General features: G+C 39.1%; 3 protein-coding genes across 5 annotated transcripts; 1 reads left to right on the top strand and 2 right to left on the bottom strand.

Moving 5' to 3' along the window:
• Window positions 1-34,894: 34,894 nt before the first annotated feature.
• On the bottom strand, window positions 34,895-35,580 carry LOC142181982 (secreted RxLR effector protein 161-like). The gene is made up of 2 exons (XM_075255724.1): window positions 35,214-35,580; window positions 34,895-35,109 (listed from the first exon to the last, which is right to left on the bottom strand). The coding sequence occupies exons 1-2, from the start codon at window positions 35,578-35,580 to the stop codon at window positions 34,895-34,897; spliced, it is 582 nt and encodes a 193-aa protein (XP_075111825.1).
• A 7,477-nt stretch (window positions 35,581-43,057) lies between these two features.
• Window positions 43,058-44,806, bottom strand: LOC107802982 (uncharacterized). The gene is made up of 4 exons (XM_016626567.2): window positions 44,594-44,806; window positions 44,397-44,472; window positions 44,134-44,260; window positions 43,058-43,387 (listed from the first exon to the last, which is right to left on the bottom strand). The coding sequence occupies exons 1-4, from the start codon at window positions 44,705-44,707 to the stop codon at window positions 43,198-43,200; spliced, it is 507 nt and encodes a 168-aa protein (XP_016482053.1). The 5' UTR covers window positions 44,708-44,806; the 3' UTR covers window positions 43,058-43,197.
• Window positions 44,807-45,809: 1,003 nt separating this feature from the next.
• LOC107802983 (uncharacterized) lies at window positions 45,810-84,825 on the top strand. Of its 3 annotated transcripts, XM_075255118.1 has the most exons (20): window positions 45,810-45,944; window positions 46,257-47,061; window positions 47,149-47,355; window positions 47,900-47,961; window positions 48,555-49,044; window positions 51,316-51,516; window positions 64,264-64,519; window positions 64,662-64,902; window positions 64,975-65,144; window positions 65,231-65,803; window positions 67,090-67,256; window positions 68,394-68,610; window positions 68,760-68,963; window positions 69,716-69,832; window positions 70,014-70,256; window positions 71,222-71,426; window positions 73,644-73,849; window positions 74,559-74,710; window positions 83,475-83,739; window positions 84,193-84,825. In XM_075255118.1, the coding sequence occupies exons 2-20, from the start codon at window positions 46,259-46,261 to the stop codon at window positions 84,454-84,456; spliced, it is 5,043 nt and encodes a 1,680-aa protein (XP_075111219.1). In that variant the 5' UTR covers window positions 45,810-45,944; window positions 46,257-46,258; the 3' UTR covers window positions 84,457-84,825. The 3 variants fall into 3 exon arrangements, with proteins under 3 accessions (XP_075111219.1, XP_075111220.1, XP_075111221.1); XM_075255119.1 differs by lacking the exon at window positions 51,316-51,516; XM_075255120.1 differs by lacking the exon at window positions 83,475-83,739 and having other exon boundaries at window positions 84,193-84,329.
• Window positions 84,826-121,599: the final 36,774 nt, after the last annotated feature.

Raw genomic sequence — 121,599 nt, 5'->3', positions numbered from 1 at the left:
TCCGCTCATATTTGAACTCGTTGTATTTGTATATGCAAACCGTGCAAAGTTTGAACTTAAATGTGTAAATTCTTGTATAGAATATCCCAATGTGAATCTAGCTAATTAGATTTAATTAGTTAAATGATTAGGTATCACTAATTAGATTTGAGAAAGTATATATCTTGATGATGCATAGAAAATCGTAAGCCACATGCAAATTTCCATATAGAAAACACATAAAAAATTATCCAAGTTATTTTGCATTTTATCATGAAAAGGTGAACTTTATTGATAATTATGGGGATCCAACTGTACTCTCATTCTTGTAAAAAACAAGGGATATGTTTAACTTCCCCTCCATGCGTAGTTCTTTAATTTACCTCTTTAGATTTTCCTAATAAATGAATAGGAGATAAACTTTTAAAGAAAGAGAAAGTTCTAAGCAAGGGGGAATTTTAAAAAGAATAAATAAATTAATACTACACTAGTTCAAAAAAGATAAAAGAAAAAAAAATAAACTAGTTGACTACTAATGGAGTAATAGTGTTTAACCAAAAAATAAAATTTTAGTCAAAGCTAGAATTTAGAAGAACACGAGTTACTGATAATCAAAAGAATGTATAAAAGGAAGTAATTTAGGTAGCAAGAGAGTAATCAAGAGAAAAACAAGTAAACCAAAGTTTATTTCAATAGTGTTCTGTGTCCTTACAATTGATCAGATATCTCCCTTTTATAAATATCTTGGAGATATACGTTTTGCCCAAATCATAATGAGGCTATTATGAGTAATTAAAGACATTGAATGCTATGTTACATAATCATTACATTCAATACAAATTCTCTAACGTATTCCACATTTAATGCTTATTAAATGCCGTATCTGCACTCTTTTCTATTGTTAGATTCATTCCTTTTGATTCTCGGACATAAATGACTTAGATAGGTAGGGGCGCTGAGTTATTTGAATAACTGTCTGTGCCTCTTCCTCTATCATTTGTTCGTATCTGTTGCAACTCGTGCCTCTTGGCTAGTTGTAATTCTTTAACCATTTGACTAGTCTACGTGTCTCGACACGTCACCTTTATAATTAAATACTCCTTCCGTTTCAATTTATGTGAACCCATTTGACTGGGCACGGAGTTTAAGAAAAGAGAGAAGACTTTTGAATTTGTGGTGTAAAATGAGGCACATATATTTTGTGTGGCTATAAATCATTGCATAAAAGTAAATTGTTTCCAAATAAGGAAAGGGGTCATTCTTTTTGGCACGGACCAAAAAGGAAATAGGTTCACATAAATTGAAACGGAGGGAGTACAATTTTTTCCAATACAGATAGTCCCCTCACTTTCTATTTATTCATCAGTTGAATATTTGGGAAGTGGATTTCATTAAAAGAGAATTTTTGTCACCATTAATGCTATAACAAAATTGACGCTTCAATTGTCGCTTCCATTTAATGCTCCGTACACGTGTCATTTTTCCATTGGTTCTGTAGTTTTGCAACCCTTTTCAAGGCTTTTTTTACAGCTTCACTATTCACAAAGTGCCAGTTATCATTATTATGGTCCTTCCATTACTGCACTTTTACCTTTGGTGGTTGCTTATTAATATAAATATAACTTCTTTCCTTGTCTTTTACCACATAAAGCTTATTGAACACTTAATTCCTCAAATCTCAGTTCACTTCTTCCTCGCATTATTCTTCTTCGTCATGTCTTCACCAAACCCTAACCCTAGGAGAGTTCTCATTGTTGATACCTTCCCCAATGCCCCCATTAGGCATAGAAGGGGAGGTAGGCTTCGTAGCTTAGGGTCTACTCGTGGTGGTGGTTCGTCTATACTTTCTCCTAGTTCTGGTCCTTCTTCTAGAACCAGAGGTTCCCTTTCTCACAAATCTTCTTCTAGGGGTAAAGAACCTTCTGAACCATTACGTGAGCCTTTAGTAGAGGAGATAGTCCCTACAGAACTATCTTTTTACCATGATAGGGAATCTCTTAGAAATCAGGTTTCCGCTTTAGATCGTGTTGATGCTTACCCCACTCAAATTACAGAAGTTTTGACTCCTGTAGTTCGCAAAGACTGCCATTGGAGTAATGATTTTCCCATTATTATCCCTAATCCAAATCAGAGAATTACTTCTTACTTGACTGGGTTCTCTTTTGTTTATACATACTCTTTCACTTTAGGGTTCAAACCAGCTATTGACCCAGTCATTCTTGAATTTTTCCATTTCTTTAATGTCTGTTTGGGTTAAATTAGCCCAATCATGTGGAGGATTGTTGCCTATTTGAGGCATTTAACCAATATGGCTGACGTTTCCTTTACTTTCCCTCACATGATTCATCTTTACTCCCCTAGGCTTTTCCGTAATGGCGTTTTTAGGGTTTTGGTGAGCCCTGAAGATGACAAGGACCGTGGCTGGTATGCCCGATTTGTTGTTGCCCCCCACTGTTGGCTTAGTGGGTGAGGATAACGTTTCCTTCCCTGAGAAGTGGAATTTTGCAGGTAAGTCTTTTATCCTTCTCGTGCCTTTTTTTCTTCAAGTTTATCAACTTCTCTAATTTTGCCCTTTTTTTAGCAACCATGGGAGTTGTGGAGGATATTCCCAATTTTCGTGGTTGGGTAGATAAATTGTTGAAAACCGCACCAATAGATGGTAGGTCTTGGAGAACACTTTCTAACCGTTACGGTTGGAAAGTAAAGAATCATGGTAAGAGTTTTTATTTCATATTTCACGCATATATATATATATATATATTTCTTTATTGCTCTAACTCTCATCCTTCTTTTTATCAGAATTTGCTATTCGAGGAGTTACTGCTGAAGCAGTTGCGGCCTCTCGTGTCTCTTCGGGAACCCATACTCCTTTAGGGACCCGTATCTCTTTAGAAAGAGCCCGAGAAATAGTCTTGGGTTCTTCTTCTGCGAAAAGGAAAGCTGTTGAAGAGGAAGACTCTGAAGAAGAGGAAGATGGGGGCTCCCTAGTGATGAGGCCACGAGCTAGGAGACGCATCGTCTCTGATAATGAAGCTGGAGTTTCCCCTCGTCTTTCTATTTCTCTTACCGAACCTGTTGAAACCCCAGTAATAATTCCTGACGATGACGTCACTCCTCATGATACCCGTGAGTCTATTGATCAACTTTTCATCAGTGGTTTTGGTAGTGGAAGTTTAGGGCCTGTTTTAGATGAAATACTCTTATCTTCTTTTTCAACTCTCGTGCCTGTGATTCCTTCCTTACCAGGCCCAGCTGTTTCTGTTCCTTCTTCTACTGTTCCTCCTTTGACAATTCCCCCTCCTATCGTTCATCATACGGAAGTGGGCACTTCAAGTAGAAGTGTCGCTATGAGGAGGGTAACTATTGAAGTTCCTGCTAATAGTAGCCTTTTGAGGAAGTCAGGTCAGACAGATGTATGGCTGGAGCCTTTAATTGGCCCAATTGAAAAAGCAAAGCTGGAGAGCCATAGTTCCCTGACTCTAATGAATGATATCGTGCATGCCACTTTGAAGGTATTTTCCTTCTCTCCCTTCTTTACTTTGTAAATTTTTTTTATCTTTGGGATTTTTATTTCCCTTCCTTTTTTTAGGCCAATCTTATCGACACAGAAATGATGAACAGAATCCCCCTCTTGGAGAAGGTAGCACATGATTCAGAGAAGATAGCACGTGATTCTCAGTTAGAGGCGATCAATTGGAAGGAATAATTTGAGAGTGCACAAATTGATATGGAATATTTACAAGAGAGCAAGAGTACCTTAGAGCAAAAGGTGCGGGCTTTAACTTCAGAGTTAGCGATTGTAAAAGCTTCCTCAAGCCAAGTAGAAAAAGAAAAAGAACGTTTCGAATCCTCCTTCTCAGAGCAACTATCTAAGGCCAGTGAAGAGAACAGAGAGTTGAAGGCTCTTTTGAGTCAAAAAGAAGTTTACGCTGGGGAGCTCGTGCAAAGCTTAACTCAAGCACAAGAAGACCTTCGAGTCTCTACTGATAAGGTGTGTGCTTTAGAGAGCTCCCATGCCTCTCTTCAAGCTTTTTATAACTCCGCCTTGGCTGAAAATGAAGAGCTAAAGAATGAGATTGCTGATTGGGAAAAGGATTATGAGATCCTTGAAGAAACATCTGCTGTTGAGGTAAGTTGGGCATTTTTGAATTCACGTCGTGATACCCTAATTGAAGCTGGCCAAGAAAACTTCAACCTGGAGTCGGAGTTAGCTAAGATCAATGAAACCATTGAAAAAGCTCAGCAAAAGCATGACTTCCCTTCTCCCGTGGTTGAAGTTCCCGTGAATGTTGAAGCTGATACGGGTATCCCAATTCTTTCAAGCCCAATCGAGCCTGTTGCTGCAAGTAAAGTTGAAACCGCATCTGTTGATGTACCTGCCCAAATTGAGCCCGCTGCTATTGATGCTCGTGCTTCAGTTCCACAAACTTCTCAGTGACCAGTTTTAATCATTTGAATGATTTTGTTTTTGTTTTTATTTTGAAAAATTGTAATCAAACCTTTAGCTTCATTTGAGGGTTGGTTTTGGAAACGCAAGTCCCCAAGTCTTTTATGGAGCAATTTGTATAAACAATTTCATAGTTTTATGACTAAGTTCGTACTTAGTCTTCAGTTTTTAAGTATTAAGAAGTTTTTCATGTTATTATCTTAAACTTCTGTCTGCTTTATTCTTGCCTTTATTTTTAAGGACTTATAGAATAATTTGCATTTTTGTTCTTCGAAAATGCTTATGTTAATCTCATGACTAACTAATTTAAACATGAGTTTTATAAAAGAGGGCCCTTTTATATTTCAACACTTAATGAAGAAGACGTCTCAACTTCATAATGGTGTTATCATACGATAAAAGAAATAGTAACACACATGTTTCTTTGAAATAACTTTGACAAGTTTTGAATAATACTTTACATGTATTTGAATTACATCTATAACTTTCTCGTAACTATTTTTCTTGTAACAGATTTTTACAAAAGAAGAATAATAGACACGGGGTTTTTCCTTATAACCCGTTTTAGTACATAGCCTTTACCCTAACTATAGTGAGGTTTTTCTTTGGCCTTAGCTCGTGGCTCCATCTCGTGACTTTGTGACTTTTACTCTGCACTTGACTCTTTTAGGATTGATTTTTCTTCAATCTTCTTTGCCTTCTTTATACACATGTCTGTGCATATTATGTAGTCCCCCAAGTGTTTGAGTGTTGAAGTATGAAGCCTCGAGCACTTGATAGTTTCTCTCATTTGGTCCTTTTCCTGAAAAGGAAAAACATACGGGACTCGGAGGTGCGATTATAGATGAAGACTGCTTAACCCATTTGAATTTCTATCAAAATAATTGTAACCCTAGGCCAGGAATTTTAGGTTATTCCGTGTGCCTTATAGGTCGTGACTCATCATTTAGTACGGATTAGCTTTTTGCCTATCATCTAAAATCATTAGTAAAATTTTAACAATTTAAAAATTAAATTTAAAATGGTGACCTGACCGTGGGTATTCCTTAGAAATAGTATCTCTTCAAATGAACAACATTCCAATGTGAAGGTAGTATCTTGCCATCCATTGTCTCCAGTTCATATGCTCCCTTTCCTGCAATATCACGAACTCTATAGGGTCCTTCCCATGTTGGACTTAATTTACCCGCGTTAGCTGCCTTTGTAGATTGAAAAACCTTTTTAAGCACGAAGTCCCCCACTTTGAAGAATCTGAGGCGTGCTTTTCGGTTGTAATATCGTTCTATGACTTGTTTTTGTGCTGCCATTCTTATTAATGCAGCTTCTCTCCTCCCCTCGAGTAAATCTAGATTGACCCGCATCTCCTCGTCATTTGATTCTTGTGTCGCTTGTGTGAACCGTGTACTTGGTTCCCCTATCTCAACTGGAATTAAAGCCTCAGCTCCATAAACCAATGAAAACGGTGTTTCTCTTGTACTTGTTTTTGCAGTTGTGCGATATGCTCATAAAACTCTAGGTAACACTTCAGGCCAGTTACCTTTTGATTCCTCTAATTATTTCTTTAAATTATTAATAATAACCTTGTTTGTTGATTCTGCTTGCCCATTACCCACCGGATGATAAGGTGTAGACGTAATCCTTTTAATTTGCCAACTTTGAAAGAATTCTGTGATTTGAGCTCCAATAATTTGAGGGCCATTATCACACACGATCTCCTTTGGTACACCGAATCGGCATATGATATTCCGCAAATAAAATCTTTGACTTCCTTTTCTCACACTTGTTTAAATGCTCCTGCCTCCACCCATTTAGTAAAATAATCAGTGAGTACGAGCAGAAACTTTACCTGTCCTTTTGCTTGTTATAATGGACCCACGATATCCATTTCCCATTTCATAAATGGCCATGGCGCAATGAGCGGATGTAATAACTCCGCAGGTCTATGCATATTGTTACCGTACCTTTGACATTTATCACATTTGACCACGAAAATTTCTGCTTTTTCTTCCATTTTAGGCCAGTAATAACCTGCCATAATTAAGGTTCTTACCAATGACCTTCCTCCTACGTGATTACCGCAATGTCCCTCGTGTATTTCTTTCATTACATACTCCATTTGCGAAGGTCTGAGGCATCTTGCTAAGGGACCACCGAACATTTTACGATATAAATTGCCTTGCTTTAAGAAGTACTGAACAGCCTTCTTTCGAAGCGCATGAGCTTTTTTCTTATCATCAGGGACGGTACCATACTGCAAAAAATCAACAATCTCGTTCCTCCAATCCCAAGTTAAATTATTAAAATTTACCTCATTCTTATCAGGATCGAGAACTGAATGAAATAAATGTATAACTGAGGTGTTTGCATCGCTTGCCACATCAGCTGCAGATGCGAGATTAGCTAGGGCGTCCGCTTCAACATTTTCATCCCTTGGCATTTGTATAACTTTCCAGGTTTGAAATTGCTTTATCAATTCACGTACCTTTTCTAAGTATTGTTGCATCCTTGCTTCCCTAGCTGTATAAGTCCCCAGCATTTGATTAACCACAAGTTGCGAATCACTCTTGATTATAATCTGATTTATGCCAAGCTCTCGTGTCAATTCTAGACCTGCAATCACAACCTCATACTCCGCTTTATTGTTAGTTATGGAGTGACATTTAATAGCTTGTCGAATGGTTTCACCCGTAGGTAGTACCAAGACAATCCCTAAACCTGCACCTTTTACATTAGATGAGCCATCAGTGAATAAAGTCCAAGTTCTCGGGTTAGCTCCATTGAATACCTGTAATTCTTTTTCTGCTTCTAATTGCATCCCCTGGCTAAAATCAGCCACGAAATCAGCTAACACTTGTGTTTTATAGCAGTTCTAGTTGGTATGTGATTTCGTATTCACTTAACTCTATTGCCCACTTAGCTAACCTACTTGATAACTCATGCTTATGTAATATATTACGTAACGGGTAGGCAGTTACTACAACGATAGGATGACACTGAAAGTAAGGTCTTAACTTTCTAGATGTCATGATTAATGCAAGTGCAATTTTTTCTAACTGAGGATACTGCGTCTCTGCTTCTAACAAAGATTTACTAACATAATAGATAGGGGATTGTTTACCTTGTTCTTTTCGGACCAAAACAGCGCTTATCGCAACTTCCGAAACAGCAAGATAAATGAGTAGTCTTTCCCCAGCCTTTGGTTTTGCCAACAAAGGTGGATTTGATAAGTACGTTTTCAAATTCCTGAGTGCCTGTTGACATTCCTCATTCTATTCAAAATGATCCGGCTTCTTAAGGGCTGAGAAGAATTTAAAACACTTCTCTAATGATTTAGAAATGAATCTTCCCAAGGCTGCAATTCTCCCTGTTAATCTTTGAACTACTTTCTTGTTTGAAAGTATATCAGGGATTTCTTCAATGGCCTTAATCTATGCAGGATTCACTTCAATACCACGGTTAGAAACAAGAAAACCCAAAAACTTACCTGATGCAACGCCAAATGCACATTTTTCGGGATTTAACTTCATATTAAATTTGCGTAAAATTGAAAATGTGTCAGATAAGTGTGATATGTGATCTTTTGAATACTGAGTTTTAACAAGCATATCATCTATATATACCTCCATAGTCTTTTCTAAATGCTCTTGAAACATTTTGGTAACTAACCTCTGATACGTTGCACCTGCATTCTTTAGACCAAAGGGCATTACTTTATAACAGTAAGTCCCCCTATCTGTTATGAATGAAGTTTTTTCTTCATCTCCTGGATCCATTTTAATCTGATTATAGCCTGAATATGCATCTAAAAAACTTAATAGTTCGTGACCTGCAGTTGCATCAATCAATTGATCTATGTGTGGTAGTGGAAAAGAATCTTTAGGGCAGGCTTTATTAAGATCTGTGTAATCTACACAAACCCTCCACTTACCGTTCTTCTTTGGAATGACAACAGTGTCACCTAACCAGTTAGGATACTTTACCTCACGAATGGAACCAATTTTTAGCAATTTTTGGACTTCTTCTTGAATCACCTGATTCTTGAAAGTTCCTTGCTTTCTTTTCTTTTGCTTGATAGGAGGGTATGATGAACCTTCATATAGTTCATGAGTCATCACCTCTGGTGGTATTCCTGTCATGTCATAGTGGGACCAAGTAAAGCAGTCCACGTTAGTTTTCAAAAATTCAATTAACTTACCTCTCATACCTTGGCTAAGATTGGCTCCAACATAGACTTTTTTATTAGGCCATTGAGCAAATAACACGACAGGCTCTAATTCCTCTATTGTTGTTTTGATATTTTCATTCTCTTCTAGTTCTTAAATGGTATCAAGCCTTGAATCTACATCTGTTTGCCCTTCTTCAGTTGAGGTTTGTGTTGTGGTGTCCTCAACTGCCTTCTGTGATTGCTATTTACCTTCATTTCTCGTACTTGTATCTGCAACAGAGTTGATAGCCCTGGCTGTATGTGGATCTCCACGAATTTGACAGATTCCCCATGGCGATGGAAATTTAATAACTTGATACAAGGTTGAAGGAACACCATCCATTTCGTGGATCCATGGTCTCCCAAGAATCATGTTGTAAGCTATCTCCATATCTACCACCTGGAACTTTGTATCTTTGACGACTCCTTCAGCGAATGTGGTGAGTGTTACCTCTCCTTTCGTGAGGACACTAGAATTATCAAATCCAGATAGAGTATGCGCCTTTGGTATCACTTTATCTTCAGCTTGCATCTCACGTAATACTCTTAGCAAAATAATGTTCACGGAACTACCTGGATCAATCAAAACTCGTTTCACATTAGTATCATGTACAATTAAAGATATTACCAGTGCGTCGTTATGAGAGGTTAATACGACATCTGCATTTGCGTCATTGAATGTAATGTTGTCTTCCTCTAAAACATTCTGCATCCATTTCCATTGGGTAATTGTTACTTTGGAAATTGTGTTAGCTGCGGTATATGATATACCATTGACGTCTTTACCCCCACTTATAACGTTGACAGTTCTTTTGAGAGAAGGTGGTTTTGGAGGTTCCTACCTATTCTTCATGTAAGCTTGCTTGCCTTTCTCACTGAACAACTCAGTAAAATATCCTTGTTTTAATAAATGATCAACGTCACTTTGTAAAAATCAGCAATCTGTTGTTTTGTGTCCGTGGTCATTATGAAACTCGCACCAATGGTCAGGGTTGCGCCTGTTTAGATTCAATCTCATTTCCTTTGGCCATCGAACCTTATCTCACATGCTTCTCAAAACAACTACGAGCTCGGAGGTGCTGACGTTAAAGTTGTAACCACCAAATCTCGCTTTTAAAATTCTATCATCATCTCGTGACTCATAGTTGTTTCGCTCGTTCCTGAATCTTGATGAAGAACCTGATTCTCTGTTTCTTGATCTATGATCGTACCTATTATCCTGCTTTGACCATGAGTCCTTTCCCGCAGGTCCCATGTAAGGCTCGTACCTGTTTTTACCAGATCTTTTTTCGGTCTCCGCACGTCTCGAACTTACCTTTTCTTCTTTTTGAAATCGTGGAACAATATCTTCCTCAATCCTCAGCTTCGTGCTATACCTATTATAAACATCATTCCACGTTGTAGCTGGGAATTCTCGAAGGCTTTCCTTGAGTCTCCTCGTAGCTTCCGAGCTTTTTTCATTCAAATTACTTGTGAATGTTGCCCCGTTGTCAGGTACACGTGGCAATGTCATTCTTTCACGTTGAAATCTGTCCACAAATTCTCTAAGCAGTTCCGAGTTCCCTTGCTTGATTTTGAAATATCCTCCATTCTTTTCTCTACTTTTTGAGCTCCCGAGTGTGTTTTGATGAAAGAATCTGCAAGCTCACCAAAACAATTTATAAAATTTTCGGGTAAAAGAGAATACTATCACACCTCCTTTTTCCTAACACCCCGGGAAGGGTGTATATAAGGGAGTTTTTACAATTAAAGTGACAATCGGAACGGGATTATTTATCAAAAATTCTTTTTTTTTCTTTTATCAAAAATTCAGAGCCGCCACTTGGGATAATTTTATGGTGTCCCAAGTCACCAGTTCAAATCCCGAACCGAGGAAAAGATTGACTCTGTATTACAGTCCGCGAATACAGAAATCCAGGTAAGGAATTCTGTTAACCCGGGGGAAGGTGTTAGGCATCCCTGGATTCCGTAGTTCTAGCACGGTCGCTTAACTGTTATCATTGGCCTATTATCTGATTTTAATATATTTTGAACCTATGTGCATTTTAACTTTAAACCCGCTTTTTATTATTTTAAGGAAGATTTCAACATAATCTAGAACGCGTCTTTGGACCTCGCCACATGAAATGCACCCGCAGTCCGAGACACATTTTGTTCAACGTTATTAAATTTGGATTTGGGTCACATGAAATGCACACCCGAGTTTAGGAAGGTAAGTTATTAAAGTAACACACCTAAAGCAACTATGCGTTTGCAAATTTGCAAAGGCCATGGAAATTTACTAAATGTCTCGCCTCGAATTCTAAGGATCAACACAAGATTAATTAAATGAGGGCCATGCAATTGAGATTTTGTTCGGCATGGCACACCTCGAATAACCCAATGGTTTCTAAATTAAAACAAGAGGGCCATAAACTCTTTTTGTTTTACATGGCACACCTCCAATAATTAAACTAACTAAATAAGACTTAAAGAAATTATAATTAGTCCTAAGTTAATGCTCAAACTCAAATTATTAATCACAGGGCCAACATTAAGTGAGGCCCAATCTATTTTTCAATTTTTTTTCAAAGCTTGGGCTTGCAGCAGCAGATCAACAACCAGATCCAATGGAACAGTAACCCAGAAAACCAAACAGCTTCAAACCAGGCTCTTAAATCCCCAGAATCAAACCATTTTCAGCTAGGTGTAGGGATTTGAAATGCTTCAAGAACTCTAGCTAACAGAGAAGATCAGGGACCCTAGACTAGGTAGGATTTGAGCTATTTTAAACAGAGAAATGTCAAGAATCTGAATGTTAATTCAGAGTTTTTCAAGTCTTTCATCCGTTTCAGTTTTTGCAGGATTTTTTTATCTTTTCCTCTCCGCCTTGAATAGCAAGTCTTGGTGATTTTATAGGCAAGACATTAGGGCAGCTTAAAGATATCAGTCTTTGCATTTTGCCCCTTTTCAATTTTGGTTTTAGCTCACATACCCCTAATATAAAATTCAGAATTTCAAAATAGTCCCAAACCCCCTTTCCTGGAAGCTTCCTATTCAGCTACTACGTATTCCCTCACCTAGATATCCTAATTTGACCCTCGAAACTCTGTTAATTACCCCCCCAGGAACTCAAATGGGTTATGGGTCAAGTTGACCCAATGGTTTAACTAGGTTAACGAGCTGCCCTTCTTTTGCAAATGGGTCAGACCTAGAGCCCAAACAGCTAAATAAACTCAACCCAATCAGTAACAAAAGAAAACACAAATGATTTCCAAAACCTAAACTAACTGACTGATTATCTAACACAAACAGGAAAGGAATCAACTAAATTATTAAATCAGAATAACCTAATTATACTAATGAGGCTAACATAAAAAGGGAGATACTCAGAAACTTAACTATAACATTGATAAAAACTCAACAAGAAAACATTAATAAGTTTTCAACCAGAGAAAAGGAGAAGAAAAGAAGAGGAATGAAAAGTGAATAAAAACCACGAATGGACACAAAGATAGATAGAAACTCACCAATCGAACTCGAAGTTACACTTGATGCCCTGATTCACACGAAACTGATGCTAATCACTTGTTCTCTGTTAAGAACAAACGAACAACATCAGTTTTGTAGTGAATCAACCTTTTAGTCATGAAAAACAAAGGCTTGAGTCGATGCATGCCACCAGATTTGACAGGAATTGGTTTTGAACTTTTAGGGCTCGAACTCGGATTTAAAATTTGAGACGTTCTAGAAAGATTCGAGGGAAGTGGGGATTTGGAACAAGGGGTCATGGTGGTTATGTGGTGTAAAGATGGGGTGGTTTGGGAACGGCGCCGCCGGCAACCAGCGGTGGAAACTAGGGCGGCGTCTCTAGGGTTTGGTTGTAGACTAAGAGACTGAGGGGGTTCTGAGGGGGTAGGGTCAATTTCGGACAGTTATATATGGAGAGTGGGCAAGTTGGGGTCCATTGGATCGAAGAACATCGACGGCTTGGATTGAAGCTAACATGAACGGTGTCGTTTTGGGTTGAGAGGTGGGGGATCGGGTAATAGGGCGGGTTTGGGCCGGATTGGGGCAGGTTTGGACGGGTTTTGCATTGGGCCTGGGAAGGATCAATTACTTAGCCCAAAATTCTTCATTCTTTCCTTTTTCTTATTTCAAATCAATTTTCCAAAACTTCTTTTCTTCTTCATTTTTTCCAAAATTAAATTAAAATCTAAATTAAATCCTAAAACCTAATTAACCTATCACAAACACTAATTAAACCTAAATACTAATTATTACAATTAATTAAATAAGCAAAAATTAAAAGAAAAACTACTCAAAAATCAAAATCAAAATTAAAAAGCAAATTAAACTATTTTTTGTGATTTTTTCTATTTCTATGAAACCATTAATTACTAACAAATGCAAAGTCAAATGCTAAATGCAAATGCAACCTATATTTTTGTATTTTTTATTAATTTAAATAAAAATAAACACGCACAAACAAATACAAACAATTAACAGAAAATGCCCCAAAAAATCCACAAAATTGCAAACAATGGAAAGATTATTTTGTTTTGAATTTATGGGAGTAATTCTTATAGGGAAAAAATCACGTGCTCACAGCTGCCCCTCTTTGCTCGGAAACACGTAGAGTTTTCGTGCAAAGATAAAGTGAGCGAATACGAGCAATTTTTGCCCGTTTGAATACTCCGTGTGAAGCATTTTTTGAAAGATTTGATCGCACCCTGCTTCTGAGGTTGCCTACATATCCCTGATTATAAAGGAATCAGGTCAGTGTAGTTCGGGAAGTTTTGGAAGTTGGGAATACCATGAAGCTGTGATTTCACTGTTGTTGTTGCTGCTACTACTGCTTACTGAACCCCTTATTACACCATGACAAAATAAAAGGAAGCTAGACTAAACTATGATCTATGAATTACAAAAATCCTATCTATATCTTCAAACTTGATCTTGTGATTCTTGTTGCCTTGCTGACTTGTATTCTCCCGGTGAAGTCCCTTTGTTGCCGATTTGAATTGTAATCTGAGATGCTTTCCCTTTTCTCCAGGTGGACGCCTGATTGCTAAACTTTGAACTGTATTCCCGTGCTCTCCAGGTGGGCGCCTGATTCCTGAACTTGAATTGTATTCCCGTGCTCTCCAGATGGGCGCCTGACTGCTGAACTTGAATTGTATTCCCTTGATCACCAGGTGGGCGCCTGATTGCTGAACTTGAATTGTATTCCCGTGCTCTCCAGGTGGGCGCCTGATTGTTGAACTTGAATTGTATTCCTGTGCTCTCCAGGTGGGCGCCTGACTGCTGAACTTGAACTGTATTCCTGTGCTCTCCAGGTGGGCGCTTGACTGTTGAACTTGAATTGTATTCTCCATGTTCTCCAAGTGGGTACCCGATTTCAACAAAAATAGACAAAACAAAGAAAATTTTCTGCCCAGTTTGGTAGCTGGGCATATATGTGAGTGTTAAACTGAATCATGTTACCAAACATTATCAAGAATTTGAAAGCTAGATCCCGTTATCCAGGAGGGACCTGACAACTCCTATTTAAACGACAATTTTAAAGCTAAATTATGTCTTCTGAAGGTATATCTTATTCTAAGTCTTGTTATCCAAGCAAGTTTTAAAACTACATCCCATTATCCAGGAGGACCCTGAAAACTCTTAATTAAACGATAATTTTAAATCTAAGTTATATCTTCTGGAGGTATTACTTCAGCTACATCTTGTTATCTAAGAAAGTATTAAAGCTACATCCCATTCTCCAGGAGGGTCCTGAAAATCAAAAATCAAGTTTTATCCTAAGAGTGACAATTTTTAAGGCTGAATTATACTTCCTTATAGTAGAACTTACGTTAAATCTTGTTATTTAGAGGAAACCTTAAAACCACATCCCATTATCTAGGAGGGTCCTGAAAATCAAAATCAAGTCTTATTTTAAGCGTGACAATTTTTACGGCTGAATTATACCACCCTACAACAGAACTTACGTCAAATCTTATTATCTAATGGAAATCTTAAAGCTAGGTCCCATTATTCAAAAGGGTCCTGAAAACTCTTAATTGAATCCTATCTCCAATATGCGAACTTTAAAACCATTTTATATTCTTTGAGGTACATTTATGCTAGATTTTGCTACTCATGATTGTTTTGAATTTTAAACTAGGTCCCATTTTTTAGGAGGGTCCTGAAAATTTACAGTCAAACCTGTCTGATGCTTGCCTTTTCTTACGGTAGGTTTCTCCAAACAATCAAAATTTTCTGCCCCTGTTTCAATCAAAGAAAAATCTTGTCAGTTTAAAATGTGGTGGTTAGTTTGTGGCATTCTTGATGAAAATGACCTCCCCGCTGTCGTGCTTTGTTTTGACTGACTTCTCCTGAACTGGCCAAGAACCGCTTGATTTCCCGACTAACTTTCAAACCCCATGACATTGGATGACCCGAGTGTTCTTTACCCAAACCGTTGTGTTACATCTCTGCCCCATCTATTTGAACCTCTGCATTTCCCACGAAATTGCCAAACCATTTCACCGATGGAACTCCCTCTGACCTTTATACCCCATTTCATATCATACTATCTCCAGCAATGCCTTGGCCGCCTTGTGCCTTGTGCAACTTTGGAAGTTGGGAGTAAGCTTTGAAATTCCTTCTTATTTGCTTAAACAAAACTGACATTGGGAACATCTTAGAGAAATAAACCCAAAAGAAATGAAATGCAATGACCCTGAGAGTTAAGGATAAAGAAAAATCCAAAACTGGATGACTTGCTAGAAAGGAAAAAAAGGAAAGAGACTTATCTGAGTGGAACGGCTGGTACCAATGATCATGACATGCATTTCGGATTAATCGACCCAATCTGTCCCACCAATCAATTTTCAGTTGCCATACTTTGTTCCGAGATCTTTAAAACCCAATTTCTTTGCCAAAACCCTGACCTTGTTTGACCTGCGGTGCCCTGAAGGGTTTTCACCGACAGACCTCTCTCATTTGTTTATATCTCAACTCACTTTCGCCTCAAGGTGCCCGTGAAGGTTTTCACCAATAAGACTCTCTCATTATTATTTCTCTCATCTCCCGTCGCCTTACGGTGCCCGTGAGGGTTTTCACCAATAAGACTCTCTCATTTTTCATTTTCTTGCTTGGACCAGAGTGTTGCCCCTGATATGAATCACCTCTACTTGCTCGATTTGGCATCTCTAGAAGGCTGATCAGAAGGTCTTTCTTTGGACCGTAACGTGGGCTTTTGGATAGGGTTAAAAAGAAAGGATATCAAAGGCTCAAAACAATTCATATGGGTTCAAAATTACAACTTTTGGGAACCAAATTTTCTCACAACAATCACAAATTCTGCCCCAGTTTCCTTGCTTGGGGACTTTTAGATTTTTGTTTTGATGAGACCGAACCATGAGGCTGCATACGTATCCTTAAAAGGAATCAGGTCGAACGTAGTTCATGACATAGAAATTGCTTTGTTGTTATGATTTTCTCTTTTCTCTTTGTTTTCTCTTCCTTTTATTCCTTTCTTTTCTCTTTTTTTTCTTTCTGTTGTTTTTTTTATTCTTTTCGCTTCTTTTTTGTTCCTTTTCCTTTTTCTTTTTCATTCTTTTCTTTATTTTTTCATTCTTTTCTTTTACTTATCTTTTGCCCTCGCGTTTCTGAATTTTGTCACTGATTCCAAAAGAGGGGCATGAAAGGAAATAAATAAGGCTCAAAGGGGTAACAAAGGATAAAATGTTTAGATAGCAGAACAAAATGCCTTCGTCATTCCAATCTTTAAAACATGCCAAGTACAACAAACACAATTTAACCAAAGAAATCATACATAATATCTTTTGACCGCATCAGAATTGATGGCCATTTCTACATATTTGTCTTCTACATCTGTTAAATACAAATCACCATTGGACAACACTCTCGTCACGATGAACGACCCCTGCCAATTTGGGGCGAACTTATCTTTTGCTTCAGCCTGATGTGGAAGGATACGTTTCAATACTTGCTGACCCACTTCAAACTTTCGTGGACGCACCTTCTTGTCATATGCTCTATCAATTCTTTGTTGGTACAACTGGCCATGACACACTTCCGCCAATCTTTTCTCATCAATCAAGCTCAATTGCTCCCGGAAAGTTTTGACCCATTCATCATCATCAATTCCGGCCTCAGTGACAATCCGAAAGGACGGGATTTCAACTTCCACGGGTATTACTACTTCAGTGCCATATACTAATAAATAAGGAGTTGCCCCTGCTGAAGTACGAACAGTAGTGCGATAACCCAACAATGCAAAAGGCAGCTTCTCATGCCATTGCCTGGAACCTTCCACCATTTTCCGAAGTATCTTCTTTATATTCTTGTTGGCCGCCTCAACTGCTCCGTTTGCCTTGGGGCAGTAAGGGGTGGAATTGTGATGTGTAATCTTGAACTGCTGACATACCTCTTTCATCAGATGACTATTAAGATTAGCCCCATTGTCTGTAATGATCACCTTTGGTATCCCAAATCGACAAATGATATTTGAGTGCACAAAATCAACCACCTCTTTCTTAGTTACAGATTTGAATGTTTTAGCCTCTATCCACTTGGTGAAATAGTCGATGGCCACTAGAATGAACCTGTGCCCATTTGATGCTGATGGCTCAATTGACCCAATGACATCCATGCCCCACGTAACAAAAGGACACGGTGCATACATTGTGTGCAATTTAGATGGTGGAGAATGAATCAAATCTCCATGCACTTGGCACTGATGACATTTGCGCACGAAACTGATACAATCTCGCTCCATAGTGAGCCAATAATAACCTGCTCGGAGAATCTTCTTTGCTAGCACGTACCCACTCATATGCGATCCACAGACTCCAGAATGTACTTCGGTTATGATAGTTGTGGCCTGCCTAACATATATGCATCTCAACAATTCAAGATCCGGAGTCCTTTTGTATAAAACCCCTCCGCTGAAGAAAAATCTGCTCGCCAACCGCTGAATTGTTCTCTTTTGATCGCCTGTGGCTTGTACCGGATACACCCCCATCCTGATATATTCCTTGATATCATGAAACCAAGGCTCTCCATCAAGTTCTTCTTCTACCACATTACAGTAAGCATGCTGATCATGGACCTGAATATGCAACGGGTCAACATAAGCCTTATCCGAATGATGTAACATTGATGCCAAGGTAGACAAAGCATCGGCAACTTCGTTATGGATCCTTGGAATATGCCTGAACTTTACTGATCGAAACCATTGACAAAGATCATGCAAACATTGTCGGTACGGTATGAGTTTCAAATCTCGTGTTTCCTATTCCCCTTGAATCTGGTGCACCAGAAGGTCCGAGTCCCCCAAGACCAAAACTTCCTGGACACCCATGTATACAGCTAACCTCAAGCCCAAAATGCATGCCTCGTACTCAGACATGTTGTTAGTAAAGTAGAAACGAAGCTGAGCCGTAACAGGGTAGTGATGTCCTGTTTCAGAAATCAATACAGCTCCTATCCCAACACCTTTGATGTTAGCAGCTCCATCAAAGAAAAATTTCCAACCTGGCTATCCAACTTGTTCCAACTCGTCAATGTGCATTACCTCTTCATCGGGGAAGTAAGTCTTCAAAGGCTCATATTCTTCATCCACTGGGTTCTCAGCCAAATAGTCGGCCAATGCCTGGGCTTTCATCGTAGTCCGGGTCACATAAACGATGTCAAATTCTGTGAGCAGAATATGCCACTTTACGAGCCTTCCTGTGGGCATAGGCTTCTGAAAGATATACTTTAATGGATCCAAACGAGAGATGAGGTAAGTAGTGTAAGATGACAAATAATGCTTCAGCTTCTGTGCCACCCAAGTTAGGGCACAACATGTCCTTTCCAGGTGAGTGTACTTAACCTCGTAAGATGTGAACTTCTTGCTGAGATAATAGATGGCCTGCTCTTTTCTGCCGGTGATATCATGCTGACCTAACACGCAACCAAACGAATTATCCAAAACCGTCAAATATAGAATCAAAGGTCTCCCCGGTTCTGGTGGCACCAACACATGTGGGTTTGACAAATACCCCTTTATCTTATCAAATGCTTCTTGACACTCATCTGTCCACTTGACCGCAGCATCTTTCTTCAACAGTTTGAAGATAGGCTCACAAGTTGTCGTAGGCTGAGCAATAAACCTGCTGATGTAATTCAACCTCCCTAATAGACTCATCACTTCAGTCTTGTTCCTTGGAGGTGGCAATTCTTGGATAACTTTAATCTTTCATGGGTCCAATTCAATACCTCGGTGGCTGACTATGAATCCCAATAATTTTCTATATGGCACATCGAATGCGCATTTTGCAGGATTGAGCTTAAGATTGTACTTGCAAAGCCTTTGGAAGAATTTTCTCAAATAACTAACATGATCAGACTGCTTTCTAGACTTTATGATTACATCATCCACATAAACCTCGATCTCCTTGTGTATCATGTCGTGGAATATGATTGTCATTGCCCTCATGTAAGTTGCCCCAGCATTTTTCAAACCGAAAGGCATGACCCTATAGCAGTATGTTCTCCATGGTGTGATGAATGCCGTATTCTCCGCATCTTCCTCATCCATTAAGATCTGATGATAGCCCGCATGACATTCCACAAAAGCCCAAGCTCATGTTTGGCACAATTGTCAATCAGAATGTGGATATTTGGAAGTGGGAAGTTGTCCTTGGGACTCGCCTTGTTGAGATCACGGTAATCAACACACAACCTGGTCTTGCCATCCTTATTTGGCACAGGTACTACATTATCTAACCAAGTGGGATATTAAGTGACCCGAATGACCTTTGCATCGAACTGCTTGGTGACCTCTTCTTTGATCTTCACACTCATATCAGTTTTAAATTTCCTCAACTTCTGCTTGACAGGAGGGAATGCCGCGTTAGTAGACAATTTGTGAACCACCAAGTCAGTGCTTAAACCCGGCATGTCGTCATATGACCATGCAAAGACGTCTTTGTACTCAAGTAACGCTTTAATTATCTCCTCCCTGAGTTGAGGTTCAAGATGGACACTTATCTTAGTTTCTCTGATATTATCTAGGTCCCCCAAATTGATTGCTTCTGTATCACTCAGGTTAGGCTTGGGTTTTTCTTCAAAATGGCTTAATTCTTTACTAATCTCTTCAAAGACCTCATCCTTATCATATTCCGATTCATCATCACACTCTGTTTCTTGAATTACTATTTCAGAATTAGATTGGCTTTTAAGACCGGGTCGAAGATTCCTCATGCATGTCATGTTATTGAAACCAGCATAAAAAGAACTGTACAAAGAAGAAAAGAAAACAAAAATAAAACTGTCAGGAGTGAGGAAAAAGGGAAATTGCATTTCATTGAAATTAAAAGATAACAAGGTTTATACATCCAAACGGACGGAACATAGAATCTGAATTACAACCCTAGAATAATCCAGATAAACTGAAAGAAAATCAAAGCAAACTACCAAAACTCCTTCCTGGTGGGGAGAGGAGTAGCTTCTCAATTGTTAATCTTTGCATTGGGCTCAACAAATTGCACATCCGCCTTGCTAGAACCCTCTCCAGCTTCCACCATGGTCACATCATCGAATAACTTCTCGAACCTTTCAATCAACTCTTTATCAGGACCAACCACAGAACTGGGAACTGTTGTTACTGGGCGTTTCTTGGTGCCAGGCCTGACAAATGATCTGGAGAGCCGTGGGATGGGCTTTGGGAGGACCCATGCCCTCTGTTTCAACTTTCTGGCTCTTTTTATGTCTGCAATTGTGGGATTGAACCCCAAACCAAATGTATCCAAGTTTTTAGGGAGAGACACCGGCTGTATGATACCTTGAAGAGATGCACCCAAACCTTTGCCCGGTACAAAACCATTTTTCAACATTTCAACGGCTACTATGACTGATGCAGCAGCTACCTTCAGAGTTGGAACGCACTTCCCTTATGGAATTTTCTCTATCGATACCGTGTCAAAAACCTGATAAACCCATGGCCCCTTGTCGTCTTCAAACTCTATGAATGGAACAATGGCATAACTGAGAACACATAAATTGTCTTCGCCGTGCACAACAATTTCCTGTCTATCCCATTCAAACTTGACCATTTGATGCAGAGTAGACGAGACCGCTTTGGCAGCATGAATCCAGGGTCGACCTAACAGCAGATTGTAAGAAACAGCCACATCGAGCACCTGGAATTCCATGGTAAATTCAATTGGCCCTATTGTAAGATCAAGCACTATGTCCCCGACTGAATCTTTGCCTCCGCCATCAAATCCCCGAACGCAGATATTGTTCTTGTGAATTCTCTCATCCTCCACTTTCAACTTGTTTAAGGTGGAGAGAGGGAAAATGTTGGCATTGGAACCATTGTTGATCAACACTCGAGTAACCACGGAATCTTCGCACTTTACCGTAAGATAAAGGGCCCTAGTGTGCTCAGTGCCCTCTACGGGCAAACTCATCATCAGAAAAAGTGACTCGGTTTACCTCAAATATCTTGTTAGCTATCTTTTCCAAGTTGTTTACTAAGATTTTGTCAGGAACATGGGCCTCATTCAGGATCTTCATCAAAGCCCAACAGTGTTCGTCTGAATGGATCAATAATGACAATAGTGAAATCTGATCCACTGTCTTCCTCAACTACTCCACAATGGAATAGTCCTACACTTTCATCTTTCTCAAAAATTCCTCTACTTCTTCCTCGGTCACAGCTTTCTTCACCAGCACTGGGTTATCTTTGGAAATCTTAGCTTTTTTCAACTCTTCGGGGGCAAAGCATCTCCCCGATCGAGTCAAACCATGGGTCTCACAAACTTCTTCTTTAACCTCCTTCCCTTTGTAAGTCACTGTCACTCGTTCATAATTCCACGGGACAGCTTTGCTGTTGACTATTGGTAATTGGGTGACAGGTTTGATAATTACAAGATCTGTGCGAGCACCCTCCACAATTATAACAGGCTTGTTCGCCACCCCTGGTACCACCACTTTTGCTCTTTCTTGTTTTATTGACACATCACTTGGGGTCCCCTTCTTGGCTACTGCAGATGGTTCACTGTTTGCCCTGCTCAACCGGATCACTGATTTCTCACTTGTTGGTTTTTCAACCGGCTTGACTTCACTAGACCGAATCATCATGACAGTCTATGAAGGCTTCTTGGGCTCCCCTCCCCTATGCACTATCCTGATCATATTAGTCTCGGTATGGGCCGAAAATGGGTTCTGGTTGATATTGGGCGCCTCCGGAGCTTGGACCTCAATCCGATTAGTATCAATGAGCTCTTGAATAGCTGTTTTCAATTGCAAGCACTTCTATGTGTCATGCCCTGGAGCACCAGAACAATATTCGCAACTCACAGAGTGATCAAGATTCCTCGGGGGAGGGTTTGGTAGTTTTGGCTCGATCGGACTCAGCATACCCAATTGTCTCAACCTGTGGAACAAACTGGTATAGGATTCTCCTAATGGAGTGAAAGTTTTCTTCTTTTGCAACCTCTCGTTCTTAAATGCTTGGTTGGGCCGGAAACCTGATCCAAGAGGGTTCTGGTAGGCTCTTAGGGGTGGATAGGCATTTTGTAGAGCTGGGTATGTATTTTGTGGGACTGGCGCACGCCATTGTGCGTGGGCCGGAAGTTGGTTGTATGTTTGGGCATGGTGGACAGAAAAATAAGGGTCTGGTGGTGGGTAGTAGTATTGGGATGGATTATACGGGGTATGGGGGGTAGGTTTGGTGGTGGGAACGAGGCTGATGATAGTGGTGAGGTGAACCCCTGGGTCCGAACCAAGCTCCTAAATCAATCATTGCTACATCCTCTTTCTTCTTCTTTCCAATTACCCCTAGTTCCGCTTTGAATGGCCTGGGTGGTTTCCTTAATACCGAATAGCTCATGATTTTGTTTGTCTTGAGCCCTTCTTCTACCATACCGCCCATCTTTACCACTTCATTGAAGGACTTTCCTATAGTTGATACCAGATGACCGTAATAAGTAGGTTCTAAGGCCTACATAAAATAATCCACCATTTCACTTTCTTTCATTGGAGGGTCAACCCTTGCTGCCTGCTCTCTCCACCTAAAACCATACTCCCTGAAACTCTCATTGTGCTTTTTCTCAAGTTTCTTCAAAGACAGATGATCCGAAATAATCTCGAGATTGTACTGGAAGTGGCAAGCAAATGCCTGGGCTAGATCATCCCATGTGTACCATCTTCCGTGATCCTGCCGAGTGTACCACTCCAGCGCCGAACCACTCAGACTTTGACTGAAATATGCCATTAGCAACTCATCTTTCCCACCAGCTCCTCTTATTTTGCTACAGAAACCTCTCAAATGCGCCACTGGATCACTATGGCCATCATACAAATTAAACTTGGGCATCTTAAACCCTGCCGACAATTGCACGTCTGGAAATAGACATAGATCTTTGTAAGCCACACTTACTTGACCTCCCAACCCCCGCATGTCTCTGAATGACTGTTCCAGGCTTTTAACTTTCCTGAACATCTCCTCCTGTTCGGGATTTTTAGATGGTTTTTCTGTTTCTATAGGGAGGTCAAAATGAGGAGTGTAGGAATAGGGTTCGGGAACCTTGAAAGTGGGATCCGGGGGGTAATATTGGTTATTGTGAGTCTGGAATAGAGGCTCACTGGAGGATCGGTGTAATGCAGCAGGTGGGGGTGCCACAAAAACATGAGTGACTGGTGGAGGAGGGTACATGACTTGTTTGGGTGGTGGAGCTTGCGATGTATGGGAAGTGGTGTCGTAACATTGTTGGTAGAGGGGAAAGGCCGGAGATGAGTTCACAGTGGGAAGTTCCTGGGTTTGAGCCAATAGTGGGATAAAAGCAGGGTTGGTGGGGTAAACTGGCGGTGGGTGCCCTTTTGCACATGCTTGGTACATTTCAGCCATCTGCTGCTTCAGCTTATACAACTCATCTTTCAGATTAACCTCCGATTCTTCCATCTCTTTTGACGGATCAACAATACTTGCCTCAAGTTCCTGGTTGGCCATGTTCAACTTGTTTTTGGACCGGGTGTTGTAGGAGTGAGTTGCCAGAATGCCAATCAAACTAACCACCTACCTGAACTATAATTTCATCAATAACAAACTTGTTAGCGATTAGGGCTTTAACAGATAAGCAACCGCACATTTGAGGAGTGAATGCACCTAAACAGTTAACCATTTCTATTATGCATTTGATCGGCTGCTTGCGTCATCCCGGCTTTTCCTTATTTCCATTTGCAACTTCTCTTTTCTTTTTTTTTTTCTCTTTTTCATTCTTGCCTTTCCTTGCTTGGTCTCTCTTTGTTTTTATTCTTTCATGTCTTTTTCTTGTTCTGCCATTGTTCCCTCCCTATGGTTTCTTATTTTTCTCTCTTTTCTTTTCTTTTTTTTCCTCTTTTTTTTTCTTTTGGTTATGGTCGAATCCTATGGATATTTCCTACGTATCATGACCCCGCATGAATCAAACCGAGCTTAGTTCTTGGAGATAAGTGTAAAAATAAGTAATGAAATATTTTGGGATTTTCAAATCTTTTCCATAAAATAAAATAGTTTTGATTACAAACATTCATTCTACCAAATTATAAAATTAACAGACTGGAAAAGGAAAATTAACAGACTCTGACTCAAAACAATACCAACAGACTCTGACAGAAAGGTGAAAACAACAGACTCGAGAACCAACTAACAGACTCCAATAAAAGAAACTACAGACTCGCAAACAGACTAACAGACTCCAATGAAAATCATGAATACATTAATGCCTCAAATGCTCATGGGGCCCGCGGGACATCATTCAGTCTCGCCATGGGCCTATATGCAAGATCCCTTTGAAGACTTTCCAAATCAGTCATTATCTGTCGGACAAATGTCATCACTGCCGCGAAGAAAGTGGTGCGAGTCATATCCTCACATGCTTGACATTTCACAACAATGTAGTAGGCAATGGCTCTGACACGCTCTCGGATTCTACCCTTTTCCTGAAGCAGACGCCCGACCTATTGATTCCGGGCTTCTAACACCTGAGTGTCATGGAAATGTTGATTTTGCAACTGTTACATTTCTTCCTCCATCCGAGCCATCAAATTATAACAATGTTCCCTATCAGCTTTAAAGTCCTTGGCCTGCTTGGCTGCCTCATTCTCGAGGGTAGTCATTTTTCTCTCCAGGATGGTGATTGTCCCTTCATACTTTCTTTTCATTTGTTGTACAAACTGTGCTCGCTCTCCCACCTTCTTTGCCCATTGTGCCCGAACTTTTGCTAGACTGGCCTCAGACTTTTCCAGGTCATCTTGACACTCAAGGGCTTTCTTTTTCAGACTGCTTATAAGCCTTTCATCCGCTCGACTTCTTTCTGGGCTTCTAGCAGCAATTTTCATCTTCCGGATTTGAGCTTTGAGGGCTTCATTTTCCTGAGTTAGTTTTTTCTTTTTCCCCTCATCTGCGACGGCTTGCAAACTATTTTCAAACTGAAGGTCCATGACTTGCCTTTCCAGCCTGCTTATGGTGGCTTGGTACTCATTTTCTTTGGTCAACCAGTCCCATTGCACCTGTGCTTCGTCGGTAAATTGTTGGACATGAGGTTTCTTTGCGGGCCTTTCGGGCTCATGATGAACTTGGGATCTTTTACCATACCAAGCAGTATAACTAGGTTCCACCTCGCCTCTGGATAAATCTCGTACTTGAGTTCTAGGCTCTAAGAATCTGCACTGATGCCAAATCCGACGCACTTTTTCTTCTGGAAAAGCGGCTTTTGGTTCCAACTCAATAACCTGCCGACTCAAATCCTCATCGTGTGGGATGGTCTGCTATCGGCCTAACTGATGTAGAACTCGATGCGGAGCATAAGGCTGGATACTCCGAAGACCCATTAACAGCAGAAAACATACCTCAGCCGACATATAAATTGCTTCACTGTCCGAGAGCCACCCGAATGTCCATTCGATCTTATTTGCAGTCAAAGATCTCAAATAAGCATGCCATGCTTCCGTACCATCCAGGAACTCATAACCCTCTACCTATTTTTCAGGTTTTTCAATGCACTCGAGGCCAGTCATACCACAATTCAAGTATCCAGGACGGTGGCAAAGGTGTTCCTCCATCCATAATTGTAACAACATATTGCACCCTTCGAAGAACTTTCCCCCTTCTCGATAAAGGGTCAGAGCTCGGTAAATTTCTGCCAAAATCATTGGCACTATGGTCCCATTTGCCTTTTTCATCATAAAGTCGGCTATCCCTACGAGTCCCTACTCTATGTTCCCGTCTTTTCTGGGGCAAATCAAAGTACCCAGGAACGCCATTATAAAAGCTAATACTCTCCAAGATTCCTACTTGTCTTGGTTTCCCGTGTGAGTAAGACCGGTATCTGGCGTCTCGAAGTCACGGGAATTCCCGTAACATCGGTACAAAAAATAGAAGGTACAGAATCCTTTGGCCAAATTTCCGTCTCGGATGTCCCGACTGATGCTTAACAAGTCCAAAAATTTGTGAGGGGTTACTGTTCTAGGTGCTACCAGGTATTGATTTCTAAGATTCCCCTCGAAACCGGCGTAGCTTGCTATCTCTTCCAGTGTAGGAGTTACCTCAAAATCGGCAAAGTGGAATACATTATGTGTTGGGTCCCAAAATGGTATCAAGGCCTCAATTATGTCCTTTCTCGGCTTAACCTTCAAGAGCCCGACAAGACCACCCAATGCTTTTGTCACAACTTTTCTGCTATTGTCCCCCAAATCATGCCACCACATATGTAACTCCAACGAGATCTCTTCACGGACTGAGAAAGGTTCATTTTGAATTGTGCTCATCCTGCACATTTATTAAGGTGATTTTAATTAAAAAACAAATTATGACTCAAGAAAAATGGCCATTATTTTTTCAAAATTTTCACAAAAATATCCGCCTTTACCAATACGGCCTTTAGCACTCCGAAAATGAAGATTTTAAGGTTGTGTTCGCTAACCAGCAAAAACCTTAAAAAATGACCAAAGGTGGCTTTTCTTGCAAAAACGGCCTTCCGGCGCCCTTTTGGGGACATTCGGCTATTTTAGACAAGAATGGCATCACCTTACTTATTTGCAATAAAATTAAAATTTTTGTTCTTTTGGGCTATTTTTGCAAAAGAGAAGTTGGATCCGATGGGGGATGCCTATGTATCTCACACCCTGTGAGAATCAAACTGGCGTAGTTCGGGCAAATAAAATAAAATAAAACCAACTATTTTTCAAAACAAAACCCTTTTTTTTTCATTTTTCTCAAAAATTTCGGCAGAGTTTCAGTACCATTTGGACATTGGTTTTTCCAAAACAGGTTATTTAACTCACTTAACCCTCACATTGCTATTCTCTTTTTCCAACTTTCTCCCATTATTCAAAAGCCGGTCAACATACAAATCCAAATCAAATAAATGCACAAGTAGCAAGTAAGATGCACCAGGATGGTATTTTCATTTTTTTGGTACACCTATCCTAGATAGACCCAACCCCTGTGTTGAGTCTCTAAAGTCAAATGCACGTGATGCAAGCAAACGTTCCTACTAGGGATACGACATGAAGTCTTGTTATACTAGGTTTGAAACCTGAGTTTATTGTTCTAGACCTGGCTTACCCGAGCGGACAACTCGAGCCGAGGGGGGCAGCGTACCGGGAATACAGAAGCTTCACCGGCTTTGCAACTTGTCCGAACCTCGTTCTAAAATTTGGGATATGACTCTAGCAGAAGAGAAGTCACACGAAGTGCACACTTCTCCATTATTTAGAAGACTCAGAGAGAGGAAGGGTTTCGTAGCAGTTTATATACAGTTCATAGAATATCAAAGCGGTAAAGCAATATTTAGCACATTAGGGCCAAACATGTAACAAAATCAGATAATAAATGAAGCCAACTATAACAATTCATCTAAGCTTGAATTCTGAACCCTGAACCAGAGATTCTGGGTTCTGTTCCCCAGCAGAGTCGCTAGAGCTGTCACACATCCTTTTTCCTACCACCCCGGGAAGGGTGTATATAAGGGAGTTTTTCCAATTAAAGTGACAATCGAAACGGGATTCTTTATCAAAAATTCAGAGTCGCCACTTGGAATAATTTTATGGTGTCCCAAGCCACCAGTTCAAATCCCGAACCGAGGAAAAGATTGACTCTGTATTACAGTCCGCAAACATAGAAATCCGGGTAAGGAATTCTGTTAACCCGGGGGAAGATGTTAGGCATCCCTGGATTCCGTGGTTCTAGCATGGTCGCTTAACTGTTATCATTGGCCTATTATCTGATTTTAATACATTTTGAACCTATGTGCATTTTAACTTTAAAACCGCTTTTTATTATTTTAAGGAATATTTCAACGTCATCTAAAACGCGTCTTTGGACCTCGCCACATGAAATGCACTCGCAGTCCGAGACACATTTTGTTCAACGTTATTAAGATTTGGATTTGGGTCACATGAAATTCACACCCGAGTTTAGGAAGGTAAGTTATTAAAGTAACACACCTAAAGCAACTACTCGTTTGCAACTTTGCGAAGGCCATGGAAATTTGCTAAATGGCCCGCCTCGAATTCTAAGGATCAACACAAGATTAATTAAATGAGGGTCATGCAATTGAGATTTTGTTCGGCATGACACACCTCAAATAACCCAAAGGTTTCTAAATTAAAACAAGAGGGCCATAAACTATTTCTGTATAACATGGCACACCTCCAATAATTAAACTAACTAAATAAGACTTAAAGAAATTATAATTAGTCCTAAGTTAATGCTCAAACTCAAATTATTAATCTCAGGGCCAGCATTAAGCGAGGCCCAATCTATTTTTCAATTTTTTTCAAAGCTTGGGCCTGGCTCAAGGCCCAATAACCAACTGCCAAGACAAGCATGGGGGGGGGGGCATGGTTGGGCTTTCCATGAATCCCAAATTGAGAGCTTAACGCAAAAGAAGAAGCTTGGTGCATATGGCTCCATGCTGATAGCCACCTTAATGCTATTACATTTGAGGTAACAGTTCCTCATCCATACAATTTCCGGCTTTGAAACAAATATTGACACTCATGGCGCATATGCGAATCACGTTCGGAGGTCAAAACATGCATTAAAATTCCCAATTACGTTAATAAAGCCTTTGTACAAGTTGCCCATCATTTTGACAAGACTACATGGCCCTGAACTTTCTAAGAAAACCAAGTGCAAACATTAAAACCAAACTCAAAGGTTCTCAAATCTGATTTTAATCTCAAGTTTTGTTTAGAACCTTTCAAACGTTAAGGATCCTATGCATGAATATGGACAGTACTAAGTTATGAGCTCCCTAAAATCAATAGACCAAGTTTCAAGCTATGCTTAAGTGAATTTAAACACATGATGTATGGAAAACTAGACCCAACCCAGATTTCAACAATCCCAAACATAAATGATCTGAACTAACAGACATACAACTCATGGCCACACTCAAATCCCAACCAACTTACAATCAAGCTAAAGCACCAAAGCCTTTGGTTAATACGCATACCTAACATCTAATACATTGCTGAATTGAATACATTCAAAACAGAACCCACATTTAATCTTAAGATATAAGTGTATTACTGATTACATGATTAGCTACACATAAGAAAACTTGGCTAGAAGGAGGCAGGAAACACAATGCAACAAACTTAAAGGAGAGAAACTGATAGAGCCACAGAAAAATCCCTTTCGTCAACTGGAATTCACATCTTCATACAATAGCCTAAAATAGACATCAATTCCATTCATGGTTCAAATGAAATACCTGGGCAACAAAAGGAGACAAGGAGAAATGAGGATTCAATAAAATAGCAGCAGCAGATCAACAACCAGATCCAATGGAACAGTAACCCAGACCAAACAACTTCAAACCAGGCTCTTAAATCCCCAGAATCAAACCATTTTCAGCTAGGTATAGGAATTTGAAATGCTTCAAGAACTCTAGCTAACATAGATGATCAGGAACCCTAGACTAGGCAGGATTTGAGCTATTTTAAACAGAGAAATGTCAAGAATCTGAATGTTAATTCATAGTTTTTCAAGTCTTCCAGCCGTTTCAGTTTTTGCAGGATTTTTTTATCTCTTCCTCTCCGCCTTAAATAACAAGTCTTGGTGCCTTTATAGGCAAGGCATTAGGGCAGCTTAAAGATACCAGTCTTTGCATTTTACCCCCTTTTCAATTTTGGTTTTAGCTCACATACCCCTAATATAAAATTCAGAATTTCAAAATAGTCCCAAACCCCCTTTCCCGGAAGCTTCCTATTCAGCTACTATAGATTCCCTCACCTAGATATCCTAATTTGACCCTCGAAACTCTGTTAATTACCCCCCTAGGAACTCAAATGGGTTATGGGTCAAGTTGACCTAATGGTTTAACTAGGTTAACGGGCTACCCTTCTTTTGCAAATGGGTCAGACCCAGAGCCCAAACAGCTAAATAAACTCAACCCAATTAGTAACAAAAGAAAACACAAACTATTTCCAAAACCTAAACTAACTGACTGATTAACTAACACAAACAAGCAAGGAATCAGCTAAATTATTAAATCAGAATAACCTAATTATACTAATGAGGCTAACATAAAAAGGGAGATACTCAGAAACTTAACTATAACATTGATAAAAACTCGACAAGAAAACATTAATAAGTTTTCAACCAGAGAAAAGAAGAAGAAAAGAAGAGGGATGAAAAGTGAATAAAAACCACGAATGGACACAAAGATAGAGAGAAACTCACCAATCGAACTCGAAGTTACACTTGATGCCCTGATTCACACGAAACCGATGCTAATCACTTGTTTTCTGTTAAGAACAAACGAACAACATCAGTTTTGTAGTGAATCAACCTTTTAGTCATGAAAAACAAAGGCTTGAGTCGATGCATGCCACCAGATTTGACAGGAATTGGTTTTGAACTTTTAGGGCTCGAACTCAGATTTACAATTTGAGACGTTCTAGCAAGATTCGAGAGAAACAGAGTGGGGATTTGGAACAAGGGGGTCATGGTGGTTATGTTGTGTAAAGATGGGGTGGTTTGGGAACGGCGCCGCCGACATCCAGTGGTGGAAACTAGGGCGGCGTCTCTAGGGTTTGGTTGTAGACGAAGAGACTGAGGGGGTTCTGAGGGGGTAGGGTCCGTTTTGGACAGTTATATACGGAGAGTGGGCGAGTTGGGGTCCGTTGGATCGAAGAACATCGACGGCCTGGATTGAAGCTAACATGAACAGTGTCGTTTTGGGTTGAGAGGTGGGGGACCGGGTAATGGGGCGGGTTTGGGCCGGATTGGGGCAGGTTTGGATGGGTTTTGCATTGGGCCTGGGGAAGGATCAATTACTTAGCCCAAAATTCTTCATTCTTTCCTTTTTCTTATTTCAAATCAATTTTCCAAAATGTCTTTTCTTCTTCATTTTTTTCCAAAATTAAATTAAAATCTAAATTAAATCCTAAAACCTAATTAACCTATCACAAACACTAATTAAACCTAAATACTAATTATCACAATTAATTAAATAAGCAAAATTAAAAGAAAAACTACTCAAAAATCAAAATCAAAATTAAAAAGCAAATTAAACTATTTTTTGTGATTTTCCCCATTTCTATGAAACCATTAATTACTAAAAAATGCAAAGTCAAATCCTAAATGCAAATGCAACTTATATTTTTGTATTTTTCATTAATTTAAATAAAAATAAACACGCACAAACAAATGCAAACAATTGACAGAAAATGCCCCAAAAAATCCACAAAATTGCAAACAATGGAAAAATTATTTTGTTTTGAATTTATGAGAGTAATTCTTATAGGGAAAAAATCACGTGCTCACAAATACCATGTTAGCGCTCCTTTGGTGAGCGTTTCACCAAATGTTTTGACTAATACTGATTCAATCTCCTGCTTAGTCAAATCGTTGCCTTTTACGCCCGTTGTGAATGCAGTCACATGATCTCGTGAGTCTATTGTTCCATCATATTTTGGAATATCAGGCATTTTGAACTTTTTTAGAATTGGGAGTGGAGCAGCACTTGGCTTCCAGGGTTGTTGCGAATATCTATCCATATCTACCCTTTTTATTATGGGCGACACCTTGGGTATCTGCTCTATGCGCTCACTTTGCTCCTTGAGTTGTTTCTGCAAGGTTAGTACTAAATTTTGTAAATCAGAATTAATTACATTACCTGGTTCTCTCTCCTGTGATTCACTGGGAGTTCCACTACTGCCTGAGTTAATTAGCCCGGAATGAGGGTTTTCCAAAGTATTATTATTTGGAGTAGGTGTGGGTGTTGCAACAGGTAACTGGTTAACAAGTGTCTCAACAGCTTTGTTGACCTGATCATCAATTAATTTCTGCAAAGCTTCATCAACAGCTTCATCATTTTCAAATTGAGCATGCTCGTTTATTTGAGACCCATCAGAAGTACCCTTACGAGATTGTCGTGGAGTAGGAACTTGAGTATTAATATTCTGTGGATCTCCCTGATTTTGTTGGTTTTCTTGGTTTCGTTGAGTGTTGTCATTGGTGTTCGACATAATTGATGCAACAAGGAAAGTTAAATGAAAAGAAAATAGATTATCAGTTTTTCGGTAACGGAACCAATTTGTTTAACCAAAAAATAAAATTTTAGTCAAAGCTAGAATTTAGAAGAACACGAGTTACTGATAATCAAAAGAATGTATAAAAGGAAGTAATTTAGGTAGCAAGAGAGTAATCAAGAGAAAAACAAGTAAACCAAAGTTTATTCCAATAGTGTTCCGTGTCCTTACAATTGATCATATATCTCCCTTTTATAGATATCTTGGAGATATACGTTTTGCCCAAATCATAATGAGGCTATTATGAGTAATTAAAGACATTGAATGCTACGTTACATAATCATTACATTCAATACAAATTCTCTAACGTATTCCACATTTAATGCCTATTAAATGTCGTATCTGCACTCTTTTCTATTGTCAGATTCATTCCTTTTGATTCTCGGACATAAATGACTTAGATAGGTACGGACGCTGAGTTATTTGAATAACTACCCGTGCCTTTTCCTCTGCCATTTGTTCGTATCTGTTGCAACTCGTGCCTCTTGGCTAGTTGTAATTCTTTGACCATTTGACCAGTCTACGTGTCTCGACACGTCACCTTTATATTTAAATACAATTTTTCTCAATACAAATAGTAAGGTAACAAAAAGGAAGTAGTAAGTATCGATGAATTAAGAATAAGTAACCAAAAAAAAGAAGAAGAAACAAAGAAGAATTTTTAAAAAAAGGTACTTTGCAGCAGATAAGGTTCGACCCCAGGTACATAGGCACAGGAGCAAACTTCCACTGTCTGCTAATACCAGTACGCCCGCGCAACATTTCTGTTTTTAGGGGGGGGCCAAGGGAAATATATAAGGAGTCCTCACCATATAGATAAATGTATATTATACATATATACATGGTTTTTGCAGAGGCTAACGGGGTCCCGTGACTCTTCAACCCCTAATGTAGGTTCGCCTCTACTCACGGGTTCAAGTCGTGGAAACTGTTTCTTGCAGAAATGCAAGGTAAGGTTGCGTACTATAGACCCTTGTGGTCCGGCCCTTCCCCGGACCCTGAGCATAGCAGAAGCTTAGTGCACCGGGCTGCCCTTTATATTCTTATATGCTTTCAAACTCATCTAACATTTGATTTGTTGGAATTTATTAAGAGAGTGATTCAAAATTTAATGTGTCAATTGATAAGGTGCAACTCTTTTGTGAAAAGATGCATCTAATATTTTAGGACAAATCTTAAAAGATGTATCTAATCCTTTTAAAAGGATGCATCTCTTTGTGAAAAGGTATATTCACTCTCTATAGATACCTATCCTATTTGCAGCAAATCAATCACTTTAAACCCTTAATTCTTTGGCTTATCATTTGTTCTTCCAAAGTCTCGTGTTAGTATTTTACTGAATTCCTACAAAGCAGCTGAAAAATTTAAAAGTTTGCACGTTATAAGATTTTCTGAGTGATTCGTTGTATATTAGGAGTAGAACGTCACTTTGCTATTTGCACAAATATAGTGACGGACGGAGATCTACTCTCGTGCCTCGAACCAACATTCTATCTCTTTCTTTGTTATGTTATTAATTGTTACGTCTTTTAGTTGATTAAATGTTCTTCTTCTTAGAGTTTCCATCTCTAATAATTTCCAACATGATTGTCTTGAATTATGAAAAATGTTCTTTTCAAAAGAAATATTGTCATCTACTTTGTACAACTACTACGTCACATAGTTTTATACTCAAGAAAACACTGAAGAATGATTCAAAGAATGACTCTTCAATATAAAACATTTGCTATGAATATTTTGTTTTCCATAAAAACATTTTCCTCCATATATACCAAAGTACCTGTAAAAGTATGAAACAACGTTGTAAAATAGGACGCTTTGAAAAACTCCTAGAGAAAATGTTCTCCCGACACCTAAATTTCTTATTAGCATCGTCGATCCTCAAAGTTCGATATGCAATTCTGGATTCCTGAAAAGTTCTTTTTGTTGAAATTCGAATACATGTACAGAGCCAGCGCAGCGAAAATTAAACAAGGAACGTACCTTCAACCATAATTGTTCAAGTGTTGTGGAATCGCCTTGTAAAAGCTTTGACAGAAAACCTAGGGAGCCTTCTAGCCTGTGTCTAGCGTAGGATGCCAGACTGATGGAGTCACAAGCATATTTATAGGTAGGCTAGGGACTCTTAGGCAAATACTTTAGCCCTGGGGACTTATCCTAGGGACTCCTAATATATGGTAATTTCTTTCCATCAAAGAAACTACCATATATGCATAACTACAGAATATTATCTGATATATTATTTCATTTGGGAGACAAGGTAAATAATTTATTACCTTATATGTGGTTCACGCTAGAAGTCTCTAGAAGAGGCGGTTATTTCTAACATTCTCTCACTTGGCCCACATACTAAAATCAGATAATCCTTTATGAGAGATAAACATATAATATGGCCATAAACTTTATCATTCAACTAAAAGTTATGCAACAACCACTTTAACTAGAATATATTATTACACGAATCATGGCGGTCATGTTTTTTAAACAAACACTTCCTTCCATGTATTATAATGCACAATATATTCTAACAAAGCATCTAACAACTTTACGAATGAACCTAATATAAGTCATTCAGAGTCCAACTTTATTGATCCAATGATCATAAGTAATACATGAAAAACCAAAAATGTGCATTGTCATGTATATCAAAATAAACATAATGTCTAGACAAACTGTTAGAGAGCAAAGTAAGACTAAATTGAGCTACTAAGCCCCATATGGGTTACATGATCCTTGAAAATATTAGCCGGCAGACCTTTAGTCATAGGATCAGCAATCATCAAAGTAGTACTAACATGCTCAAAATTCACATCTAGCTTCTTCACATAGTCTCTAACCATCAAGTACTTTATGCCTATGTGCTTTCTTCGGCTGCCACTTCTATTATTCTTAGAAAATAAAACTGCAGCTGAATTGTCACAAAAAATTCTCAATGGCCTTGAAATGGAATCGACAATCCTATGACCGGAAATAAAGTTTTTCAACCATAATGCCAGTGATGTAGCTTCATACATGCTATAAATTCAGCTTCCATTGTGGATGTTGCAACAATGGTCTGCTTGACACTTCTCCAAGACACAGCACCTCCAGCAAGAAGGAAAATGTATCCTGAAGTAGATTTACCAGTGTCTTTGCATCCACCCAGATCAGAGTCTGAATATCCAATCACATCCAATGAGTCAGAACATTTGTATGTGAGCTTAAAATCCTTGGTTCCTTGCAAATATCTCAAGACCCTTTTACCAGCTTTCCAATGGTCAAGACCAGGGTTACTTTGATATCTGCCAAGCATTCCTACCGCAAAAGCAATATCAGGTCTAGTACAGACCTGAGCATACATAAGACTCCCAACAAGGGAAGCATAGGGAATGTCTTTCATTTGCTCCTTTTCCAATGCATTTTGTGGACATTGATTCAATGAGAATTTGTCACCTTTAATTATGGGTGCTGCTATAGGTGAACAGTTCTTTATCCCGAATCTTTCCAGAATTCTTTCAATGTATGTAGGCCTTTTGAGACAATCCAAGTAATCTTTGAGATCTGTCTCTGTGAATCTCTATGTCAATGACATAAGAGGCTTCACCCATATCCTTCATCTCAAAATTCTGGATAAGGAACTGTTTAGTCTCGTGCAACAATCTCAAATCACTACTTGCAAGCAAAATATCATCCACATATAGGACTAGAAAAATATATTTGCTCCCACGTATCTTAAGGTATATACACTGATCAATGATATTCTCCGTAAATCCAAATGAAGAAACAACATTATGAACTTTAATATACCATTGGAGGGAAGCCTGCTTTAGCCCATAAATGGATTTATTCAACTTGCAAACAATGTGACTTTTGTCCTTATCACAAAATCCTTCAGGCTGACTCATGTATACTTCCTCTTCAAGATCTCCATTCAGTAAAACAGTTTTCACATCCATTTGATGTAACTCTAAATCAAAATGAACTACTAATGCCATGATTATTCTCAATGAATCCTTCTTTGATACTGGAGAGAAGGTTTTATGGTAATCAATGCCTTCCCTTTGAGTAAAACCCTTGGCTACATGACTTTATATCGTTCGATATTACCCGATGAGTTTCTTTTAGTTTTAAAGACCCACTTGGAACCTATGGTGGAAGATCCCTTTGGTAATTCGACGAGATCCCAGACTTTGTTTTTAGCCATAAATTCTAACTCTTCTTTCATGACATCGTACCAAAGTGTGGAGTTTTCTCCACTCATGGCTTGTGAAAACAAGCATGGATCATCTTTTAGTGCAATATCATAATCAGACTCTTGGAGATATACAACATAGTCGCTAGAAATTGCTGATTTTCGAATTCTTGAGGATTTTCTCACTCCCACTGGTTCAGACACTTCTTCAGTAGGTTCAGGTAAAGCGGGTTGATCTTCATGTGGCTCTTCAAATGGTGGTGGCTCTTGAACTTATTGTTGTTCAGATAATTCATGAGAATTTTTCTGAGCAACATTCAAGTTCCCAATGTATAAAGGTATCACAGGTGGTTCCCTTATTTCTTCCAATTCCACCCTTTGAGTCAAACCACTCCCACTTTCTTCATATTCCCCAAGAAATTTAGCGTTTCTAGCTTCAATAATTTTAGGAGAATGAGAAGGACAATAAAACCTAAATCCCTTAGAGTTAACTGCATAGCCTATAAAATAACCGCTTATTGTTCTTTCATCCAACTTTTTTAGTTGTGGGTTATAACCCCTCACTTCAGTTGGACATCCCCAAACGTGTAAATGATTTAAACTAGGTTTCCATTCTTTCCATAACTCAAAAGGCGTCTTGGGGACAACCTTGGATAGAACCCTATCTAAAATATACACAACGATTTTTAAGGTTTCACTCCATGAGGATAAAGGTAAAACTTGATATGCTAATCATGCTTCTTACCATGTCCATTAATGTCCGATTCCTTCTTTCTACCACACCATTTTGTTGTGGTGTTCCTGGTATGGTATATTGAGCAATTATACCTCACTTTCAAGTAACTCAGCAAATGGACCCTTAACTTGTCCTTTATCTGTGTACCTACCATAATATTTTCCATCCCTATTAGATCTTAAAATTTTGATCTGAGCACCAGTTTGTTTCTCTTCTTCTGTTTTTGTAAACTTTAAAAGCATCAAGTGCTTCTGATTTGTTAAACAGAAAATAGAGATACATATATCTTGAATATTCATCAATAAACGAGATAAAATATTTCTCACCATTCAAGCAAGGGGTAGGAAAAGGTTCACATATATCTGTATGTATGATCTCAAGTAATTGAGAACTCCTTTTGGCACCTTTAGTTGATTTGTTGGTCTGCTTACCCTTTATGCAGTCCACACAAGTCCCAAAATCAGAAAAATCAAGAGCTTTTAGAACTCCGTCATTAACCAACCTTTTGACTCTATCAATAAAGATGTGCCCCAATCTCTTGTGCCAAAGACTAGATGAGTTCTCATTGATAATACATCGCTTAATGCCAATTTCTTTATCATGTAAAGTTAAAACATTGCATTCAAATGTGGGGTCTAGATCAAGTTTATAAAAATTTCCATTCAAATTTCCAAAATCAATAACTTTATTATCTTTCAAAAGTTTCACAGAAGGATAATGAAAATTCAAATCATATCCACTAATCGATAGTCTTGAAAGAGAAATTAAATTTCTAGAATATTTTGGAACATAAAAAGTATTTTCTAAATCTAAGTGAAAACCATCCATCAAAATGAGCTTATAAGTCCCCGCGTCTTCCACACGTGAACGCGTCCTATTGCCAGAATAGACATATTGTTCACTTCCTATCGACTTCCTCTGAGTTAGAAAGCCCTGCATGATTTTGGCAATGTGAATTGTAGCACCAGAATCAATTCACCATGTATTATCAGAAACTTCAGTAAAATTAGATTCATAACATACAAAGGTAAAATTACCTTTCTTCTCAAGCCATTTCTTGTATTTCAGGCAATCATTCTTCCAGTGTCCCTTCTTCTTACAGAAACGACAAGCATCTTTGTCAAAGGTGCTTTTCTTCTTCATGGGAACACTTTTGCCCTTCTTTGTATTTCTCTTACCATGAGTCACCATATTAACACTTTCAGGTATCTCATGCTTCAACCTCTCTTCTTCTTGAACACACATGGTCAAAAGTTTATTGATTGACCATTTATCCTTATGTGTGTTGTAAGAAATCTTGAACGGACCATATTCCGCAGGAAGGGAGTTGAGAATGAAATGCACAAGAAATGGTTCAGACATATCAACCTCAAGGGACTTGAAATTAGCAGCAATGTCTCTCATCTCCATAATGTGCTCACGCACCGTACGACTGATAACTTAGGGTTTTTACGTGTTTATGCCCCTACTTGCCTATGCTTTGAGTATAAATTGATACAAAGTAGTCCCAAAATGCTCACAAGTTGTGCTTGATTACAGGTTTGATCGACAAAGTGACGAAATGTCAAAGATCGGCTCAAAAAGGAGTGAAACCTGCTCAAGTATCAAAGACCAAGAGAATTGAAGAAGAAAGGGCCTAGTGCGGACCGCGTAACAGTGACCGCGGTCGCACTAGGAGGTTCAGAAACATGACATATTCAGGCTTAAATTCACGCGGCCGCGATAGGATTTTTGCGGTCCGCGGTGAAGCTTCGCGGCCGCACTCCTGCTTTGTGCGGTCCGCGTTCATAAGGTTCAGAGAAGGGCACTTTTGATCACGCGGTCCGCGGTCACGACTGCGCGGATCGCGCCAGTTGCCATTGCGGCCGCGGTACACTTCCACGCGGTTCGCGTCCCCTAGTTCAAGTTATCAAACAGTTGAAGTCCAAGAGCCAGTGCAGCCGCAATCCGTTCTGTGCGGCCCGCACTGACCCCGCAGGGGTATTTTTGTCCAATTTTTTCAGCCTAGTATAAATAGAACATTATACTATTATTAGGTATCAGTTTTTATCTGGGAACTGGAGACGAAAGCTGCGTTTGGTGTTGTAGCCATTTTTGGCATATTTTGCTTCCCATTAACAATAGATTAGTGTAGTTTCTTCTTAGTAGTTAATTAATATGTTTAGTTCTTCATCTATTTCTTCAGTTTCTTCTTTAATTATGTGTAGCTAAACCCATTAGCTAGGGTTGTGGCTCAACCCTAGTGTGGGTAATTGATGGGGTTGCCATCTAGGGTTAGATTGATATTGGGCGTTTGCTATTTGGGTTGATTTTATGTTTTTATTCAAGAATTGGTGGTTGCAAACGCTGATTCAAGCTTAGTGGGTTTAACTCTTCTTGAGAAAGAGAGTCTATGACCCCAAAATTGACTCAACAAGAAATTGGGATGGACCCATGAGAAATGGTAGTCCCAATTAACGGGTTAAATTTCGAGAGAATAATCACCCTACTTGAACCCTAGTTGCTTGGTCTCATTGGCCTATCCAATTGGTCTCGAGAGAGTCAATTGGACAAAATCACTCTCTATACTGAGAAGTGTGAGAGTGAGTGCAATTGTGCAACGGTTTCAGCATAATCCCCAAATATGTCAGTCTATCCTTAGTAACATCTACCCGTTAATTAGCCACCTAGGTGATACTACGACCCTAGTGCTCTTCTTCCCATTAATTACAACTTACCAATATTCTCCTAGCATAATTTAGCTTTAATCCTTAGTTTTATAATAGTGGTTATAAATACAAAAACTCAAAAAATGTTTGAAGTGACATTAGAAGCACAACCGCAACTCTAGGCTAGACAGAAAATACAACTCTACTACTAGCTCCCAGTGGAAATTCGATCTCGGACCTCTATTCGGGTAAAAGCTATTGCGACCCGCTCTTCCTACCATAGTGTAGTGTCGAGTCGGCAACGATCACGACTTCTGTCGAAAGTCATACTTGAGAGCCTCTTCGTAAGGGTGCTGGCGAATGCCTTGTCAGAGCTTACGAATTGTTCATCAATAAACTTCATGTAAGCTTTGACCTTATCGCTATTAGGGATAAAACCCCTAATGCTTTGTCTTATATGAGATTTTATGAGCATTAAACTTAAGCGATTAAATCGCTCCCACCGCTCATAATTAGCCTTAGCAACTGGCGTACTTGATTCCGTAGGAATAGGTGGTTCATCCACGGAGTGCCAGGTCTAGATCCGAGCACCCTAAAGTGAGAAGGACTTTCTCCTTCCATTCAGTATAATTGTCACCAGAAAGCATTGGAATTCGAGCATTCTCATTAAAAATAGCGGTAGGAAAAGCTGTAAATACTGCAAAACAAGGATAAACATACATAAGCTATGAAGTACAATCCATCAAAGGTGAATCGCGTAAAATACCGATTCTAAGTAAATTTTAGACCCTCCTGTGGGCAAAGGTTGCAACCCATGCATAGAATTTACTTTACTTTATTAGACTAGTAAACCATGATATACAAAAATTAATCCGTACTTGTGGGCATAAGATTATTTTCAACTTAAAGGTTTACTATCTCATTTCAATTAATCTCAACAAAATAGTTACCTCCATGTAGGGCTGAGTTACTATTTTAATAAGATAACTAGACTAAAAAAATGTCATTGTAACTTTTAATCACTAAACTTTATGTGATTAAATAACTTAATTTCTTTTATATTAAGTACTCAAGATGTTGTGGCCACTCCTAAGTACATCACATAAAAGAAAACTCAAATGACATCTCAAAATAATTAACTGTAATTAATCAACTTAAACAAGATGTTGATTAGCTTTTGAATAGGCATACTGGATATAACCATAGCGTTATATAATACTCCAAGGTAAATTCTTATAATTAATATTATAAGAACATAAAACAGTAGTATAGTCGTATAACATAATTTTGTTTAAATTATGTAACTACTCCCTTTCTCATAATTTAAAGACAAAAACCAAACAGATCTGGTAAAATATATGAGATGGGAACCTTCCGTGCATTAGATAGAATCATGGGCTTTATAACGTACACAAACGTGATAACCAAAAGCATTTATGATCATCATAACTTTTAGTGTAACAAGGTACGAAAACTTATAGTAAGCACTAACTTGAACCAGACTCTGTTACTATAAACACAAAACATCCCATTATATTTTGGTTACCAATGAATTAAATATTCTTCTTAATTGATTAGAGAATATATATGAAACTCCATGATATTACAAATCGGCAAGGTAAACGTCAGAAACGACACAACTTGCAAAAACCATTATTAGAAAAATAGTGGTTGATATTATCACTTCAAAATAGGAAAGGACAAAATTAGAATTCAAGGTTTCAAGGATTGAACAAAAGTTCAATATTCTTTTAAAGAGATGTTCTGTGTCTGTGTTGTATCAACGCCGACTAACATCGTTACATTACAATGCAAACCCAAAAACACATGATGCGATGCAGATTCAAGTCTTAAGTTAAAATTTCGAACAACAGATCCTTATCGAACTTCTAATGTGTTTTTCTTAAATACCACAGACGACACGCAAACAACAATCCGCCGGCAGATATACATAGAATTCAAATATTTTCGTAATCAAGAGCAATAAATACCGAACAACACGGCTAAAGGTAAGCTCTGATACCACATGTTGAAATTCGAATACATATACAGAGCCAGCGCAGCGGAAATTAAACAAGGAACGTACCTTCAGCCATAATTGTTCACGTGTTGTGGAATCACCTTGTAAAAGCTTTGACAGAAAACTTAGGAGCCTTCTAGCCTGTGCCTATCGTGGGATGCCAGACTGATGGAGTCACAAGCATATTTATAGGCATGCTAGGGATTCTTAGGCAAATACTTTAGCCCCAGGGACTTCTCCATAAATTATAATTACCCTAGGGACTCCTAATATATGGTAATTTCTTTTCATCAAAGAAACTACCATATATGCATAACTACAAAATATATCATTTCCTTTGGGAGACAAGGTAAAAAATTTATTACCTTATATGTGGGCCACACTAGAAGTTTCTAGAAGAGACGGTTATTTCTAACACTTTTAACTAATACTAATGTAAGTTTGAGAATCTGCTACTTACATTCAAGGCATAATCTTTCTTTTATTTTTATTAATAATTTCATGGAAGATCCAGGATTCCAGGCTAAAGCACGTAAACAACCAGTCATGAAGAAAATCTGGAAAAATATATTTCCGTGTCCTTTTCTTTAACTTTCCAGTTTCCACTTGGCCAAGGATTAGATTGGACATAATTCTTAAGATTAAACAGAACTCAAGGATGTTGTAAAATTGAAATGAATACTCAAAAATTGCAATTCCGTTGTTTTCTATCCATGCCCTTTTTCCTGAAGTGTGTATCATCACTGGGATGCCATCACGACTGTTCTTTCTAGTGTTTTTCTGAGCAGGGAGCAGCTAAACCATAAATAAATTCATTAAGAAAGAAGACATAATAAAGAGATGGTGTTGGTCCTGTGATCCTCCCCACCTACTTTTGGTCTCACAAGTTTACCAAGTTTAGTTCAAAGATATCTCATCATATTTGTGAATCTTTCCTGGTATAATAGAAACTTAAAACATTTTAAATGTTCTATTGCTAACCCCTCCAACCTCTTCCTCCCTTTAATATAGTAGAAAGTTTCTACAATCCGAAGTAGCAATTGCTACATATATAGAAACCCTTGCATCATAATTTTTCCAACACAAGGGGTAAAAGCTAATCGACCTTGCTACTTGCTCATTCACCTTAAATCAGGAGGCAATTCCACTAAGTATGCCTATGCATATTTATACTAATATAGAAGAACATCACATCAAACATAGCATTCCAGCAAACAGATTTTAGAAAATTTAAATGTGGAACTTCAGAAGTTTACTCATTCCAGATGTGGGCTTGACATATTAACCACTAACAGACATTGATTCAATAGCAAGCAGATTTACAATCAATAGCATCCAAAGATAGCAATGTCTTTACAACCAACTTCATTCGCAAAAATGAAGGCATCATTTATGGTGCCATGAATGCCCAAAAGCATGGATCAGGAATCAGTATCTGAATCAGATTCTGTCTCGGACTCCTGTTGAAATGGATTTAGTCTGTTTGTATTGGCTTCTAAGGGAGGGAGTCCATCATCATCACTTGAGTCTTCATTCTCATCCATCTGGGTATTATCTGATTGCGTATGCTGTTTTGAACTCTCTACTGCTGTGGATTTGAAGACCTCTGGCCTGCACAGAGTATTGCATACTTAAGAAATTTCTGAACGAAAACCATTTGGGGGGAGGGGAGCAGTACACCATGGTAGGAGAAAAGCATTCCGATGTAGACTCTCGCAACCAATCAGACAACACGCTCAGAGGATTGATGACGGGAGGTAGTATGATAAAATAAGTTCACTTAGGGGTGGTGTCTCCAAAAATCTACCAACTATTTGCATATATGCATGGGGAGTATACAGACCAATCTATCAATTACGATAGCATGTTCAAGCATAAATGTCCAACTATGTGAAATCAAGGCTTAGTAAAACACACACTCAGCAGAGTAGTTACTGAGAGGCTTTTTTTCTAAGCCGATTGACATATGCTGTAACGAAACAACCTAGGGACTTACTATAAGAAGGTCAAGATCTATTCTTCAGGTAGATGTAAAACCACAAAAATTCGAAATGGAGTAGACCCCTACAGCCAACTTGACAGTTAAAAAGCCAAATATCATAGCTTCTGTTTCCAGATATCAGTGATCAGTTTTCAATCTCAATATCCTTTGTAAATGTTCGAGCTGCAAGTTCACAAGTTATAACTAATGTATCCATTTCCAATAGAGATTTACATCAATAGGCTCATCGAGCAGTATGACCCTACTCTTTTCCTTTCCCAATCAAGAACAGATTTTTATAAGGAATAATCTCCTCCCCCTTTCATTAAAACTAAAAAAGGGCGAAAAAATAGGTGCTTGAATTATAGAGTCTCACCATTCAGGTGACTTTTGAAGCACACGAACTTGTTCATAATAGAGTACCTGCGTAACAACACATCCCACTTTTCTACCTGACTCAACAGCTTCCTCTCTTCCTCTCTCATCAACCACAACAAAATTGCCTATTCATTGAGGAAAAAGATACAAAACACGAAGGAAAACACTCACATTATTCATTCAATGACAAAAATAAAGGCATGAAATCAACAACCATAATAAATCCCCCAAAAATTTAGGATAGGAAATACCAAAGCAAACCTCTTTTTATCCACATGCTTTTCTGAAATTTAGCTGGAAATATTGCTATTGATGTTTCACCTTTCGCATCCATCACCTTCAAAATTGAAAAAAAAAAAACTAAAAATTTCAGTATCAATTCATACAAAAAACAAAACAAGTACTCCAGAACACACACACAAAAAGAAGAAGGAAGAAATGAGTACGATTTTTCATACTTTAATAAGGTTGGAACCTCGAAGGTCCACAACCTGCATAATGCTTTGCCCTTGTTGAAGAGTGAAAAATTCTTCTTCAACAGCCCTCTTCAAATTCTTCCTTCCCCCTCTCATTTTTTCTCCGATTTTGATTTTTGAGACCCTTCTTCGATCTTTTTTCTTGCCCAATTGGAAACACACTGCAAAACCCTAAGCCCCAGTTCAGTTTGTTTATTTTACTGGGAAATTTTATCAAAAATGACCCCTTAAGTTTTGGGTGGGTTTAAAGTAGACCTTTAAATATACTCCTTAGTACTTTTAGTTCTATAATTTTGTAGGTGAATGTTTTTTTCTCCATCGATTTATATAACAAACGTACTTTTAGTTTGTAAAAAGTGAATATTTTTTGTCTCCATCAATTATTTAACAAAATTTCCACTGTATTTAATAGAAATCGTGAAAAATATTAAAAGTTTCTTAGCAAACTACAAAAACAATATTTTTATGAGTTGTCTCAATAGTGACCGACTTTATTTTATTAGTTGTATATTAGTGACTTATTTGTTAGTTGTCTATGTATGGACTGCTATCGTATTCAAAGGCGAGGGGCTCCAAAAGCGGATGTGATCACAATAGGATTTATAACTTCAACAACTTTAGATTTGGTTCGTCCAAGTCTTATCGTGAAACACAAAAAATTGCATCAAGTACAAAATAGAGCAAAGATAAAACTTACACCTAAAAGAATTGCATCAAACATAAAAATTAGACCAAAATAGTAAAAATTGTACCTTCAAATAGCGACGACGACAACAACATACCTAGTATTATCCAATATCATTGGGGGTAGTGTGTACGCAGACTTTTCACCTACCTTGTGAAGATAGAGACACTATTTTCACTAGACCCTCGGCTCAGAAAAACATAAGCATCACATTAATTAAAAGATAGACAATGAGGGACAATACAAAAAAAACTATATAAAAACATCATAGAAACAACATGATAATAAGATGATCAAAATAAAAGAAAATGACGGATAGTCATAAAAACTTAATACCAACAGAATTCGAGGGCGCGTACTAATCCTGCACCAATATATAGTAGACCATTTTGTTATTCTTGTTTCTTTTACCAGTCCTTATTTTTAAAATTTGAAATGACCAGAATATCCTCAGAGGGTAGCAACACAGGCGGTCACTAGAGATAGACGACAGACGCTAACAAGACAGTCGATTATATTCAAGATTTTTGTGAACAGTGCCGTTACTTTAGCCGTTTATGTTCTCCCAATACGGAAACAAATCAATCAAAGGTTTCGAACCTTCTCTTACAACTCGAAGCTCAACGTTTCTACTCGCGGGAATTTGAGGTTTCACTATTTGTCCCTTTCAGTTATTTTTTCAATTTTCTACAAGGTTTCCCGCAGAAATTATGTACTAGCTTATTTCACTTTAAAAAAAAAAAACTTATTCAACTGCTATCAGTTTTCTGAGAAGCCATTGAATTATGTAACTCTTTGTTCCCTTAGCGTGAGTAGCTCACTCAAGTTCATTTTACAACTCTTCAATTGTCATTGCTATGTGTACAGGTTCTTGGCTATTATTAGAAATAAGACGTAAAGGATTAACTATTAAGTATCTTATAATCACATTGCTCTTTTGTATTTATGTACTTTTTACAGCAATGGGTCGAAGGAAATCTAAGCCAAATCGTTCGGTAGGAATTTTGGAAGGAGAAGTTCCTAATGGGCAATTAAACGGAAAAACGGATGCTGAAACTGCAAAAAAAGATGAGTCTTTTGAAGTCGACGTGCCATTTTTTGTTGAAATTGATAGGTCTAATTGGTTATCTGATGAACATATGGATATTTCTGAAATTGTTTTATCTGACTTGAATGTTAGTGAAGAGTTTGGTCATTATGTATTAGATGAGGAGTTTTGCCGGGATTCGAGGTATATGTTGAGGTTTAGGGTGAGTAATGTTAATGAGTATCTTAGTAGGATAAAGTTAGGTCATTGGCCTGTATTATCTGCTAGTAGTATATGTTTGGAAATTGTAGTGAAAAAGGAGGAGGAGGGTTTGGAGGAAAATGTTGTGTTGGTGGAGGGAAATTTCGATGGACCTGATGAAGGTATATCAGGGCTAGTCCATTTGGCTAGTTTGAAATTCTTGACGTTGAGGCTTGTTACGGGGCATATTGTTCCAAGTTGTTTAGCATCTATACGGTTGAGGGTGGAGATTTTAAAAAGTGCATTTGACGCGTGTGAGTCACTTCTTGATACATCCAGACAGCTATGGAAAAAGAGCATGATGCATGTGATGGCTTGGCTACGTCCAGAGGTTGTGACTTCAGAGGCTAGATATGGATACGAGGTGGCAGCGCATTCGGATGTTGGTCTAGCTTCAGGGCTGGCTGAAAGTTCTGCTTCAAGGAAATGTTCTAGGTTTGATGTAGCTAGTTTCTATGAAGCTATTAAGCCATCAAAGTGAGTGTTTGACATAAAGTTTATATTTAGGTAGGCTATGCTACAAATTTCCTCATACTTGGCTTGCATTCATGATATTTCCTGTAGGGAGGAGCCAATGCTGGATGATAACCTCCCTGGTTTGCTTCCTAAGCTTAGACCTTACCAGCGTCGTGCAGCTTATTGGATGGTGCGGAGGGAGAAAAGAAATTTTGATGGCTCTTTGCAAAGCAAAACAAATCACTTTATTTCTCCTATATGTATGCGACTGAGTTTAATTGACACCTCTATGACAATATATTACAATCCATTTTGGTATGTTTCTCTCTCTTTAATGAACAGAATGTTACCATCAGATTCACTGAATTGACCATCCTTTGAAGTATTTTTCATCCATGGTTCATCCAATAGATCCCCTTGTGGTGAAATGGACACTTACAACTGTTGGCACTAACTGAATTTGGTTTTGCTATCTTGCGTTTTATGAATTCAAAAGGTAGGCGATCAGTTTATCGTCATTTTCTGTTCTTTGGATTGGGATGTGACTTGTTATCTACATCCCTAATTCCTGGACAAGAATCCATTGGTCCCCCCTTTTTTGAAAAAGGTCGCATGAACGGAAAATTTCATTCTTCCTGATGGCTGGGATCATTATTGATTGGTTCTTCTTCCTTTTTTTCCGTAGCTCACAACTATATTGTTCTTAATTCAAGCATAAGGAGTCAAAAATTGAAAAAGAACTTTTTTGGATTTAACTGATATCTCCCTTAAATATCTCTTTTGTTAAGTTATATTGGTCATACATTTTAACCACTTAGGCAGAGTTATCTAATGATCAGTTTCTGATGTTACTTTTCAGTGGAAATGTATCCTTGCATCCAGAGATCCCCCCACCAGTTGTTCCTGGTGGTATTTTAGCTGGTAAGTGAAATGACTGTTCATCCTTGATCCACCATTTTATGTTATTGCTTTCTGTCCTTTAACAATTTCATTTTGTATCCCTTGGTGCTGAAAATGTGTTGGACGCCATAGAATCTTTTCTAGGATAGATAGGATCAATGGATCATGCGGTATCTTTGCCTTTTTTTTTTTCCTGCTGGCTGATCCTCTATTCGTATCTAAGCACCTTCTTGGTGCTGTTAATTAATGGAATTTACCTTACTGATTAAAAAATGTGGATATTATTTACTGTCTGACATGTGATTGCTTTCAGTAAAAACATGTCCCGTTGCTTTCAAAGAGGTCTTTTTTCCCCTTCAATTTTTCTTTTTGATTGAAACACTTTCCTCATATTTAATTACCTTATCATTGAGTTATTAAGGGATGCTTTGCTTATTTTCTGATATAATTTTCCGTATAAGTAATTGGTGCATGCTCGAATGTTTCAATATATATGATGTTAGGCAATTCTCCAAATATTACGTACCTCAACTGTTAACAATGCCTTTTGGCAATTTAGTCATTGAAAGCCTTACTTCGTTTGGGTTGCTTCTTCTGTTATTGTCATATTGCAGATGAGATGGGGCTGGGAAAAACTGTTGAGCTGCTTGCTTGTATCTTTGGACATCAGGTGCCATCATCTTGTGTTGGCAATTTTACTGGTGAATTGCTGTGTGATGAGGGTCAGAAAAATAGTCTGAAAAGACTGAAAAGAGAGCGTGTTGAGTGTATATGTGGTTCTGTGAGTGAAAGCATCAGATATAAAGGATTGTGGGTTCAGTGTGATGTTTGTGATGCGTGGCTACATGCAGATTGTGTCGGCTACTCTCCTAAAAAGAAATATGCAAAATGCGAAGCAATCTTAAATGGACAGCAGTCAACTGTCAATATGTGCAAGCGAGCTAAACGCAAAAACAATGTTAAAATAGTTGAGATGGAAGGCGGCTATATCTGCGAACAGTGCTCAGAACTGATCCAAGCTACTGTAGCGCCGGTTGCCACAGGTGCAACTCTTATAGTGTGTCCAGCTCCTATATTGCCCCAGTGGCATGCTGAAATTGTTCGGTATTCTTACTTGTCCTTTCATTTTCCCTTACTCCATTTCGAACATGTCATTTATTCATGTTACCCTCCTGAATTACATCTTTTTCCTTTGATTTCCTCCCAATAGAGTATGGTTCATGGAAGGTAGAACCATATATAAAACAGTTGACACAGATGCTAACAACCAAAAAAGTTTGTATATGCATGTATTTTTGGTCATCAGGAAGAGCTTTTTGTTATGTTTTGCTCGGTAGATGTTTCATTGGAAAATTTTTACTCTCTTGATATCATGTTCAGAGCTCCTTGTTATTAGAGAGTTTAAAGTGTGGAATGGTTTTAACCGAGAGGCAGTAGAGTATAGTTAATTTTTTGTCTTGAATCAGTTTGCAGATATGCACTAGTATATTTTTTTGAAAAGGTAACAAATCCAACATATTAATTGAATCATCAGCACAAAATTTGAGATATGCACTAGTATATGTTTTTCATAATTTGTTGTTGTTTTTTGACTTTTAGTTGCTTTATTCTCCCGGCTTTACTTCAGTATATGTTCAGTTAGTGAATTAAACAGCCATTTGATATCCCTACATCCTCGCACTAGAGCTTGGGCAGCTTTCTTGTCCTCTCTCTTGATGTCACCCTTTCCTTTCTTGAATCATTCTCTGGGATTTCCGGTCAGGACAAATCATACTCCAGTTCTTTTGATTATAGCTGTCATCTGATGAATATTGTCCACAACATCTAGGCTTAGTGTTGAGCACCTATAATCCTATTGTGCAACATTATGGCTGGAGTTGTTTCTGGACCTTGAATTATGAGATGGTGGGTGGTAATGGCAAACTGCAATCTCTGTATTACAACAAAACTGTGTCTAGTCATTTCTCATATTGGTATATTACTGATAATTTTTCACCCTTCATGTTCAGAGCGATATTATTAATGATTTTAAAGGATGTAATTGTGTTAAACTATGCTTACTGAGTTTGAAACCTTGAGGCAATAGTCTATAGTAAATTTATTGGCTTGAATTATAGTTTGTAGGTAAGCGCCACTAGATGCTTTTCATATATTACTGGTGTGTTGTTTTAGTTGCTTTGTTCTCATGGCATTACTTGATTATATGTTCGGTCAGTTAATAAAACAACCATTTGATATCCATGCATCCTCGTATTAGAGCTTGGGCAGCTTAGTGATCCTGTCTCATTATGTCTCGCTTTCCTTCCTTGGATCGTTCTCTCCTGCAATCAATTCAGGGCATATCATGCTCCAGTGTTCTCTCCTCCAATCACTTCAGGACGCAGACTTCTTCTTGTATCACAGATGTCATGTGATGGAAATTGTCCGCAACATTTAGTCTACGTATTCACGGTGAGTGTTGAGCGTCTGTAATCCTGTTATGCAATATCATGGCTGGAGTTGTCTTGGACCCTGAACTATGAGATACTGGGTGGTAACAGCAGACTGCATCCTGTGTATTTTGACAATTCTGTCTGGTTATATAACTGATTATATGGACTGATAAAGATCTTAAGCTTAACTGAAATCTAAGTGTTACAAATTGGTGTACTGCTCATTATCAGTGGTATGCATAACAAAAGTTCTGCTATTGAACTTCGCCACATAAATGAAGGTGAATTTAGAAATTGTAGCCCGTACAAAGTGTTTTTTTTTGCTACTGATTTTATGGACTTGTTAGAATCGTATGTTATGTATTAATGTAATCTATACAAGTCTAGACTTTTGTATAACTGTCAGTATCATCTTGGTACTTAAATTTGAATAAAAGCTTCTATACCACTGTTAAAAAAAATGAAGATCCCCTGAAAATTTGGAAAGAGTAGATCTAAAATCTCCTATTTAGATGACCAGTTGTTGATACAAGAAAAGTAATCACTGATAATAAAGGGCTAGTTGGTCTGATGTGGTTGATCTTTTTGAATCCAATTTTGTGCTTTAGTTGTCTTGTAGATAACTCAGTCAAGCTTTCTTCCTTTTCCTGTTTCCTGAACTTATGGGAGTGACCAGAGGAAACTGTGAAAGAAGGGATTTTGTTTCCTTTTGCCTATTGCTTGGCTTGTACATTCTCTTCTTGAGGGGGGCATTACTCTGCTCCCTAATGTACTCTCCTCTTATGATGACTAGGAGCAGGTTGTTTTCCATGGCAATATGAAATAGGTCTAGTGCTAGTTTTCTTGCCTTTCTTGGCCACATTATGCTCAAAATAATTCCAGTCTTTTTTGTATTCAAATTGTATATCTTGATTGCTTATCCAACATTCCTTCCTATTGCTAGTCATACAAATCCTGGTGCGCTGAAAACATGCATTTATGAAGGCGTGGGGACTAGCTCTTTATCACAGACGCCCTTGCCAGATATAAATGAGCTTCTTAGTGCCGACATCGTTTTGACAACTTATGACGTACTGAAAGAGGACTTATCACACGACTCTGACAGGCATGAAGGTGATCGTCGAGCTATGAGATTTGAGAAAAGGTTCCCTTCAGCCTGCAATTTCCTTTTTCTTTTTTATGATTTTGCTTGGATAGAGAGTCGTCTTAAGGTGGAAGTGCTGCTTTTGCTGACTTTCTGTTGGTTCTTAATGCTGAAATCAAGGCATCACGGCAGACTCCTACATGATGCTACAGCTTAAAAAAATTGATGCTGGAGTCTAGCTCCAGAAATGTTACTGGTTCTGTTATTAAATCGAAAAGTATGTTTTATAGATCTCCGACCTTGTCGGTCCTTACCGGGGAAGAATTCTCCTTCTCTTTGAGTGACCTAAATTCAAGGGAGTTCTATCGGTTTGGTTATAGAGAGACATGGTTTGTGATGTTGCTTTTTGTTGTTAGTTCCTGAATATGTTCATATTATTATTGTAAAGGTGACAAATGCTCCCTTTTTTGCTTCTTATACACTATCTGGCTGGTGACTGTCCCCCAGTACCTATCCTTTATTTGCTGTGTGATAACTTCTGAAAAGTATTTGACTGACTATTGCTGGGACCAGGTTATTGGGTCTGAAACTGTGTATGGTAGGCATGCTGGTTGTATTTTCTTAATTTCGTCCATCTCTTTATTTCCTTAATTTTCTTTTTCTTATCAAACTTATTAACTTCATTGCTTAACATTTGATGATAATGACCATGGATGTGTGATCGCTAATGATCATGGATGTGCATTAATGATGCAACTGGTGCTTTTTGCCCCTTTTCCAGGCTGATGTGAACTCCAAAAATATAGCATGAAGTTTTACAGCTTATACATTTTGTTTAAATACTTGAGGCTTTTACTGTGAGGAGATACATGGAATTTTTTGGACACACGATAAATTGTATCCATGTTTTTCCTTTATGTTTAGGCTAAGTTGCGTGGACTCTTCGATTTTGGTGCTGTCCCCGTCCCGATACGAGACGGGGACGGGAGCGGGAGCGGGATACGTCCCGGATACGGTCAACTGACTTCGGACACTTTGACCGGAGTTCATCGACAAATTTGGGAGAAAAATTGAGATTTTGATTTCTCAAAATAAAAAATAAAACAGATTTAGGAGAATGAAAGAATAATGTCCATCTTGGAGAATGAAAGATTGAATTCTACAATATTCATGTAAGTTTTTCACAGAATATCTCTCAAAGTTTATAATATTTTTATAGCTCTATTTTTTTATTAGCCGAATCCCCGTACCCGTATCCATATCCGGATCCGCACCCCCAAATCTTAAAATTTAGGTTTTGCCGAATCCGATACTCGGATCCGTTCCCGTATCGGATACCCGCACCCGACTCCAAGCAACTTAGTGTTTAGGGGATGTCTGAAGCCATTATATTCAAATATCCTTTTGTACTTTTTTTCTTCTTATCTTTGGATCCTTGGTGGAAAATAAAGTAATGCTCTAGCGGAGTATACCTGTAAAAACAAAAAAGTGGATTAAAAAAATGCTCTCAGGCACATTCCCCAAGGATGCTCTCTTTCCTACTTCCTAGGATTGTAGAACTATTCTTTCTGGTGTACCTTCTTATCAGAATCCTCCTTTTCTCTGATTAAAATTCATTTTGTTCTTTTTTTAGTTAAAATCCTTTACTCATCCATACTAACGTGAAAATCTTGCAATGAGGGAGAACAACATCATCTATTTTGCAGTGGGCTTCAAGTCATATGAAATTGTGAGATGCTCATCAAATGCTGAAGAATGGTACGAATGGACAGAACGAGGAAGGAACCTAATTGGAAGGACTACATTCAGCAGGAAGACGTTGGTGTGGTTGTGCGAAAATTTAAAGGAAGCATCGAAGATGAAGGGAAACTATGTGAAAAGATGGAAAACCAAGGATCATAACTCAGAAATATTCTGTGCGAGGAACTACAACAAACATGGTCGTTATATAACTATCATTAGGGTCCAAGGCAGGGGGAGGTAAGTTATTATTGTTCCAGAGGTGGCATTCAATGCACGATGGTTAGATATTGCAGCAAAAATTGAAAGGTTCATTAATAGCGGGGTACGGAGGAATGTCATTAATGCTCCCAAAATCATTGAGGAAGGTCTTCTTTACTCAAACACAGTGAGAAATTATAAATGGGCAAGCAAAGAAATGAATGAAGCGGCGGTCCAACAAGAAGGAGACACCATATGCATCTCATGTGATTTAACACAACGATTTGTTAGGCAGGTGCTTGGTGGGGTTCATCCCAGAAGAAAGTTCCAAAATTACAACTTTATCGGAGATTCGTAGATGGGCATCTAATTCTTGGAAGCAAGCACATGGAACCAATATTTATGAGATGGACCAGAATCGGTTTCTTTTCGAATTCTCTTCGAAATTAATCGCTGACCATGTATTGAGAAGCGCCTGATATTGGAAGAAACACAAAGTTAAGCTTCAATGGTGGAATCCGATGGTGGGGTCAGTTCCAAGTAATAAGACGATGAACCATGCATGGATTAGACTAGTAGGGCTTCCGTTACATCTATGGTCCTAAAAAGTATTCAAAGAAGTTGGGGAGTTTTGTGGTGGCTGGATTCAAACTGAGGAGGAGACGAAACTAAAAAATCACTTGAAATGGGCAAGAATAAAGGTTAGAGGAGATGGATCCGCAGTCCCAAAAGCAGTGAAGATAGAATTTGAAGGGGTAGTCTTCGAGATCCAGATCTGGTGTGAAGCGCCGGTGAGAACGTACATCGGTGCAAATGGAGAAGACAGTCGTTTGAACCAACGGGTAATAGAGGACAAGTAGATGTCAGGGGGAGGGGCTCAATGTTATAAAGTTATGACGGGACACATGGGGAGCTCGAAACAAGTACAGCCTATCCCTAAAAAGTCATGTGACCAGCCACGTGACTCTTTAGTCATATCTAACAAGGCCACTCAACAATATAACTTAAAAGAATTGGGCCCAGATTTTTTGGCCCAATTTATGTCTGAAGAAAAGGCATTTAAATTGCCCAATACAAAGACCAGGCCAAATCCATTTAATGAAGAGGTAACAGCTATACACATTGAACATTCTGTGAGAAATCAAATAACCACTTACGCATTGGAGCCCAGGAACAACAAAAACAACGACAACACAGAAGAAGAGGAAGAAAAGAGGGACGATGATGGAGATAAGGAAAATCAACAAGAAGCTATTCTTGGGGATAATGCTATGTCGATTATTGCTGAGCACGAAGGGAAGGGAGATGATTCAGAGGACTACAACAACATGCACATGCAATCAAAAGAATCTGATATGTTTGTGGACTGGGCAATTGAAGAAGCAATGCCTCTAAACCATCAAAGCTTAGAGGTAGAAGAAGATCTGGAATTTGAGGCATCGATTTGGGTGCATCAGAATATCATCAGATTGAGCAAAGAATTTGGGGTGGATTTTAATGGGTGCGAGAGAGAGGCACCGGAGCTTTTCATGAAAATTGACAACAGAAGGCAAGCAAACAAAGGGAAAGAAGTTACACAGGTGGTTCAGACTCCAAAGAAAAAAGGATTCAAAGAGCTGAAAGGTCTGGATATTAGAAGTAATTTTTAGAGTAATGGAACGAGAAGTAGGGAGGGATGTATTATCAGTCATAGCCAATGTGAGTGAACATTATATCATGGAATGTTAGGGGACTTAATAGAGTTAGAAAAAGGAGATTGATTAAAAGTTTGATACTCAGTTGGAAGGCAGAGATTTTTTGTTTCCAAGAATCTAAAATAGAAGGGGATATCAGGGAGATAGTAAAAGAATTATGGGGTAATAGATGGGTGAAATTTGCATAACTAGAAGCTAGTGGGACTAGATGGGTTATTGTAGTAATGTGGGATGGTAGAATATGGAAAGAGGAAGTATGTTGTGTGGGAGCACATACAATTACCTGTAAATTTTCAGGTAAGACTCAGGAATACACATGTCATCTTTCAGTTGTGTATACTCCTAATGATAGAAGAAAGAGAGAGGAAGTTTGGTGGGAGCTGGCAGGTGCAAAAGGTCTCTTTAGTAGACCTTGGGTGGTATGTGGGGACTTGAAAATGTTGGTTTATGTTTAGTTAACAATGGCATGCTGAAAATGTTGGTTTATGTTTAGTCAACAATGGCATGCCAATTGGAAGAGTTGGTGGAAAGAGTTGGTGTGGATGCTAGGAGGAAGCTTCCTCCTTTGATGTCACCCATGACATCAAGAGGAGGTAGTTTGATGTCACCAATGACATCAAGAGGAGGTCTTTACCTCTATAAATAGATGCACTCCTTCACTTGTAGAAATTATCCCAAAATAATACAATACATTGTAGTGAGTAGAGAGTTAAGAGAGAAATTCTCTTAAGTGTAATTGGGAAATCTCCCCTTCCTTTGTTAATATTAAAAGGGCAATTGTTCTCTGGTGGACGTAGGATTATTTTGATCCGAACCACGTTAAATCTTGTGTTCTTTCTTTTACGTTTCCGCTAACAATTGGTATCAGAGCGACAGGATTCTTTAACGATCCAAGGAGAAAGAACAAGCAAATATGAGTTCCATGAAGTTTGAAATTGATAGATTCAATGGACACAACAACTTCAATATCTGGAAGATCCAGATGATGGCGTTACTGCGGAGGGAAGGTTCAATCCATGCTATTGACGGAAAGTATCCTACGGATATATCAGCTCCCGACAAGGAGAAGATTGAAGGGGATGCATTGAGTGCAATCCAACTATCCCTTGCACCTAACATGCTTTGTGAAGTGAGTACGAGTACCGAAGAGACGGCCAAACAGTTGTGGGAAAAGCTAGAAGGGCTATACCAAGACCGATCAGTGACAACAAGAATGTTGTTACAACGGCGTCTTCACACATTTAAGATGGGGTCAGGTACTTCGTTACAAGATCATTTAGATGCGTTTAATAAACTTGTCATGGACTTACAGATTGCAGGAATTAAAAGGGAGGAGGAGACGCTTGCATGTGCTTTGCTATTTTCATTGACTTCAGGATATCGTGATATTGAGAATTCAATGATGTATAGCAAGGAGCCTATCAAGCTTGAGCAAGTGCGGCAGACACTTAACTCTAGTGATGTGCGGAGGCACATTGAAGGAGATAGAGATGACCAGGCAAGTGGCCTCTTTGTAAGAGGCCGGACTAGCCAACAGGGAAAGACCAAATCAAAGCACAGATCAAAGTCTCGTGTGAACAAGAAGAATACAGAGTGTTGGGGTTGTGGCAAGAAGGGGCACTTTGAACGAGATTGCCCAATGTCAAAGTCCAAGGAAAAGGCGAGTGCATTTACAGTTGAACAGGTACATAATTTTGATAATGATTATGTACTAACAACATCGTGTAATAATAATAGTAGTTATGAAAACAAATGGGTGTTAGACTCTGCTTGTACTCTGCATATGACGTTCCGAAAAGACTGGTTTAGCAGCTACGAGAAAAGTGGAGGAACCGTAGTAATGGGCAATAATGCAACTTGTGCAATAGTTGGCATTGGCTCAATTCGGGTTCGCTGCCATGATGGAATCGTGAGGACTATTACACAAGTCCGTCATGTTCCTGATCTGAAGAAGAATTTGATCTCCTTGGGTACTCTGGATGAACAAGGCTACAGGTACATGAGCGAAGCAGGAACTATGAAGGTGACTAAAGGTTCTTTAGTCATGCTGAAAGGCAAGCTGGAGAACGGCCTTTACACATTGGCCGGAAGCACCATTGTTGGCTCTGCAAATGCATCTACAGTGCAGTTATCTAATGATGACAAGGCAAGACTATGGCACATGAGACTGGGTCATATGAGCACACGTGGACTGGAGATGTTGAGCAATCGTAAACTTTTGGAAGGCGAGAAGATCAGCATGCTTGACTTCTGTGAGCACTGCGTTCTAGGGAAGCAGAAGAAGGTCAGCTTCAGCACTGGCAAACACAAGACAAGAGGAGTGCTAGACTACATCCATTCAGATTTATGGGGTCCTTCTAAACTTCCATCGAAGGGCGGAAAGAGGTATCTTCTCATTTTTATTGATGATTTCTCACGAAAGGTTTGGGTGTATTTTTTGAAGGCAAAAAGTGATGCTTTTGAAGCATTTAAAGAGTGGAAGATTTTGGTTGAAAATCAAATGGAGCGGAAAATCAAGTATCTTCGCACAGACAATGGCTTGGAGTTTTGCAATGAAGAGTTTAATGAATTCTGCAAGGTTCATGGGATCTCAAGACATAGGACTGTCAGGCATACCCCACAGCAGAATGGAGTTGCCGAGAGAATGAACAGAACTCTTCTTGAAAAGGCTCGTTGTATGCTCCTACAAGCCAAAATGTCCAAAGTATTTTGGGCTGAAGCAGTTCACACTGCTGCTCATATTGTCAATCGATCTCCAGCATCGGCAATTGACTTTAAGACTCCGAATGAGGTATGGTCAGGTGAACCCTCTAACTATTCATACTTACGAGTATTTGGGTGTCCAGCTTATTATCACGTTAATGAAGGAAAGCTTGAACCAAGGGCTAAGAAGGCCATATTCGTAGGGTATGTGGATGGAGTAAAAGGGTACAAACTTTGGTGTTTGTCTTTACTCAAATTTATAGTTAGTAGAGATGTCACCTTCGATGAATCCTCTATACTTGATCCCCGTAAAGTTTCCGTGGAGTTTTCAGGAAACAAGAACAACGAGCAGGCGGAGCTTCCGGTGGAGCTTGCCAAGGAAAAGGATCAAGAGACTCAGGTTAAAGATGAGTCAGAAGATGTAGGCGTTGAAGAACTTGCTGTCAATGAACCATACACAATTGCGAAGTGGAGGGAGAAGAGGCAGACACGAGAACCGGAACGCCTTATAAATCAAGCAAACTTGATTGCATATGCGTTTGTAGCTGCACAAGAAGAGATTAAAGATCTGGAGCCCTCCTCGTATATTGAAGCAACTTCTTGCAAGGATGCCGCACAATGGCGGTTAGCCATGACTGAAGAGATGGAGTCTCTTCACAAGAATCAGACATGGGTCTTAGTGAAAAGACAAAAGGGGAAGAGGACAGTTGGATGCAAGTGGGTCTACCGAAAGAAAGAGGGAATTCTTGAAGTGGAAGATGCTAGGTTCAAGGCGAGATTGGTTGCAAAAGGTTTCAGCCAAAAGGAGGGAATTGACTACAATGAGATTTTCTCTCCGGTCGTGAAGCATAGCTCAATTCGCGTGCTACTAGCATTGGTTGCACAATTTGACTTGGAGCTTCAACAGCTTGATGTCAAAACTGCTTTCTTACATGGTGATCTAGAAGAGACAATCTATATGGATCAACCGGAAGGTTTCCTAGCTGAGGAAAAGAAGATCACGTATGCCAACTAAAGAAGTCTTTGTATGGTTTGAAGCAATCCCCTAGACAGTGGTACACGAGGTTTGATGCATTCATGACTACACATGAATTCTCAAGGAGTGCATTTGATAGTTGTGTGTATCACAAGAAGATGTCTGGTAACTCAATGATTTATTTACTGTTGTATGTTGATGATATGCTTATTGCTGCTAACAACATTACAGAGATAAATGCTTTGAAGAAATTTTTGAGTAAGGAATTTGACATGAAGGATTTAGGAGATGCAAAGAAAATCCTTGGTATGGAGATTTCAAGAGAAGACGATGTTGTACATCTTTCTCAGAAGAGGTATATTGAAAGGGTTCTCGAGAGATTCAATATGCAAACGTGCAAGCCTGTAAGTACACCATTAGCTCCTCATTTTAAACTTTCAGAGTCACAAATGCCTCAGTCCGAGGATGAGGTGGAGCATATGTCAAAGATTCCTTATGCCAGTGCAGTTGGTAGTATTATGTATGCTATGGTATGCACACGTCCAGATATTGCTCAATCTGTAAGTGTGGTAAGTAGATACATGTCCAACCCAGGAAAGAGGCATTGGGAAGCTGTCAAGTGGATATTGAGATATCTCAAAGGAGCTTCTGGTGTTGGTCTTACCTTTCGAAAAAGTGGTACAGGTATTTCAATTCTCGGTTATGTGGATTCTGACTATGCAGGAGATCTTGACAGAAGAAGGTCCACAACTGGATACATCTTTACCCTCGTTGGCAGTGCCGTCAGTTGGAAGTCGACTTTGCAGTCGATTGTCGCTTTGTCTACGATAGAAGCAGAATACATGGCAGCAGCGGAGGCGGTAAAGGAAGCTATCTGGTTGAAAAGTTTAGTAACGGAATTGAGTTTGGTTCAGCTGGAATCAACTCTTAGATGTGATAGTCAGAGTGCTATTCATCTAATGAAAAATCAGAGATTTCATGAGCGCACTAAACACATTGATGTCAGATTTCATTTTATTCGAGATGTTATTGATGAGGGAACTATCAAGGTCGTGAAGGTTATCACAGACGATAATGCTGCAGACATGTTGACCAAGATAGTCCCGCTCGCTAAGTTTGCACACTGCAAGGACTTGGCGGGGGTGTGCATCAACTGATGCAACTCCGAAGAGAACAGTTGCTAGGTGGAGGTGGTATGTTCAACAATGGTTTGATTCTTCTTGTTTCTTACAACGGGGTTGCCCAGTAAGCTTAGAAGTTTTGGCCAGAGTTGTTCACACGCTCGAAACGCAAACCAAGGTGGAGATTGAAAATGTTGGTTTATGTTTAGTTAACAATGGCATGCTGAAAATGTTGGTTTATGTTTAGTCAACAATGGCATGCCAATTGGAAGAGTTGGTGGAAAGAGTTGGTGTGGATGCTAGGAGGAAGCTTCCTCCTTTGATGTCACCCATGACATCAAGAGGAGGTAGTTTGATGTCACCAATGACATCAAGAGGAGGTCTTTACCTCTATAAATAGATGCACTCCTTCACTTGTAGAAATCATCCCAAAATAATACAATACATTGTAGTGAGTAGAGAGTTAAGAGAGAAATTCTCTTAAGTGTAATTGGGAAATCTCCCCTTCCTTTGTTAATATTAAAAGGGCAATTGTTCTCTGGTGGACGTAGGATTATTTTGATCCGAACCACGTTAAATCTTGTGTTCTTTCTTTTACGTTTCCGCTAACAGGGGACTTCAATACTGTAAGGTTCCCATCAGAGAAGAAGAATTGCTCCAGAATCACAAGAGCAATGACTGAGTTTTCAAATTTTATTGAAGACATGAAACTTGTAGACATCCGACGATCAGGAGGTGAGTACACATGGAGAAAAGGTGACAAACATGTAATAGCAGTTAGACTGGATAGATTCTTGATTTCTGCTGACTAGAATGAAGACTTTAGAAACATAAAACAATCGTTGATGCATAGAGTTACTTCAGACCATTCCCCACTGATGCTTCAATGTGGTAGTTGGGATCCAGTCAAATCATACTTTAAGTTTGAGAACTGGTGGTTGAGTTTTCAAATGTTATTGAAGACATGGAACTTGTAGACATCCAACTATCAGGAGGTGAGTACACATGGAGAAAAGGTGACAGACATATAATAGTAGCTAGACTGGATAGATTCTTGATTTCTGCTGACTGGAATGCAGACTTTAGAAATATAAAATAATCATTGCTCCATAGAGTTACTTCAGACCATTCCCCACTGATGCTTCAATGTGGTAGTTGGGATCCAGCCAAATCATACTTTAAGTTTGAGAACTGGTGACTGCAGACTGAAGGATTCAAAGATAGAATACAAGAATGGTGGAATTCTTTCACCTGTGAAGGAAGGCCTGATTTCATTCTAGCTTTTAAACTTAAAGCCTTGAAGGCAAAGCTTAAAGAATGGAGCAAAACTTTCCAAGGCAACTTAGCATTGCAGAAAGCAAGTATCCTCAGCCAACTTGTAGAGTTGGAAGAGTTACATAACCAAAGGAGCTTGACAGAGGAGGAAATATTCACAAAAACTTCATTGTCCATGGAGTTTGAGGAGATTGCAAACCATGAAGAAATAGCATGGAGACAGAGATCCAGGGTCCTTTGGTTAAAAGAGGGAGACAAGAACACCAAGTTCTTCTACAGAATAGCTAATGCTCACCGGAGATATAATAATATTGATCAGTTGATAGTAGAAGGGGAATCTTTGCAGAATCCTGAAGATATCAAGAGGGAGGTTATCAGATTTTACCAAAACCTCTACACAGAAGAAGAGGAGTGGAGGCCATAAGGTACCATCAGAAATAGTCCATATGATTACACCAGAAGATAACTTAATGCTACAGAGCCCATTTGGAGAACATGAGATATGGGATAGTGTAAAGGCATGTGCTGGAGACAAAGCACCTGACCCAGATGGATTCTCAATGGCCTTCTTCATTAATTGCTGGGATGTGGTCAAAAAAGAAACGGTAGCTGTTGTTCAGAACTGTTATGACCAAGGAATATTTGAAAAGAGCCTTAATGCTATTTTTGTGGCTTTGATTCCTAAGAAGGTGGGGGCCAAAGAACTGAGAGACTTCAGACCTATCAGTTTGATAGGCAGTATATACAAGATTATTTCCAAGTTATTGATTGAGAGGCTCAAGAAGGTGGTCAACAAACTGGTGGATGCTCAACATATGGCATTCATAAGAGGCAGACAAATCATGGATGCTGTCCTAATTGCTAATGAATGTATTGATATAAGGAAAACAAGCAAGGAACCTGGGATACTATGCAAGCTGGATATAGAGAAAGCATATGATCATCTGAACTAGAACTTTCTACTTGAAACCCTCAGGAAAATAGGCTTTGGTGGAAGATGGATTAGCTGGATAAAATTCTGCATCTCTACTGTGAGCTTTTCAGTACTTATTAATGGAGCACCAGCCGGTTTTTTTTCCTTCTCTGAGGGGTCTGAAACAAGGGGATCCCCTTTCCCCTTTCCTATTCATTATTGCCATGGAAGAATTGAATGGTATGCTGAAAAGAGCTCAGACAAACAATTGGATCAGGTGCTTCAAGGTGAATTGTAGGGCTGATAGCAACATGATGATTTCCCACTTGCAGTATGCCGATGACACTTTGGTGTTTTGTGAAGCTAATAGAGAACAACTGAAAGCTATGTTGCGCGGACTCTCCAAAATGTAGCCGCACCCGTGTCGGATCGTTCAAAAGTGCACTACTTTTGGAGGATCCGACACGTATCCGGCCACATTTTCGGAGAGTCCGAGCAACATAGACTGAAATTTCTAAGGGTGATCTTCATTCTTTTTGAAGCCACTTCTGGGCTACACATAAATTGGCACAAAAGTTCCATTTATCTAGTCAATGAGGTAATGGAGCTACAAAGTCTTGCTGATATTCTTGGTGGGAATGTAGGTGAATTGCCTACTGTATATTTGGGGATGCCATTGGGAGCCAAGAGCAAATCAAAAGGAATTTGGAATGGTGTGCTGGAAAAGTGTGAAAAGAAACTAGCAAACTGGAAGAATCAATATCTATCTATGGGGGGTAGACTAACCTTGATTAACTCTGTACTTGATGCCATGCCTACTTATATGATGTCTCTATTTCCAATTCCAGTTAATGTAGTAAAGAGAATTGATGCATTAAGAAGAAATTTCTTATGGGAAGGCAACAATGAGAAGAAGAAATTCCATCTGGTTAAATGGAACTCTCTTACTACTAGCAAGAAGACGGGGGGATTGGGAATCAAAAACCTGAGAGTTCAGAATCAGAGTTTTATGATGAAGTGGCTATGGAAATTTGCGGTAGATGAGTAATCACTGTGGAGAGAGGTCATTAGGGAGAAGTATGGAATGGAAGGAAAATGTACAACAAAACCAGTGAGAAGTCCTTATGGTGTCAGTTTGTGGAAGTCAATTAGAAATTTGTGCCAAAAGTGATTAATGAATCCAAGTTCAAAGTAGGAAATGATATGAAGATCTCTTTGTGGGATGTCAATTGGCTAGGCCAAGGACCTTTGAAGCTACTCTTTCCTGACATATATACCTTGCATCAACAACAACAAGCAACATTAGATGAGGCATGGACTAATCAAGGTTGGAATCTTACCTTCAGAAGACCTCTAAATGATTGGGAGATTGACAGAGTAATTGAGTTTTACAATACTTTGGAGCTATTCAGTGGAATCAACTCTAATCAAGATCTCATCATATGTTCTAGCTTGCTGGAATAAAGAGGGCAACCTTTCTAGTTATAAAGAGAGATGGAGAATTGTCCCAACCTGCATATGGTGGACAATTTGGGAAGAGAGAAATCAGAGATGTTTTGAAGACAAAGAGATGTTTTGAAGACAAGTCCAGTAACATCCGGAAGACAAAGATGAAATGTTTTAGCTCTTTTCTATTTTTGGTGTAAAGGAAAGTTTTTGGAGGATCATGAATCCATTTTTGATGTTCTAGATTCCTTGTGAGAAGACCAAGGATTATAAGTCTTTTTATTTCTTTTTGGGCACTCCTTTTGTAATTATGGGTGACTTCACAAATTTAGTGAAGACTATATTTTAATATACAAATATGTTACCTTCTCAAAAAAACAAAAATAAAGTAATGCTCTCAAAAAACACTTATGATATGTGTTTAAAGGATCATAGATATGTGTTTGGTTCATGGCATGATTTCCAGGCAATCTCGCTTGAAAGTAAGGTAAACTGTCCAGGCTAACAGATCCTTGAAAAGGTGATTGTGTACATATTTCTGGCGTGGAGCTTTCCGTCTGTAAAGATATTCTCGAGTAATGATCTTAGCTGGTTTTTCCGTCTTTTGACCTTGTTATCTAAGACCAATTTATCGCTAGGAAATCTAACCAGATTGCTGCTTTGGTCTTCTTATATCTCATTTTTTGGCTTTCAGCTGTTTCCAGATCGAGGATAACTCTGTGGCGTTTCATGTTGCAGATATCCTGTTATACCTACTCTACTAACCAGAATATTATGGTGGAGGATATGTCTGGATGAAGCTCAAATGGTGGAGACTAATGCTGCTGCTGCAACTGAAATGGCACTAAGACTACATGGAGTTCATCGGTGGTGCATTACAGGGACTCCCATACAAAGGAAACTTGATGACTTGTTTGGTCTTTTGAGATTCCTCAATGCAAGTCCTTTTAATATTTTTAGGTGGTGGACCGATATTATACGTGATCCTTATGAGGTTTGTGGTCTGGTCATTCTTAAGCAAACATTGAATGTATTATTTATGCAATTGACGCTTATAAGTTCCCCTTCTCTTCTCTTTCTATCCTCTTCTCCCCTCGTTATTGCTCTATCTCAGATATATCTTTTTTGCTTTCCAGAAGGGAGATTCCAGAGCGATGGCTTTCACACATGATTTCTTTAAGCACCTAATGTGGAGGTCATCAAAGATGAATGTTGCTGATGAACTGCAGCTTCCGCCTCAAGAAGAGTGTGTCTCTTGGCTTTCTCTTTCACCAATTGAAGAGCACTTTTATCAAAGGCAGCATGAGACTTGTGTGAATGACGCTCGTGAGCTTATTGAAAGTTTCAAAAATGATATATACAAGAGAAAAGCACCTGGTGGATATATATCTTCTTTTCAATCATAGTATTAGCGAAAGCAATGTGTTCTGAGATTTACTTCCATTGCAGGTTTCCAGTTGGAGGACGCTGCATCAGATGTTGTTATCACAAATATAGAGGCTGCCAAGCTCTTTAACTCACTTCTAAAACTACGCCAAGCCTGTTGCCACCCCCAGGTGGGGAGTTCTGGGTTGCGATCACTACAACAGTCTCCCATGACTATGGAGGAGATTCTGTCGGTATGTTATTATTCAGGATCAGAAAACTGTTATTTTCTTAAAAGCTGTTGCCAGTCAAATGCGTATATAAGAGGTACTTTCTGTAGGTTCTGGTGACTAAGACTAAGGTAGAAGGAGAGGAAGCCCTCCGGAGATTAGTTGTTGCATTAAATGCACTGGCCGGTATTGCTATAATTAATCAAAATTATTCTCAAGCCGTATCATTGTACCAAGAAGCACTCGCTTTAGCAGAAGACCATTCCGAGGATTTCCGGTTGGATCCCTTGTTAAACATTCATATTACTCATAATCTTGCTGAGATACTCCCACTCACTTCTGACAGTTCGAAAAAGCTTGAATCTGCACCTGGAAGCCCTAGAGATAAAGTATCCAACATGGAAGATGCTGGACAAAGTGATAAAGGTGCTCTACACGGGGAAGACAAAATTAAGGAAGAAAGCATTTTAGTCGCTAGCTCTTGCGATCCATCCAACTTAATGTCAAATTCACTGGCAAAAGATTATGTTGACGAAAAATCTGAGACTAAGTTAAAGTTGTCCACATGTACAAGTTATGAATCATTGAGAACAGCATGTGAAAATTTGAAGAAAAAATTCTTATCCGTGTTTAGTTTGAAGCTGGCAGGGGCCCAACAAGAGTTCAAAAAGTCATATGATCAGGTAAATATTCATGACAGGCCTTCATAGATGTGGAAAACCTTTGGCTATACTTATTGTGTTGAACAGACCTGATTTTGCATAGAAGATGTCCGTAATTGTTTAAGGATACTGTTTAATATTTGCTCTTCTTGGATGCATCTGTCAGATAACTGAGCTCTTAGATGAGAGGGAACTATCTAACTAGGAATGTGCAAGAAAAGGTGTTGAGACAGTTTTATATTCACACTTCCTGGCTCTCACAGATATTCAGCCTGCAAGGTGGAGACAGTGAAAAAAGAAACTCTCTGTTCCAGCCAACAGCTGAAAATTGAAAAAGAAAATATCTATTTCAACCAACAACTTAATCTTTTATGCAAAGACGGAATTTTAGAGGACAATCCATATAGACAAGCTATACAACATCCTTTTCACATTAACACAAAGACTCTAATAATTGTGTAGTATTTCAAAATTAGATGTTTGATCTGTCACATTCAGGAAGTATCTTAAAAAGTGTGTAGAGTTCTCTTAGTCATTCTGGTTTTTCTCGTTCTTGTTGCTTTTCAATTCCCAAACTCTAAGACAATTATATAGCAAAAGGAAAATCTAATTAGGTCAATATTTAAGCTTCTTGAAACTAGCTAATAAGTGGGCAGCATGGGCAGAGTGTGTTGGTCAAAAAGAAAGGAGAATCTTCGGTTTGCTCTTCAATGTGCATATAATATGAAACTGACTGGTTGACAATAGAATACCTTAAAGTAGGGAACATACTGATTATTCTTCTGCATAGACAAGGTAATGAGCTTTCGCATGTCCATTTTACTATCTTGGTGACTAAATAATCAAAATTTTCTGGATAATACTATTGTTCAATAGTGAAGTGCACAAATAAAATGTCAAGGTCACAATTTACTTGACTATATTTGTTTCGCTTAGTTACTAGTTACTACTTATAATTCTCTCATCTGTCTCTCGCTCTATTTAGGAGGTGTAGACTGCCTAATTTGGCATCAATAGACTAGAAGTATCTAATTTTAGTGACAGTTTTAGAGTTGTGAGACCAATTAGTCCAGGTGTTCTTAGAAGACGGTTTTGACATTTGTCTACAATCAGGATATGAGCTACTAAACTCAAAGTGCTTGGGATGTCTTGAGATGATTATTTATGTATTTATTGGATCAGTAAATTATGGGATGTCTACAGTTTAGACCCCTCAACTGTTTTTCTATTTCTTTTTGTACTTGGTCTCTGTGTCTATACAGGCTTTGCAATTTCCATTTACATTCTTTTATGTCCTATATTTGAAGGTATGTAACGCATTTAGTGATAGAAAGAACCAGTATTCTGCTTGGTGGTTGGAAGTTTTACATCATATTGAGCAAAACAAGGACTCCTCAAATGAATTGATCAGGAAAATAGGAGAAGCTGTGTCTGGGACGCTAAACACCTCTAGGGCATCAAAAGTTGCTTCCTGGTTAGTGATGGATTTATTCTTTACTCTATAGTCTTTTCTTATCCATCAAGATAATTTGCTATCATTATTGTTTGATGACAATAGTTGAGAAAGACATTTGAATTAGCATTACTATTGCAATATATGAATAGTTACAATTTCTTGCATCTTTGCTGTATTTTTCCTTGTTATCAAATCTGCAGTTGTTTTATATGTAAATAAGCGTCATAGTTTCTTTCGAACTAGTTTTTCCTTTTCCTGGAATCATCTTCTCTAGTGTGGTCCTATTTGGTACAATGGTTGGGTAGCACATAAATTGTTTTGTTCAATCAGTAGCTAAAGTTTTGTTTGCTAACATCCGGTAAAGCATACATGCTGTAAATGCTGAACAAATGTAGTGATTGCTCATATTGCTTCAGTTAGAAGCTAATTTTGTTCTACTTAACTCTTTTGAAGACCATAGACGATGAGAGTTATGCGATTCAAGGAAATTATAGTATGTTTGGATCTTAGCCGGCATAGAAAATCAAGAGATCTTTTTTATTTGCTTATACTTTTGAAGAAAGAAAGAAAAAAAATTCCACTTTCGTATAGATAGTTGATCTGATTTTTTAGAAGCTCAATACCTTCATGAAAAAATCTTTTTAGAAGCTCAATTGTGAACACTGTAATTTTGGGCACCATCTTGATGTATCGTCAATGAGGTATATCATAGAAAACCATCCTACTATTGTATGTATTTCGGTTAATACTATAGAAATGCATAATCTACCAGATACTTCCTTTAGAGAATGAGTAGTTTATGGCTTTTGAACATGAAGTGGTTCTTCTACGTTTTTCTTCTCAAAAACGGCGTTGATCATACTTTTGGGCATATATAATATTCGTGCTCTCTGAATGCTCCTTTTTGCTCCTTTCTAGTGTTTTCTTGTGGTTTTGGGGTTGGGGACCCATTAGTGGCTCCTCATAAGAAAATCAGCTTTCCTCTTTTATCATTAAAATCAAAAAGAAATCAGCTTTCTTTTGTTCTTTTTTTAAGTATTTCCATGTTTATAAGTGTGTCCTTTCAATTGTTATTTCAGGAGGTAGAAATACCAATCTTTTTGTTACTAATCATTTTGCTAATAATATACTTTCTGACATTGTTATTTGGTACAGTTTCCGCAGCATAACTGCTTTGAAGATTTATATTCAGAGTGGCTTAGATTCATTGGAAAGTTCAAGGGAATCTTTACTTGTTAAGCTTTTTGAAATTGACAAGACAATGGGCAATCCTAGGAAGGGGGATATTGCTCGTGTTAGATACTGTCCGGAATGCTATGCTGATGCCGATGGGGTATTATGTGTTCACTGCGAACTAAATGACTTGTTCCAGGTCTGATTTTCTTGTATCTTTTTTCTTCCTTTTTTTTTTTGACTACTGAAGTTATCCTGTAAGGTAACTAAATATTGTGACGTGTATCATATTTAGAATTTTCTCCAGGTTATTGTGGCTTAGTGATATTGTTATTGTACTTTCTCCAGGTTTATGAGGCCAGACTTTTTCGTCTTAACAAGGGAAAGCGTGGAGAGGTGATTACATCTGCCGAGGAGGCTGTAGATCTGCAGAAGAAGAAGTCTGCACTGAATCGTTTCTATACTACTCTAGCCCGAACAGACAAAAATTCAGGTTCAGCTACTGCAGAATATGAAGATTTTGGAAAGAAGAGGGACTTAGAGGACATTATGGTGCGTAATGATAATATAATGCTTATGCCGAAAAGAATGATTGTTTTCGCTTTGGCTATAGCAGCAGCCTTTGCGCTTCTGCCTTTCTGTCAAGTTCTTATATAGACTGCCAAAGACTGGAAGAAGTTAAAAGCTCTTGTCAAATTTTGTCGGACTGTGGTGTTCATAGTAATATAGAATATGTTGAGCCAAAGACTGGAAGAAGCTAGAGCTATATCCAATAATTAAATGTGGTTATAACTACTCTAATGAAGGCAACAGAGTTTGGTTATTTACTTCTGTTATTCCTCTTTCACCTTCTCTGGTGAGATTGCTGTTAGTGGTGCTCAGCCTGAGTGGTTTCCCTTTTACCTTGAATGACTTGGTCCGAACCTCTCACATCCACCCTGTAGTAACAAAGTACATATTTATCAAGAATCATGTATTTCATGGAGAGAGATTCTGCTACAGACTTCTTTGAATTGCAAGAAAAGATAGTTAATACTTAATACTATCATGCCAACTTAAATGCGTCGCATCTTCCACACATTCTGAATTTACAATTGCAAATTGAGTTCCCCAATATAATACATACGAACATTTCTGTATCTTTTGACTGGTGTGATATGGAAAATTTAGATTTCAGATTTGAGCATTAGTTGGGTGTAATTTCTCATTCTTTGGTTCTCTGTTTCCTGTCATTAGTCAGGATAAGACCTGCATAGTTCGAAGCTTTGACATAGGCAATCCTTAATGATTGTGCAATTTAATAGGTGTCGAAAGCTCCATCTGATTTGGAAGTAGTGTTGGGCCTTATTAAAAGCAACTCCCGGGGCCTATTAGATGCTGAAGGTGTATTGGCAGCCAAAAAGCAGCTGCAGCTTCTTGAGGTATCTCCAAATCAATGCCCTTGTTAGAACAGTTGTCTTTTTTATTTGATTTTCCGTTGGAGATTCCATTCATATGGTCTATTAAAGTCTGTTCAAGAGAAATACTTCACGACCAGCATCTTGACGACATGAATACATGTGTATCTTTATGTAAGGTATTTCACTCTATAGTTCTTTGTAGGGGATGCGAAAGGAGTATGCGCAAGCAAGGCTCCTGTCGACAGCTCAAGCACATGTTCTACGTGCTCATGATGAGATTATGATGGCAACTTCTCGACTACGCCTAAAAAAGGATGAGAATGACAAATCTATTGATGCCTTAGATCAAGGAGAATTAGATGCAGCCAATGCTGAATGGTCTAGCGAAAAGTTTTTCTTTTTATCTTCTTTATCAAGAACAAAGGGACAACTTCGCTACTTGAAGGTAACAACAGAAGGTTCAGAGTTTTCCTATTTTTAATATGAATTGTTATGAAATTCAGGAAAAGTCACCTGGATGTGTATTCATATCATGCTTCGGTCTTAGACATTACTGGAACTCTGCATTTTGCAATTAAACCAGTTTGGTCTAAGAATTAATCCCAGTCAGTTTGTTGTCTAATCAAAGAAGCAACTCGAGTGGTTGGAGTTCTAAATTATCATCAAGTTAGTGCAACATTTAGTGATGAGACAATTGACTTTTGAGAATGCTGTCATTTAGGCACTGATAGATTAGGTAGATTAGGTCAATCTATGTTGCATTTCAAGGAGAGACAGATCCCTTTCCCAGTTCTATATCAAAGGCTTAGGACATTGAAAATATGGTGCAACTGTGAGTGTTCTTTTTGATAGATGGTGACTAGTGAATGCCAAGTAATGCATCATGTCTCTCTTATGGTACATCTTTGAATTTTGGTAGGTTTGTGATTGCTGATAAAGCTCCAAATTTAGCAACATTTCTGACATTTCGCACAAAAACACGAGCTTCCTTTCTCTTGATTCTAGAAAATAAGTTAGATACTCCTGATGTTGCCACAATATTCTGTTCCTAAATGGTCCTGAAATGTACCTAGAAGAAGAAAAGGTCGAAGACACTTGAGTCTATGTTTGTGCATGTATTTCTTTTGGCTTGTGGAACCCCCCCCCCCCCCCCTTCCCCTTCCCCTTTTGCTTTTAAGATTTTAGAGGCGGATACAGGCATTTTCCATCTTTAGTTACTCTTTTCTCTGATATACGAAGAGAAAGCCAACTTACTAGTGACTTTGGATGTCTAATTGTTCGGCAGTAGAGTCATATAAAGCGGCATCTCCCCTTCATGTGTCAAGTTTACAAACAACTGCTTCTTATCTGCATTAGGTGTTCGAACTGATTATGTGTGTTCACAGTCCTGTGGATGTTAATCTTTCACAGGGTTTGGTTCAATCTAAACAAAATAATCATTGTGCAAGTAGTGAAAATTCAACTATAGCTCAAGCCACAATGGACTCACCGGCCCATGCAGAAGAAAAAACGGAATACCAAGCTAGAACAGAGGAACATACATGCCCTGTTTGTCAAGAGAAGCTCAATAACCAAAAGATGGTTTTCCAATGTGGGCATGTCATTTGTTGTAAATGTAAGTTTCTAATCATCTGGTATCCCTCTTTTCAGCTTCAAGTCACTGTAATTGTAAATGTACTATTTTATACTACTTATTTGTACTTATCAATAGTAAAATTTGCTGAACCTTGGTTTATAAATGCTGTAGCTGGAACGCTGTAAGTTATAATTATATGCACTTCATATTACGATTCAAGAAACTGAACTTTCTCCTTGATAAAATGTACATGATAATTCAAGGACTCGACCAAATAGCATATGCCAAGAAAATGGGATTTCTCACTATTCTAATATAAGATAATTATTGTTTTAATAAGCTTAGTACATATACTTAACTATTTTTCTTCATTTGCTCCTTTTCCTTCTTTATTGATAGAGTGAGTATCTTCCACCTTAGTCGATGACAATTTGATTAAGAAGATTATCCCTCCTTGAGCAAATGAAAAACAACATTATACTATGATTTGTAAAATAGACATGCTTCTAAAGTATTCTGGGGTGGAATATTTGCATATCGTGGGTTGATATTAGTTAAAAGCTGTTATTTTCACTTTGAAAGTATGGAAGCTGTTCTTTGTTTCTACACTGTCAATATACACAGCTATAACACCTCAGTCTCAAAGTAGTTGAGATCGGCTGTATGAATCCTCTATGTCCACTCCATTTTATAGCCTGTTTGGCCAAGCTTCAAAAATAAGCTTATTTTGAGAATTGCTTTTTCTCTAAAGTACTTTTGGTGAGAAGCAGTTTTTGTTTGGCTAATTTAATTGAAAAGCACTTCTGGGCAGCAATTAGTGCTTGGCCATGCTTTTGAAAAAGTGCTTCTAAGTGTATTTTTCTCAAAAGTGCTTTTGGGGAGAAGCTACTTTTTTCTGCTTCTCCTAAACTGCTTCTGCTTCTACTCAAAAGTACTTTTTTTCTTCTAAAAGCTTGGCCAAACACTTCAACTTTGAAAAAAAAACACTTCTTAAAGGAAAAAAAGTCCTTTTGGCTTTGGAGAAGCTTGGCCAAACAGGCTACTATTATCATTCAAATACTCAATAATTTCTTCTCTGAGGCAATTTAGAGGTTCACTGACTAAAGATCCTCTAAATCTCATGCTTGTCCCCACAATGACATAGAAATCTCTAGACAAATTAAAAACACTTCTGCCAAACACCGGAGTTAATGTGAGTGTACCAACACAACTAAACTTTAATCCCAACTAGTTAGTGTCGTCCGTGTCAATCTTTTTCTTCCATTTTGTTTTGCTCTTCGTTAGGTTTGCACTGATTCCAAGAGATTGTAGGTGACTGTCATCTAAAGCAGTCTCCAGAACATTGTTGAAATAGGTTTCGGTCACCCAAGTCTCGTCCGAGTTTATTGCAATTCATATTGGTCAACTTGGAACTTTAGTCAACCTTAGGGAACTATGAGACTGGTAAGCATGTGAGGCACTAGATTCTTTAGTTTGCATGAAACCAACAAAGAATGCAACTTTTTGGTTCTGCAGTTCTGCTTGTAAGAGGATTTTGAGTTCTGTGGAAGTCTCTATGATTTACAGTACTCAAGAAAGGTCAACTATCACAAATGGAGTGAGACGCTGGAAGAAAGTTTTCTCCGGGACATGCTACTGATCTGAAGCTAATGCGCCATCGCGCTGACTTTGGAGGAGAGGGAACTAATGACAATAAAAGAATTAGTTTTTTTCTTATAAGAATTCTGATATCATGTGCGATATAAGAGGAGATTGGGAGGACACATGAAGTGTCTTATGCTTAGGAATATAGATACTTTATATAATACACATTTACATGCTTTAGATGTGGGACGCTATCACAAGTCTATGTTTATTTACTCGTGTGACTATATGTAATCTGACAACCTAATTTTACAGTTGATATGCCAATCTTATCTGCTCATTTTTTGTACTTCACATTCGTGTGAAGTAATTTTGTTCCTACTATCTGTTTTATCCTAATGTGCTTTTCTGTTTTTATTTTGGGTGCCCCTCAAATAGAGGGGCTTTGAGGGTTGCAGGAAAGAAAAGAGAGGATAACCTTCTGATTTCCCTACAGACAACGTCTGAGTTAACCACAGCTTTGGCAATCTATTTTTTCTTTTGGGTCGTAGAGAGTTGCAAAACCTGCATATCCATGTAGCTTTAACTCAATAAAAAGCTATAACATTCATTTGTTATGCAAGGAATGCTAAGGGTGGATACTATGCTTTAACTTTGATGGTTGCATTTCAGGTCTGTTTGCAATGACAGAGAAAAGATTAGCCCTCCATGGGAAGCCTCAAGTTAACTGGTTAATGTGCCCAACTTGTAGACAGCATACTGACTGCAGGAATATTGCTTATGCTGATGACAGTCAGAATAAGTCTTATCCATCTTCTTCTATTGTCTCTGAAAATTCTGAAGCATCTGTAAATGTCCGAGGTTCATATAGCACAAAGGTACTCCTTACTTTCATCCTCAAGATTCGAATTATATTTATCATTCAACTGTACTTTCCTAGCAACTTCTGCCCCAATATTGTTTCATCTACTCCCTTCTCCCCCATATTAGATGACTTAGTCTTAATATTGCAAAAATTAGGAGTAAAATATTCGTATAATTTATTTTATAAAATTTGATAAACAAGTGATTAAGATAATGATTTGAAATGTGAAGACTAAAGAAGGAAAATTAGTTTTCAAATTAAATAATGTAGATTAGTATAATATACATCAGATTAGATGTTGTGTGTGTGTGGGTGGGGGTGGGGGGGGGGGAGGAGGGTGAGATTCTGCTATTTAAGAAGTTGTATCAAGTATCTTGGGACAAAAACAAGTGCTTGGTAGACGGAGAGCCAACTAACTTGTTTTGAGTAAAATATGTCAAATCATTGCATATTGTCGCAGTTTTGATTAGCTTTACTTTTAATACATAATGCCTCAACCAAACTGCACTTGAACCGAATATGGAACTGAGTCATTCGTTTAGTGGCAGCGGGAAATTATGTATGTAACAACAATTTTTTTTTTTTTGACCTTGGAAGCAGATACAGTATTCCCAGTAAGTTATACTAGTACAATTTATGCCTCATTATATTTTAAACAGTAGAAGAGGTACTTCCTTTAGTTGTTGTGCATTTTCAATTAATTGATGGAAGTTGTATTCTAGATTGAAGCTGTCACCAGGAGAATTTTATGGATCACTTCCTCGAACCTAGCAGCAAAGGTTCTAGTCTTTAGCAGTTGGAATGACGTGCTTGATGTGTTAGAGCATGCGTTTGCAGCTAACAACATAACTTTTGTGCGGATGAAAGGAGGAAGGTAATAATTTGCTTGTAGTCATTCTTGTTTGGTTCTTTTGAAGTTCAAAAGTATATGCTTTCCTTGGAACAAAAGCGAACACTTATTCTTCCTGATATGAGCAACCATGTGATTGATTCATATTTTCCTGCATTACAAGCTCTCAGGCACACTCCCCGAGGAGCCTGAGTACAAGAATTTTTAGCTTTCCATGAACACCAGTAGACAGCCCTCGAAATTCCGACCACTCCACTGAAATTTTTCCGACGAAGCAGCCTCCACGCGCGGCACTTTCCGGCGACCTAGTCACCACGCGCCGGGCGCGTGAGCCAATTTCCGGCAGCTTTTCAAAATTTTTTTTTGGACAGCTTCCTGTACTGCTAATTCCGACCAGATCGGTACAATTTTTTTAGATTTCCGACGACTTTTATTTTTCCAGGAGCGGGAAACCTCTGTTTTAGCCCAAATTTCAGTTTCTTTTACCTCAACAGCTCAACTGTGATGACCATCAAATACTCCTTATAATTTCCATAACCTGAACAGCTGGGTTGTACAATATGGGAGACAACCGGATTTATTTTAACGCAGGATTCAAATCTTTTAACATCACCAGATGGAATTCCAACAAAGAGGTATGGTTCGAATGGGTGGAGAGAAGTCGCAGCATGATGAGACGTTCATCCATGGGCAGAAAGGTAATGGAATGGATTTGTTTTGTACTTAAAGAAGCGTCGACAGATCAAATGAATTTAGTGAAGCGATGGAAGTACAAGGAACATATGACAGAACATTTCTGTACCAGGAAATTCAACGTTCATGGAAGATACATGAGCATTCTGTCACTGAAGGGAGAAGGGAGGTCTGTTATTATAATTCCAGAGTTAGCTTTGAGTGCAGGTTGGAAAGACATAGCGGCTAAGATAGAAAGATTCATACATCAGACCCCCAAAATGAATCCCATAGCCCCACCTAGAATCACTGTGGACAACTACCCTTATGTCAAAGCAATCAAGGAGAGTAAATGACAATCCAATACCCTTCGAGAGGCAAAGGTCAGCATAAACAATGGAGATATCTCTGTTGTGGAACCGACAGGTAGCGAGGATTCTGGTTTACTAAAAAGACGCATTGTCAGGTTTTTTGGGAAAGAAATCAATGAGAGACCCACTTTAGCAGACATAAGGCGATGGGCTAGTGCGTCATGGAACAAAGCATATGGAGTAAACATGTATGAAATGACAGGCAACATGTTTCTTTTTGAATTTCCAAACAGATTCATGGCGGAGCAGATTATGCAAGGAGAATGGAGTTGGAAAAAGTTCAAGCTTCATCTGGAATGGTGGAGTCATACTGCTGGATGCATTCCAAACTCACAAATCGAGGAAACATGCTGGATTAGAGCCATGGGGATTCCTTTACATCTATGGTCACAAAAGATCTTCAAAGAAATAGGAGATCTCTGTGGGGGATGGATAGCTACTGAAGAAGAAACTGATCTCAAAATCATCTTAAGTGGGCAAAAATTAAAATTGTTGGTGATGGCAGAAAGACTCCCAATGAGGTTGGGATTGAAAGAGACGGTATCAAATTTTTCATCCCAATCTGGGCTGAAAGACGGACAAGATATGAGCTGAAGATGCAAGAAAACGAACAATGTTTTGAAATAGAGAGATATTTGAACAATCAAGTGGGGTGCACCATATTGCAAAACACTGATAAAGGAAAGGCAAGTGTGCAACTTACACAAGGTTCGAGTTTGATGAATCAGAGCAGTAAAGTGACAAACAACGAGCTGAAATCCTATGACTCCGACTTGGCTGCACAAGTCATTTTTAATGATCTCTCGTGTGAGTTTTCTGATGATATTAGGCTGAAGCCTTGTATTGAGAAAATGGGAGGACCTTCTTACCTGGGGGCAAAAGAGTCCACTCCAGGGGATCCAATCCCCAATGAAAACCTTGAAAGTATGCCAAAGGCAACACTTAACAGTTGCAGTCAGCTAGAAGGTGGAGCAGAGATAGCAAGACTGGAACAAAAGGCAGGGGAGCAGAGCATAAACACAAATATGGGAGAAGATCAAGTTGGAAGTGCTTTGGAACAACTAAAGCACTTTAGCTCTCTATCCAAGATTGGGAAATCGAGGAGGTGAATCCTATAGCAGTTCAGCAACACAATCCATTAATAGATAAAGACATGGATGCAACACTATGGGTCCATCAAAATATGATCAAATTGGGGAAAATGTTTGGAGTAGATTTTCAAGGCCATGAAGAAGAAGCATTGGAATTGTTAATGCAAATTGACAGTTGCAGACAGGTTAGAAGGGTGGAGACAGAGTTTGGAGGTGAAGAAACAAAGATTCAAAGGATCACTGGAATTAAAAGGTTTAACTTCGTTTGATGTCAAATTCAAGAGTGACGGGAAAAGGAGTAGGGAAGAGATCTATCAATCATTTCAATATGAAGATCAAAGTAATTTCCTGGAATGTAAGGGGATTAAATGACAAGAAGAAAAGAGAGATCATAAAAAGTCAAGTGCAGAACTGGAGCGCAGACATTATATGCATGCAAGAGACAAAAGTGGAGAGGGATATCAAGGAAAAGTCAATCAAATATGAGGTGGTAGATGGGTGAGGTATGCAAGATTAGAAGCTAGCGGCACGAGAGGGGGGATTTTGTTATTATGGGATTGCAGAGTATGGAAAGGGGAGGTGTTACAGACTGGTGCATACACTTTGACTTGCAAGTTCGAGGCTCTTTTACAGAATTTTCAATGTCACATAACAGGAGTGTATGCCCCAAATTGTAGAATAGAAAGGAAAATAGTATGGAGAGAAATTGGTGCAGTGAGGGGATTGATGGAAGGTCCTTGGGCGGTTTGTGGCGATTTTAACGTTACAAGGTACCCTTCTGAAAAACGGGAATGTTCAAGGAGGTCCAAAGCGATGGTGAAATTCTCGGATTTCATAGAACATATGGAGTTGATAGATCTACGACTTGAAGGAGGCTACTATACTTGGTTCAAAGGGGACAATCATACAACCGCTTCAAGAATTGATAGATTTCTCATTTCAGAAGAATGGGATGAAAGCTTCAAAAACATCAAGCAAACTATCCAACAAAGGTTGATTTCAGACCATTCACCTGTGGCTCTATACTGTGGTGCGTGGGAACAAGCTAAATCATACTTTAAGTTTGAAAATTGGTGGCTGAATGTGGAAGGTTTTGATGACAGAATTAGAGACTGGTGGACATCTTTTGAATTCTCAGGAAGACCAGATTACATTTTAGCTTGCAAGTTAAAAGCTCTCAAGGGCAAGCTAAAAGAATGGAGCTGAGTTTATGAAGGTAATTTGGGACTGCAAAAATCAAAATTGCTAAGTCAACTAGTAGATTTTGAGACAACACAACAACTAAGAGCGTTGACAGAGGAGGAATCAGTGAGGAAAGCAGCTACTCTAATGGAGATTGAGGAACAACTCAAGAATGAAGAAATTGTATGGAGACAAAAATCAAGAGCTCTGTGGCTCAAAGAAGGGGACAGGAATACAAAATTTTTCCATCGCACTGCAAATGCACACAAGAGAAACAACAACATTGATCAACTAATGATTCGACATGAAGTAGTCGAGGATCCAGACAGAATACAGATTGAGATAACTGAATTCTACAAGGAGTTATACAAAGAACCTGAAGAGTGGAGACCAACGGTCAATTTCGAAAATAGCTCAAGAATTTCTGAATCAAAAAGGTAGTTTTTACAGAGTAACTTTGAGGAACAAGAAGTTTTGACCTGTCTGAAGATGTGTGCAGGTGACAAGGCCCCAGGTCCGGATGGATACACAATGGGTTTTTTCAGAAAGTGTTGGGACATTTTGAAGGAAGACATCATAGCGGCCTTCAACAACTTCCATTCTCAGGAGATGTTTGAGAAAAGCTTCAATGCAACATATATAGCTTTGATTCCAAAGAAGACAGGTGCGAAAGAATTGAGAGATTTCAAACCGATCAGTCTGATAGGGAGCTTCTACAAATTGCTCTCAAAAGTCTTAATCAAAAGACTTAAGAGGGTGGTAGGGAAAATTGTCGATGCTCAACAAATGACTTTCATCAAAGGAAGACAAATAATAAATGCAGTGTTGATTGCCAACGAAGCTGTGGATTCAAGAATAAAAAAGAAAGAACCTGGAATCTTATGCAGATTAGATATTGAGAAGGCCTATGATCATGTAAATTGGAGCTTCCTACTCAGAATGTTAGAACTAATGGGTTTTGGGCAGAAATGGAATAGATGGATGAAATTTTGCATATCTACTGTAAAATTCTCCATTCTCATAAATGGATCTCCTAAAGGTTTTTTCCATTCACACAGAGGTCTAAGACAAGGTGATCCTTTATCTCCCTTTCTATTCATTATAGCCATGGAAGGATTGAACAACATGATCAAAACGGCTAAAGTCAGTGGATGGGTTAAAGGTTTTGAGGTAAACAGGAGTGGGGCAAACAATCTAGAGATCACACATCTCCAATATGCTGATGATACTCTAGTCTTCTGTGATGCCGAAAAGGACCAACTTAGATTCCTAAGAATCATTTTGGTCTTATTTGAGGGAGTCTCAGGATTACACATCAACTGGAGAAAGAGCAATATTTTTCCCATTAATGAAGTTAACAACATGGAGCAACTGACACAGATATTGGGAGGAGAAGTTGGGTCCCTACCAACTGTTTACCTTGGGATGCCTCTTGGTGCAAGATCCAAATCAAAAGAAATCTGGAATTCAGTCATAGAAAAGTGTGAGAAGAAGCTGTCAAGATGGAAATCACAATACCTATCATTGGGGGGCAGGCTAGTTCTAATCAACTCAGTATTAGACTCACTTCCTACTTATATGATGTCTTTGTTCCCAATTCCAGCAGGCATTTTACAGAGATTGGACAAACTCCGAAGATCATTCCTTTGGCAAGGTAATAAGGAGAAAAAGGTCTTCCATTTAGTTAAATGGAAGACACTCCCAATGGATAAAAAACAAGGTGGTTTAGGAATAAGGAATTTGAAGAATCATAGCAAGGCTCTTAGAATGAAATGGTTATGGAAGTACTCTCAAGAACCCCAATCTTTATGGGGCAAAGTGATCAAAGCAAAGTATGGTGAGGAAAATAACTGGGTGTCAAAAAAAGTCAGAACATCATATGGAGTAAGTGTGTGGAAATCCATCAGAGAACTTTGGCCTATAATGAAGAATCACTCCTCCATAAGAGTGAACAACGGAAGGAACACATCATTCTGGAATGATAACTGGTTAGGAAACGGAAGCTTAAAGGAAAGATACCCCGATATGTTTGGTTTAGCACAAAACCAGCATAAGACAGTAGCTGATATGAGGAGTCATCAAGGATGGGAAATCGCTCTAAGAAGACAGTTGAATGACTGGGAGATAACAAGATTAGCTGACCTTTACAAAGAGCTGGAAGCATTTAAAGGATTACAGGAAGGTTTTGATTCACTTTGGTGGAAGAGGCACAACATAGGGGTTTACCGGGTGAAGGATGCATATAAGATTTTGAATCATAATAATCAACAGGTGGACCCATGGCCTTGGAAACATATATGGAAAACAAAGATTCCATACAAGGTAGCTTGCTTCACTTGGCTACTAGCAAAGGAGGCGGTATTAACCCAGGATAATCTCATAAAAAGGGGAATTTCTCTGTGCTCAAGATGTTTTCTGTGCGGGGAAAATGCTGAAACTGTCACACATTTGTTTCTACATTGCAAGATTACAGACCAACTATGGAAAATCTTTATTAGTCTTGGGGGTATTTCATGGTCAATGCCATACAGGCTTAAATATGTCCTTTATAGCTGGGAAGAAGTTGGAGCTGAAGCAACTAGTAGAGATAGATGGAGGACTGTCCCGGCTTGTATCTGGTGGACAGTTTGGAGGGAAAGAAACGCGAGATGTTTTGAAGATAGAAGCAATCCAGTGCAGAAGATCAAACTCAATTGTATTCTTCTTTTTTGTTTTTGGTGCAAACAGATTTACATAGAAGATACATTGACAATCATAGACATACTAGGATTTTGCTAGGTCTCGAATTAGAACATCTACTAATTCTCTTCATGTAAATTTGGTTTTCAGTGCAACCTATGTACTGATGTTTTTAATATATACAATAGTTACCAATTCAAAAAAAAAAATGTTTATGATAACAGCACGTATCTTTGAGGATGACATGCCTTTACTTCAGCATAGGATCTAGCCGTGAAACTCTAAACTGGTAATGATTATCGTATCTTGCATAAATAAATTCCTATGCAAAAAGTTCTCCTATCTCGTGGAACCTCTCCAGGTTGTATCCTGATCTTTACAGTCCTATACATGTGAAATAATATAATTGATTATTAGAGAAATATGTAGCATAATGGTCTTAGGCTAATCAATCATTGTTTAAAATGTTGGTTGGAAGATTATATTCTTTCATATGGTATACAAGCCAAACTATAAGTCCACTCTCTTGCCTGAAAGTCCTCTATGATCTTTGGCTATCCAATTCCAACCTGTTGTATTAAGGTTTTGAGTCTTCCTTCCAGTCCATAAGAGGATATTGCCTGTGGAAATCAATTTTGCTCGTTACTTCCAATTCCCCGGACAGAAGATACTATAAATTTTATAAGGATCAAGTTCCTTCTCTAAATATGATCTAAGCAAAAACTAGGAACCTGATTCATCCTTTTTCATCCTAAGGGACCATCTTTAATGTTCCATACTTGAGTTAATGTATCAAAGAGCAAGTTTCTACTATATAATAAATAACTCTTGTGAGAATCTGGGAACGGTCATGCTAAAATATCCAATTTGTACCAAACAACTCACATTGCGGAAGTGTGGTTTTTCCACATACTTGATGTAGTAAATCAGCTAAACCTTCAGACTGTCTTCTCAACTTTGATGATGAAGATGGCCCAGAACTAGCATTAATCCACTCTTGCTCTTCTGCTTCTGCTTCTGCATACTCCTACTCCTTCTGTCCAATTTATGTGATGCACTTTCTTTTTTATCCTGTCCTAAAAGGAATGATCCTTTATATAGCTAGAAACAATTTGACTTTAAAATTCTCATTTTACCCTTAATGAGATGATCTATAGTCTTTACAAATATAACCTGGCTTTTAAGTCCAGGATCGATCCCACAGAGAGCTCAGGACTAGTTTTAGCTGGTTTAATTATTGAGTAAACTAAGTTGAACGATTACCAACTAATGTTTTTTTAATTATGATTAAAGATTTACTACTATTAAAAATATGTGGAGTAGAAGTCAATTAATAAAAGGCCTAGGATCATGAATTCCCCAGTTATTGGAATGAAATAGCAACCACTTCTCTATGGATCTCGTCTGATTATTTTTACTGATCGTGAGTCACTAGATTATCGCTAGAACTTCCCAATTACTAGCGCAACAATTTCCTCAAATTACTCTCCCAAGTTAATTCAAGGATTCCTGTAAGCCAGCTCACAAAAGATCACAATAAGATTGAATTGTTCCTAATTATAGTCTTTAGATCAAACTAATTAATACCTTAATTAATCTGAAATGTTATTGTTCAACTAACACCAATCTTGAAATTCCTTTCCCAAGTTTTGGTCAAGAATCTAGGGCACATTCAATTGAGAGCTCTTCAATCAAACACAAGAAATTCATTGTTGAAACAAATAAAAACAGATTCAGGCCTATTTATCAAGAAGCAGCCAAATAGTTCGCCCAATAAAAGGTTCCATCAAACTCTAGATAAAGGAATAAGGACACGAGCCAATATCATTCTACTCAAAAACCCAAAGTTAGATAACAAGAGAGAATCCATAGAAGAAGAAAATAAGAAAAGTTCATGAAAAACCCTTTAGATCTTCAGTTAGAATGGACTTGAGGCTTTTCCAAGCTTGATCTTGTTTCAACAATGGTGATCTCTTGTCTTCCATGTCGAGATGCGGCTGAAAATAGGCTAGGAAGCATTTGTGTGCTAAAATTTATGTGTGGACAAAACAAGCCCTCAGAGTATAAGCCTAGAATTTTCGCATGCGCGCCATACCCCCCGGGACTTATTCAGTTTCTTCAAATCTTCAAATTCAATCCAAAAATCTTCCTTCTTTTTTTTAAAAAAAAAATAATTGTGATGTCCGGACCAGCTTGCGCGTGCCTCGGCTAATTCTATGGGATACCTTCCACCTCCCACCAACAACAGGTACCAGGTAACTCTGTCCACCAAGGCTTGGACAAATGGAAAGAAATCACCTAGTGCTTTTGCCTCCGTTGGGATTTGAACGTGAGACCTTCTGGTTCTGACCCACTTCATTGACCACTACGCCACATCGTTGGGGTGCAAATCTCCCTAATTGCCTCCTTTTACCTTGTTGGCTTTCTAATCATTAAATTAATATTTAAGCCAAATCAGGTATTTTTAACAGCTAAAACAATCTGAGGACATTAAAGTGGAAAATAATTGATACTAAAACATAGATAAATATGCCAAATATCAATAATCGATGACATAGTCTGGATCAGCTCAGGAATTGTATCTTACTTATGAAACTATTATGATTTTAAGCAGTGTTGGGCATCATATGAAAACTAATAGTTGGAACGAAGTCGCCACATTCTTAGTTCATTCCAAAAATCCGTGAAGGAAGCAGATCTTGGTTTTATGGTTTAACATTTCCTGTTGCATTTTTCAGAATTTGCCATGAATCATCAGTTTCAAATTTTGAACTTATAGTACTGAGTCCACAGGAAAGCACATGTTGCCATCAGCCAGTTCAGAGGCCTTAACAGCAATGTCAAAGAAACTGGCAAAAGACATGCGGGGCACCCAGAAACCAGATCCATTCAAGTGTTGTTGCTCCTAATCCAACATGGAGCCAATGGCCTCAATCTTCTGGAAGCCCAGCATGTTATACTTGTTGAACCACTGCTGAATCCTGCAGCAGAAGCACAAGCCATTGGCAGGGTGCATCGAATTGGGCAGGCACATAAGACTCTTGTTCATCGTTTTATAGTATGTCTCTCTATTCTAACCTTCGTTAATATTGAGTTGGGAGTCTGAATCTAACTCTGTATGGAAACAGTTTTGTGTCTAAAATTCGTGGTATGATGACTGACCTAAAACTTGTACTTGCGTTGTTTTCCAGTTGAGCTGTCTGTCATTTTAAATATAACCTAAATCTCCTACTAACAACATGAATCTTGAATGAATGTGTCACCTCCATTCATATGCAAAAAGTTAATGAAACTTAAAACTGCTGAAGTGACTTTGGATGGAGACCTATTTCGGTCTTTTGATATGAATTTAAAGCTTGTGTTGGTGAGATGACCTATATTTATCTGTGCACTGGATGCTTCCAGGGATTCTTTGTTATACTTTTATCAACCTATTTTTGCTACATAGTATCCTGCAGAGGGGATTATTCATAACTCTCTTTTTTTGTTGGTTTCTATAATAAAATAATAGGTGAAAGACACAGTTGAGGAGAGCTTATATAAGTTGAATAAGAGCAGGAATCTCGGTTCACTTGTTAGTGGCAACAGAAAGAATCAAGATCAGCCCGTTTTGACACTAAGAGATGTTGAATCCTTATTCAGGGTGGCACCTTCCACTGATGATAAGGCAACTGGGAGCTTGACGCATTTGCCACCTTCTGTTGCTGCTGCTATAGCTGCTGAGAGGAGGCTTAATGAACGGACATCTTGTCAAGAGCCACCAGAGAACTGCTGAATTTACAAAAATTGTGCTGTTAAGGAACAACTAGGAGTCCACGACATGATCCTCTTTCAGTCTTATTTCGATGTGTATCCCCATGCAGGACCGGAATAAAGGATTCATTGATTATCATGACATCCATTAGCAGCCAAAGCAGTGGAATGTGCTGGAGAGAGTGACTGTTGCTGCTGGCAAATTTCCAGTAGTCAGCTCATTTGTCATAATTATTTTGTATATAGTGATTCCCTTGATTCTCTTGTACAGTCTGTATAATAATCGCTTAGCACACCAGGTATAACAGTTAGATTTTGTTGTATGCTTTTTTCAACCAGTCTATTGAGCAGTGTCATCACAGCAGTGAAAAGAATAACCATAGTTTTACAACTTTGGTGGCTTTAGTATTAAACTGCTGAAAGATCAAAACTCTTGCAAGTAATACTCCACATTCACTAAAATCGCAGCAATCTAAGCAAGTCAGAACAACATTTCCTCATCATTTTCAAAAGACAGCAACATTAGTTAAACCCCGCAGCAGTTTTTGTTTCAAATTCTCAATCTCACAAGGTGCTCTCATCTAAAACAACCTCTACTTGGGAAATTCAACTATATATAATGGTGGTGTTCACGGTTTGGTTAAAAATTGACCAAAACCGAAAATCGATTCAAACGGCTAAATATTTTTTTTTGGGTTTGGCTTTGGTTTGAATATGAATTTTTGAAAGCTGACAGTTTTTTATTTGGTTTGATTTGATAAAAAAGCAAAGCGAAGAAAAAATCGAACCAGATCCACAAATTATATTCACAATTTTATATATAATATATTAAAAGTGAGAAGCCCTAAAGTCAAAAGTTAAATATATCTACAATCTGCAAAATATTAAAAGCATGAAGCTCTTAAGTTAAAAGTCAAATTACAAAATTACCCTTCTCTTATTAAATATTTTTTTTAAACCCTAAAAATAAACTGCTACACGCGACTGTCTGAAGCGTCCCCTATTGCGCTTGAACTTCGCTCTAAATCTTCCCAACAGTTGCACCATTTAATTTCTTTCTCTTTAAAAATGAGAACCCCCATGGCAAGTTTCCATCAATCATTGCACTTCTCTGTTAAATTTTTCCAACAGGTTTTAGAAAGACCCATAGTGTCACACGTGCATCTCCTAATGAGCAACTATCGGTTAATTGTTTTTTATTTTATTATATTATTTGTCTTTTTTTTTTTTGGATATTGATGGTACAAGTTGTTAGGAGAATTGCATAATGAGTTAGAAATTTTGTCATCCAAACCAACAAACATTAAGGTAAGATATTTATTTTTAATTGTTTTTCATTGGACGTTCTTATTTTGGTAAAAGATGATTGAAAAAGGAAGGAATTTGGCATTGGGTGGTTAAAGGTCTATCTATATCTCTTCAAGTAATTTGTTATTTTGATTTCTTAGCATGTTCTTTTTCTAACAAGTTCTGTGTAATAATTTATGTGTTTGGCTACTTAATGATACTAATTTTGGTTGATAATTTTCATTGATTTGGAATAATCATGGACAATTTTATTGAGATGATTGTTATTAAACTTGTGCCTCGAGTACTCATTGATTTACATTCTTCAAGAAGGTTACTCATTGAAACATAAGAAGTATCAAGAAAGTTTAGATCATTTTTTCTAACCTATGGCGAAGAATGAATCTAGCTTAATACTCCTAACAAATAAGGTAATATATACACTTGTTTTTTATATTATCGTCCATTAATAAATATATCATCCGCTAAGAGTATTCTTTTCAAACATAAATATTGTCGAAGGCCATCAACGGAATATCATAAATTTTTAAATTCTAACTCATCATGTTAGTTAAGTAGGTTACCATATGTTCCAAATAGTTCAAATTTGCCATTAATATTAAAGTTTAAGAGTAAGGATTGGCCACAGCTTCAACTTGGGGTCGCTTTGAGAAAATATGTTCCAGCAAAATATGTGTGTTATATAAAGTTAGCTAAATGAATCAAAATATGGGTTAATACCTCTGAATTATTGAGATGATTGTTATTAAACTTGTGCCTCGAGTATTTACTCATTGATTCCTCGAGTTTTTACTTATTGATTTACATTCTTCACTCATAGTCATAATGAAGTGATTTGAAGTTTTATAATTAAAATGCACCTTGGTCTCTTATAGACCTATACTGCTGATCGATTGAATTGTGATTTGGTTGCCGAACAATCTAAACTGAAGGTTACAAAGTAGAGGTTTGGTTATGACATTAGTTTCTATAATTATTTTGTTTTCATGGTTTTTGTTGTTATAGTATTGTTATTACTTTTACTATGATGATAATTATTGCAATGGACATTTAATCATTAAAAATTTTAGGGTAAATACTGACAAAGTTGAGGAGGTTTTACTTGACAATGGAGTAGTTTGGCCTAAGTTCGCCTTTTTTCAAACTTTTGAGTTTGTTTCGAACAAACATTTAAGATTTGATATTTGTTCGAAAAGAACTTTCATTTGAAAAATATTTTTATTTTCCTTAGAGATTTAATATTGATTCAATGTAAAATTGTTTACCTCTCTTCTAACAGATTACCTCGATGACTCACTCACACAACGGGTAATGCTAATATGTTTACTAATTAATCAGAAACATTTCAAACAAGAATGTTACTCACAATAGAAAGCACATAATCTATCTTACTTTAATTACTATTATACTTAGAATGTTACTATTGTTATGCAAATTTAATTTATTCGGTAGATGCGATAGGAGATTTAATTAATTATGATTTCTCCAATGTTACATGAATTCTTTATTTCTCTAAAGTGGTCGGAGGAATAAAGTTATTGTTGGAGTTATTGCATTTTATTTCATCTTATACATTAATGTGGTTAAAGCTCTTCCCTAGAATTAGGCATTCACCTTCATATTGTTGGGTTCCTGAGAGTAGAGATTTTTGAAAGCTAATCTTATTTATTTGATTATCACAATATTTTAGCTCATATAGGTAACATACAGATAATATACAGCTAAATTCAAGAGTCATCTTTGAATCTTTCAAATAACATGGGCTCATTCTCTGTCATAAGAGTTAAATTCCTAAGCCTAAATGGCATTGCTATTGCACTTGCTTCCCTAGATCTATTCTTTTTGTCGTAATCAACCAATAGTCATATACCTCTGCTCAATTTTTTCTTGCTTTCTTGTATTACTCATTGTTAAATTTTTGTTCTTTGGCACAGCTATTGCCAATTCTATTAAAAAATTTCTTGCTTTATTGTACCACGCTTGTTAATTGTGTTCTTTGGCACAACTGTTGTCAATTCTATCAAATTATGGAGTTACTGATGTCACAACCTATGCATCAATATTTTTAATTGTTGTACCTGTAATTAATCTTATTGGAACATGTCTTTGTATAACTTAAGTGAAACAACACAACTTGCACATGTAATGAAGAAGCTTTTTTTATGATCAATTGTTTAAATGTGTTACAACATGTTCTCACTCAGGTGCTGCTTAGTTGGCTGCCAATATGTTAAAAGAACTTGCATCTATATTTTAGATTCTTTGTGAATGACCAGTTTCTCAACTGGGATCCAAACAATCGTATCAAAGTTAGAATCGTATCAAAGTTAGAACCGTATCTGCCAGAGCCTATGACCCCTTATTCGTGCACAACGATAAGCCCTTGACCAGGATTTTCTTTTAATTGTCCATTTTTTATATTCTCCATTGTTACGATTAGTCTGTCACCGGGTGATAAATCGTAATTGTAAATGTTATAACCATAGTTATTTCTGAATTTTACCTTGACAAATAATTATTTCTGAATTTTACAACCGATAGTCCGATACTCTTGTATAGGTGAATGAACAGAATTGCCAAAGATGTTCGCCAATAAATGTTATAACCAAGTGGTTGACGGGTGTGTTCGACCCACTCGTGAAGAGCTGGAGAATTTACAATAAGAGTCTCAGCCATGATAGAGCAACCAAAACAAATGGAAGAAACATACACGAGGAATATCGTCAATAAGGAAGTATAATAGGTGAGATACACCATATGTTTGTACCTTACTAAATCAAATTAACTAAAAAGAATCACATTGAGATCTAACTAAACTTTGATTATTTATCTTCATAGATTTAAAGGGCATCCAATCATCTTGACCCCGACAAACAAGTCACAATATGATGATCTACGTTGAATGTTCGCATAAACAAATACTTTATTCATTCACGAAAATTTTATTTGAAATTTTATATTTTTAATATCGATACAAATTATAAAATTTTGTATTATATAACTTGACATACACGTGCAACGCACGTACCGAGAAACTAGTACTATATTAAAAGTGAGAAGCCCTTAAGTCTACGTTGGATGATCTACGTTGAATGTTCGCATAAACAAATACTTTATTCATTCACGAAAATTTTATTTGAAATTTTATATTTTTAATATCGATACAAATTATAAAATTTTGTATTATATAACTTGACATACACGTGCAACGCACGTACCGAGAAACTAGTACTATATTAAAAGTGAGAAGCCCTTAAGTCAAAAGTTAAATTACTAAAATACCCCTCCTTATCTACTAACCTAACCCATTTAATTTAAATATTAAAAATTAAAAAATTACAAATAGATGCAAGTGACAGACGCCTACTTTTAACACCCAAGCAAGCAACGTTTCATATGTCCCTTCTTTAAGATACATTTCCATGCACAAGCCTCCATTTATAATCTATTTAACTATTCTTATTTTCCGTAATTTTGTAAAGTCCTCTTTATATGAATAACATAGTAGATAATTTTAAGTTATGACTATGTTACTTATTTCTCCAAATTGTTATCAACCACAAAGTTCAAAATTCAATTCTAAAGGTAGTATGATTGGCGTAGACTTCTAGTTAATTTGGAGGTCTAAATGTTATAGAGTAAATCTAACTGCGTTTGCTGCTTATGCCCTTGAATTGGGATGATAAACATGATTCTAAAAATATTTCGTTATTTTTGCTTTAGTGATCTTCTTTTCGTTTTCGGTGAGTATTGGAACAAGGAACATATCATTGCATTTGCACTCCTTTATTTGTGTACGTACTCTCCGTTTATTACTAAATCATCTTCAAGAAAACCTTTCTTAATATACCTTTATTACCACGTCAGTCCTGAAGTTCGAGATTGCATTTTTTTAGCCTTAAGGGTAGGTTTCTACACGAATTATCCTAAACAAGCGTCTTTATTTAAAGTCCTAAATTCTTAGATAATTAAGGTGAAAATGTGAAGAAAAAATATGATTTAAAGAAGTTTTCTTCGTACCATTGCTTCTTGCAGGTCTGACAAATTTATTCTTTTGTTTGTCAGCACCAAAAATATATATATGACTGAGCAATGAAAATATTAATAACTCGAACAAGTTTAGTAAGAGGCTAAAATTCAAGTCACCATGCAAATTTTAGTCCTATAATATTAATTAACAAGAAATAACGTCATTTTAAATTTGTATTATATTTTTTACTTATTTATATTATTTTTATTAATGACATCTGCTACTGGTTAAAGATTTTAAAGTGGGTAAAGATCCAAACAACATTTTTTCTAATCATGTAGAAAAGTGAGGATTTCTCTGAACCAAATATTTAATATTATTTCATAAAAGCAGGAACCCTCAAATATAAAAATTAAATTACATATATATTGCCCTTTTTAAAACCTAATGACCCTAATTAAAGAAAAAAATTCACGCTGAAGCAGCCACCTTTATGCGAACGGATGTGTTTCTTCAAAGAAGAAGTTGTGCCCTTCAGAAAAGTTGCATTATTTAAACTTACCGGTCCCAATTATGAATTTTATACCTCCAATTGTTCAATAAAAATTTACTTATTTAAACTTCCTTGACTGTACATCTTTCTGGCATCTTTTAGCATCTGGTGCTCTATTCTTATTTCGACGTTGCTGCTTCATATTCAGTGTAGCTTGGGCTTTGCACAGGTGAATCACTATCTGCCAATTTAATTCACATAAGTTTGGTAGAATATTTTGTTGCTTAGTTCACTAATGTTATTATTGCCTTATCTTGATTTCATTGATAGATGTTGTGAGCCTGACTTTGATAATTATTGTTTTTCGACTAAGTGTAATTTTGGAATGGCTTCTTTCGGTTGGTATATCTTGCTTTAGTTTCATTAGTCTTGAGATATTATGGTTTTGGTGCTGTACAATTTTCTATTTACATAAATTAGTCCCTGAAACCTTATCAAATCAATTAAGTATTGAAGAATTGGACTCTCTTGCTTCAACCGGTATTGAAAATGTATGACCTATTTGGACGAACAACGCAACACTAAAATTCATCATTTTTGCAAATGTATTAGTAATTCTTGCTACAACTTTCTTTTATCTAAGCCCCATTTGATTTGTTTTCAAAGCCTTAATATAAGTTCTAATTAGTTAAATGCCGTAGAGAAAGGAGAGTTTCATGTTGTGACAATGCTAATGTGAAGAAAAGACCACAGTCACCCTAAGGAAGATATTAAGCTCTTTGATTATTTTGAAAAATAAGAAATATAGCACTTGATATATATATCGAATTTTATTAATTTGATGAGATTTGAACTTTAACACTTATTGATGTATAATAAATGTTACTTATAGATGCATATGATGAAACTGGAGATTGCACATGACATGTTGTGACGACCCAACCAGTCGTCTCATGAGTTACCGTTCTGTTTCCCCCATTTCTACTTCTTTATGCTTTATGTACCCGTGTTATGTGGTATCGGATTGGTCGAATCGAATCCGCAATGATTTTAGTAAGGTTTGAGACACTTAGTCTCTTTTGAGGAAGCTTAAGTTGGAAAAGTCAACTGGATGTTGACTTATGCGTTAGAGGGCTCGGATGTGAGTTCCGATGGTTCGGATAGTTTTGGGAGGTGATTTGGGACTTAGGAGCACGATCGGAATGAGTTTTAGAGGTTCGGAGTAGATTTAGGCTTGAATTGGCGAAGTTGATATTTTGGTGATTTCCGGTTGGTAGATGAGATTTTGATATAGGGGTCGGAATGGAATTCTGAGAGTTGCAATAGTTCCGTTGTATCATTTAGGATGTGTGTGCAAAATTTCAGGTCATTCGGACGTGGTTTGGTTTGGTTTTTTATCAAAAGCGTAATTTAGAAGATTTTGAAATTCTTAGGCTTGAATCCGATACGAATTTGGTGTTTCGATGTTGTTTTGAGCATTCCGAAGGTTGGAACAAGTTTAAATGAGGTTATGAGATATGTTGGTATGTTTGGTTGAGGTCCCGGGAGCCTCGGGTGAGTTTCGGGTGATCAATCGGACCATTTTATGAAGTTTGGAATTGCAGAAATCTGCTGCTCAGTGTTGCAGACAATTGACCTTCGTGTTCGCGAGAGGGCAGCCACGATCGCAAAGGGTTAGCTGGAGAAGGCTGATACTTCGGCCTTCGCGAGGTAAGCTCCACGTTCGCATAGAGGAAATTGGCCAGCTGGGTTTTGAGGTGTTTTGTTCATCGTGTTCGCGGGTGAGGGACCGAGTTCGCAAAGGGTCAAGCTGATGAGCCATCGCATTCGCGATGGGCATGTCGCGTTCGCATAGAGGATTTTTGGTCAAAGTTATTTTTGTGCTTCTCGAACGCGATGCGTTGACCGCGTTCGCAAAGAAGAATTTCAGGCATGGGCAGAAGGTTTAAAAGATTGTCTTGTCCGCGAATGTGGGGTTTATTTCTTCCATTATTGGTCGTTTTTGGAGCTATTTGAAGGGGATTGAAGAGGGATTCAAGGGGAATCACTTGGAGGTAAGATTCTTGGACTTAAAACTCGATTCTAATGTGAATTTCACTTAAATAATCATGGAAATTAAGCCAAAAATTTAAGAACTAGGGCTTGGAAACTTAGACCTTTGCTTGAGGATTTGAAGGACCATTTGAAGTCGGATTTCAGAACTTTTAATATGTATGAACTCGTAGGGAGATAAGGAACCTATTGATGTAAAAATTATTGAATTCCGAGACGTGGGCCTAGGGGTCGGGTTTTGGTAATTTCAGGATTTGTGTCGTATTTTGATTATTTTAGCTTGGGCTTCATTGCCTGAGCATATTTTGACGTCCTCGTTCTGATTTTGGATAGATTCGACGCGAGTGGAGGCCGATTCGAGGGGCAAAGGCGTCGCGAGCTAGAGATTTGACCGTTTCGAGGTTAGTAATGATTGTAAATAATGTTCTGAGGGTATGAAACCTCGGACTTGCACATCGTTGTGCTATATTGAGGTGACACACATGCTTGATGACGAGTGTGGGGTCATGCACTGTTGGGAATTGTGACTTAGTCCGTCCCGAATGACTATTTTACCATGTATTTGACTGAAATCTATTTGCTAGCATCATGATTTGGGATGAAAGCCATATTTGGGCCTTGTGCCAACTATTTGAACCTTTTAGGGATTTTTGCTGGTATTTCCTCACTGTTTTGACTTTATACTTGAACTCAATCATGTTATATTTCACTATTTTCGTACTTAGCCGTGTTTACTCTGTTTTAACACTTACATGATCTTTTAAATGATATTTTTGGGTTGAGAATCATGTTTTACTATTGCCTGAGTGGCTTATGAGGATTTTGACTGAGTAAGGCCGAGGGCCTATATTGTGAGAAAATATTTGATACTAATTATGAGGCCGATGGCCTGAGATATGTACGCCACGAGGTGGCTTGATTGATATGAGGCCGAGGGCCTAGTGATGATGCCACGAGGTGGCTTGATATTGTGCTTGGGCCGTAAGGGGCCCCTCCAGGAGTCTGTACACACCCAGTGAGCGCGGGTACCTATTGTGATGTGAGATTGAGACCGAGGGGCTGGTATTGTTCTATGTGATTGCCCGAGGAGCGGGTTTGTTGATACAATGCCCGAGGGGCGAACCTTTATGTGTTTATTTTTTTTCTTAATTTCTTGTCAATTACCCTGCTTAATTGTTGAAAAAAGGCTTTTCATGAAGTTAAATTTGAGTTAAAGGATTTTTACCTATCTTTCACTGCTTTACTATTTTTTTATGGTTTTACTGCTTCATTATATCATGCTTTTGTGCCTTACGTGATTTTCTGCTTTCAGTCTTTATTTATGATTATTACTCACTGAGTTGGAGTACTCACTTTACTCCCTGCACCCTATGTGCAGATTCAGGCGTATCTGGTCCCGCTCCCGAGTGCTGATCATTCCTGTCTCAGGCGGATCCGAGGAGTCTCTAGGTAGCTGTTGGCGTTCGCAACCCGGAGCTATTCCCTATCTTACTTCTTCATGTTCTTGGTTTTCTATATTAAGCTCTGTAGTTTGATTCGGTGTATTCCGTCTTGTTAGATGCTCATGACTAGTGACACCCCGATATCGGGTTGTGTTGGGTTATTTTCCGCGAATTATGCTATTATCTGTTAACTTTGGATTATCTTATCATGATTTAGATTTATTTCTTATGGTTTAACTGTTAATAATTGGATATGGGAAGTGTCGGTTGGCCTTATCTTCACGAGAAGCGCCATTATGATCGGGTCCGGTTTTAGGGTCGTGACACGTGTACATTAAAATAGGAAAAGTAAAGCATGAGTATTTTAAAAAAGAGCAATTAACCTTGAGAAGACAATTATTTAACAGTACAATTGATATTATTATGGTTGAAGGACATAAAGAAGAAAAAGTTGATCAAAGAATGCTGCTTCTGAAATCGGCTATTGGAGCAATAAAATTTAATTGAAATTGTGATGGCTAAAGCGGAAATAGAGTTTGTTAGAGAGCCTTGTTATGACGAGGAAGATGCAAACCCGAAATTAAAGAAGATAAAGAACACCAAATTTTAACGTGGAAAACCCTTCAAATCGAAGGTAAAAACCACGGGATCACAAAGATCCAAAAAGCTCCACTATAACAATAAGAGGGTTACAAAAGTTCTCCAAATTGGCTACACAACAAGTGCCAAACACGGAGCAACAATAGCAACAATAGCAACAAGAGCAACAACTAATCAATTGAAGAAAGAGTATAATCTACAAAAATGAAGTTGCTGTTCAAGGCTCGAAATGAGATGTTACGAGCTTCCAAATCCGATCTTCACCGTTCAAATCAAAGATAACGATGTATCAAACAATCAGTAAAACTTTCAGCCCGATCCAACGGTTAACGAATTGGTAACAGTGATTTGAATATTGTCTGGTCGAAATAAAATCTGCAGCAAAACAAATATTTTTTCTTCTCTCTTCTCTCTTGATGAAAGCTCTCTCAAAAACCACTCTTATGTGCTTAAGTCTTTCAAAGACTTGTATCAATGAGCATAGAATAATTCTCCAAGATTGTCCTATTTATAGATCATGAGTGGTGCTTTCTCTTAAAGCCAAAACCCTCTCAAAATAGGAATAAACCGAATCCAATTGCGAATAGGATTGAAAACCAAAGAGAATAGTATTAGGCCATTGGGCCTTTGGCTGGACAACATGGGCATGAGCCCAACAAACTTCCTATCCAGCCAAGGAGCCAAATGTGTTTTTAAGTAGAGGAACTATTGATAGGCTTCATGCCTGCCAATTTTTTACAAAATTCATGTTTATCGGCAACCACCGCCTTTGTCAGCATATCCGAAGGATTTTCATCATTATGTATCTTCTCAACCTCAAATAATTTCTCTTCCACGACCATTCTTATCCAATGATACTTTCTATTTATATGTTTAGTCTTAGAATGAAAAGTGGAGTGCTTGGTGAGACAGATAGCACTCTGGTTATCACAAAATAAGATGTACCTTGGCTGCTCAAAGCCAAGATCATTAATAAACTCCTTCATCCATAATAGTTCTTTGACACCTTCTGTGACAACAATATATTCGGCTTCTGTGGTGGATAGAGCTATGCACTTCTGTAGTCTAGATTGCCAAGAAGCAACTCCCCCTGCAAAAGTGATAAAATAACCGGAAGTGGATCTTGAATTATCAAGATTGCCTCCTAAATCAGAGTCTGTGTAACAAGCAAGTTCAGGCTTGCCATTGCCAAAGCACAGCTTCAAATCTGTAGTACCTTTCAAATACCTTAATATCCATTTTACTGCATCCCAATGTTCTTTTCTAGGATTAGAAAGGAATCTACTAACAGTACCAACGACATGTACAATATCTGGTCTAGTGCAAACCATTGAATACATCAAGCTACCAACAGCAGAAGAGTAAGGAATACGAGACATCTCCTTTTTCTCTTCATCAGTAGATGGACTCTGACTAATACTCAATTTGAAGTGTTTAGCAAGAGGAGTACTAACCACTTTTGCATATGTCATATTGAACCTCTTGAGTACCTTCTCAATGTATTGCTTTTGGGACAGAAATAACTCATTTCTATCTCTGTGTCAGTGGATTTGAATGCCCAAGATTTTCTTTGCTGGCCCCAAGTCCTTCATCGCAAACGATTTGCTCAACTGCTTTTTAAGGATTGCAATTCTGAATTTATTTTTGCCAACAATAAGCATGTCATCTACATAAAACAATAAAGTAATAAAATCATCATCAGAGAACTTCTGGAAGAATACACAGTGGTCTGAAGAAGTTTTCTTGTACCCTTGTTCTTCTATGACAGATTCAAACTTCAAATACCATTGCCTTGGAGCTTGTTTCAATCCATACAGGCTCTTTTCCAATTTGCAGACATAATTCTTTTCCCTTAGTTACAAAACCCTCAGGTTGCTCCATATAAATCTCCTCATCTAAATCATTATGAAGAAAAGCAGTCTTGACATCCATCTGCTCAACCTCTAAATCTAGACTTGCAGCTAAGCCTAGAACCACACGAATAGAAGACATCTTCACAATAGGGGAGAAAATTTCATCAAAGTCAACTCCCTTCTTCTGGCCAAAACCTTTAACAACTAACCTTGCCTTGTATCTAGGCGCAGAGGTATGGTTATCTTGCTTTATTCTGAATATCCATTTGTTAGATAAAGCTCTCTTACCTTTCGGTAATTTCACTAACTCATATATGCCATTCTCATGGAGCGACTTCATCTTATCTTCCATCGCTTCGATCCACTGATCTTTGTGAGTATATTGCATGGATTCATCATAATTCTCAGGTTCTCCCATGCCAGTCAAAAGTACATACTCATCAGGAGGATAGCGCATGGATTTTTGCTTCTCCCTTGTAAATCTTCTAAGAGAGGTTTCAGGAGCATTCGAAGTAGTTACCTGTGCAGGAATTGGTTGCTGATCAACCACAACTTCATCAACTGGAGCATCCATAAACATCTACACCATGATGATCATTTTGATCTTGATCATTATCTCCATCACTGTTTTGGGTTCCTTCATGTGCAATAGGTGCCTTAGCAATTGAAACTGGATCAATATCAACTAAGCTCTCATTATTCTGAGAATCTATCTTCTCAACTTTGTCAATATCTTCAATAGTTTGGTCTTCAAAGAATATTGCATCACGACTTCTAATAAGTTTATTGTCAACTGGATCATAAAAACGATACCCAAACGCATCTTGACCATAACCGATAAAGATGCACTGCTTAGTTTTGACATCCAGTTTCGATCTCTCATCTTTAGGAACATGCACACAAGCTTTACACCTAAAAACTCCCAGGTGATCATAAGAAACATCTTTGGCAAACCAAACTCTGTCTGGGACATCACCATCCAAAGCAACTACAAGAGACAAATTGATAACATAGGCAACAGTGTTAAGTTCTTCCGCCCAAAATGTATTTGGAAGTTTAGCCTCTGAAAGTAAGCATCTAACTCTCTCAACTAGAGTTCTATTCATCCTCTCTGCCAAACCATTCAATTGAGGTTTCTTGGGCGGAGTTTTCTGATGACGAATTCCTTTTTCCTTGCAATAGTTATCAAAGGGACCACAATATTCACCACCATTGTCAATGCGAATACATTTTAATTTCTTCCCCGTTTGTCTCTCAGCTAAGGCCTGAAATTCCTTAAATACGCTAAGTGCTTGATCTTTAGATTTTAAAGGATACACTCAGAGCTTACGAGAATGATCATAAATAAAGGTCACAAAGTAAAGTGCACCACCTTTTGACTTTACTCTAAAAGGACCACATAAATCAGAGTATACTAGCTCCAATAAATTGGGGTTTCTTGAGGGAGGATGGCTATGAATGGAAACCCTTTTCTGTTTGCCAGCTAAACAATGTATGCAACTTTTCACCTTTGCTTGTTTCACTCCAGAAAGCAAACTTTTCTTAGCCAAATACGTAATCCCCCTCTCACTCATATGACTCAATCTTCGATGCCACAATTCTGACAAAGTATCACTTTCCACCAGATTTATTGAGTCATTAAGAATAGAGCCTTGTGTCACATATAAATAACCAGACTTGACTCCTCAAGCCACTACTAACGAGCCCTTGGTGAGCTTCCATTGGCCATTAAAGAGGGTATTATGGTAACCTTCATCATCTAATCTTCCTGCGGAGATCAAATTGAAAGGAAAGTCTGGAGCATGCTTGACATCTTGAAGAACTAACGTTGAACCATTATTAGTTTTCAAACAAACTGTGCCAACACCAAACACCTTAACTTCACTGGCATTTCCCATCTTTAACACTCCAGAATCAACAGGAGTATAAGATGAGAAAAAGTCTTTTCTTGGTGTGACATGTGAGGTAGCTCCAGAATCTATTATCCAGCTCGTCTCATGGGATACCAAATTGATGACATTTTCATCATAAGCAAAAAGAAGGTCATCTCGAACAATAGCAGCAACATTGTTCTCATTATTTTCAACTTTCTTTCCTTCTCTAATGTCTTGCATTAACTTGCGGCAAAACCTTTTGATATGTCCTTTCTTGCCACAGTGGTTGCATGTAATATGTCATGGGCTGCTTTCCAGACACGCACCATGACCCCTTGGCCGCGTCCCATGGCGGCCTAGCAAGACTCACAATGCCTAGCGCCATGGTCGGCCCCGTGGTCTTGGCTGCGCCAAGTGACAAGCGCGCATGTGCCTCTGTCGCCCCACTGATGCCTCTCGCCAGCGCCCAAGGGCTGGCCATTAACAACAGCGCCGCGCGCTCTGACAATGCCGCGCGCGCAGATCCTGATGCCTCGCCAGCGCCCAGCTGCAGGACCATTCCAACATCACCTCGCGCACAGACCCTGATGCCTAGCACCAGCGCCCAGCCTCAGGCCAGCACATCAAGTGTCGCGCGCGCCCACAGCAACGCGCGCGCAGACCCTGACCCGTAAGACAAAGATGCTACCATCGGACTTAGTTTTACCTTGTAATAATCTAAGTCCTTTTCATTGTAATCATAGACTAGTTTTCATCATTTTCATTTCAGTGTGCTTCTACAGCTTTATTAGGACTAGTCTTGTAATGTTGGTTTATTTTTTTAAGCATTATTAAGGGGGACCAAACAATCAAACATTTCAAGCAAGCATTTTCTGGTGTCTCTCCCCCTCGACACCGCATCATTGTAATCAGCATTTTCATTCATCAATAAAATCATCATCATCATTCAAAACCTAATTCTCTCTCAGCTTCCGCAATTTGCTCATGATATTGGTTTTCCCGCACGGCACTGACAATCTAGTCTAGCGTGCGGCGAGGACCTCATTGGCGGACAACAACCGCACTGACATCGGTTGCTTAGCCTTACGTTGCCCTTCCAAAGAACATCAGGAAGGCGTTGCGTAACAGTTGGTATCAGAGCCTAGGCTCGACATCGGACGAGGGAACATTTGCCATCATCACCATTTCTGACCATGGTGAATCATGGGGAGCGTCTAGCATCCCTAGAAGAGACGGTTGACCGATTACGACCCATCGTGGATACGGTGCCTGATAAAAACAACAACCTAGTGCAAAGGTTGGACGACCTGGACCGCCGAATGCGGCAGGCCGAAAATGACATTGCAAACATCAGTCGTGACGCTGATGACGACCGACAAACGGTAGCCATCGAAACTGCCAATATTCATGGAAAATTTGAGGACCTCCAACAGGAGCGTGCCGACGATTTAGCCCATCAGCAACAGGAGGCAGACAGACTAACTGCCATGCATCAAACCATAAACGACTTGATAGACAAGCTCAATGTTGTCAATGCTGCCTTACAGAGCCTACTTCGAGAAGGCGACCATCACATTAGGGGTGCAACAAACCTCACCCCCATTCCACAAAAGCTTAAGATACCGGAGCCAAAGCCATACGACGGATCCCGGGATGCTAAAGAAGTGGAAAACTTCATCTTCGACATCGAACAATACTTCGATGCCGTGGGCCATTTGAAGGAATCCAAAAAGGTAGCGACTGCTGCCATGTATCTTCAGGGCGATGCCAAAATTTGGTGGCGGGTCAAATACGAAGCCATCAAGGCCGGTGAAGATACTCTCCAGACATGGGATGAATTGAAGGTAGCCATACGCCTGCAGTTCTTCCCCGAAAATGTGGAATACAATGCAAGGAGAAAGCTACGGGACCTCCGCCACACAAAATCAGTGCGGGAGTACGTGCGCGAATTCTCCGCACTCATGCTAAACATACGTGACATGGGGGACAAAGACAAACTCTTCGCATTCATAGAAGGTTTGAAACCTCATGCCCATATGGAATTACAGCGACAACGGGTAGACACCCTGCCCAAGGCCATTCAAGCTGCAGAATGCCTTGGCGATTATCATTTGGGAACTCAGAACGACAGACCCCAGCCGTCTGTCCGAGGGGGATTCAACGGGCACCATCCCAGCAATGGTGGCCCAAGCAAAAGTGGGGGAGATCGGAGTGCATCCAAAACTAAGACTCCTCCTTCCAACAGCAACAGTGCTGCATCCATCAACAACAATCAGGGGAGAAAGACTCCCTCAGAATGCCGTCATTGCGGTGGGGCACATTGGAACAATGAATGCCCAAACATCAAGGTCAATGCTCATCAGACTGTCGAGGATGAGTTAGACGCATCAAACACATCAGAAGACAACCAGGTAGGCGTCTTCAATGCAATTGTAGGCTCTATCCCGCATGCCTTAGCGGGGACCAGTGCATGTCCTCCTAAGAAAACATCAGTCCCGATCACCAAGAAAGGGAAATAAAAGATGGGCGAGAGACCTCCTAAACAAGTGAGGACCCTAATGTTCGTCGAATTGAAAGTGAACAGCAAGCCCCTTCACGCATTGATAGACACGGGTGCCACCCACAACTACTTGTCATCAACGCAAGTAGAGTGCCTAGGTCTTGTTGTACAAAAGAGCAAAGGCCGCGTCAAGGCTATCAACTCACCACCCCAGACATTGGGTGGAACAACTACAAATGTCCCAGTGAAACTTGGCCCATACAAAGGAAGCATCGACCTGCGCATCGCAATCATAGATGACTTCGACATCATAGTGGGTTTGGAGTTCATGAGGCAAACCAACACCATACCGGTACCATATGCCAACATGCTCCTGATGATGGGAGAAAAAGGGGCCAAGCCCTGCACCATACCATGTTTTCCCATAAAGATGGCAGCTGAAAACATCTCGGCCATGCAGTTGGAGAAGGTAGTCGACAGACATGAACCCCTGGTTCCGACTACCCTTCGCAGCAACAATCAGTCATCATGTCATCGACCTCAAAAGACTAGTGACGCTCCTCATCGTGTGAAGACTTGTCAGCCATGCCACAAGGACAAGTCGGATCACTCATCACAGACGGGACCCTCGCAGCCATTACATGTCCCTCAGAGACCATGGGAAAGTGTTTCCCTCAGATTCATCACGGGATTGCCCCAAGTCGGCAATCTTGCATCCATCATGGTTGTCATAGATCAGTTCTCAAACTATGCAACTTTCATAGCAGCCCCGCAAAACATCTCAGCAGAAGATACAGCTCGACTCTTCTTCTCGCACATTGTCAAACATTGGGGCCTGCCCAAAAACATTGTTAGTAGGCGCGACTCACGCTTCACTAGCAACTTTTGGACCCATCTCTTCAGGTGCTTTGGGTCAACATTGAGTCACAACTCAGACATCCATCCCCCATCGGATGGCCAGACAGACCGGTTCGATGACATGCTGGAGGAATATCTCCGCAACTTCGCAACCGGATCACAGAAGCATTGGGTGAAGCTCCTGGATGCTGCTCAACTGTGTTTCAATTCTCAAAAGAGCCATCATACAAACAAGAGCCCTTTTGAAATTGTTACCGGACAGCAACCGCTTCTCCCGCAAACGGTGAATGCCTCAACCATGCCGAAATCTCCTCGAGCTGCCAACTTCTCGAGCGAATGGGAGCGCAACATGGAGATAGTGCGGAGCTATCTCATCATGGCCCAAGAGCGGGCAAAAAGGTTCACCGAACAAAAGCGTTGCTTTGCCCAACATCAACCAGGGGACAAAGTAATGCTATACATCCCAAAGCGGTACTTGTTTGCAGAAAGGACCCATGACCCTCGCCTGCAACAAAAATACATCGGGCCCCTACCCATTGAAAAACGCATTGGGGAGTCCACATACCAGGTAAAAACTCCATCCTGGTGGAAGATCCATCCAGTCTTCCATGTCAGCCGCATGGAATCATTGCGCCGCTACAACAGCAAGCTCACAGAGCAGAGGGGCGCAGACCTCCCATCCAAAAACCATCAGAAACATCATCATCATCATCATCATCATCATCATCATAAGGCTCCGAGGACGGCGCCAACTCAGGTGGGGGAGAATGTCATGGGCTGCTTTCCAGACACGCCCCATGACCCCTTGGCCGCGCCCCATGGCGGCCTAGCAAGCCTCACAATGCCTAGCGCCATGGTCGGCCCCGTGGTCTTGGCTGCGCCAAGTGACAAGCGCGCATGTGCCTCTGTCACCCCACCGATGCCTCTCGCTAGCGCCCAAGGGCTGGCCATTAACAACAACGTCGCGCGCCCTGACAATGCCGCGCGCACAGATCCTGATGCCTCGCCAGCGCCCAGCTGCAGGCCCATTCCAACAGCGCCTCGCGCACAAACCCTGATGCCTAGCACCAGCGCCCAGCCTCAGGCCAGCACATCAAGTGTCGCGCGCGCCCACAACAACGCGCGCGCAGACCCTGACCCGCAAGACAAAGATGCTGCCATCGGACTTAGTTTTACCTTGTAATAATCTAACTCCTTTTCATTGTAATCATAGACTAGTTTTCATCATTTTCATTTCAGTGTGCTTCTACAGCTTTATTAGGACTAGTCTTGTAATGTTGGTTTATTTTTTTTAAACATTATTAAGGGGGACCAAACAATCAAACATTTCAAGCAAGCATTTTCTGGTGTCTCTCCCCCTCGACACCGCATCATTGTAATCAGCATTTTCATTCATCAATAAAATCATCATCATCATTCAAAACCCAATTCTCTCTCAGCTTCCGCAATTTTCTCACGACATTGGTTTTCCCGCACGGCACTGACAATCTAGTCTAGCATGCGGCGAGGACCCATTGGCGGACAGCAACCGCACTGACATCGGTTGCTTAGCCTTACGTTGCCCTTCCAAAGAACATCAGGAAGGCATTGCATAGCAAATATTATGATATTTGGACCTTGACTTACTTCTACTTTTATCTCTATTCCACGAGCCTCTTGTTCTATCTCTCCCCCGGTCTTCTGTAACCAAGATATCTGCTTGTGAGGACGAACCCTGAGATTTTCTCCTTACTTCCTCATTCAACACACCACTCTTGGCATATTCCATGGTCACCTTACCTCCAGGAGCTGAATTTGTCAAAGAAACACGAAGAGTTTCCCAAGAGCTTGACAGAGTATTAAGAAGCCAAAGTCCTTGTATCTTATCATCCCAATTAACTCCCATACCAGATAGTTGATCAAGGACGCCCTGAAAATCATTTATGTGATCAAGGATAGGGATGCCTTCCTTGTATTTAAAGGTCATCAATTGCTTTAGTAGAAACAATTTGTTGTTTCTGATTTTTGAAGCATAAAGAGTCTCTAGCTTTTCCCACAATGATCTTGCATGTATCTCGTTCACAATATGGTTGCGAACATTATCTTCAACTCATTGTCGTATATATTCACATACTTGTTGGTGCTCGAAATCCCAATCTTCATCGGATATACTCTCGGGTTTATGAGCTGAAAAAATGGGTAGATGCATCTTCTTCACGAACAACAAGTCTTTCATCTTGCTTCTCCAAACATTATAATTTCTCCCATTTAAACATACCATCTTGCTCATATTCGCCTCCATTCCGTAACAACCCGAATAAATAACCTGGCTCTGATACCACTATTATGACGAGGAAGAGGCAAACCCGAAATTAAGGAAGATAAAGAACACCAAATTTTAACGTGGAAAACCCTTCAAATCGAAGGTAAAAACCACGGGATCATAAAGATCCAAAAAGCTCCACTATAACAATAAGAGGGTTACAAAAGTTCTCCAAATTGGCTACACAAGTGCCAAACACGGAGCAACAATAGCAACAACTAATCAATTGAAGAAAGAGTATAATTCACAAAAATGAAGCTGTTGTTCGAGGCTCGAAATCAGATGTTATGAGCATCAAATCTGATCTCCACCGTTCAAATCAAAGACCAAGATGTTATTCAGTCAAACTTTCAGCCCGATCCAAAGGTTAACGAATCGGAAAACGTGATTTGAATGTTGGCTGGTCGGAATAAAATCTACAGCAAAACAAATATTTTTTCTTCTCTCTTCTCTCTTGGTGAAAGCTCTCTCAAAAACCACTCTTATATGCTTAAGTCTTTCAAAGACTTGTATCAATGAGCATAGAATAATTCTCCAAGGTTGCCCTATTTATAGATCATGAGTGATGCTTTCTCTTAAAGCCAAAACCCTCTCAAAATAGGAATAAATCGAATTCAATTGCGAATAGGATTGGAAACCAAAAGAGAACAGGATTAGGCCATTGGGCTTTGGCTGGACAACATGGGCATGAGCCCAACAAGCCTTTGACTTTTTATGTTCAAATTTGTTATTTATAACTAAATAAAATATTTTTTGAATATGTAACATTTACTATTTTCAGTATATATATTCTGTAAAAAATAATACTATAAAATACGTGCAATGCACGTGTGGAGAGAAGTTACTATAAAAGTGGGAACTCCTAAACTGAAAAGTTAAATTACTTAAATATCCTAGTAAATAAAATAAATTTCCTACTCATAAAAGAAAAAGAAAAAAACTAACGTCGATTTTCTCATCAAGAGAAACCGACACAGCTGAGCAGTGAGCACATTATTTGATTTTGACATTGTATCGACGCATCCCTTCGGCAATATTTATACTGAAGGCTTATCCCAACATCATTAACAATGCTGCCAAAACACATGAGAAGGAAAGGTTCGCAAAAGTTGCACATCACTTTAAAAAAGTCCCCCTATACTCTTTATTATACCAGTAGTATTAAAATATATTCAACAAAAATACTACTTTCTTGCCTTAACATTGTCTTTTTCTAAGTAGTAATATGAATTCAGCATTATTATTAATTAGTTGTGTAAGTTTTAGTCGAGTTAGAGTTGAGTAGGTAATAAAAGATATACCACCATGTCTTATCTACATGAGCCTTGGAAATATTGTTGAATCATTATTTTATAATGCGAGACGTCAATATGAGACTTGCAGAATTCGGAGTTTAATATATTGACAAGAATATGATAGAAAAGTCACATTAGTTGCTTGCAACAATTTGAAGGGATTTTGACGGATTTCAAGGCTTGGTTGTTGTTTTCCGTTGTGCGTCTTAGCATTGTGTAGCAGTTTGGTATCAAAGAACAGTTCGTGTAACATTACCGAAATTCCTCATTATATAATAAGAACTGGAACACTGATTACAACCTTGAGATATCACTTGCAACACTCAAACTACTATAATGAAACTAAGTAACTAAGAATAGAGATAAGAATGAGGATGAGAAGCAGAACTCAGAGAAAGGAGATGAGAAGCAGAGTCTTGAGCCGAAGCTTCAACATAATTCTTATGCCTTTCGCTGCCCCACTTTGTGCTATTTATTAATCTCCCCATCTCACATGCTCCACAGGGGTAAACTTGTCCAATAGGTTCATAACAATATCTCGTCCTCAAAAAGAACCTTGTCCTCAAAGTTCAAGTAGAGCAACATTGAAATCTTAGCATCGACCCTTGTGTCTGATCTCTTTTGCTTGGAATTGAATTCTAAATTCAGAAGTCCACCTGGGTCAAACGGAAATCGAGGCGAATCCACAGTAATCCTCGACATATTTTTGTCTAGATTAGCACAATGAAGTTGGTTGTGTACTTGCACCTCTTGATGCAGGGATGAATTACTTGTGTTCCAACCAATTGATTGTGACTTTGCCATATCTCCAACAGTGGCCACATCTTGTTGGCCTGAAGACCTCCCTATGTTAGTCTTCTCTTGAAGCTGCAGAATAATATTGTTGCCCTTAGATCTTGCTAATACATAACACTTTGTCACCTTAAAGTCCTTAGCACCTGTACTCCTTACACTTTGCAGCATACTAGCCTTGCCAAGCCACTTCTCAACCATATTCATATTCTCCGGTTTAAATCCAAAAGTAGCGAATGCACGTCTTGAATAGAGTGTACTGATACTATAATCCCTTCTTCCTAACATTCCATTGCTTTTAGCAGACAATGCTAATAGCAGAACAATGAGTCTTTTTCTCCAAGGCAATACAGTAGCCCTTGTTGCCAACTCCGTCGATTGTGATGAGATATCTATATGCCGGCCAGGATCCCACACTCTAGTCACAAAAGCAGAATATGCACATAAGCAAAACTTGCCAGTAGATCGCAGCAATAGTTGTGTCTCCAAGGTCTCTGTATGACCATTTAGATTCATGGTCTTGCGATTGATTCCTGGATCCCATATGCATATAACCAGTACATTTCCACCAAGAGAAACAATATACAGATTACCAACAAGAGCAAATGGAAAATGATGCAGCTTTAAAGCTCCACAAATATCTAAGGCAATCCTTGGGAGGTTAGAGGTGTTTCTACTGCCACAGTTAATTACACCAGAACAAATTACAACAGAGAAGCACCATGTATCACTCAAAATACTTTGAGTTAAGACTCTTATCTTTAGAAAATGAAGGGCACAGTCCAATTTCTCGCAGACAAGAGCTATGTCAGCATATGGATTCCAGGTTTGTTGTTCATGTAACATTGTGTAGTCCCATGAATGATTCCCATTATGTTTCTTCTTTTTCATTCCAGCTGCAACAACCCACGTAGAATCATAAATTCTTGGAGGATAACGTCACCCTCCTTAACACTGGACCAAACAGTACGTCGCAGTGCGAAGACCATTGGATGAGTATTGCTGCACATCAGTAACACCCCATTGTTGAACCAGCTTGTCTATGCCCATCCCAATACTTCCATGGAATATAGCTTGAATGATGTAGGCAGATACTATTGCAACAAATTTAATAAAAAATACAAGTGATCCTGTTAATAATGTTCCTCTTAATCTCATTAGCATGTTCCATAATGTTGACGACATAAGCATATTAGACGTCAAACTGTCCAACGTATCACGACATATATATTTCCTTGTACCTCCAAGGTGTGTGGTAAGAAACCTTGAATCGGGATCAAAGGGAAAGTCCAATCCAAATTGATCAGTTGGAAATCGACACAAGGATTTAGCACGATAACGTTCACTTAAGTAATCAAATATATCCCTGCCAATAGGTTGGTCATGACCGGAAGCGGTAAGCAAACATTGTAGTGCTAGTGGATCATCAAATATGATAAAGTGACTGGAAGCATACTTAACTGCAGAAACTGGTTGAAACATTTCATCGGACACCTGGGTTTCAGGATTTACTGAATTGCTCCTCATGGAATTTGCAACTTTCATGTCAATTTCCCTATCCGGTATTTTAACGAACACCTTGCAGGCACAACTTCTTGAATTGTCCTCCACGGAATTGTGCACAGTGTTGGAGAGTCCTTTATCCAAATCAGAATCAATCTCTGGTTCTGCAATAACAAGAGGTTCTGAGAATTCCTCTGGTTCGTACTTGTCGTGCAAAGACACAGCCAAGTCCGAGTGCTGTGGAGTGTCAGGGATCGTCTTGGAGGAAGCAGGCATCATGTTCTTTATATTGTCGAGGTTTCTGAGCATATGGGAGTTATTGTCCATCATTACCATTAGTAAATCCTTGATGACGTTGAGGTGATAGTGGATAATGGTAGAAGAGTAGAGCTCCATGGAGTACGAATCAATGAAAGCACCAATGTAACATTACCGAAATTCCTTACTATATTATATAAGAACTGGAACACTGATTACAACCTTGAGATATCACTTGGAACACTCAAACTACCGTAATGAAACTAAGTAACTAAGAATAGAGATAAGAATGGGGACTCAGAGAAAGGAGATGAGAAGTAGAGTTGAGCCGAAGCTTCAACATAATTTTTATGCCTTTCGCTGCCCCACTTTGTGCTATTTATTAATCTCCCCATCTCACGTGCTCCACAGGGGTAAACTTGTCCAATAGGTTCATAACAAGGAGTAGAAGATACGTACACTTTGGTCCACAGAAGCAGAGATCTTATATTATGGGCAAAGAAATTTAGAAAGAATCAAGCTAAGTGATGAATCAAGGAGAGTTTTTGGCAAAAATCATCCTTAAACTATGGCTCAAACCAAAGGTACATCCTTGTCTTATCCTAATAAACAAAAACCATCCTTATACTATTTAAAAAGTTGCAAGAATCATCCTTTCGTTAAATTTTATCATAAAAACTAACAGCATCATCAAAAGACCATGTCCATCACGTGCCTTTTCCCCTCAATTTTCCAATATTGTCCCTCCTACCCAATCGACTTTTCCAAGAACGTGCTGACCATCTTCTTTTTCCTTCTTAATTTTTGTTTCCTCCCGTTCTTCTTCTTCTTCTTCTTCAATAAAGTTAGTAGGATGAACTAGCTGCTGCTTATTTCTTCTTTAAAGTTGCTGCTATTTAATGAAAAAAAATGGCCTACACTAAAATAACTTCTCCTTAAGTTGTCTTCTTATAACAAGCAGATGATAACAAGAGATTGGCATGACCTTGAGGTGGAAGTGCATTATGATTATGTAAAATCTTATATTTGTGCCGATCTTTGATGAGGGTACCGATTCTCTTTCTGTCAGTTTTATTAGTCTACCTATAAATGAGAAAAACTAAAAGGTTCTAGCTCTAAATCAAGAACCTGAAAGTCTGAAACTAGATTAGTTCTCTTCCATTTGTCGGAGTGAGTGGTTTCACAATAGTTGAGCTAAACCGAAGTTGGAGTCACATTTTAAAAACAAACCTTGCATCATCACCTCAAATTAAAGATAGAATATCAAAATCTACCGTACGTGCAGTGAAATACATGCTGCTGCTTTGAAAGTCAAAACTCTTCTACTATTTTTAAAGGCTTTGCACTTTCCTCTCCAAAAGGAAGTTAGCAAGAAATAGTATAGCATGAGATCGGAGAGTCCTAACTATCATACCATAGTTGGGTGTGAATTTCATATGGAAAGAAACTTCTAGTTTTGAAGTCTTAGTCCTTTTTGGCAAAGGTGGAAGACGATTGGGTAGGAGGGACAATATTGAAAAATTGAGGGGAAAAGGCACGTGATGGACATGGTTTTTTGATGATGTTGTTAGTTTTTGTGATAAAATTTAACGGAAGGATGATTCTTGCAACTTTTTAAATAGTATAAGGATGATTTTTGTTTACTAGAATAAGACAAGGATGTATCCTTGCTTTGAGCCATAATTTAAGGATGATTTCTGCCAAAAACTCAATCAAGGACAAAGTGGCAATCGCGTATTTTTGCAAGTTCACTTATTATTTATTTCTATCTTTATGTTTTTGATGAAACACAATCGATATAATGTAGGTTAGATCACTTATTTTATGATGATATTAAAATACATGTTTGTTGTCTTTAAGAACGGATTAGTTAATGTTAAAATTAACCTTATTATTCCATTCGTAGATTAAAACTCATAAATTGATATATAGTATAGTTACATGTGTAAGAGCACGTGTAAGTTTACTTTAGAGTTAGGATATTTTATTTGGAAGGATCTTGTGCCTATGCTTGAAATTTGTTGTATCACGAGACTATATAATGTATTTATATTTAGATATTATTTAAAAATTGACAGACCTTTTTGTGAATTTGTTGTCTCTTACTAAAGGCATAATCTACAAATATATTGCATTATGCTTCAGCTATGTGTTACGTAAAAGACACTAGAAATATTCAAAATGAGGTGTGTTTTGCCTTATCTTAAAAAACCTATGTTAGACTTACGGTCTAAATAATTATTTAAGAAGAATTTGAAATATTAAACTTTATTTAAATGTTGTATTTCTTGGTGTGATATTGGCTTTTTTCTCTTTGCAAGAATTTGAACGGACTTTCAAACTTAAGTATTAGATTGGAACAAGCACAAATATCTAAATAAGTTTTGATGTTTCATCTTCGAAGTTAAGACGATATCCAAAAATTGAAACTCGACAAACAAGTCATCATACGAAAATTCATATTTCATTCATGTAAACTTGTATTTTATTCTTCCATAAATAATTATTTATTCAGATTTTTGTTTTAAGTTTAATATTCCACCGGTTTGCAAACTCTGTTCCTGGGTTATTACGTGCGCACGTGTCGAGAAACTAATATATATATATATATATATATATATATATATATATATATATATATATATATATATATATATATATATATATATATATATATATATGTTTTGCTAACCTACTACATAGTTGAACTTATTTGTTTACCGTGAAAATGGTAATAACAATTAAATTTATTTATGGGACTCTAAAAATACGTGATCTATTTTTATGCTAGTTTGTTAAGCAGTTGATGCTATGTGTGAAGTTTAGAAACGAGATAAGAGCAAGGAGCAAAGTGATAATCAAACCGATAGGCCAATTATCGGGGCCTCGAGCTTGTCGATTCGGGAGCTCGACTGTGAGCTATCGAAGGCAGTCGAAGGGTGTCTAACAGTTATACTAAAATTAAAGGAGGCTCTTTATGGTCAATGATGAGCAATAAGTGATGAACAAATATGACGATAATAAATAAAAGCAATAATATCAAGAGAGTATGTTAGAGAGCAAACAGAATGTTTCTTGTATATTTCGTGTAAAGAAGCTGAAGCAACAACCGGTTACAAAGTGATAAGGATCTCCTTAATATATGAGGAGAATCCCAACATAGTACAAAATATATTAATTACAAAGATAAAGGGATGGGACAGCTATATGACACCCTGATTCAGGGCTAGGGTACCACTAAGCTCTGTCAATTCTAGCCGTGTACCTTCAGAACTCCCCATTTCTATCACAGTGTGGTCAACATTGTCCTTAGGTCGAGTATCAACGAACCTCGAGGGAGGAAACTCAATCATAGCCTCATATCCTCGAGCCTTCGAGATGACTATCTGGGGCGTCCCGATGATGAGGAATTGGACCCTCCGATTTCACCGTATACAGATAGTCCCCGCGTTTCTTAGAGAGGAGCGACAAGAAATGATTTTGACATCCGCCTCTTCGGGCTCCCTATGATGGCATCATACTGATGGTATCAACTTGTGACGTAAGCCTTTCCGATAATCGAGACATCTCATGGACTTGTCTTTTCAGCGTCATTTAATGCGCTGCCGATTCCCATTCTTCAGAACGATAGTACTACCGTCGACTCAGTTTCCAATAACGCATTGTTGCGCCTATTGATCCGTCTTTCAAAGGCATTGATGGCATTGTTGGCCACATTATCATCCCTTGTAAATGGGGGCTTTTCAATACTATCTTTTTTTCCAAGTGCTTTTCAACATCTTTCCATCCCTTTCTTCTCATTATCCTTATCCATTACTACCTGCTATGTTTGGGGTCTCTGGCCTTAAGGTCTTATGGCGGCATTCTTATCTGCCACGCCATGGCCTTTTGCCTGGGCTTTTCGGTGCCGAACGAGACTATACTGTCTCGTCGCTATTGTTGTTATTGTTACGGTTATCACTGTTGTCGTCGTTGGATCGAGATGATGAGATAAAGGGGGTCGGCCTGTTTCGACTTAGGAGGACGTTTGGACTCTACACCGCTGCTCGAGAGAGTGTTCGGACTATACACCGCTGCTCATTCTTCTACCCTGGCCTGGTGTGGCACTTCATCCCTCGAGTTTTTTTTTCCAAGGGATAAAATGGTATAGCCGGCCGTTAAACTTGCAAGGTACAATGTCCCGGAAGGTGGACTCGGAGCGGCCGTGCGAGTAGGGTTGAGGCCCGCCGAATCTTCAACCTTTGGCTTCGGCGGGCTATGTCTTTTTTTTTCTACCCCTTCTGCATCACTTTCTTCTTCTTTATCTTCGCCCTCGGAGATATTGCTCTGTGGGATTGAGATTGGAACCTAAAGGAGGTGGCGGTCAAAGATATCATCGTCGAGGATGCATGCTCGAGGAGACGGTGCTCGAAGATGCTGCTGCCGGGGATGCACCTTCAAGAGTAGGTTAGGCTCTGGGCTTTTACCATATGTGTACCCTTTCGCTTCTTCGTTTCTGTGTAAGATCCCCTCTTGGGCTTTTGTAATCATATGTAAGGACCCATCGCGGGTTGTCGTAATCAAATGTTCATGAATATAAAGATGTTTCCTCAACTTTTGTCTTTGATGCTTGCTATATTCTTTTACATTTATGGAGACTCTGAATGCATGACTCTGTCGGCTATTGCCAATACCGAGCCCAGATGCAAGAGTTTTTCCTAACCTTTGATTGACTAATATGACCTTCCACGGAACCCTTTACCGTCCCTTGGATCGAGCCTGGATTGGACCGATAAGCTCGGGTCATTCGGCCCTTTACTTCGAGTCGAATGGAAGTAACACTTCGAGCCCTGAAATCGTGATTTATCACTTGGGATTCGCGGTAACTTTTGAGGAGAAATTTGCTCGGAGGTTCGTGGACATGGACTGCCTTTTGAACTTTCGAGGGCAATCCCCGAGTGGAGGTTCGTTCAAATCCGTGCCACCTGGAAACTTGCTTTGAACTTAGTGCAGATACCTTAGGGCGCTGTAGATAGATCCTGGAAAAGTGTTTATCTGAGCTTAGATGATACCCCGGGGCCTAACCCTTTTCTGATGGAGGTCCTCGAGGTCGGGTACCACCTCGGGACTGGCGATGACGTTATTGGCTTCTTAGAGCCTAACTTCTTTTTGAGGGAGGTCTTCGAGGTCAGGTACCACCTCGAGACTAGCGAAGGTGTTATTGGCTTCCTGGAGCCTAACTCCTTTCCGAGGGAGGTCTTCGAGGTCGGGTACCACCTCGAGACTGGAGAAGGTGTTATTGGCTTCCTAGAGCCCAACCTTTTTCTGATGGAGGTCCTTGAGGTCGGGTATCACCTCGATACTGGCGAAGGTATTATTGGCTTCCTGGAGCCTAACCTTTTTCTAATGGAGGTCCTCGAGGTCGGGTACCACCTCGGGACTGGTGAAGGTGTTGTTGGCTCCCTGGAGCCTAACCTTTTTCTGATGGAGGTCCTCGAGGTCGGGTACCACCTCGGGACTGGCGATGATGCTTTGCCTTTTTGGAGATCCCACCATTTTAAGAAGTTGCACTTCTCTTTCTGCGTCAAACCTTTCATTATTTTAGTACTAACGTACTTGCACAGATTCTTGCTTTAGTTCTCCAATTTTGCCATAGCCATGACTGCTGCATCGGGGTTTGCCCGGCAGAGAGGGGAGAGATCCGTCTTTGGCATTCAGGACCAACAAGAGTATGCCTTATGGATTGCTTCTTCAATAGAAGAATAACATCTTGGATTTGTGAGAAAAGACTGCGGATGGGGGAAAAGGTAGTGTTACAGACGTTTTCCCCGGATGAAGGCATCACGGATCGTGTCGATGGATTTTTGAATGCGTACACGTATCCATTCACACTAGGCCCCCTTGATAAGGTCGTGCTTAATTTTTGTTTAAAGTATCGGGTTACCTTGGCACAGATCCATCCGTCGTTTTTGCGAACAGTGTTGATGATGAGATTTTTCGCGGAGAAGGCGGGGCTGGAATTTATGCTTAGTCATCTGGTTAGGCTGTACCGGCCCTTTCACCATCGACGTCTGCTAACCTTGCTATGTCAATCGACCACGCCCTTCGTTGTGGACGATGAGGAAGATGGAGACCGAGAGTGGATGAGTCTCTTTGTCCGAGTGTGAACCGTTGACATTATCCCCATGGAGCTTTTGTCATTCCCTGAGGAATGGAACTATACATGTAAGTGGTGTGTTTTGTGCCTTCTCAATTTTTCCTATGGCAAAAACTGTTTCATAACTGTGCCCTCTTTTCTTTTTCTGAAGCGGTTTCATGGGCACCGGGCGATATTCCTGATTTGCTGGATTAGGTTCGGAAGTTGGCAACCTACTCGACCTGTGATGAGCGCAAGTGGCAAGCCTTGTCCCGGGGTAGATGGAAAGCAAAACATCATGGTGTGTGCTGTGCTATTTTTTCCTTTCCCTTGCTTCATATGGAGAAGCATTTTCCTTTATGCGTATTAATCTTGCTGTTTTAGGTATTGGAGAGTCTTTCGAGGCGAGGCCGCGCTCCTCTGGAGAGGGGGAAGGGCTGCCAGCTCCCGGGCTAAAGAACGACAACAATAAGCGATAGATGCTTTTACAGGGTGATGGCGTTCAAAGCAAGGCAAAACAGGATCGGGGCTTTGGGGCAAAAACATCGTTCGAGACTGTCGCGTCTGTAGCTCCCGGCTCTGGAAAGATGGTTTCCCTGTTGTCATCGCCCTTTTTTTCCGTCGAAGTAGTTCGAGGTGTACTAGAAAATCGGGGTCACATACACCGAGCGACCGTGCCTCGATCGGAGTCGATCCTTTCAGAGCTGGGGGGACTAGGTTGGCAGATATGCACTCGTCCCTCGAGGAAGACCAGTGGCTCCACTTCGTGGTGAATTTTGGCACAGGCCTTTCGAGCTTCACACATTTCCTTCCTTATCGGGTTCTCTTTTGTAGGCCTTCGACAAGCTTAAGTCCGGGGTGCTTCGTTATGAAGCCAGGCTATGGAAAGCTCTAGATGAGGAGAGATCCTTTAGGCTCCTTTGCGATGAAAAGGAAGTCGAGTTTGTACACTTGCGATATGAGGTGGGTCAGAGTTTGAATTACGAGAACCACTTGAAGGAGCAGGTAATTGTTTGTCCCGGGTAAGCGTGCATTCTGCCCTCTGGCTTCTGAGGCTAATGCTTCGTTTATTTCAGTTGCAAAAAAATTTGGAGGCCTTGGAGTGTCTACGAGATGAAGTTGGCCGGGCCAGGCGTGAGCATGAAGAGCTAAAAGCTCGGGCGGAGGCTTAGGCTTTAGAGGGGAAGGATGCTCTGGCTAAAGTTCTCGCTTTTGAGGCTCAACTTAGCTTAGCTCATGATAACGCTTTGGTTCAGACAGAAATGATTATGAAGCTCAAGTCTGAGCTTTCGAAAATCAGTGCTGAGATCGTTGATGCCTGGGCTGAAGCTGTAGTGCGCCAAACTAGGGCTGACCAGGAGATGGCGATCTTATTCAAAGGATGATGCCGATGCTCAAGCTGAGCTGAGAAGGTTCTCGATCGCGAAGAGAGGGTTGCAGAATATGCTCGTTGCAAGTCTTGGAGAAAGACCCTCGAGGAAATCTGTGCTAGGGGTTTCGCCCTCTCGAAAGAGTAGCGCGAGCGAATGCGAAAGACCGTGATGCTCGGTTACGTTTGCCCGATGCTGAAGAAAGAGAAGATGAGGCCGGTAGGCCCGGCCATAGCCCCTAGGGGGCGTAGATTTTGCCATTTGTATGTAGCATTTTCAAAGCATGTTTGTAGATGGAGATTGCGTTTTCTTCGCATATGTGTATAAAAGAGAACCTTGCAGCTTTATTTCTTTTATATCCCTTTCTATCTTGAATTTGGTGAGGTGAACTGGTCTTTGAATTGGTATGAATCCTTAGAGTCGTAACATGGCCCTGGGGCTCATTAGGCTAGCCCGTAGGTTCTTACGCGCTTGGTCGATGTGACCTTTTAAGTGGGTTGGCAACAATGGCTCTTACGCCTTGGGCCGATACGGCCTTTTAGTGTGGGCTGACGACAATGGCTTTTACGCCTTGGGCCGATGCGACCTTTTAGTGTGGGATGGTGACAATGGCTCTTACGCCTTGCTCTTAGGCATATTTAGTTAACTATTTTGGGTTCAGTCTCCGAATCGGGTTACGACTTGAGCTCGTTCGACCCTCAAGTTTTGTATTTGTGCGGGTTGGCGATAGTGGATCTTACGCCTTGGGTCGAAGCAACCTTTTATATATGTGGCCCTGAGGCTCATTAAGCTGGAGACAATGGCTCTTACACTTTGGGTCGAAGCGACCTTTTGTGTAGGCTTTATTTTTCCCTTGATAAGGATTTTTTGAAATAGTGTTTGCCCGACTCTTCGACGGCTTAATAAAAAATCTCGATTGTGAATTGTTATATGGCGATGATCGAGCACCTTGAGAGGTTTGGCTCGGAGGCTGAGTATCTCGAAGCCGATGTTTAGGATATAACATGGTCGAAACTCTTTCTCCTGTATCGAGGGTAGCCTATTTAACCAGTTCTTTTCGAAGTAGATTCGTAGTAATTGAAGGCCTGTGATTTTGTAGCAACGGTCGGGCATCCCCGAGTTGCGTTAGTTTGGCTAGTATAGCCCTATGACCGGAGTCATTTGTGTTTGGTCAGAGCCTTTGAGTCCCGAGTGAGATAGTTTCGGCATCTATATCGAGGGTATGCCTTTTTAGGGGTCTTACAAGTTCGATATATTGCCAAAACCTTGAGATCGGGTTAATGCCTTTAGTAAGGTCTTACATGTTTTTCATGCCTTTGAGGTCTTACAGTTTTGGATACTTGGTACAAGTATTGTTCATGCCTTACTTGATGTCTTACAGATATTGTCACTTGGTACAAGTGTGGTTCATGCCTTGCTTGAGGTCTTACAGATATAGTTGTTGCATTATGTAGATCTTACGAGACCGAGTTTGCCCACTCAGTGTCTTATGGCCTCGAGTTTTTTAACGAATAGCGATTGGCGACAGTCCCCCAGTCATCGAGGGTTTCTTGGCTCGGAAGTCGTTACTTGTAAACTTTGTATTGCCTCATTGAGGGCTTATGATTACGGAGATACCGACCCTGAGGTCGTGCATTTTTTGAGATTTTGACACCAGTCCCCGAGTATTCGGGGCACTTTCGGCCTTGGAGACATTTTGTGATTTTCATGCTGCCTCATTGAGGGCTTACGAGCTTAGAGTCCCGACCCGGAGGTCGTTCAGGTGTTGAATTGTTGATGCCAGTCCCCGAGTGTTTGGGATGTTTTCGACAGAGTTTGCGGAGGTGCCGAACTTCTTTTAGAGTGTGAGATGCTTTGATAAAATATATTCTTTGATTATTTGGTACAAGTGTACATGTTTTCGCCATCGGGGGCCCGGCTATACGGACACGATTCGTTCGACCGTTTGGCCCGGTACATCATTCTCCTATTAGGACCCCATTTGGCATTTCTTAGCTTTTCTAAGTGGATGACCTTCCGGGAGATGCCCCCTATTGGTCGAGGTTGATTGCAAAAGAAGCCTTGAATACTTGTTGGATCTTCCTTAGGTAGCATATGGATGTTTTCTTGCTAAAAATCTTGCCGGTAAAACCCTTCTCGGGATGAAACCCAGTCGAAGGAAAAGAGTGCAATGCATGCTTTTGAAACCTAAGGCCTTCGGGATGGGAAGAGCTTCAGTTGTTTCGACCGGATACTTGCATTCCGGTTAGTATAAAATGCAACTGAAAAAGGGAGACAGTCATACCTTAGTGCAAATGGCACTTCAGATCTCGGAGCGACTCAAATCATTTATTATGAGGACTCGGTACGGTCCTTCATTTCGCTAAGTCGGGCGTAGATTGTCGTCGCTATTTTATCATTTTCTTATCCTTTGGCTCCTTCGGTGGTGGAGGTATTGGCGCTGGTGCTGCATCATGCACCGCGAACGTCTCCTTTGTCATATGCTTCTCCCCGTAGACGGTTTTTATCCCATCCTTTGTCGGGAATTTCATCACTTGATGGAGGGTGGAGGGTACTACTCTCATGCAGTGTATCCACGGTCTTCCGAGCAAGGTGTTGTATCTCATATCTCCATCGATGACATAGAATTTGGCATTCTGGTTTGTGCCGGCCACGTTGACTGGGAGGGCGATTTCTCCTTTCGTTGTTTCACTTGCCATGTTGAATCCATTGAGTGGCGGGCACGATTTGGTCAAGCAGTCTGAGCTGATCTACCACCCTCGACATGATAATGTCGGCCGGGATACCTGGATCTACAAGTACACGTCTTATGAAAGGAATTTACTAGGAAAGAGATTACCAGTGCGTCATTGTGGGGTTGAGATAAGGTCTCGGTGTCCTCTTTGCTGAATGTGAGGGAATCCTCAGGTATATACCCTCGGGTTTGCTTGTCTCTGGTGATGGATATTTTATCTTTCTCATCACGGGTTCCTGCGGGGCATCGATGCCTCCCAAAATCATATGGATGACATGTTGTGGCTCATTTGTTTCATTCTTCTTGGCTGCCTCTCTTTCTCGGAACTGATTTTTGGCTTGGTCATTGAGGAATTCCTGGAGGTGACCTTGGTTAAGTAGTCGGGCTACCTCTTCTCGGAGTTGGTGGCAATCCTCGGTCCTGTGGCCGTGTGTGTTGTGAAATTCACACAATAAGTTATGATTTCTTTGCGAGGGATCTGATTGCATATGCCTGTGCCATCTGGCATCTCTGATTTTACTGATGGCGAACATGATGTCTGAGACATCGGCGTTGAAGTTGTACTCTGATAAGCGAGTTGCCTCCGTTGTCCCCCCCCCCGTTCCTATTGAACCCAGCTCTGTTGGCGAGTCCTCGAGGATTCTGTCCTCGGTTTATCCTTCGATCGTTGTGAAGTGGGTTGCGCCTCGGGGCGTTCCTTCTATCTTCGGTGTACAGCTGATATCTTTCTTTGCTTGCCTTTGGCTCCTTCGCCAGAAGCCTGCTTGGGTATACTGAGCCCGAGGGGGCTCCTAGCTGGTCGTCTTCGAGCCTGATCTTCGATTGGTATCGGTTGTAGACGTCAGACCAGCTCACAGCGGGATACTCGACCAAATTTTATTTCAGCTGCTTCGAAGACATCGAGCTTTGTTCATTCAGCCCCTGAGTGAAGGCCTGCACTTCCCAATCGTCGGAGACTGGCAGTAGTTCCATTCGTTCCGTTTGAAATCGAGACATGAACTCTCGCAGCATTTCGTTCTCCCTCTACTAGATCTTGAATACATCAGATTTCCTTGTTGCTACTTTGATGGTGCCGGCATGTGCCCTTATGAAGGAGTCTGCCAGCATGGCAAATGAGTTTATGGAGTTAGGAGCTAGGTTGTGATACCACATCATGGCCCCATTCGAGAGTGTTTCCCCTAACTTCTTTAGCAAGATGGACTCGATCTCGCCGTCCTTTATGTCGTTGCCCTTCACTGTGCAAGTGTAAGCAGTAACATGCTCATTGGGGTCTAAGGTCTCGTTGTATTTTAGGAGTTCTGGCATTCTAAACTTCTTTGGATGGGTTTCGGGGCCGCTTCCTCTGGGAACGACCTTTGTATGACCTTCTTCGAATCCACAACTTTCAGGACCGAGGGTGCTCTCAGTATTTGATCGACCCTGGAGTTGTAGGTTTCGACCTTTTTGTCGTTGTCTTCTATCATTTTCTCACCCAATTTGATCCTTACGGTAAGGTGCTCGAGCATTTTTATGATGACAGGGTCGACTATCGATTCGTTATTGCTCGATCTCTTCAGTACCTATTCGGTTGGGGGAGTAGTCCCTGGTGCTACCGTGCTAGGAGTCTTCTGGTGACTTTGCAGCTGAGCAATAGCTAGTTGTTGTGCTTGCAACATTTCAAAAATAACATGAAGGCTAACCTCACGTTCTTCCCTAGTCGGGGTTTTCTGAGCTTCTTGTGGATCCCCTTGGTGCACGTTCCTATCAGTATGGGAGCTTATGTCGATGTGCTGGGCGTCACGTGAGACCGCATCCACAGGGACTGGTTCTGGTGCATTACTGGGGTTTTGTTGTGGCACACAAACACCAGGAACAACCACACCGTTTTCCTCGAGGTCCTCAAGATTATTGTTTTCACCTCCAATTACCGAGTTAGACATTTCGACCTGAAATCGAAGATCTTGGACAAGAAAAAGCGTGAAAGATAACTTGCGTTATGTAGTAAAGCCAGCAAGAAAATAATCACTATTATTTTTAGACCCACGGTGGGCGCCAAACTTTTTACTGTGAAAATGGTAATAACAATTAAATTTGTTTATGGGACTCTAAAAATACGTGATCTATTTTTATGCTAGTTTGTTAAGCAGTTGATGCTATGTGTGAAGTTTAGAAATGAGATAAGAGCAATGATCAAAGTGATAATTAAACCGATAGGCCAATTATCAGGGCCTCGAGCTTATCAATTCGGGAGCTCGACTGTGAGCTATCGAAGGCAGTCGAAGGGTGGCTAACAGTTATACTAAAATTAATGGAGGCTCTTTATGGCCAATGATGAGCAATAAGTGATGAACAAATATGAAGATAATAAATGAAAACAATAATATCAAGAGAGTATGTTAGAGAGCAAAAAGAATATTTCTTGTATATTTCGTGTAGAGCAGCTGAAGCAACAACCGGTTATAAAGTGATACGGATCTCCTTTATATATGAGGAGAATCTCAACATAGTACAAAATATATTAATTACAAAGATAAAGGGATGAGACAACAATATGACACCCTGATTCAGGGCTAGGGTATCACTAGGCTCTGTTAGTTCTAGCTGTGTATCTTGGGAACTCCCCATTTCTATCACAGTTGTGGTCAACATTGTCCTTAGGTCGAGCGTCAACGAACCTCAAGGGAAGAAACTCGATCATAGCCTCGTAGCCTCGATCCTTCGAGATGATTATCTGGGGCGCCTCGATGATGAGGAATTGGACTCTCCGATTTTACTATATACATTATTATTTCACGTCAACACATTAAATATATGGATATTTTTGTCTTTCATCAAAATATCTCATTTTCTTCGCAATTCACACTCGAGACACCCAATTCTTTGATGCAATTCTCACTCCATTTTAGAAGAACAACATGTTAGGTTTTTTAGCTTTAATGTAGCTTAAAAGAGGGTGAATAGGAAATGGAGGGAAAATGAAATATTTGAGTTTCCCTCCTTGACAAAGGGACATTGTCCTACATTGGAAGAGGAATTTTTTTTGATGGGTATATATATAATTTCTCTTCTTCTAGCTCTTAAAGAGTTAAGAAGAAGGCGAGCCTCGCGCCGTCGTCGTCACTCGGCTTCGGCTTTGGATTTTGATTGATTAATCTTTTGGACCAAATTTATTTGTTAATAGTAAATATTAACAGAAATGTTATTAAATATCCGCTTTTTTGTAAACATAAAATTAATATTAAATTCAACGAAATATTAATCGTTATCCGTTATCCGTTATCCGTTTTTGTAACGAAAAAGTTAAGGTTCCTCTTCAATTTTCGATTGCGTAAATAGCCATTTATTTTGTGGCATTTATGTTATGGCCATTTCACATAAACAACCCTTCTGAAGAGTTGCACCTCTTCAGTTTGAGCTCAACATTAGCTATAAATACCAGTCTATTCTCTCAGATTTTTTATACGATTTTCTGAGTTCTCCTCCTTTCTTCTGCATTGTTTTAACTTTAAATAAAGCAACAGTAAGTGTGATTTGCTACCAAACTTTGTGTTCGCTGAAACACGGGGGTTTGAAGTACCGTCACACCAGTGTGTAATTCGTTCTATCCTGAGAGGAAATAATCCACAACCTTGGGTACTAGGAGGGGATTAAATTCCTTAAAGAAACACTATGAATTCAGTGGGCTCGGATTAAATTCTATTTCTGTTTTTCATTTTTGTTTATGCATTATTTTTATATTTTCCAGAATTATTTTAAAAATACAGTATACTAACAAGCTTAAGGAATTTAACTATTTTTTGTATTTGTGTTTTATTCAATGTTTCTGGAGCCTAAAACCTTTATGATTTTCTACTTCGTTGGAGATTA

Source organism: Nicotiana tabacum, chromosome 6 (genome assembly GCF_000715075.1).
Source record: "Nicotiana tabacum cultivar K326 chromosome 6, ASM71507v2, whole genome shotgun sequence".
In the NCBI taxonomy this organism is placed as follows: domain Eukaryota; kingdom Viridiplantae; phylum Streptophyta; class Magnoliopsida; order Solanales; family Solanaceae; genus Nicotiana; species Nicotiana tabacum.
Note: the sequence above shows the minus strand (reverse complement) of the source record. Positions and strands in the feature narration are given on the sequence as shown.

Excerpts from the sequence above, each read along its gene's own strand:
- LOC142181982 (XM_075255724.1), bottom strand. The coding sequence starts at position 35,580 with ATGAAAGACATTCCCTATGCTTCCCTTGTTGGGAGTCTTATGTATGCT. Across the intron at positions 35,110-35,213 it reads GGAAGCTGAATTTATAGCAT|CTGCAGTTTTATTTTCTAAG; the intron begins GTATGAAGCTAC and ends GTGACAATTCAG.
- LOC107802982 (XM_016626567.2), bottom strand. The coding sequence starts at position 44,707 with ATGAGAGGGGGAAGGAAGAATTTGAAGAGGGCTGTTGAAGAAGAATTT. Across the intron at positions 44,261-44,396 it reads AAGCATGTGGATAAAAAGAG|GCAATTTTGTTGTGGTTGAT; the intron begins GTTTGCTTTGGT and ends CTCAATGAATAG. Across the intron at positions 43,388-44,133 it reads CTTCAAAAGTCACCTGAATG|GCCAGAGGTCTTCAAATCCA; the intron begins GTGAGACTCTAT and ends TACTCTGTGCAG.
- LOC107802983 (XM_075255118.1), top strand. The coding sequence starts at position 46,259 with ATGGGTCGAAGGAAATCTAAGCCAAATCGTTCGGTAGGAATTTTGGAA. Across the intron at positions 51,517-64,263 it reads GCTATGAGATTTGAGAAAAG|ATATCCTGTTATACCTACTC; the intron begins GTTCCCTTCAGC and ends TTCATGTTGCAG. Across the intron at positions 68,611-68,759 it reads AACTAAATGACTTGTTCCAG|GTTTATGAGGCCAGACTTTT; the intron begins GTCTGATTTTCT and ends TACTTTCTCCAG.